Source organism: Ranitomeya imitator, chromosome 3 (genome assembly GCF_032444005.1).
Source record: "Ranitomeya imitator isolate aRanImi1 chromosome 3, aRanImi1.pri, whole genome shotgun sequence".
Classification (NCBI taxonomy): Eukaryota; Metazoa; Chordata; class Amphibia; order Anura; family Dendrobatidae; genus Ranitomeya; species Ranitomeya imitator.
The window spans coordinates 496,362,926-496,486,629 of record NC_091284.1 but is presented as its reverse complement, the minus strand read 5'-3'; the positions used below and the strand labels follow the sequence as shown (position 1 = coordinate 496,486,629).

Sequence of the window (123,704 nt, the reverse complement as noted above, 5' to 3'; positions counted from 1 at the left end):
GGAGTGCACTGTATTTCTGAGGGAGTGCAGGCGCAGGATTCTTGGGCCATAACTGACGCTGATGGGAGTGGGGGTAGTATTATAATGAGGACAGTGGGCAGGGATTTCTTCCAGGCAATGCACGCCCCAGAGCCTGGAAGAAATTATTAGCAATAAGGCAGAATATAACATTTCTCCACAACAAGACCATTAATATGAGGCATACAGGTAGGACTAGTTCAACATTTTCATATTAATAGGTCATATACATTCTGGGGTGGGGGGGGGGTGGCAGATTCCCTTTAAGTTTTGAATAAACCTGCAGAATAAAGATATGTCAAATATACCAAATGATCAAAAATGTTATTATTTTGTTCATTCCACCTTCCAAAGAGTGTATGAAAAAGTGATGATCAAATCGTATTTACCACACAACGGCAACAGTGAAATCGCTTAAGATCAGAATCTCACAGTGTATTTATTGTACAGAAATAAAAATTAATAAAACAATATAAAAGTGGTATTGAAATAACGAACCTACAAAATGAAGATAAACTTAATTTGTGCAGAATGGTGAACAGCGTATAATTTATGCTGCAATAAAACAAAATTGCTGTTTTTCACTACATACGATACGTACCCATAAAGAGATAAAATTAATCATATGTAATCCAAAATGTTGCCACTGATCAATACAACTCATTCCACAAAAAAAAAAGTCCTCGAAACAGCTACATTAATGGAAAAGTACAAATAAAATGATTGCTCCTGGAATGCAACAATAGGGAAAAAAAAATCATAAAAAAAGCTTATCTGTGTTCTAAAGGCTGTCCTGAATTCTAAAAATAAACAGGTGATACTTGTCCAATCATTTCTAAATATACTGGGGCTGATTCATCAAAACTGGCGCAGTGCAAGCTGACGCTATGGCAGTATTGACAAAGCGCACGGTGCCAAATTCATTAAGAGGGGCACGCTACTTAATGAATTTGGCGCCTCTGGTAAGTAGCGTGCACATGCCAGAAAAGCTACTCTAGGTCAGGGACAGGGAACGGAGCCATGCCCTTGCCCCCTCTCCAGCCATGCCCATTTCGGAGGAGCTGATCCAAAGAAACAAGAAAATTACAAAAGTCACAACATTATTTAACAATTTCGGGACTTTTTGGTGTAAAAGCTTTGATGAAAGGGCCTCATTGATTTATTTTTAAAATAAAACAATAAAAGATGCCAATAATGTTGACCCCAACTCAACTGCATTAATCTATTTATGCTTTTCTAACCGAATATTTAAATTAATTAACGAAGCGGAAAACACTAATTACCTATACACAATAAAATGTTAGATTGGATGGGCCCGGTCATTGGTGCTTATGTCACATCACATCTCCAACTACAGAACTCCCTGTGCCTTTCCATAGAGCTAAAGTCAGGTGCGTATTAGTAGGCAAGATTGCTTTAGGCTACGATTGGACTGCCGTAGATTCTGTCATCTGAGAGAATTGGGCCTGTTTGTTCCGATTCTTTTGGATGAGAACAAAATGTTTCCATTCTACGAGTCTGCGGAAATTGGACCGCACTCAGGTGTCACCCGAAAGTTGTGCATCAGCACTAACCCCATTGATTAATACTGGTCTGAATGAGATCCCATTAAAAAAAAACAAAACAAAAAGGATAACACTTGTGCGATGTATACGCTGGTATGAGCGAGCCCTTGGGGTGATAATCATGAATAGAGTTGAGCAAATTTTGCAATATTTGGATCCAATTACGATCGGCGGCAAATGTTGTATTTGCAATGTTCGCCAAACACAGCCGAATGTCACTGGAGTCAGTGGGAGAAGAAATTACCGAATATTTTCAGAACCGATCGTCAAACATAAATTCGTCACGAAAAGGGTACCAGTGCGGCACGAATATGGCAAATCCAGACACGGCGGCCGATTCCGAACATATTTCGCTCAACTCTAATCATGAGCACCGAGTTTGAGGACACAATAATGGTTTCTTGTTCTAGTCTGAGTGAACCACTGAATTACAAATGTTTTTATTTATTAATATTTTTAGGGACTATTTTTCATTAGATTTTTCATTCATATTAAAAAATATAATCACAATATTTTTGTGAATGACAATTGCGGTCCAATATTTTAAATTTTTGTTGTAATGTGTTCATCATGTTGCTACTACTACTGGAAAAACAAGACGATTTTTATAGACAGACACTGATATTTATTGTACCATAGTTAGAAATGTTTTAATTTTTAAATGTCCTAAAGAAATCAGTATGAAGCTGTACTTAATTACTTTACCAATTACTAAGCCCATAAATCCCGCAATCCAAAAAGGTGTCCTCACAAAGAATAAAAATGACACTGCAATCCAAACAATTTCATAATATAAAAATAAGAGTCATGTATTAACAGTTCTAAGAAACACACTACAATCACTAATAGGACAGTGTCAGTCTTCTTCTCCCCTCGCTCCATTGTCATAAGAGTCCACAGTAATAAATTAGTAACTGAACGTCTTAGGATGTGATCTACATGAGAGCGGGGGCTGCTGTTCTTGAAGAAAAGGTCTAAGGTGAGAAACACTGAATAGATTCATGCACCGGTAACATTTCCTCTTCTGGTAGGAAAGTGTTGGCAATGTCTGTACATTTTTGCATCCATCATTCATCCAGGATTGATGTCCTAAAATCAGATCTCCTTCAGGTAAACTCATGGCCATGTAACATGGTGGATCTTCTTCTTTGCCTCTGTAGGTTTCTCCTCATTCTGGAAGAGAACGGGAAATTCTTAACGTGCCAATGATAAGAGTTCAGAAATTAGTAGTTTTATATTTTTTTTCTTTTAATCCAAGACTCCTCAGTGCCTGGCGCATTACCAGCTCCTCACTATTAGTCTATGGTTGCCACTATACAGGAACATTGCAGTAAACACGACGCTAGCACTAAATTCTCTAACCAGTACAATACATGTTCGATAATACTCTGCAGCAGTGATGTCAAGGCTACCGCGCACATGAATGCTGCAGGCAATCACTGGGCTCTACGATTGCCTGCGGCGGTCAAGTGCGCTGCAATGGTAACGTTAACTCCGTAGCCTGTCAAAGATCAGAGAAGCAAGTAAGGTGTTGTATGTGATTTTCAACAAGCGCAATCTGATGCTCAGGATCCAAGCATATTCCTGGAAATCCCATCTAATGGAAATCAAGGGTTGTCAACTATTGTACTATATTTCATAGATATGTGATGCCTAAAAAGGATATTTTTAAGTTCTTTGAAATAAGACTATTTAGTGTACTTTGCTTTATACTTCACTGATCTCCAGTTTTCAATAACGGTCCAGAGATCTGAATAGCTTTACTTCTATAACCTCCATTTTCCCCTCCAACCCCGTTATCCATGTCAGCATAAGCGGAGATAGAAAGACAGTTGATTAGCTAATCAACTGAGCCCGACAGGCACCATCTATCAAGCAGGTCATAGAAGGAAATGGAAAGGAAAAGGTGTGGGACCCAAGGAGGACATGGAGCTCCTAGAAGGCAGAACTGCGCTGAAAACGATGAGGTGGAGGAGCTTTAGTGATTAAAGTGCACAAATCATTTCAGTAACTGCTTTTCTTGAATCTCACTGGACTAAACCTTTAAAGAATATTTGCAGAGATATTCTAAAGATATATTATCACTGAATTTCGGCAGTAGTAAGCCCACCACATCTGAGCAACCCCTGGACACATAAGCACTGAACAGTACAGCAGGACTCCTACAGAACTCGTCAGCATAGAGGATGAGAAAGATGCAAAGACAGCAATATATAATAGTTTAAATGTATCACATGATCCTACCAAAATAACTTTTAATGTATAACCAAATAAAGGAATATATTAAATAAACTGTCACCCAAAAAAAGTGTATCGATAAAAAAGTACTACTGGGTATACCCTGTCAGGGGACGTGCCATACAAAATTTAGTATTTAAGGTACCTTCAAACATAACGATTTCTTTAACGATATTGTTGCTTTTTGTGACGTAGCAACGATATCGTTAACAAAATCGTTCTGTGTGACAGCGACCAACGATCAGGCCCCTGCTGGGAGATCGTTGGTCGCTGGGAATGATCAGGACCTTTTTTTTGGTCGCTGATCACCCGCTGTCATCGCTGAATCGGCGTGTGTGACGCCGATCCAGCCATGTGTTCAGTGGTAACCAGGGTAAATATCGGGTTACTAAGCGCAGGGCCGCGCTTAGTAACCCGATATTTACCCTGGTTACAATTGTAAAAGTAAAAAAAAAAAAACACTTCAGCTTCCCGCACTGAATGTGAGCGCCGGCCGTAAAGCACAGCGGTGACGTCACCGCTGTGCTCTGCTTTACGGCCGGCGCTGACACAGTGAGTGCGGGAAGCTGACGCCGGGGGACGTGACAGACACCGGAATGTGAGTATGTAGTTTTTTTGTTTTTTTTTTACATTTACAATGGTAACTAGGGTAAACATCGGGTTAGTAAGCGCGGCCCTGCGCTTAGTAACCCGATGTTTACCCTGGTTACCCGGGGACTTCGGCATCGTTGGTCGCTGGAGAGCTGTCTGTGTGACAGCTCCCCAGCGACCACACAACGACTTACCAACGATCACGGCCAGGTCGTATCGCTGGTCGTGATCGTTGGTAAATCGTATAGTGTGACGGTACCTTTATTCAAGATTTTTGTGCAGACGCTGGCAGTGGTCCAGTGTCCTATCACTCAACCCAAGGTACCTGATTAAATGGTGATAATGCCTATAGAAGAAGCAATTATCAAATGCCAATACAGATAAACAGATAACCTTGGTTGCATTAGTATTAGCAGTTATCACAAAATAAAGGGAGGGGTAAGATCAATTGGAAAAGGTATGTACACAAATGTAATATTGGAACAATCTCACCAATTGCTGAGGATAGGTAAGGCGGAGCCCCAATTCGCTTAGGTGGAGAAATCCTTCAAGCCACAACATCAGGAGACAATTCCCTGTCAGTCCCTGGGGGGCTATCAATAAATCTCAATCCCCGAGCTCCTGCCCTTACAAGGACAGTCCACATCTACCCCTAAGGTACTGCAGTTTAGTATAGAGGGTGGTAACTCTATTTGTAGCACTGAAGCACCTTATCTCCCATGCAAGCTAGTCCCCTAATGATCCTGCTTGCAAAGAAACGCGTTGGACCTGGAAATAGGGAGAGTGCAGGGCATGTTATACCTTAGGGGTAGATGTGGACTGCCCTTGTAAGGGTGGGAGCTCGGGGATTGAGATTTATTGATAGCCCCCCAGGGACTGACAGGGAATTGTCTCCTGATGTTGTGGCTTGAAGGATTTCTCCACCTAAGCGAATTGGGGCTCCGCCTTACCTATCCTCAGCAATTGGTGAGATTGTTCCAATATTACATTTGTGTACATACCTTTTCCAATGGATCTTACCCCTCCCTTTATTTTGTGATAACTGCTAATACTAACGCAACCAGGGTTATCTGTTTATCTGTATTGGCATTTGATAAATGCTTCCTCTACAGGCATTATCTCCATTTAATCAGGTACCTTGGGTTGAGTGATAGGACACTGGACCACTGCCAGCGTCTGCACAAAAATAAATTTTGTATGGCACGTCCCTTGACAGGGTATACCCAGTATTACTTTTTTATCGATACTTTTTTTGGGTGACAGTTTATTTAATATATTCCTTTATTTGGTTATACATTAAAAGTTATGTTTTAATTCCTGCTTATGTGATGAGAAAGATGCACTTACTACAGGGGAATGAAAGTGAATTCAGAGTACATTATAGCAGTTCTGGCTCGTTTTTCATGCTGACCGATGTCCTATATTACTGTTGTATATAAGTACACTCCAAAGGCCTTTATCAACTAGAAAGACGCGGGCGTATTCAGTTGTATTTACCAATCCACGGCGTAGATACATACCATCACATCCGCGTCCTCCTTTGGAGCAGCCCTTTTTATTTTGACACTTCCACTGACTGGTGACTGGGATTTTACTTTCTCTGTTGCTGTATTAGACCCTGGCCTGGTGGTAGTTGAATGTTCATGGTTTCCAGTAGGGACCTTGGCTTCTTTGATGGCTGATGAGCTATTATGGTGGGGCACAGGACTGGTGGGCACTGTTCCTGATCTCACTGATGTGCTGCTTTTCTCTGTGCATGACTGATGGAGCCGCTGAGTTGCATGTCCATTCTCTGTCTTTTTCACCTTTATGCTTGTGCTGGTGGAGGCCCCATCAAATACTATAAGAGGGCGTTTTCTGATATTTTCGGCACTGGAACAGAAATACTGTTCATAGTCATTATGTAAGTTTAAACTTGCATCAATCACATTTCAATTATGCTGTAGAGGGCTGAAATATTAACAAGTCTGCAGGGAAAACAAGGAGAACGTAAAAGCAGAACACACTGGTACAGCACTGCAACAAGCAGCCATATGTACAGACAGGTCGTGTAGATGCTGCAAAAGTAGGACAACTCACCACGGCTTCTGGCTGTCCCACTGGCCATATGCAATATGCAACTGTTGCTTTACCTTTCACTCCGTATAGGAGTCGTCCCAAGACAAATGCCATGGCATATCTATACGATATGGCTAGAATGAAGCAGCATCTGCATCATTAACCCCTTTCTGCCATAGGACGGGATAGTATGTCCGATGGCTTTGATGAAATCTCCCGCAGTGAGCCCACATCAAAGCCGGGACATGTCAGCTGTTTTATACAGCCAACATGTGCCCGCAATAGTGGCGGGTGGAATCGCGATCCACCCGTTGCTATTAACTAGTTAAATGTCACTGTCAAATGCTGACAGAGGCATTTAACAAGCGCTTCCAGCCGGAAATGAACACACCGCTGACCCCCGTCACGTGATCGGGGGCATCTGTATAACAACCAGAGGTCTCCTGCAGACCTCTATGGTTGTTGATGCCACATTGCTGTGAGTGCCACCCTGTGGTCGGCACTCATAGCAATGCTGTAATTCTTCTACATAGGAGCGATCTGAGCATCGCTGCTATGTAGCAGAGCTGATCAGGCTATGCCAGCTTCTAGCCTCCCATGGAGGCTATTGAAGCATGACAAAAGTAAAAAAAAAGTTTTTAAAAAAATAGGAAAAAAAAATAATAAAAATATATAAAAGTTCAAATCACCCCTTTTTCGCCCCATTAAAAATAAAAAAACATAAAAAAAATTAAACCTACACTTATTTAGTATCGCCGCATTCAGAATCGCCCGATCAATAAACAAAAAAGGATTAACCCGATTCACTGAATGGCGTAGCAAGAAAAAAAATTTCAAATGCCAGAATTACGTTTTTTTGGTCATCGCGACATTGCATTAAGATGCAATAACAGGCAATCAAAAGAATGTATCTGCGCCAAAATGGTATCATTAAAAATATCAGCTCGGCACGCAAAACATAAGCCCTCACCCAACCCGAGATCCTGAAAAATGGAGATGCTACGGGTCTCGGAAAATTGCGCATTTTTTTTAAGCAAAGTTTGGAATTTTTTTTCACCACATACATAAAAAAAAATAACCTAGACACGTTTGGTGTCTATGAACTCGGAATGACCGAGAGAATCGTAATGGCAGGTCAGTTTTATCATTTGGTGAACCTACCAAAAAAGCCAAACAAAAAACAAGTGTGGGATTGCACTTTTTTTTGCAATTTTCACCGCAATTGGAATTTTTTTCCAGTTTTCCTAGTACACGACATGGTAAAACCAATGGTGTCGTTCAAAAGTACAACTTGTCCCGCAAAAAATAAGCCCTCACATGGCCATATTGACAGAAAAATAAAAAAAGTTATGGCTCTGGGAATGAGGGGAGCAAAAAACGAAAACGCAACACCGAAAAAAGCTCCGGGGGTTAAATTGCAATGACCCCTGTCTTGTTTACTCCATACAGTCTGCCAAGGCAGACCAAGTGTGCAAAGCCAAGCGGAACCAAGAGGTGATAAATGGTGGTTGACTAGAGAGAATTACAGAAAATCAAGCTTCAAGATTGAAAACGGGAAAATCCTGTCATGTCTGAACTCTTTGGTTTCGCCTTCCTTTTAAAAGTAACCAAAAATGATTAATTTTAACTACTGATGTTCCTAATCTTTAAAGCAGATTATCCGTATTTCTCTATAGTAAAATACACCTGGTGTTGGTGTGGTTCTCTGCTTCAGAGTTTTCCACATCAGAGATGTGAGCTGGTGTCTGCTTTAATAAGCTTGGGTTACCTTACTGCTAGCTTTCATTTATTACAGCAGTCAAGACTGTTATATTCAACAGGACAGCCAGCTACGTGAAGGACTTACACAATCTACAGCAGCAGAATGGTAGTAATTTTCCTCAATGAAGACTATGTGTAAAGTTGCTAAATTTTGAATTACGGAAGCAAATGAACAATAGCAAAGTCAGGGCAAATGTCTCTGCACGAAGCTTTCCTTTACATCTTTTCTGTGCCCAGAGTACCAGGAGTCTCACCTCTTCTTGTATGGCTCTTCATGTTTCTTTATTCCCTTCTTACTTTCCATCAGTTTACCCCATCGGTTCTTGGGTAGTTGTCTTTGGGGTAGGGGCATAGCATGCTGGACAAACAGCTCTGTTAACTTCTCCTTGTCGTTCACAGAATCTTCAACTACAATGTTTTTCTGAAACAAAAATAAAATATTAGGCATATGTGTGTGGAAGAGAGAAGAAGGTCTTTACAGGATCGGAGGTTACATGTTGGAAGATTAGTTCGGAGATATGCCGATGAGACAGATTATGGACTGCTTTGTAAGTGAGTGTTAGCAGTTTGGACTGGATACGTTGGGGAATTTGGAGCCATGGAAGAGATTGGCAGAGGGGAGAAGCAGAAGCATAGCGTGGAGAGGGGTGGATTAGTTGGGCAGCAGAGATAGGGATGGCGTGGGCAGGTGTGCTAGCCTGGAAGGACATAGGAGGATATTGCTGTAGAGGAGGCAGTAGATGATGATGCACTTTTAGTAGTTTCAAGGTTGAGAAAAGGAAGGATTCTGGAAATATTTTTGAGTTGGAGACGGTAAGAGCTTGGATGTGTGGTTTGAAGGACAGGGTAGAGTCGAGGGTTACTCCAACGCAGCTGACTTTTGGTACAGGGGAAAGCGTGATGTTGTTTACTGTGATGGGTGAATAGGGTAGATGGATGCCGGATTGTAGGTCGTTAAAGAGTGAGTTAGAAGAGAGACGGGAGGAGGTTCAGCATGGACATGTTTGAGGAGTTTGGAGGCGAATAGGAGCAGTGAAATGGGGAGAAAGATGGATGCAGAGTTCGGGTCGAGGTATGGTTTCTTCAGGAGATGTGTGATTGTGGCATGTTTTAGAGCAAAAAGGAAAGTACCAGAAGTTAGAGATAGGTTGAAGAGGTGGATTAGGGCCAGTAGAAACGTGGTGGTGAGATTGACAAGGAGGTGGAACGGATCAAATGCACTAGTGGTGAGGTGTGATTGGGAGAGATGAGCAAGCTCTCCTTCAGTGATGGTGGGGAGTAAGGTTATGGGGGAGGGGCAGGGGCCTGATATTTATAGGGATTGTGGTGGATGGTCAGTAAAAGTGTGCCTTGTTTGGTCCATCTTATTTTTGAAATGTGAGGCAAATTTGTCTTCAGAGAAAAGGGGGTTCTGAGGGGGAAGTGGTGGGAGGAGGAGAGAGTTAAAGGGTGTTGAATAAAGACGATACAAGGGTGGTGAAGTAGTCCTGTTTAGTAATGATTGGCAAGTTTGCTTGGTACTGGAGGGAGCAGAAGAGAGAGAGGCACTGTCTGTGTTGTGAAAATATGGAGGATAGTGGTAGTATAGATTCAAAGGACGTGTGGATGTCTAGGTGTGCAAGGTTTCTAAGTGGGTGAGCTAATTGCTGGACGTGGGGGGCACATGAGGAGGACAGGGATGCAAAAGTGGGTAGATGGAGGTCATATAGGGAGCAGATACCGGTGATGATAAGGTCTAGTGTTTGTTCGCCTGTGTGGGTGGTTGTGGAGGACCACTGAATAAAACCAAAATGATGAAGCAAGCGACAGGCACTTGGAGGCTGAAGACTGGTTGTCAATGGGGATTTTGAAGTCACCAATGACGTTGGTGGGAATGTCAGCATAAAATCTAGATGCTAGGTGGAGAAGTTGTCAATAAAAGGTGGTAGCCAGGCCTGGGGGTCCGTAAGTGGAGGTTAGAGGGAAAGTGTATACGAACAGAATGCACTTCAAAAGAAACAAGGACGAGAGGGTAGATGTGGGAATGAGTTGAAGGTGCAGTTGTTAGAAAGGAAATGACCCACTCCTCCACCTTGTCTATTGTCAGGGTGATGTGGGTCCAGTGATAGAGATCATAACAGCCCAGCAAGGGAGGCTATGTCGACAGGGTTTCAGCCATGTTTCGGTGAGGTCCAGGAAGCGAAAGGTAAAAGAGGTCATGGATGGAGTGGAGCGCAGGGCCGCGCTTAGTAACCCGATGTTTACCCTGGTTACCAGCGTAAACGTAAAAAAAACCAAACATTACAAACTTACATTCCGGTGTCTGTCCCTCGGCGCTGTGCTTTCCTGCACTGGCTGTGAGCGCCGGCCAGCCGTAAAGCACAGCGGTGACGTCACCGCTCTGCTTTACGGCTGGCCGGCGCTCACAGCCAGTGCAGGAAAGCACAGCGCCGGAGGACAGACACCGGAATGTAAGTATGTAGTGTTTTCTTTTTTTACGTTTACGCTGGTAACCAGGGTAAACATCGGGTTACTAAGCGCGGCCCTGCGCTTAGTAACCCGATGTTTACCCTGGTTACCAGGGGACCGGCATCGTTGGTCGCTGGAGAGCTGTCTGTGTGACAGCTCTCCAGCGACCACACAGCGACGCTGCAGCGATCGGGATCGTTGTCTAGATCGCTGCAGCGTCGCTTAATGTGACGGTACCTTAAGAGAAAAGGTGAGAATTATTTGTTTGGAGCGCACTGGAGTCTAGGGATATCGATGGAGAGCAAGAGTGCTTTCACATTGCAATTTGGCACCCATTTGTCCTGTAGGGGCTTACATCTGAACCACCCCACAAAACGGGATTCGGGCATATGTCCAGATGGGGCCAAAGACATTAAAGGGAATCTATCACCTTTTTCGTATATAAGCTTTGGCCACTGGCATCAGGGGCTTATCTACATCATTCTGTAATGCTGTAGATAAGCCCCCGATGTAACCTGAAAGATAAGAAAAACAAGTTAGATTATACTCACCCAGGGGTGGTCCGGTCCGATGGGGTCGCAGGTCCAGGTCCGGCGCCTCCCATCTTCATGTGATGACGCCCTCCTCTTTGCTTCCTGTCGCGACTCCGGCGCAGGCGTACTTACCTGTCCTGTTGAGGGCAGAGCAAAGTACAGCAGTGCGCAGGCGCTGGGCGTCTCTGACCTTTCCCGACACTGCAGTACTTTGATCTGCCCTCAACAGGACAGATAAGTACGCCTGCGCAGGAGCCGCAAAGGAAGCAAGAGGACGTAATCGCATGAAGATGGGAGGCGCCGGACCCGGACTGTGACGCCCATCGGACCGGACCGCCCCCCCAGGTGAGTATAATCTAACCTCTTTCTCATCTTTCAGGATACATCGGCGGCTTATCTACAGCATTACAGAATGCTGTAGATAAGCCCCTGATGGCGGTGGCCGAACCTTATCAGCTTATATAAGAAAAAGTAGGTGACAGATTCCCGTTAATCGTGCCAACAGAGTGAAGGTGTACTCTGTTGTGCATAATTTTCAGGCGTATGTGTCTACTGGAATCGAACACTCAGATGTTGTAGACTGAGTCTGGGTGTCTGTCTCCAGTAGGCGTACATGCCCGAAAATGATGCACCTAAGTTTCTGATAGTGATTTCGGCATATTTTTCCACTATTTTTATTAGTGTACAGGATATTTAATTCAAAGATCAAATTTGGAGGTTTTTTTTTTTTTTTACAAGAAACACCTCAACAATTAACATTATACTTGTTTTTCCATGTGGAAAAGACCACTAGGAGCATTTGAGCAATAGGAAACGTATTCAAAGTGTCTGTTCTCACAACAACAAAAAAAACTCTTTAAATACTCTTGGAATAAGATTCCTTATCATGCCAATGAGAAAACATGTTTATACTGCACCAAGTGCTGCATTTTTCTATATGTTAAAAGAAGCTACTTCAATTCTTGAGGCTTCACTGCTAAAAATAAATAAATAAATAAAAAGACACCAAATTTGACAACGAAAGCAGAAAAAAAACTACCAATACAGAAAAAGTGCATAAAAAATACCAAAAATTGCTAAAAAACAAAACAAAAACTTATTTGGACGCACATTTTTTTCAGCCAAAGAAATCCACGCATAAAATCCTCCAGAGTGAACATACCCTCAGTAGACCAATATAGTTAGCGTATGAAAACCACACTACAAAGCGTGGTCAGTTGGTGAAAGGAGCTCTCTGAGCATCCCATTATTATGGTGGACACAGCGTCATGCAATGTGCCATCATTATCACATTGGGAAGAAGAGGCCGATGACCGGAGCCATGATTGTCAGTAGACCTCTAACATGCTTAGGAAAAGACTTGCTGCACAATTTACAATTCCAGCAGTTCTTGAGGCACAATAATGGCTATGCTGAGGAGCAACAGGCAATGTTATGCTCATATAACTGGCACATGATCCAAGGCTAAATTTCCAGCCAAGCCGTGCAGCAGACATGTACAAGTAACCACTGGTGATAAGACGACTTGGTGGGAAATGTTCCATACACTGGAGCGTGGCTGTATGGGACCGTATGGGGGATAGTACGGGACCGTGTGGGGGATAGTACGGGACCGTGTGGGGGATAGTACGGGACCGTGTGGGGGATAGTACGGGACCGTGTGGGGGATAGTACGGGACCGTGTGGGGGATAGTACGGGACCGTGTGGGGGATAGTACGGGACCGTGTGGGGGATAGTACGGGACCGTGTGGAGGATAGTACGGGACCGTGTGGGGGATAGTACGGGAATGTATGGGGATAGTATGGGGATAACATGGGAATGTGTGGGGAATTTATGGGAATGTGTGGGGAATGTATGGGACAGTATGTGGAATGTATGGGACAGTATGGGGAATGTATGGGGAATGTATGGGACAGTATGGGGAATGTATGGGACAGTATGGGGAATGTATGGGACAGTATGGGGAATGTATGGGACAGTATGGGGAATGTATGGGACAGTATGGGGAATGTATGGGACAGTATGGGGAATGTATGGGACAGGATGTGGAATGTATGGGGAGAGGATGGGGAATGTATGGGGAGAGGATGGGGAATGTATGGGACAGTATGGGGAATGTATGGGACAGTATGGGGAATGTATGGGACAGTATGGGGAATGTATGGGGACAGTATGGGGAATGTATGGGACAGTATTGGGAATGTATGGGACAGGATGGGGAATGAATGGGGAGAGGATGGGGAATGAATGGGGAGAGGATGGGGAATGTATGGGGAGAGGATGGGGAATGTATGGGACAGTATGGGGAATGTATGGGACAGTATGGGGACAGTATGGGGAATGTATGGGACAGTATGGGGAATGTATGGGGAATGTATGGGACAGTATGGGGAATGTATGGGACAGGATGGGGAATGTATGGGGAGAGGATGGGGAATGTATGGGACAGTATGGGGAATGTATGGGGACAGTATGGGGAATGTATGGGACAGTATGGGGAATGCATGGGACAGTATGGGGAATGTATGGGTACAGTATGGGGAATGTATGGGTACAGTATGGGGAATGTATGGGACAGTATGGGGAATGTATGGGACAGGATGGGGAATGTATGGGGAGAGGATGGGGAATGTATGGGGAGAGGATGGGGAATGTATGGGACAGTATGGGGAATGTATGGGACGAGTATGGGGGAATGTATGGGAGAGTATGGGGAATGTATGGGACAGTATGGGGGAATGTATGGGACAGTATGGGGAATGTATGGGACGAGTATGGGGGAATGTATGGGACGAGTATGGGGGAATGTATGGGACAGTATGGGGAATGTATGGGACAGTATGGGGAATGTATGGGACAGTATGGGGAATGTATGGGACGAGTATGGGGGAATGTATGGGACGAGTATGGGGAATGTATGGGACAGTATGGGGAATGTATGGGACAGTATGGGGAATGTATGGGACAGTATGGGGAATGTATGGGACGAGTATGGGGAATGTATGGGACAGTATGGGGAATGTATGGGACAGTATGGGGAATGTATGGGACAGTATGGGGAATGTATGGGACAGTATGGGGAATGTATGGGACAGTATGGGGAATGTATGGGACAGTATGGGGAATGTATGGGACAGTATGGGGAATGTATGGGACAGTATGGGGAATGTATGGGAGAGTATGGGGAATGTATGGGACAGTATGGGGGAATGTATGGGACAGTATGGGGAATGTATGGGACGAGTATGGGGGAATGTATGGGACGAGTATGGGGGAATGTATGGGACAGTATGGGGAATGTATGGGACAGTATGGGGAATGTATGGGACAGTATGGGGAATGTATGGGACAGTATGGGGAATGTATGGGACGAGTATGGGGGAATGTATGGGACGAGTATGGGGAATGTATGGGACAGTATGGGGAATGTATGGGACAGTATGGGGAATGTATGGGACAGTATGGGGAATGTATGGGACAGTATGGGGAATGTATGGGACGAGTATGGGGAATGTATGGGACAGTATGGGGAATGTATGGGACAGTATGGGGAATGTATGGGACAGTATGGGGAATGTATGGGACAGTATGGGGAATGTATGGGACAGTATGGGGAATGTATGGGACAGTATGGGGAATGTATGGGGAGAGGATGGGGAATGTATGGGACAGTATGGGGAATGTATGGGACAGTATGGGGAATGTATGGGACAGTATGGGGAATGTATGGGACAGTATGGGGAATGTATGGGACGAGTATGGGGGAATGTATGGGACAGTATGGGGAATGTATGGGACAGTATGGGGGAATGTATGGGACAGTATGGGGAATGTATGGGACAGTATGGGGAATGTATGGGACAGTATGGGGAATGTATGGGACAGTATGGGGAATGTATGGGACAGTATGGGGGAATGTATGGGGAATGTATGGGACAGTATGGGGAATGTATGGGACAGTATGGGGAATGTATGGGACGAGTATGGGGAATGTATGGGACGAGTATGGGGAATGTATGGGACAGTATGGGGAATGTATGGGACGAGTATGGGGAATGTATGGGACAGTATGGGGAATGTATGGGACGAGTATGGGGAATGTATGGGACGAGTATGGGGAATGTATGGGACAGTATGGGGAATGTATGGGACGAGTATGGGGAATGTATGGGATGCAGGTTGTCATCAGATCAGACACAGGAACCCGACTGCTGACAATCAGGAGGCTCCCAGCGGCCCGTGGACATGGCAGAACACGGACTTCTCGCTGGCATGGAGAACATGGCATATAACCCCAGTAGCGCATGGCCGTACCCGGAGGTGCCACCAGGACATATGGAAGTCTCACCTGCCCCAGTGACAGCAGCAGGAAATCCCTGGACAGCAGCTCCGGATGCAACAGAAAATCACTTTCCTGCCCCCCTGCCCTACCACCAACAGCAGCCATCATCAATCCTTCCCACCAAACCTTGCGGCCACCGGAAGTGGCATCACGGGTGTCGGGGAATTCGGTGCCTTTTGGAGCTAGGCGACTGCGCGAACCAGAAGCACCGAATGCTCATGTGCACAGCTGCTCGCCACAGAACAGGCCTGGCGGGCAAAGGAAATATGAATGTACTAGTCTCTAACATAAAGTATACCCAGTGCCCACAGGAAAGATGGCCGCCGCCGGACTCTGCATAGGATACCACGTGAGCGCTTCCAATGGCAGGATAGAAGGTCACGTGTCACTGAAGTGACGCCTCTTTCTGTAACACGTGACAGTGACAGAGAGGAGGCCCGGGGCAGCCAGAGCACAGCCAGGTACAGTCCCCGTACACCCTGCTATCCCGATATACGAGTGCTGTGTCAGGACAGTGCGCACAGAGACCCGCAGTGCCGGGGACCCTGCTCTGGGCGGTGACACGTACACGATACGTAGTGTGTGATATACGTGCTGGACACCTGTACAGGATAGATATACGTCCGCACCTGATGCTGGCAGTTCCTACACTGGGTGCAATACTGTATGTATATAATGTGTACACACACCTGTGTGCCATCCTGTGCCGCTGCGGTGGTGCCCTGTAGGAATGGCCTCCGGCTGCAGCAGGCACTGATTCTAATCAAGGGTGTACTAACGTGCCAGTATGTGTCAGTGCTGATGCCTGTCAGTAGGGGGCGACACTCCCAACGCCTTCATGGGTGCTTTCAGCATTGCAGGTGGAGAAGACGCAGCACATGAAGAAGGTGTAGGAAAGCTGAGAGCAGTAGTGATGGCGGATGACTCGTTATCCAGATAAGGGGCTGAAGGATTTCTACTCAGTAGTCTAAGACCCCTTTCACACATCAGGTTTTTTCCGTCAGCCACAATCTGGCGAGTTTTGAAAAAAACATCCGTTTTTTCTCATAGAGTTGTATTAGCGCCTGATGGCCACACGTTTCATCTGTTTTTTGCCGGATCCGTCAAAAATTATTTTTCCGGCGGACGGAGAAAACATACAGAGGAACGTTTTTCCTGTCCGGCGAAAAAACACACCGACAGTTCCAGCGATAAACGGATGAAACGTGGGGTGAAATGACTGGATCCAGCTACCGATTCTGTTATTTTTACACTGAGCATGCCCCGTAGCTTTGTTTTTCATTCTGGAGTCTCTCCCTCTCTTCCTCTTTTTGGAACAGGAAGTCCAAACTCTAGGCCCGGTAAACAAAAACGGATCCAACGCATCAGTTTTTCACAATAAGGGTATGTTCACACGTTCAGGATTTCCATCCTTTTTTTTTCCTGACTGTTTTTTAAAAAACTGCAGCTCTTGGCAGAAAACGCAGGTCCTTTTTTTGGTCCTTTTTTGGTCCGTTTTTGATGCGTTTTTTGATGCGTTTTTTTGATGCAGTTTTCTAGCCAGAGTCTGTGTGTTTTCTAGGAATTTTTTTAGGGTTAAAATGGCTGAAAATACCCTAACCCTACCCCTAACCCTAACCCTACCCCTAACCCTACCCCTAACCCTACCCCTACCCCTATTCTAACCTTAGTGAAAAAAAAAAAAAAAAAAATTCTTTATTTTTTTATTGTCCCTACCTATGGGGGTGACAAAGGGGGGGGGGTGTCATTTACAATTTTTTTATTTTGATCACTGAGATAGGTTATATCTCAGTGATCAAAATGCACTTTGGAACGAATCTGCCGGCCGGCAGATTCGGCGGGCGCACTGCGCATGCGCCCGCCATTTTGCAAGATGGCGGCGCCCAGGGAGAAGACGGCCGGACGGACACCGGGACGCCGGGTGAGTATAAGGGGGGGAGATTAGGGCACGGGGGGGGGCATCAGAGCACTGGGGGGGGGCATCGGAGCACTGGGGGGGGGGGCATCGGAGCACGGGGGGGCGGGATCGGAACACGGGGGGGGCAGCCACACTCCGCCCACGCACTTCCGCCCGCTCCCCGCACTTCCTGCTGCAGCGGTTCTGCACATCAAACCGCAGTAAAACCCGCAGATATATTTTTGATCTGCGGGTTTTACTGCGGTTTGGACCTCACAATGGAGGTCTATGGGTGCAGAACCGCTGCGGCTCCGGAAAAAGAATTGACATGCTCCTTCTTTTTTCCGGGAGCTATTCAGCGCGTCTTTTTTTTTACAATTTCCGGACCATGTGCACAGTGTGTCCTGTTTTCCATAGGGTACAGTGTACTGTACCCTGCATGGAAAACAGCTGCGGAACCGCAGCGGCAAAACCGCCGCGGTTCCGCGGTAAAAAACGCACTGTGTGAACATGGCCTTAGCACCGGATCCATTTTTTTTTTTTTTTTAAATAGCCGGATTATTCCTGAAGGCAAAAAACTGATGTGTGAAAGTAGCCTTAGGACTGCAATGCAGCATTATTCCCCAGGACCCTCCTGGATTTCGGCATTACTCCCCAGGACCCTCCTGGATTTCAGCGTTACTCCTCAGAACCCTCCTGGATTTCAGCATTACTCCCCAGGATCCTCCTTGATTTCAGTATTACTCCACAGGACCCTCCTGGATTTCAGCGTTACTCCCCAAGACCCTCCTGGATTTCAGCATTACTCCCCAGGACCCTCCTTGATTTCAGTATTACTCCACAGGACCCTCCTGGATTTCAGCGTTAATCCTCAGGACCCTCCTGGATTTCAGCATTACTCCCCAGGACCCTCCTTGATTTCAGTATTACTCCACAGGACCCTCCTGGATTTCAGCGTTACTCCCCAAGACCCTCCTGGATTTCAGCGTTACTTCCCAGGACCCTCCTGGATTTCAGCGTTACTTCCCAGGACCCTCCTGGATTTTGGCATTACTCCCCAGGACCCTCCTAGATCACGGCATTACTCCCCAGGACCATCCAAGATTATAGCATTATTCCCCAGGACCCTCCTAGATTACGGCATTACTCCCCAGGACCCTCCTAGATTACAGCATTACTCCCCAGGACCCTCCTAGATTACAGCATTACTCCCCAGGACCCTCCTAGATCACGGCATTACTCCCCAGGACCCTCCTAGATTACAGCATTACTCCCCAGGACCCTCCTAGATTATGACATTACTCCCCAGGACCCTCCTAGATTACAGCATTACTCCCCAGGACCCTCCTAGATTACAGCATTACTCCCCAGGACCCTCCTAGATCACGGCATTACTCCCCAGGACCCTCCTGGATTTTAGCATTACTGCCCAGGACCCTCCTGGATTTTAGCATTACTCCCCAGGACCCTCCTAGATTACAGCATTACTCCCCAGGACCTTCCTAAATTACGGCATTACTTCCCAGGACCCTCCTGGATTTCAGCATGTCCCTTTGGCTGTATTGGCTCCTCAGTGCTGAGTCTGCTGGATTGGCAGCAGATAGAAAAACCGGTATGCTGAGGCGCGGAGATGATACAGGTCTCGTTTGTGCATTGACACCTATAGACTGGGCCATGTAGACATGCCCGGCCTCACTGCTGCATGCTGATTAATGAGAAATCTCTGCTGATCTTTCCAGCCTGGAATTCGTTCATTGTATAGAATATGTGGGTAACATTTACCGAAATGATGTGAGGAAGAAGGTAGCAGTTGTGCATTAGAGCCCTGAAGGGTGACAGCTGAGGGTCAATGCTTGCTATGGGCATCTGCTCCACTTCTGCACAAGTGTTGAATCTCTGGCACATCGGTGTCACTGCGATGGCTTCATCCCTCATTGTATTTTGGTTTAAAAGCTAAATGGCTCCTCTCACCAAATCCTGTCTGTCTTTGTTCCTTCACTACCAGTGATCCAACATTTCAGTTCTTGGCTTCTGTCCCAAGTTGTCGGCGCTCTCTGTTGCTGGAATGGTGCTGACCGCAGAGTTCTTCAGTGGAAGATTGCTAAACAGGAAGACTGCACTGAGCAGGAAAGCCTCCTTCCCCGTGTCATGAGTTGTCGGAGATAAGTTTCCTTAGACTGTACCATCAATGTCTCATTGCTGACGATTAGCAGCAGCCACTAAACCTTACCCACTTCTCTGAGTGATATTCTGACCATACATATTTCTAACTTCAGAACCACACAAGATGAGTAAACCGGAACCCTGCTAGACACTTGCGTCTGGGTGTCCACCTTCAGTAGTCGAACACACCCGAAAATGATGCATGTCAGAGCACACATTGACTCTATCAGCACCATTATACTCTATGGCCCTGTCGGCGCATACACCCAAACCTGTTTTGCTGGGGTCCTTAGATAAGCCCCAACGTGACCAATAAACGTGTGCAAAAACGCTGTGTGACAGGAGCCTTACTTAGTGGTTTCCATAATTCCCCTTAGCGATAATGGGGATATATACTCAGCTGGGGTGATGCTGTTGTAAGGGGGGACCATGTACCTGCACACAGCCACGTTCCTCCTCTTCCTTTACTCCTTGTGCCAGCCTTTGTCCAGCTTTTAATAGATGTCAATAGAAGTGAAGTTGTAATGGTTGAGTCACTAGAAAACTACAAGGAGGGCCTCCATTCTTCTCTTGAAAAATCTATTATAGGTTTTGGATACTAGATTCTGTGCTGGGATGTTGATCCAGGGAACTAGCCTGTTTGCCACAGGAGGAACTAGGAAGGAATTTTCCAACAAACCGCACTGTACTCCCCTCCCCCTTGTCCACCAGTGGGTCTCTGCCACGGCTCCCTGTGATTGACATTGGCTGTGGCGCTCATGTCACGTCGACGCTGTCATAGCCAATAATTGAGCTCAACGACTGTGAGGGAGGCATTCTCTATATACTGGCAGAGCAGCTGAGCTCGCTGGCTGCCTTGCGTTTGACATGACGTCCGAGCCAAAGCCGTTGCCAGACACAGAGAAACTTTCTGGTGGACCAGGTGAGGGTGAGCATAGAATTTGTTTGTATCTGAAAGGAAACAATCCCTTTAATTTCTGTGTGGATTTTTTTCTGCATTATCTGGATGATTTTGGCAAAAAACTGCTTCAAAAAGCACTCTTCTGCTTGCATTGTATTTTTTTCGTGTGTGTGTGAGTGGGGGGGGGGGGCAGAGTTTTTGGAAGAGTTTTTCTTTTCCTGAAGTGTTCTCTGAAACATCTTTGAAGAGTTTTGTAAGGCCATGTGCACACGATCTGGAACTAGCAGCGGTTTTGATGCAGCGGATGTCTGCTGCATCCAAAGCGCTGCCATCAATTCAACGCAAGTGAATCTGTATGTTCACTGAATCGTGCAGATTTACTGTATGCCCAATACATTCTAGCATCTCCGCAAGAGAAATAGACATGCTGCGGTCTGGAGAGACGCACCGCATGTCCATCTCCACTGGCGATCCACGGGCGTCTGTGGACGCTTAGTGGACATGGGATTTCTTGAAGGTCCATCCACCATGCTGAAACATCTGGACGCTGCAGGTTTGACGCTGCATAACTACGCAGCGTCCAACCCGCAGCAACTCTGTATCGTGTGCACGTACCAAAACCTTTTTTTTTTTTTTTTTTTTTTCAGAAGGATATTTTTCTCTTACATTGTATTAATGTTGGGGTACGTGCAGTCTGAGAGTTTTTCAGTTTTTACTGTTGAAACTGAGCAGAAACTCTTAAAATCCTTCTCAAAAACGTGGAATTTCTGCTTGAGGCTATATTCACATGGTCAGTATTTTGTGAGTTTTTTATTTCAGTATTTGTAAGCCAAAACCAGGAGGGGAACAAACAGAGGGAAAGTATAATAGAAACATGTTGTCACTTCTGTATACCCACTCCTGGTTTTGGCTTACAAATACTGAGGTAAAATACTCTCCAAATACTCGTGTGAGCATGGCCTCATGTCTGCTCCAAAATCTCAGTGAAATGACTCGGGCCCCTATCCATTAAGACAGGTGTTTTGTAGCCAGGACCCATCTTCTCCACAGTTTGGCTGAGCTGGAAAACAGTGACGTGAAAATGACAGTTTTGTGGCGTAAACATCTTGAAGAATCTGGGTCACAGTGTGCACATAGTCTTACGGTGCCTTTCTGAAGCGACTTTTGAGGAGGATTTTGGAGTGTGAACATGTCTTAATAGGCCGCAGGTTTTTCACCCACAATCTGTGTGGAAAATCTGTAGCATATTAGCCAAAAGTTAACTGCTAGGAAAACATTTAGCAGTACAGGGTCCTCTGCTCTATAACATTGCCTGCATTAGTTTAAATTGTTAATTAACATGGCTGCCATGTAACGCTTCATGTTCACTTCAACAGCTAGAATGTGTGTAGGGGATCTTGCTGGGGGTCCTTCCTGTTACTGGTGACTCAGATTGGAACTGCATAACCCTGGAAGAATAGAGGTAATGCGGCGTGAGACAGCTTCCTACATTTCCCTTCTCATATTCCGAGGATATTGCACGGCCTCATCCCAGTGAAACCGATCCACTACAGCAATGGATTGTGGCTATTTATAGACAAAGTACCTACAGTTTTGGCCAAAAGTATTGACACCCCTGCAATTCTGTCAGATAATATTCAGTTTCTTCCGGAAAATGATTGCAAACACATTCTTTGGTATTATTATCTTCATTTAATTTGTCTTAAATGAAAAAACACAAAAGAGAATGAAGCAAAAAATTGATCATTTCATACAAAACTCCCAAAATGGGCCAGACAAAAGTATTGGCACCCTCAGCCTAATACTTGGTTGCACAACCTTTAGCCAAAATAACTGCGACCAACCGCTTCCGGTAACCATCAATGAGTTTCTTACAATGCTCTGCTGGAATTTTAGACCATTCTTCTTTGGCAAACTGCTCCAGGTCCCTGATATTTGAAGGGTGCCCTCTCCAAACTGCCATTTTTAGATCTCTCCACAGGTGTTCTATGGGATTCAGGTCTGAGCTCATTGCTGGCCACCTTAGAAGTCTCCAGTGCTTTCTCTCAAACCATTTTCTAGTGCTTTTTGAAGTGTGTTTTGGGTCAATGTCCTGCTGGAAGACCCATGACCTCTGAGGGAGACCCAGCTTTCTCACACTGGGCCCTATATTATGCTGCAAAATGTGTTGGTAGTCTTCAGACTTCATAATGCCATGCACATGGTCAAGCAGTCCAGTGCCAGAGGCAGCAAAGCAACCCCAAAACATCAGGGAACCTCCGCCATGTTTGACTGTAGGGACCGTGTTCTTTTCTTTGAATGCCTCTTTTTTTTTTTCTCCTGTAAACTCCATGTTGTTGCCTTTGCCTAAAAAGCTCTACTTTTGTGTCATCTGACCAGAGAACATTCTTCCAAAACGTTTTGGGCTTTTTCAGGTAAGTTTTGGCAAACTCCAGCCTGGCTTTTTTATGTCTCAGGGTAAGAAGTGGGGTCTTCCTGGGTCTCCTACCATACAGTCCCTTTTCATTCAGACTCCGACGGATAGTACAGGTTTACACTGTTGTACCCTCGGACTGCAGGGCAGCTTGAACTTGTTTGGATGTTAGTCGAGGTTCTTTATCCAACATCCGCACAATCTTGCGTTGAAATCTCTTGTCAATTTTTCTTTTCCGTCCACATCTAGGGAGGTTAGCCACAGTGCCATGGGCTTTAAACTTCTTGATGACACTGCGCACGGTAGACACAGGAACATTCAGGTCTGTGGAGATGGACTTGTAGCCTTGAGATTGCTCATACTTCCTCACAATTTGGTTTCTCAAGTCCTCAGACAGTTCTTTGGTCTTCTTTCTTTTCTCCATGCTCAATGTGGTACACACAAGGACACAGGACAGAGGTTGAGTCAACTTTAATCCATGTCAACTGGCTGCAAGTGTGATTTAGTTATTGCCAACACCTGTTAGGTGCCACAGGTAAGTTACAGGTGCTGTTAATTACACAAATTAGAGAAGCATCACGTGATCGAACAGTGCCAATACTTTTGTCCACCCTCCTTTTTATGTTTGGTGTGGAATTATATCCAATTTGGCTTTAGGACAATTCTTTTTGTGTTTTTTCATTTAAGACAAATTAAATGAAGATAATATTACCAAAGAATTTGTGTTTGCAATCATTTTCCGGAAGAAACTGAGTATTATCTGACAGAATTGCAGGGGTGTCAATACTTTTGGCCACAACTGTATAAGTCTGTCAGGGTGGTGAAAGTCCGGTTATAAAGGACATTGATTATTTTTTTTTTTTTACTAGGTGTATAAGATAATGCTTTTTGGGTTAAGATTTTCTAGACTTTGCTGACATTATGGGATGCTGGGTAACATAGTGCTGAAGTGTTTGTGTTTGCAGTGCTTTGCTCATTATTTCCGTCTTTACCTTTCCAGGACGCCCTGGGGCTCTGTCTCTCCATTTTGCCATGAGTGTGCAGGCGTTTAGACTGGTGTGCGCTTCCGACAAGGAACATCTTCCCCCAGGGATACAGATTGAATGCTTGGAGTGCTGTGGGCATGACCTGTACATTGGCACTAATGATGGCTGCATTCACCATCTTCTGCTAGTAGAAGAGAACAACACTGCAGTGACTGCCCTTAGTCCGCCATCCGACCACCTTAACACTAGCTTCACCACCACCCGACAGCGGCAGAGACAGTTGGGATTAAAGAAGCCAATATGTGAACTGAGAGCAGCGTCCGCCCTGGGGCGACTCCTGGTGCTGTGTGACAATACCATATCTTTGCTGTGCAGCGACTCTCTTGAACCAGTTGCAGGAACGAAGATTCGAGGGGTGCTCAGCTTCACCCTCAATGAGAATCCGGTGAGTGGGGATCCCTTCAGCGTGGAGGTCTGTGTGATCTCCTCTAAGAGACGTACTGTGCAAATCTTCAGTGTGACTCAGGAGCGGGTACATCTAGTACGGGAGGTCTCCACACCAGAGCAGCCTTGTGCCCTAGCAGCAGACGGGCATTTTCTGTGCCTGGCTCTCAGCAGCCGCTATGTTACCCTGAACTATGGTACTGGACACTGCCAGGATCTTTTCCCCTTTCCCAGTGAGCAGAAGAGGCCGATCATAAAGAGGATCAGCAGAGAGGAGTTTCTTCTGGCTGGACCTGGAGGATTAGGTAAAAAAAAAACGCAATGTTTCCTTCTGACATTTTTATAATGCTGGGATTACCTGGTGATTTGGGGAGGGGAACAGGTCTTACGGCTGCTGCTATATTGCAGCTTAATGCAGGTGAATGGTGTCGCTTTGTGCCCCACAAGGCACCGCGACCGTGACAAGCAAGTTAAAAAAAAAATCTGAGTTGGCCTTTTTGCTTGTCACGGTCGCTGTACTTTGCAAGTTGCAATTTAACTCAATTCACCTGCATCACGCTGTGATCTAGAGCGCATTTTGACTGCACAATCCCTTAATTTTGTATGTATTTCATATAATGCACTATCGGATAACACTTATGAATATTCAGCCTTTGTATTACGGTAACTTTAATTCAGTGGATAATAATACAATCCTTGATGGGGTAAATGTTTTTTTTTTTCTGGTCTGACAGTTTGTTAGCCCCGGACAGTCTGTTTACAAGATGCCAGCATGTGACCGCTGCAGACAAGCATTGTCCTTAGTGCTCCAGTGCTGTTTTGCTGGCATCTGCTTTAGTGGCATAAGGCTTGGGTCACACTTGCGTTTGTGTACGCAGTTGTGTTCGGTGGGCACGTCAAGACACCGCACGGGGACGCATCCGCATACAATGCAGACCACGCATGCCCCTGCGTACACAATGTTAAAGATAGGTACGCAGGACGGATGCGGATCTGAAGGTAAGAAGTACTCAGCCCTATGCTGCGTTCACAAACGCTAGTGTGAATCCAGCCTAACACTGTGCTGAGTGCTAAGCGATGATTTATTGCATAGCACTCGGCTGTGTTGTACGGTAGTGTGACTCCGGACTAACCGTGCATACCTCAAGAGACAGGAGCGCACAGCTGTCTGAGCATATGGATTCAATAGAAAGCATAGCCTACAAAGGACCTGGACCTCCACCAATCTGCATGCAAAGTGCCTGTCAGAGATGGGTAAAAAATGCTGTGAAAATGTAGTTACCGTTTAAGTACCAGTAGCTAACAAGTTAAATCTAACATATTTTTATTAAAGGGAGCCTGTACAATCCCTCAATATATTTTTAGTGGTCCCATTACAAGTGACACCTTTATTCTGTCATTAAAATCGTATGTGTAATGATATATACAAGATCAAGTTATCTAGAGTCACTCGTTGTCTGCAAATAAACGCCAGACTAGTACAAGGAGGTGTTTACTCACCGAGCCAAGCTCAGTAGCTGCAGTCATGCCCTTGTGAGTGTTATTGACAGCCGTTACGCTGCCCACATCTTAACAACCCACCTCCGGTCCTCATTATTGCCAGGCAGTGTGCTCTCCTCCTGGCATCTGCTTCCCTGCTCTGCACATAACTCTCGCACATAGCTCCTGCCTTGCAGATGCTTTGGCAGAGCTGTGACAAAGAAATATGAAGTGCATGGGCATTAGTGAGGGTCAGAGGTGGGCTGCGAAGACCCAGGCAGTGCGGGCAATGTCAATCACAGCCACAGAGGGAGAGACTGCAGCTAATCAGTCTGGACTAGCTTCGGTGGGTGAATGCCTCGGTAGAGTAGTTTTGTTTTTTTGCAGATAGCGGGCGACTGTGCATAATTTGATTTTACACAGAATATGTGCATTTGTATAAAACGCTAAACATGTGATTTAAATACATTTAAATAACATGTGATATAATTAAAATGATTTTAAAAGGAATCTGTCGCCAGTTTTTTGCCACTTAATCTGAGAGCAGCATAATGTAGAGACAGAGACCCTGATTACAGCGATGTATCACTTTCTAGGCAGCTTGCTCTAATTTTGATACAAGCACTCTTTTATCAGCAGGAAATTATCACTAGAGGACTAGTAAATCTACTGCCAGGTAGTCCTCTATATTCATGAGCTCGGTATAACCCTGCTCTCCCCCCAGTGGCATACTTAGAAATTATAGGGCCTCATAGGAAAAGTTCTAATTTGCCTGGGCAGTACTGAGACTTCTTCAGCAGGATGTCTCTGTTTCTGCATTATAGCTGCCATTGTCACAGGTTGCGCTATGTAATTCCAGTGTTACAATACTTTTCATTCAGTTTCTGAAATATCTTTTAATAATTCAGTATTATTTCGTCTTTGATCTGTTAAAGAGGAATAGGTATGAGCTTTAAGTGCCTGAAATATCCATTGTCTTACATCTTTGTGAATGTTACACCTGGTTTGGAATTGAGAGAAATTTAGTCTTTGATTGGGGTGACGCTGATTCAGATATTTGCAGCGAGTGAGTAAGTATTGAACACGTCACCAGTTTTCTAAATATATTTCTAAAGGTGCTATTAACATGAAATTCTTACCAGATGTCGGTAACAACCCATCCAATCCACACAGGCAATCAAACCATAGATTTCCATAAGTTATGTGCAATAATGAGAAATGATGCAGGGAAATAGTATTGAACACGCTTACTGACATTTATTTAAAGGGCACCTGTCAGCAGCAAAAACGTTATTAAGCTGTTAACCTGCAGATATGGGCTGTATATTAATATGGGCTGCAGGTTAATAGTGTCAATAACTTGCCTGGCGCCTGCATGTAGCCAAATGCTGCAGGGAGAAAATTACCTGTACTCTCCCCAGCAGCATTCCCATTTAGTCACAGAGGCGGAACCCGTGCTGTTTCAGTAACTGCTCTGAGAATACAAAAGCGGCGACTGTAACCGCTTCCCCTGGTCCTAGCTGACACTGGCTCTAAATTGGGGCCGGCTGTCAGTCAGGGCCAGGGGTGTAGTTACAGCCACCGCTTTCTATTCTCAGACTGATCACTGAACCAGCACCGGCGCCGCCCTCATGATCCAAACCGAATGCTGCCGGGAAGAATAAGTTAATTTTCTCCCTGCAGCATTCAGCTACATGCAGACACCGTGCAGTTAGTAACACTATTAACCTTCAGACTAAGCTCAGATCTGCAGGTTAAGAGCATTTTGCTGGTGACAGGTTCGCTTTAGTAATTCGTACAAAAGCGTTTGTTAGTGATGACCGTTTCAAGATGCCTCCTGTTTCTAGCACCTTTATTTTCTTTCTATGAGACCAATTGAAAGTTTCCCTGGCTGTGTTTTGGGATCATTGTCGTGCTGAAATGTCCACCCTCGTTTCATCTTCATCATCCTGGTAGATGGCAGCATCTACCATCTGAAGCTGTGGTTCCTTGGGCTGAGGTCCCGTAGAGTCTCTCTGCAGATAGAGGCAGGCCCATTTTTATATTCCACAGGTCTCATTCATGGCATTCTCCCACAGGATTGGAGGAAGGCGAGTGAGGTAATCCCTCATTGTATTGTTCAATTAGCCGGCGTATTTATCATCCAAGTTGTGCAGACTGGTGCACCACAGGGGGCTGATGCAATACATATTCCACAAATTAACATACAAGAGTCGACAGACCCAATGGGGCTCACAATCTAAATTCCCTATCAGTATGTCTTTGGAATGTGGGAGGAAACTGGAGTACCCGGAGGAAACCCACGCAAACACGGAGAGAACATACAAACTCCTTGCAGATGTCTCCTTGGTGTGATTAGAACCAAGGACTCCAGCGCTACAAGGCTGCAGTGCTCTGAGCCACCGTGCTGCCCCATGAAACAATGTCTTATGTCCCTTGACCTACTGAACAAAGGAACAACATGTCTGGCATAATTAAAAATAATTCACCCCTGCACCAGTGACCAGTTTGACACTGTGTTGTCACAGAGACCAAGGAGATCTCCAAACAAGTGAAGGACAAAACGTGTAAATGTTTTGGAGTGGATTAGTCAAAGCCCAGACTTTAATCCAGTTGAGAATCTGTGGTCAGAATTGAAGATTGCTGTTCACCAGAGGAAGCCATCTAACTTGAAGGAGTTGAGGCAGTGTTGTCCTGAGGAATGGACAAAAAATCCAGTGGGAAGCTTCATGGACGTGGAAAGAGACTTCTCCAAAGTGACTTTCAGCTGCAATTGCAACAAAAGGAGGCTCTGCAAAGTACTGACTTTGGGTGAATAGTTATGTACACTGAAGTTTTCAGTTATTTTGTCCTATTTGTTAATTGCTTCACAATAAAAAGTAAACCAAATGTTCACAGTTGTAGTAGGCATGTTTTTTTTTACATGAGCTGATGCAGACCCTCAAACAAAAATGAAATTCCGGGTTGTGAGGTAGCAAAACCTGAAAAATGCCAAGGGGATGAATACTTTAGGCTACGTTCACACTAGCGTTGTGCGCCGCTGCGTCGGCAACGCACGCAAAAACACAGCATAACGCACGCAAAAACGCTGCGTTTTGCGACGCATGCGTCGTTTTTTGCCGAAAATCGGACGCAAGAAAAATGCAACTTGTTGCGTTTTCTTGGTCCAACGCTTGCGGCAAAAAAGACGCATGCGTCGCACAACGCAACAAACAAAAACGCATGCGTCCCCCATGTAAAATATAGGGGCGCATGACGCGTGCGTCGCCGCTGCGTCGCCCGACGCTAACCCGACGCACACTAGCATAACGCTAGTGTGAATGTAGACTTAGCCAGCCCCTTTAGATCCCCCTATAGGACATCTTGCCCTCATGCTACCCCCTCCCCCAATTTGGTCAGATACATGCACACCATTAGCCACCACTGGAGATTATTTTGTAGGGCTCTGACAGTTCTCCTGTTCCTGCAAATACCAGTCCTTTTGCTGAGTTGATGCCCTTTTTATCTCTCTTCATGGAGCGGATTGTGCCTTGGTAACTGCTCTATACTTGTGTGACAACACGTATGGATGTGCCATCCTGGAACTACCCGAGCAACCTGTATGGGCGTCACGTGCTGCCTCATGCTACTGGTAGTGACAGGGACACTAACAACACTTGCAGTTGACACTCCCTTATGTTTCCTAACTGGACAGATTGATATCCCTGAAGTTTATTGTCCTGTGCTTATACTGTAATGTGCAAGGGTTGACTTAATTTGTTTTAAAGGGAATCTGTCAGTAGATTTTTGCTATTTAATCTGCAAACCGCATAATATAGGGTGAGAGAGACTGATTCCAGGGATGTATCAGTTATTAGGCTGTGTGTTGTAGTTTTAATACAATTTTTTAATCAGTGATTATCACTAGAGGACTAGGTCTTACTTGGAAGCCAGCCCAGCTGATCTTTGTAACCCCGTCTCCCCCACGGATTGACAGCTTTATAACAATGCAGTGTACATAGGAAGCTGACGATCGAGGGTGTGGACGGAGTTATACAGGGATCAGCATTCAGATACGGGTATATTTACAGCAGATAAAACAGGGATTCAAAACTACAAGCAGCCCAGTGGTACATCGCTGGAATTGGGGTCTTTGCCCCTACTGCATGCTGCCATCAGATTCCCTTTAAGGAATGGATTTTTTTTTCTGCTGACAGTTGGATTTTGAGATGCAATTTATAAGGTGCAAGAACATTTCATGAAAATAAATTCTCTTTTAAATGTTTCGGGAAGAATTTACTAAGCTGAATGTATCAGAGTTCTGGCCCAGTTTCGCCCAATTATCTGGCATACGTTTCTTGCAGTTCAAGTACTTTAGATCCTTTTTTGTTTTGCCACTCTGGACAATTCTTACTGTATGTAACCTGACAGATTTGTCTCTGCCTTTTTAGGGATGTTTGCCACGGTAGCTGGAATCTCTCAGCGTGCACCCGTTCATTGGTCAGACAATGTTATTGGGGCGGCAGTTTCTTTTCCCTACGTGCTGGCCTTAGATGAAGAGTTTATCACGGTGCACAGCATGCTGGATCAGCAGCAGAAGCAAAGTCTGCCGTTCAAGGAAGGTATCATTCTGCAGGATTTTGAAGGTAACGGTCATGATTAGGTGTGTTTTACATAATATTGCAATATTCTATATGATCATATTTTCCATTCCTGGTAACGATGCATTATACCTTAGCAAGTCTTTTGTGCCCCTTCATAGGTGACTCCTAAAGATCACAGTAAAGTGCATGGCTTGGTAAAGATACTGTACTTGGGAAGATCTGACACTTGGGTAGCTTTGTTCACTATGCCAACACTTCCTGTGCTTGGATAAGCTTCCCTTTGTGACAATTCCCATATGGTGACAGTAGGAAGAATTCCTGCCTTTCAGATGGCCTTGTAGTACAGTGGCTGGGAGCCAGATGTGGCCACTCACCTGAAACTCCCCTTTGAGGAGATGGTCCCTCAACCTTTAGGCCTCTGAAGTAAGAAGATTGATTTGCATGCTACTGTTTCTGCAAAAATGGAGTCAATGGACAATTATTCTATATCACCCGTTTGATCCTTCTGGAAGGACTGAAAATAATCTCTTCTGTCGTCTGCCTTTTCTATTCTGACACCTCTCTGCTCTGATTAAAGTAGTTTGATCTTGAGACTGTGTCCACACAAGTGCAACATTCAGGGTAGCTTGCAAGAAAATTCATGTGTCCGATTCATGTTACTGCGCTGTAATAATCTACCTATAAAAGTGGTGGGAGCCACACCGTTTTCTGCATTATCACATTTTTTACTTGTGCTTTTGATATTTCCCTTGCTGAAAAAGGAAGAGTCGTCTTCCTTCATTTTCACTTGTTTCACTCTCAGGACTATACTGTATGTTCTTGCTTGCTTCCTCTTGTATAACAGATGTGTGTGTTTTGGACAATGGCAGAAGGGCCACAAAAATGTCAGATTGGCAGTACTATACAAGAGAATATCCTTGAAAAATCTGTAGCCCAAAGAATTGTCCATCTGATTACAGCACTCTTTATTAGGTAAATACATAGACGTGTATCGGGTAGTAGATAAACTTCCCTGCATGTGATAAGGGAGCCTGAGTCGGATTCCACTCCTTAGAACATGATGCGAAGAACAACTCTGCGCTCCGACAAAGAACAGTCTGACCGAAACATCACTTCAACCTATTTTTGATAGCTAGAATAAGGCGTTCTTCAATGGCGAGTTCTTCTTACACATTGAAGCCCCTGCACCACGTGCATGAGTTGGAAAAAACGAAAAGCATTTAAGAGTTGCTCACTCTGACTCTGCATTGCTTTAGCCTTCATCAGATTCACCAAGAGGGTGTGCATGTGTATACGGATGTAGGTGTGATATACTGGCCTACAGATTTCACAGTGTGCCAGCATTAATAAATCTCCTTCATGTTGCCCTTATCCTCCTCTCTTCATATTTTTTACTCTACTTCACTTTTCTTCCATCTCTTCGTTGTGTAGCCTTTCACACTGACAAGAAGCCACTGAGGACCTGCCCTTTGGAAGTCATCTGAATTACATCGTCCTCTCTGACTTTAAGGCTATGTGCACACGTTGCGCTTTTTACCGCGGAAGCGCAGCAATTTTGATGCAGCGGGTCCGCAGCAGTTTCCATTGCGTTTACAGTAAACATGTAAACCAATGGGAAACCGCAAACCGCTGTGCACATGCTGCGGGAAAAACCGCGCAGAAACGCAGCGGTTTACAACCCGCGGCATGTCACTTCTTTTTGCAGAATCGCAGCGATTCTGCACCCATAGGAATGCATTGATCCGCTTACTTCCCGCATGGGGCTGTGCCCACCTTGCGGGAAGTAAGCGGATAATGTGCGGTTGCTATCCGGGGTGGAGGAGAGGAGACTCTCCTCCAGGCCCTGGGAACCATATTTGTGGTAAAAAAAAAAAAGAATTAAAATAAAAAATAATGATATACTCACCTCTCAGCGATGCACGCGGCCATCCGGTCTCAGGTTTGCTATGCGAGCAGGACCTGCGGTGACGTCGCGGTCACATGTCACGAAGGTCCTGCTCGCATAGCATCTTTGGAACCGGACCGCCGCGTGCAGCGCCGAGGAGATCGGGACGTCAGAGGGTGAGTATAACCATTTTTTTAAATTATTTTTAACATTACTATTGATGCTGCATATGCAGCATCAATAGTAAACCAGTGCAGGAGTAAAACCCACAGCGGAAACCGCAAGAAAAAAATGTGATAAATCTGCAGGGATAACCGCAGCGGTTTTGCCCTGCAGATTTATCAAATCCGCTGCGGGAGAACCCGCAGGGACCTGAACCTACGTGTGCACATAGCCTTAAACACTTAAACATACAGTGGAGAAAATAAGTATTTGATACACTGCCGATTTTGCAAGTTCTCCCACCTACAAAGAATGGAGAGGTCTGTAATTGTTATCATAGGTGCACTTCACCTGTGAGAGAAAGAATCTAAAAATAAAAAACAGAAAATCACATTGTTTTTACATAATGAAATTGCATTTTTGCTTAGCATAAATAAGTATTTGATCACCTACCAACCAGCAAGAATTCTGACACAGGCTTGTTGGTTTTTCTTTAAGAAGTTCTCCTACTCTGCACTTACCTGTATTAATTGCACCTGTCTGAACTCATTACCTGTATAAAAGACACCTGTCCACACACTCAATCAATCACACTCCAATCTCTCCACCATGGCCAAGACTAAAGAGCTGTCTAATGACAACAGTAACAGAATTGTAGACCTGCACAAGGCTGGGATGGGCTACAGGACAATATGCAAGCAGCTTGGTGAGAAGGCAACCACTGCTGGCACAATTATTAGAAAACTAGATGGCGGCCCGATTCTAACGCATCGGGTATTCTAGAATATGCATGTCCACGTAGTATATTGCACAGCCATGTAGTATTTGCCCAGCGACATAGTATATTGCCCAGCCCACGTAGTATATAGCACAGGCCACGGAGTATATTGCACAGCCCACATAGTATATAGCACAGGCCACGGAGTATATTGCACAGCCCACGTAGTATATAGTACAGGCCATGGAGTATATTGCACAGCCACATAGTATATACTCACCTTCCATCCGCAGCTGTCACCACCGCATGTGCTGCGCTGTTTCTTGCTGTCGCGGCCGTCATCACTGACTGCGGCCGCTAATTTAGTCCCCGGCTTTTGGCCGCGGTAGGCCCAACAGTGCCCATGGTCCCGGCCGGCTCCGCCTTCCTCACGGCGACTCCGCCCCCTTTGCAGCGCTTCTGGCCAGGCCTGTACGGACTGGGCGAGGACTCGCTCTGCATACTTCCTGGCCTCCCCTGCCCTTTTGTCTCCGCCCACTGGCTGACCACGACCAATGAATATCTGCGACAGACAAAGACGGAAGTGACCCTTAGACAATTATATAGTAGATGTAAGAAACACAAGATAACTGTCCATCTTCCTTGGTCTGGGGCTCCATGCAAGATCTCGCCTCGTGGGGTAAGAATGATTCTGACATAAGTTTCTGTACCAAATATTAAGTTCTGTTTTTCTATTTCTATATCTATCAAATACTTATTTCATGCAATAAAATGCAAATTAATTATGTAAAAGTCATACAATGTGATTTTAAGATTCTGGCTCTCACAGTTGGTGTACCTATGATAAGGCTAAATTCACACTAGGCGTTTTTTGCAGCGTTTCTTTAATGCAAATTTTCAGCTGCGTTTTACCGTACCAACAAAGCCTTCCAGATTCCAGAAATCTCATTCACCCAGCTCAGGTTTTTTTTTATCAGCATTTTGTGCTTTGCATGGTTTTTGCACAATCAGCATGCACAAGAAACAAATCTTGCATGTCAAATCCGCAGCTAAAAACGTGCATTTTTTTCTGCAGCCTCTTTTCTGCCAAGAGATCAAGTTTTGCAGCATAAAAAATGCTGAAAAACCCCTTAGTGTGAATTTATCCTAAAAATTGCAGACCTCTCCATTCTTTGTAGGTGTGAAAACTTGCAAAATCGTCAGTGTCAGTGTATCAAATACTTAGTTTCCCCACTGTACATGTGTGCAGCAGTGATTGAACATGCTTGGGTAAGGTGGTATCCGAGCATGATCGTGTGTGTCTTCTGTGTGCTTGAAAAGTATGAGTCCCCACGGCTGCATGTCTTGTGGCTGTTAGTCACAACGCATGCAGGGATTGCCTGTGTGTTAAGCAATCCCTTCATGTGTTGTGGCAGTCTAATAGCTATGGGGATTAGAACATATGTTTCCAGCACGCTGAAGACACTCCGTTAGCACCCGAGCATGCTCAGATAACACCTTATCCCAGCACATTCACTCATCACTAGTGTGGAGTAATGCAGCTGGACTCTGATTCATGCCGCCCATCGCATGAAGTAGCTGTTAGTCTATCTTTTCAGCTGTTATTGTATTCCTACTGCTCCCGAGTATTCAAGTTCTAATCCACCATACAGTTCCAGAAGTTCATAGGATAATTATGTAGAGCAGCCTAAAGACACGTATTTGGAGAATCCTGTAAGCCACACCCCCTTGGAAAACGCTTTTAAGGGAACCTGTCAGCCGTTTTGGCCGATATAAGATGCAGCCACTGTCTTTCAGGGCTTATACACAGCATTCTATAATGCTGTAGATAAGCCCCCAACCCGACCTGAAAGATAAGGAAAATAAGTTTTATTGTACTCACCCGGGGGTGCTGGGCCTCTCTGACCTTTCCCGGTGCCTACGTACTGCAGTACTTTACTCTGCCCTCAACATGGCATATAAGTATGCCTGCTCATGAGCGTGATGTCGGGGAGCCATGAAGCAACAGGAGGGCGGCACTGCAAGAAGATGGGAAGCACCGGACCTGCGACACCCATCGGACCGGACCGCACCGCACCGGACCCCCTGGGTGAGTGTAATAAAACTTCTTTTTCTTATCTTGCAGGTCGGATCGGGGGCTTATCTACAGCATTATAGAATACTGTAGATAGGTTCTGAAAGGCTGTGGCCGTATCTTGTATCGGACAAACCTGGTGACAGGTTCCCTTTAACAATTTGCACAAAATAAAAAGGCTCATACTCCAGGAATCGTATGGCGTATTAAAAAAAAAAAAAACAAACAAAAAAACAACAACAAAAAAAAGCAGCAAAAAGCAAATCAGACGAGAAAGGGAGCAGTGGGAATATAATAAAAAACATTGGTCACTTTCGATCTGCTGACAGATCCTCTTCAGGAGCAAAGCCATGCATGATATGTAATATAATAATAATGACTAATTCTATCTTTTATTTCCTCTGTTTTACAGGAAGGGTAATAGTAGCAACCAGTAATGGGGTGTATATATTAATCCCCTTACCTTTGGAAAAGCAGATACAGGACCTTTTATCAAACCAGAGAGTAGAAGAAGCCTTGGTGCTTGCCAAGGGTGCCCGGCACAATATTCCAAAGGAGAAATTTCAGGTGCGCAAAATGTAATTGTAATGGATTCATTGCAAAGTATATATGTTTACTTTCTCTATGTCCTTCCTCATTCTTGGGCTCTCCACCAGAGGCCTGGGAGTTTATATACACACTGGGTATTTCTCTATTAAAGAATATCTGCAGTCCAGTCCTTGTATATTACTTGTGTTTTGCGTAATTCAATGCAAATAGCAGTGCATTTCCTGTTTGGTCAGCCGGTTTTAGAGAAGTGCACCGTCCAGAGCTATGTACTGTGCAATAATAATGTATCCGTGATTGCCCAAATACCCTTATGGATGGCTGCAATGGCTTTATGAATTAAGCTGGTTTAAAGGGAATCTGTTATTTCCACCTAATGTGCAGACAGGGACCTTGATTCCAGCTGTGAGTCGCTTCCCAGGCTGTTTGCTGTAGATTTGAAAATGTCCTGTTGATAAATCTGCAATTTTATCACTAGAGGACTAGGAAACTGGCTTCCATGTAGTCTTCCATTTTCAGGTGCTCCACCACACCCCACCACAGCTTTTTGCCAATGCACATTGTACACAGAAAGCTGCCAATAGGTGGTTTACAGAGAATTGGTAGATCTGCAGCAAATAAATCAGGAATTTTACCAAAGCTGCAACGACCTGCACTGGAATCAAGGTCTCTGTCCTTTCCACATACTGTTGTCCGATGGGATAGCAAAACCTGGTGACAGACTCCCTTTTACAAACGTAAAGGTTCACATTCATATGTTGCTGAATTCTCTGTGGCGAAATCTACTCAATAAACTAATTGTAAATTACTTCTGCTTCTTATAAATTCAGATTTTCATTTTTATTTGGAGAAAGTCGTGTGAAAATTAAATTCCCAGTCATAAGAAACAGTGTAAAGGACTGGTCTGAGATCCAAACCCAAATTTTGTTGTGTGGTTTTAATCATGCTTCCTGTGGGTAAGCCACATTAACCAGCTGTTGGAAACGGAAACTCCTCAGCTCATTGAATTCCATATTTCAATCTCACACTTGTTCTTTTATTATTGTTCCTGTCACAAATAAGGACCACTACACTGGGCATATTGCATAGCAAAATTGGAAAGTAGGCTTCAGTGACACTGCGCCACTGAAGCCTTGGAAACCAAAACTGTTTCACAAAGGCTCCCAATGGGGGAAGGTAGACCCAAACTCATATCACTATTACTGATGTTTATTGGACAGCTCCTGTTACCATTTAAATCGAAAACGAGAGCCTTTATAGCTGCCCATGTGATGCTATGTCATCATGGAATAGATGACATTATTGTTTAAGCGAAGAGAAAGCAAAGTGAAATGGAAAAATCCAAATAATGTTTGAGCAGCGGTCAGAAGGTAGAATTCAGGGAAGTGAGTATACAATACAGGAAAGCAATGTATATAGACTGCAGTGATGGGATGATTAGCTTCAGCATGAGTGCTAAATGCACAAAGAATAGATCAATATGCAGGTTGGTAATGGGAGCAGTGGCTCTATAATAAAGTAGTTTTGTCTGGAGAATCTTCAGATCTGCTTTTTTTTCTTTTTTTTTTTGTTCACTACATCTAAACCACAGGTAGAATAAAGCTTTATACGTGTTCTGCTCATTACAATGGATGTTAGATGTCTTTCAGAAGTGAGAGCCACAATTGGCTTCTTTGTTTATCCAAATTTAGAGGTAACAGTATGTAGGAATATGTGTCCTTATATGTACAAGTGCTTCTCACAAAATTAGAATATCATCAAAAAGTTAATTTATTTCAGTTCTTCGATATGAAAAGTGAAACTCATATATTATATAGAGTCATCACAAACAGAGTGCTCTATTTCAAGTGTGTGTTTGTTAAAGTTGATGAGTATGGCTTACAGCCAATGAAAACCCAAAAGTCATTATCTCAGTAAATTAGAATACCATATATACTCGAGTATAAACCGACCCGAGTATTAGCCAAGGCACCTAATTTTGCCACGGAAAACTGTGTAAGTTTATTGACTCGAGTATAAGTCGGGTATGCATTGTCCCCTCATTCCTATCCCAGTATGCGTGGTCCTCCCTCCGTCCCGTCCTGCTCTGTGTGGCTCCCCCTGTTGTATGCATGGCTCCGGCTTTCTCCCCCCCCCCCCCCCCCCCACGTCCCATCTTGTATGTATGGCTCGGTTCTCCATCGTCCCATCCTTGTATGCATGGCTCCCCCCCGTCCCATCTTGTGTGCATGGCTGGGCTCCCCCGTCCTCCCCCTTGTATGCATGGCTCGGCGTCCTCCCGCGTCATACTCGCCCTCCTCGCGCCGTCGCTGAATGTCCCTGCATCTCCATTGTCCCAGCATGGCAGCTTCTTCCTGTGCTGAGCCGTCAGGTGGTACCGCTCATTAAGGTCATGAATATGTGCTCCACGCCTATGGGAGTGGAGTCGCCTGCATATTCATTACCTTAATGGGCGGTACCACCTGATCGCTGAGCACAGGAACAGGAAAGAGATGCAGGAACGGAGATGCAGGAACGGAGATACAGCGACGGAGGGGAGTATTGATGTCTTGTGGAAGACGGCAGCTGCAACTGTCACTGCTACAGCTGCCGACTCCCCGCTCCCCCTTCCCCACCGCCTTTCTGGACCATGACTCGTGTATAAGCTGGGGGGGGGGGGGGGGTGGCGTTTTCAGCACAAAAAAAAGTGCTGAAAATCTCGGCTTATACATAAGTATATATGGTAATTAGCAAAAAAAAAACACCTGCAAAGGCTTCCTAATCGTTTAAAAAGGTCCCCCTTAGTCTGTTTCAGTAGGCTCCACAATCATGGGGAAGACTGCTGACTTGACAGATGTCCAGAAGGCAGTCATTGACACACTCCACAAGGAGGGTAAGCCACAAAAGGTCATTGCTAAGGAAGCTGGCTGTCCACAGAGTGCTGTTTCCAAGCATATTAATGGATAGTTGAATGGAAGGAAAAAGTGTGGTAGAAAAAAGGTGCACAAGCAACTGGGATAGCCATTTCTGTATTGAAGAACTGAAATAAATTACATTTTTGATGATATTCTAATTTTGTGAGAAGCACCTGTATGTCTGTATGCGATGCAACACTATAACCCATATTGTAACGAAGACGAAGGAAAAAACGAGGTTTCTTTTCTAAGGATTTTGGAAGCTGAAAATCCCATTTCCAGACCAGGCAGCACTTGATAATAGCACGATTTATCATCACCTGACAACTTGAAGAGCGCCTAGTATTCGTAAATGTGTGAGAAGAAAGTAGCGTGTAAAGGTAAGGATCACCACAAACAATATAACAAGTAACAATATTAATTGTATTAAGACAATTAAAATTAGACAAGCCACAAACAAGTTAAAAACAATAAAAAAAACCCACAAGGTTAAGAAATGAACGACAGTGTGGAGGGCCTTGTAAGTGCCCCACACACACACAGAGACCTTCCTCCACTATGCGCACTGGGAGTGTGTTAATGAAATGAACTTTCCCCTGAGGAAGCCACGCTGTGTGGCGATACGCGTGGGGTTTCTCCCCCTCCTGTATGATGTGACCGGGTTAGTTTCTTTCTCCAGGATCCAACAGGTCTTATGCAGCCTTACTCTTTTTTTTTTTCCCCTCCTTTAACCCTCTGTTTATTTTCCAGAGGGTCATTTATCTTTTTTGACCATCTCTCAGGATTACTGAACTGCTCTTGGGGGGTTATAAGCCTTATTTACTTAATCATCATTCTTATTATTTTACTATATTTTGTGAGTCTGCAGGCCTTATCCTGTTGTCATTTTTGTCTTTGGTATCACAATTGGATTTTGTCATCACATTTGCTGCTATCTGTTAATTTGCAGGATTTATCCTGGTGAGGCTGTTTAGCTCTGGTTACCATCCTGAGTAGCTTAGTGTGTTTTATCATAACACACTCCCGGTGCACATAGTGGAGGAAGGTCTGTGTGTGGGGCGCTTACAAGGCCCTCCACACTGTTGTTCATTTGTTAACCTTGTGGGTTTTTTGTAAATTGTTTTTAATTTTTTTTGTAGATTGTCTAACTTTAATTGTCTTAATAAAATTAATATTGTTATTTGTAATATTGTTTGTGGTGATCCTTACCTTTACACGCTACTTTCTTCTCTTTGGTCTCACATATATTTTTTAGCGTGTGGTTGGCGATCCCATATATTAACCATTAGTAGTGCCTTCAGGTTTTTTGTCTCTAGTATTAGTAAATATTTATCTATAACCAGTTCTGTGCAATAGTTTTAGGCAGGTGTGGAAGTAAAAAACAAACAAACAAAAAAAAACTGTTAAGGCCACATTCACACGTTGCGTCCGGTCCTGCGGGTTCTCCTGCAGCGGATTTGATAAATCTGCAGGGCAAACCCGCTGCGGTTATCCCTGCAGATTTATCGCGGTTTGTCCTGCGGGTTCCGCTGCGGGATTTTACCCCTACTATTGATGCTGCATATGCAGCAATATGCAGCATCAATAGTAATGTTAAAAATAATAAAATAATTATATACTCACCCTCTGACGTCCCGATCTCCTCGGCGCTGCAGGCGGCCGTCCGGTTCCAAAGATGCTGTGCGACCAGGACCTTCGTGATGTCACGGTCATGTGACCGCGACGTCACCGCAGGTCCTGGTCGCATAGCAAACCTGAGACCGGAGGGCCCCATGCAGCGCTGAGACTTCAGAGGTGAGTATATTATGATTTTTTTTATTTTAATTCTTTTTTTTTAATACAAATATGGTTCCCGGGGCCTGGAGGAGAGTCTCCTCTCCTCCACCCCAGGTATAACCCGCACATTATCCGCTTACTTCCCGCATGGTGTGCACAGCCCCATGCGGGAAGTAAGCGGATCAATGCATTTCTATGGGTGCAGAATCGCTGCGATTCTGCACAAAGAAGTGACATGGTCCTTCTTTTTTTTCCGCAGCAATTCAGTGCGGTTTTTTTCGGGATTTTCCGCAATGTGGGCACAGCGGTTTTTGTTTTCCATAGGGTAACATTGTACTGTACCCTGCATGGAAAACGGCTGCGGACCTGCAGCGTAAAATCGCATAGTGTGAACATACCCGAATAGTTTATTTATATCAATTCTGAAAATGCAAAGTGAATAAACAAAAATATAAATCAAATCAGTATTTGCTGTGATTGCGTTTTACCTTCAAAGTGGCTTCAAATGTATCAATTTATGCTAATCCCTGATGATATTGCAAGGATCCTCCACCATGCTTCACTGTTGCCTGCAGACACTCATTATTGTACCACTGTCCAGCCCTGTGGTGAACAAACTGCATTATGTTTATTTTTTATTTTTATTTTAACGTCCTTCAGCTTAATCTCGAGCCTTGGGGACTGGTTGATGAAGGCTTTGCAGGAAGATCGATCTTTTGCTAGCCTAGATAGGTCCACCAGGGTTTTCTCCACTGTTATCTTGATAGTATCAATCCATCGGGTTGCTGGTTTTCCTCTTTGCCTTGTTTCTTCTATTCTTCTGACCATGATGGTCCTTCTCCAGTGATTGCTCTCTTCATATGGTGTGTCCTAAATAGTTGAGTTGTAGCTTGGTGATCCTTGGTTCAAGTGACATGTCTGGCTTGATTTTTTTTTTTCCAAAATTTATTGATTTGCTCTTCTTTCCATTCATCTATATATATAATTGTCTAAGGAGTACTTCCGTCTGTCTGTCTTTCTGTCTGTCGGCAACTTCGTCACGGAAATCCTGCGTCGCTGATTGGTCTCACCAGCTGCCTGTCATGGCTGCCGCGACCAATCAGCGACAGGCACAGTCCGATTAGTCCCTCCCTACTCCCCTGCAGTGAGTGCCCGGCGCCCGCATACTCCCCTCCACTCACACAGGGTTAATGCCAGCGGTAACGGGCCGCGGGTACCGCACTCCGTAACCGCTGCTATTAACCCTGTGTGACCAAGATCTAATGTTAAAAATCATAAAAAACAAACAAAACCTGCTATGCTCACTTTCCGTAGTCCGACGATGCGCTCGCGGCTGCCGCCATCTTCCGTTCCCAGAGATGCTTTGCGAAATTACCCTGAAGATTTAGCGGTCTCGCAAGACCGCTAAGTCATCTGGGTAATTTCGCAATGCATCCTGGGAACGGAAGATGGCGGCAGCCACGCGCATAGGGACAGCTTCGCTGGATCCCAGCGGGTGAGTATATAACTATTTTTTATTTTAATTATCTTTTTTTAACACGTATATGTGCCCACACTGCTATATACTACGTGGGCAGTGTTATATACCGCGTGGCTGCTATATACTACGTGGCCAGTGTTGGATACTATGTGGGCTGTGTTATGTACTGCGTAGCCTGTGCTATATATTACGTGGCCACTGTTATATACTGCATGGCCTGTGTTATATACTACGTCGCCTGTGTTACATACTGCGTGGCTGCTATATACTGCGGGGGCTGTTATATACTATTTGGGCTGTTATATACTGCGTGGCCTGTATTAACGCATCGGGTATTCTACAATATGTATGTATGTATGTATATAGCAGCCACATAGTATATACCACAGGCCACGTAGTATTTGTCTGCTATATACTACATGGTTCCTATATACTACGTGGCCTGTGATATATACTATGTGGCTGCTATATGCATACATACATACATACATACATATTAACATAGTAAGGCCGAAAAAAGACATTTGTCCATCCAGTTCAGCCTATATTTCATCATAATAAATCCCCAGATCTACGTCCTTCTACAGAACCTAATAATTGTATGTTACAATATTGTTCTGCTCCAGGAAGACATCCAGGCCTCTCTTGAACCCCTCGACTGAGTTCGCCATCACCACCTCCTCAGGCAAGCAATTCCAGATTCTCACCGCCCTAACAGTAAAGAATCCTCTTCTATGTTGGTGGAAAAACCTTCTCTCCTCCAGACGCAAAGAATGCCCCCTTGTGCCCATCAGATATTTGTATTGTCCCCTTATATACTTATACATGGTATTAGATCGCCCCTCAGTCGTCTTTTTTCTAGACTAAATAATCCTAATTTCGCTAATCTATCTGGGTATTGTAGTTCTCCCATCCCCTTTATGAATTTTGTTGCCCTCCTTTGTACTCGCTCTAGTTCCATTATATCCTTCCTGAGCACCGGTGCCCAAAACTGGACACAGTACTCCATGTGCGGTCTAACTAGGGATTTGTACAAAGGCAGACATCGGGTACATATTCTAGAATACCCGATGCGTTAGAATCGGGCCACCATTTAGTGGTGTTAATAACATCCCTGTCCAGCACCATATTTTGAAGGTGTGTATTCTTCTTCTGTCTTTGTTACAGCCAAATATTTCACGTTTTGTGTCATCAGTCCAGAGCACCTGCTGTCATTTTTTTGCATCTCAGTTCTTCTATTTTTGTGCACGGTTGAGTCTTGTTTCCATGTGGAAGTTATGATTTTTGTCCACAATTCTTCCATGAAGACCACTTTCGGCCAGACTTCTCAGACCAGTAGATCGATGTAGCAGAGTCTTACTGCCAGATCTGAACTGATGGCACTGCTGGACATCTTTTGATTTCGATGGGAAGTAATGATGATATATCTTTCATCTGCTGCACTAATTTTCCTTGGCTGACTAGTACATCTACTGTCCTCAATGTTGCCCATTTCTTGGTGTCTATTTTATTAAGTCACTTTGCATTTTGATAACCGACCAAAAATAAATGACTAAGGCTATGTGCACACGTTGCGGATTAGCCTTAGGAATTTCTGGTGCGGATTCTGCCTCTCCTAGCAGAAAACGCACCTGCAGATTTGTCACGTTTTTTGTGTGGTTCCGCAGCGTTTTTTGTGCGTCTTTGCTGCTCTTTTCTTGCGGATTTGCTGCGTTTTTTACCCCTGCGGTTTTCTATAATGGAATGGGTACAGAAACACTGCAGATTCACAAAAAAGAAGTGACATGCTACTTCTTTTAAACCGCAGCGTTTCCGCAGCGGATTTTCCGCAAAGTGTGCACAGCATTTTTTTTTTCTCATTGATTTACATTGTACTGTAAATCAATTGCGGATCTGCAGCGTTTCTGCACCGCAAAAAACGCTGCGGATCGCAGAGAATCCGCAACGTGTGCACATAGCCTAATACTTCCATTTCTGAAAACATTTTTACTATGCAGCATTTTTTTCCACACCTGCCTAAAGCTTTTGTTTTGTATGTATGTACTGGAATGAGTACATAGCTTCTTATTATTGTAATATTAGTAATGCAGTAGCAGTCACATGCATCTTCTTGCCTTACAAGCTCAGTAACCAGTGTTTGTTCTCCACAGGTCATGTATAGAAGAATACTACAACAGGCTGGCTTTATACAATTTGCACAGCTTCAGTTTTTAGAAGCAAAGGAATTATTCAGGTAAATAAGCTGTAATTGCTCAGAATGTGATGTTAGTACCAGAGGTAATTAGGTGACACCGTATTGGATTAGCATGGCTGTATAGTCATCTGCCCTGTCAGAAACTGAAAGTGAAAGATAAAAGGGGGAATTCACTACTTATATATAAGTATTCCAGGTTCTCCTCCCTTCACAGACTACACAGATCTCCTGTCCACAAAATGGCTGCTGGTGGAGGTTCACGTGACCTGTTCTTTCCACCGGGTTCCTCCAATTGAAAACCATCTTTCCCTTGTGCATTGTTATTGGAGAAGACTGATGAAGCGATCTGGTCACGTGACCCTCTACCAGCAGCCATTTTATGGATAGATCTGTGCAGTCTGTGAGGAAATCTGCGGTAACAGGAGCAGGACGAGAACCGGACATATCTGTATATTAACCCTTTCATGCCGCGGCCCTTTTTCATTTTTGTGTTTTCGTTTTTCGCTCCCCTCCTTCCCAGAGCCGTAACTTTTTTATTTTTCCGTCAATATGGCCATGTGAGGGCTTGTTTTTTGCGTGCCGAGCTGACGTTTTTTATGATACCACATTTGTGCAGATATGTTCTTTTGATCGCCCGTTATTGCATTTGAATGCAATGTCGCGGCGACCAAAAAAAACGTAATTCTGGTGTTTCAAATTTTTTTCTCGCTACGCTGTTTAGCGATCAGGTTAATGCTTTTTTTTTACTGATAGATCGGGCGATTCTGAACGCGGCGATACCAAATATGTGTAGGTTTGATTTTTTTTTTTTATTATATTTTGCATGGGGCGAAATGGGTGTTATTTAAACTTTCATATTTTTTTATTTTTTTCATATTTTTAAAAACATTTTTTTTTTACTTTTGCCATGCCTCAATAGCCTCCATGGGAGGCTAGAAGCTGGCACCACTCGATCGGCTCAGCTACATAGCAGTGAACATTAGATCGCTGCTATGTAGCTGAATTGCAGGTGTGCTATGAGCACCGACCACAGGGGGGCGCTCACAGCAGGCCGGCATCAGTAACCATAGAGGTCTCAAGGACCTCTATGGTTACCATCCTGATGCATCGCCGACCCCCGATCATGTGACGGGGGTTGGCGATGCGCTTCTTTTCCGGCCACGCGACGGTTAAATGCCGCTGTCAGCATTTGACAGCGGCATTTAACAGGTTAATAGCGGCGGGGGAATCGCGATTTCACCCGCCGCTATTGCGCGCACATGTCAGCTGTACAAAACAGCTGACATGTCTCGACTTTGATGTGGGCTCAACGCCGGAGCCCACATCAAAGGGGGAGACACGAAATGAGCAGTACATGTACTGCTCATGTCATGAAGGGGTTTTAATAAGTATGACAGAATCAGGTCCTCAACACATCTGATAAAATAAAGATATGGCCAACCCCTTTAAACCCCTTTGACCCTGATTAGAGATTTCAGATATTAACAATGTGACAAAACCTTCCAAATCCTTCTGAAAATTGCAAAATGTTCTTGCCTTTAATATATTCAATTTTTTGTTAGATGTGTTTTGTTTTGTATTGCAGAAGCAGTCACCTTGACATCCGGGAACTCATCTCTCTCTACCCCCTTCTCCTACCATCCTCCTCTGCATTTATCCGTGCACATCCTCCCCTGCATGAATATGCCGACCTTAATCAGCTGACACGGGGAGACCAGGAAAAAGTTGCTACTTGCAAACGTTTTCTCATGTCCTATTTAAGTGAAATCCGCAGCACAGAAGTGGCAAATGGCTACCAGGAAGATGTAGATACTGCCTTACTAAAACTTTATGCCGAAGTGGATCACGAGAGCCTGTTGGATCTGTTGGTCTCGGACAATTCCTGTGAAGTGTCAGACAGTGCGGTCTGGTTGGAGAAGCACAAAAAGTAAGTGGTGTGCAGATGGTCGTTAGTCACCGGCGTAATATGTGAAACTGTCCAGTTAGGACTATGGGGCTGCAGACTCTAACGCTTACATATAAGAGCCTGTGCTTTTACTCCCTAGGGCAAAACATTAGAACTTAAAGCCTGTTTTCATTTCCGTAAGCAAATTATGGTTCCCACCTATTTTGCACCATAATTTTTTCGGCCACTCTCAACAACGTTTCAATAAGTGGAATTCACATAAATTTGAGCAAAACCAGTTCAAATGAACGGTAGAGTCACAGAAATTTCTGCACCAAATCTTCTCTATGGTGAGATTCCCTAACACTGGCTGTTCCTCTGTTCAAGCTGTAATGGGTGTATCTGAATAAAAATGTGCTCATGAGTAGAAGCACGCCTCTGTCCCCAAACTAGTGGTGAGGAAGGTGGCTCATTCAATCACCGGCTGATTTAGTGGTGGGACAATTTTTATTATTGGCATTAGGCTAGGTTCACATTGCGTTAGAGCAATCCGTTTAGCGCATAGCGCTAGCAGATTGCGCTAACGCTATGTCTTTATAGGGGTCGCGTTTGTAGTTCCCGCTAGCGCAGATCCCCCGATCTGCGCTAGCGAGGAACGGACCTCGGATGCACCTCGGATGCTGCAAGCAGCATCCGAGGTCCGTCACAAAATAACGGCACATCGCTAGTGCGTGCCGAAAATGGCATGCGCTAGCGATGCGCTACAGAGAAAAATCACATTGCTGTCAATGGGTGCGCTAACGGACCCGTTGCACGGCGTTAATTGCGACAATTTTGCCATGCAACGCAGTCCGTTAGCGTTAACCCATTAACGCAATGTGAACCTAGCCTTACAAATGAATCTTCTTTACTCGTCTAGCACCATTTTGATTACTGGAGAAGCGCTGCCCCGCAGTTTCTTTTATCATGCGCTGTCACAGAGGGTCAATCTCATGATACACACTCTCCTCCATCCATAGAACTAGAACTTCCATATGCACGATTAGCTTCAGCTACATGAAAAGGTGTGCGTTGTATAATAGAAAGGCTGGTCATCTTTACCTTCTTCTGATGGTTTTTACATCAGAACAGTCTTTGAGCTCAGTGCTTGGCTGTGTTAGTGATGCCCACTGTTGACGTAACCATCACCGTTACTGTTATAACATTGAGTCCTAAGCTTTGGGTTTAATTTTCCTTCCAAGATCCTTTGAGGTCCACTTTTCTTAAAGTAGAAAACGTCTTTAGTAACATGGGGAACCACTGAACAATATACGGGACACCTATTCTCATTGCTGTACAGGCATGTGACGCGTGGTATATTTCTGGCCTAGCACACATCTACAGTTGGGCAGTTTGTCATCCTTAGACAGGAAGTGGTTCTCAAACTGATTTAAAAGGATTCTACAATAAACCAAAACTAAGATACTACACTGTCTTTGGACATTTAAGCCCTGAATGCTTAGTTACTAAGGTGTTACAATGACTTGCTATCTTCTGATAGAAACATTCAGGTCACTTTGACACGTGTATAATAGAAAGGAAACCAACAAAGAGAAAAACACAAGAGAATTTTGGGTAAACTCTCCATTTGTAATCAGACAAGAATATAGAGAAGACTATGAAAGCTCAGATTCCTTACTAGTGTTAGTTTACTTAGCACTAAGGCAGATAAATAATGTAGCAGAGCTTGTCAGACCCAATAGATCAAGCTTCCCAATCTGTAACCTGATCAACACTTGCCACTTTTACAGTAAAGGTACCTTCACACTAAACGACGCTGCAGCGATCCAGACAACGATCCGGATCGCTGCAGCGTCGCTGTTTGGTCGCTGGAGAGCTGTCACACAGACAGTTCTCCAGCGACCAACGATGCCGGTAACCAGGGTAAACATCGGGTTACTAAGTGCAGGGCCGCGCTTAGTAACCCGATGTTTAACCTGGTTACCATCGTAAAAGTAAAAAAAAACCAAACGCTTCATACTTACCTTCCGCTGTCTGTCCCCGGCGCAGTGCTTCTCTGTACTGGCTGTGAGCACAGCGGCCGGAAAGCAGAGCGGTGACGTCACCACTCTGCTTTCCGGCCGCTGTGCTCACAGTGAGTGCAGGAAAGCACAGCGCCGGAGGACAGACAGCGGAAGGTAAGTATGAAGCGTTTTTTTTTTTTTTTTTTACTTTTAGGATGGTAACCAGGGTAAACATCGGGTTACTAAGCGCGGACCTGCGCTTAGTAACCCGATGTTTACCCTGGTTACCAGCGAAGACATCGCTGAATCGGTGTCACACACGCCGATTCAGCGATGTCAGCAGGAGAGCCAGCGACCAAATAAAGTTCTGGCCTTCTAGCCCCGACCAACGACATCACAGCAGGATTCTGATCGCTGCTGTGTGTCACACTGAACGATATCGCTAGCCAGGACGCTGCAACGTCACGGATCGCTAGCGATATCGTTTAGTGTGAAGGTACCTTTAGTACCTAAGGCTACTCTGAAGAAGAGCCGCAGATGCCGTCAGGTTGGAGATGGTTCTCAGGGCTCTGGTCCAGCGGTGACAGATTATTAACATAGCCGGTTTTTGTATTTTACTCACTTATATAGCGCCATAAATTTACACATCACCATTACCTTCATTATTGTCCCCATTGGAACTCACAATGTGTTTGGAGTGTGGGACGTACCCGGAAGAAACCCTCGCAAACACGCAGAGGAAATACAAACTCTTTGCAGGACCCCAGTGCTGCAAGGGCTGCACTGCTAACCACTGAGCCCCAGTGTTGCCTATGGATTGGATTCTGTGAAATGATTGCCGCCAATAATTCAATGTGAAGACTTGTTAAAAGGTGGTATCAGAACCAGTTTGCAATTGAGGCTTTTTTTCCCCCCCAAATCTGATATCTTACTCAAAATGAACTTTTCGCTTCTCTTTTCTGTTGGATCAAAGCGTATTTGCACTTAATGTGAAATTGGCCATATATGAGGAGATCAGAAATTGGAGCAATAGTGAGACTTTTATGTATAACTAGATGGCAGCCCGATTCTAAAGAATCGGGAGTCTAGAATCCATATATACTTTATTTATTCAAATGTAAGAATAATACAATTACCAGTAATAAATAATAGTAAGAAAGAACAAAAATAATAGGCAGTATATGGAGAAAACACCAAACAAAAGATCAAAATTGGTGTGAAAATGTCACTGAACCACTTCACAACTAAATATATATAGTTTTGGTAAATGGTATTATCATTTTTTTGACGAAATTCGGCAGGAGCTTGAAGAGCAACGTCACTGGGCCCGCCTCCACGCAGTAGAAACTTGCTGTGAGGTAAAAATTCAAAAATCACACCAAAATGGCGGGCGGAGTGTGTCACAGTACGGCACGTTTCTGATTGGTCGCTCGCAGCAGGCGGCAACCAATCAGACACTGGACACTGTTGACGTCACTTATCTCCGGACATTAGCTCCGGACATTAGCTCCGGACATTAGCTCCGGACATTAGCTCCGGACATTAGCTCCGGACAGGAAGTTGGCACAAATTGCAGGAAGTAGTATTCTAGGCAATTATATATTAGAAGATCACAGGAGCCAGTATGGGAGGAGTATTTCCTTGAGCATAATGAAAATTGCTCCTGGGTTTCTCTCGTTATTGTCAGGTTGATAAATATAATAGCCAGACATCAAACCTGCAGTGACACCATTGTATTGCCCTTATAGTGATTTTCTAGTTTTGTTGTTCCTTAAGCTTATCCACTTTATAAGATATAAAATATGCTTTTCCCACCGTCCCCAGGTGTAGCACTGCCTCTTTACCTCTCCTCCAGTCTAGAGGTGACATCATGACTGCTGCTGACAATCATGGCACGTAGCGGTGATGCCCACACCTTGTACATCATGTCGATCACCATCTGGTTGTAGGATTTAGGAATATGCCAGTGCAGTACAAAACCTGGGACATGCGCTGATACATGTGTGTGATATCTACTATGTTATGTACATGGGGGAGACTGGGATCCAGGGAAGAGCAAGTGCTGAATTTACTGTGTGATTTAGAGGAGTTTGATGGACACAAAGCAAACGGAACTGGACCAAATCAGACGAGAAAGAACATTAGAAAGTTCTATCTGATGGGAGTCTGGTTCAAGTTCAGCAAAACTGCTTTGTTTGTTTTTTCCAGAAAATCCATGTAGAATAAGGGCAAACGTAGGTGCCATGGTCAGGACCAGTGTACCCAACACCTGTGCCAGTTTTACCATAAATATAACTACATATAACAGAACGTGTTCATATTTTTTGCGTTTCAGGTACTTTGCACTTGGTCTATTGTATCACTACAACAAGCAGGATGCCGCTGCTGTGCAGGTAGGTAATAAACCCCTTAGTGACATCCAATTTTGTACTTCATGACCAGGCCAATTTTTACAATTCTGAGCACTGGCACTTTGAGGTTATAACTCTGAAACGCTTCAACAGATCCCACTGATTCTGAGGTTGTTTTTTCATGACACATTGTACTTCATGTTAGGTGTAAACTTTCTTTGATATGACTTGCATTTATTTATGAAGAAAAGGAAATTTTGAAAAAAATACAAAATTTTGCAATTTCAAATTCAAATTTTTAATTTTTGTGCCCTTTAATCAGAGAGTCATATTGCACAAAATAGTTAATAAATAACATTTCCCACACGTCTACTTTACATCAGCACAATTTTGGAAAAAAAATTTTTTTTTTGTTAGGACATTATAAGGGTTAAAAGTTGACCAGCGATTTCTCATTTTTCCAACAAAATTTACAAAACTATTTTTTTAGGGACCATCTCACATTTAAAGTGAGTTTGGGGTGTGAATATGACAAAAATACCCAAAAGTGACACTATTCTAAAAACTGCACCTCTCAAGGTGCGCACAAACACATTGAAGAAGTTTATTAACCCTTCAGGTGCTTCACGAGAACTAAAGCAATGTGGAAGGAAAAAATGAACATTTTACAAAAAAATTTACTTTGGAATCAAACTTTGTTTTCACAAGGGTATCAGAAGAAAATGGACAACAAAATTTGTTGTTCAATTTCTCCTGAGTACGCCGATACCCCGTATGTGGGGGAAAGCCACTATTTGGGCGCATGGCAGGGCTCAGAAGGGAGGGAGCACCGTTTGACTTTTTGAACGCAAAATTAGCTGGAATCAATGGCAGCCGCTAGGGTTGAGCGAAATGGGTCGGCAATTTTCAGAAGTCGCCGACTTTTGGCAAAGTCGGGTTTCATGAAACCCGACCCGACCCCTGTGTGGGGTCGGCCATGAAGTCGGCGGTCTTCTGAATCTGGAATCGGAATTCCGATACCGATTCCCGATATGTTTAAGATATTCAGATTTAAGTGTAAAATAAAGAATTAAAATAAAAAATATCGCCATACTTACCCTCTGACGCGCCCTGGTACTAACCGGGAACCTTCCTTCCTTAGAATCAGCCTTCCAGGACCTTGCGGTGACGTCGCGGCTTGTGATTGGTCGCGCGGCCGCCCATGTGACCGCTCGCGCGACCAATCACAAGCCGCGACGTCACCGAAGGTCCTGGAAGGGCTGATTCTTAGGAAGGAAGGCTGCCGGAAAGAAGCAGGGCGCGTCCGAGGGTGAGTATATACCTAATAGGAATCCAGTGCACGGATCCATTAAGGGTATTCCCAGCAATGCCATCACCAACCTCTGGGACTCTACTGGGCCTGGGAATGACCTGGCAGCAGAGCTGGTATTTAGCGGCTACTCCTTTTCTCTCATGATTGGGGCTGTGTGCAATTCTTTGCATAATGGATGCTGGGGAGCTGCTGTAGAAAGAATGCTGTGGCTTCCTCATTCTCAGAATTAGTGGGTGTTCCGGAGGTCAGAACAGTGCCGACTTATAAAGTGATCGCATTGCCTAGTCCTCACTTAGATGATAATACCCTTGTCGGGCCCATTTTTGTCCACTTGTCACTGTACTTAAGAAATTCCATAAATGAATTAAAAAATCATGTGAACAACCCATACAACCATTTAGTAAACAGAGATCAACACAAAAATAGCCAGATACTAGGGTGTATCCAGATATGGTACCCCTATAAGGTCCTCTAATAGAAAGTATGTATAAAGCCAGGAGGAACCTGATAAATCTAAAATATAACCTTTATTTGTCTCCTTTTAAAATAATTTCTAATGGATAGAACAGTAACAAAGTGCATATAGTGCTCAAAATAACCAGTGCTCAGTAAAAAATGGTTTGATCTCACCACATCAGTCGTTTTTCCAGGAGCATCCTCATGTACATTTGCAGGGAAGGGAAAAGTAGACAATAGCTATGCTACCCGGTCGTGCCCCTGTACTGCTCCCGTCCTGACAAGGACAGTCCCCAAGTCAGGCTAAGTTTTGTACCCACCACAAACAAATTACTTTCCCTACGCGTTTCCTCTCCCATAGGGGAGATTCCTCAGGGGAACAGAAAAAACAGGGGTATGCATGTAATACGATGTTCTATTTAGGGATATTAAGCCCCTGCATTGTCAGGTGGCTCCTATGTGTCCAGTGCACCTGGCTTCCAGTGTGGACTATGGTATGGTGAGATGCATACAGGGACCGCACTCCCTAATATAGTCTCTCCCCCTCTCAATCCTAATTACATGGCGTCCTACCTCACTTCCGGCCAATGATTATGGCCGCTTCTTTTACCCGGTGTTCTAGGCGTTGTGTTGCCATGTGGACGCCTATCCGGATGCTGAGCCGGTCTCCATTACCGCGCATGCGGACTATGCGCCACCATTGGATCCGCCCTCACTTCCGGTTCACAGTACCCATTATGTCCGCTATTGCACAGTACCCACCCGGGATAAGTTCCGTCCTCTGCCTGCGTCTCCATCACCATGACTACGATCTGTCATGGCTGTGCGCATGCGTCCTTTTTCCCCCGCACTTGCACGCTCTGCAGGCAGGCACATCAGGTTCCCAGTGTTTTTGCCTCAGTGCGCATGCAGACATCCTGCTATTACCCGCTCCGTAGGCAGGTTTTGTGTCAATAGTAATAAAAGATATGTGTCAATATCCTGACCTGATAACCCCGATCACCATATTGGTACCAGACACTAACATACCACTATTTTTTAGTAAAGGAAAAAAGGCCGCCATGCCGGAATATTCTTAGATATAGCCATGAGAGGGGGTGGCTAGTCAAAGGGAAAGAAGTCCCTCTAGATAAATATTAATAAAAAAAATTCCCTTTATTCCCCCCTAAAATTGGGTCGGAGAAAAATGTATATTTCTAGGGTATGGCAATGGCTGATAACCCAAAAATCCCAATGGATAATACACATCCTGTTTTAATGACTTAAAGCTCCCAAGGGACCGCAGACCAAACTCCAACCTATTAGCCTATTCACCACCAAAGAAGGAGATAAAATCTGTAAACCCCTCTTGATTTCAAAGAAAGCAACTGTAGTTCAATTGCTCATTCAGACCCTGCGGATAGCAGGTCTGGAGGCGAAAAATCCACCTAGACTCTTTTTGGAGCAAAATCCTGTCAAATTCGCCCCCTCTTCTTGGTGGTCTCACTTTCTCGATACCCATAAACTGTATGGCCTTCATATCCCCATCATGCATTACATTGACATGTCTGGCCACCCAGAGGATTGAGAGGGGGAGAGACTATATTAGGGAGTGCGGTCCCTGTATGCATCTCACCATACCATAGTCCACACTGGAAGCCAGGTGCACTGGACACATAGGAGCCACCTGCCAATGCAGGGGCTTAATATCCCTAAATAGAACATCGTATTACATGCATACCCCTGTTTTTTCTGTTCCCCTGAGGAATCTCCCCTATGGGAGAGGAAACGCGTAGGGAAAGTAATTTGTTTGTGGTGGGTACAAAACTTAGCCTGACTTGGGGACTGTCCTTGTCAGGACGGGAGCAGTACAGGGGCACGACCGGGTAGCATAGCTATTGTCTACTTTTCCCTTCCCTGCAAATGTACATGAGGATGCTCCTGGAAAAACGACTGATGTGGTGCGATCAAACCATTTTTTACTGAGCACTGGTTATTTTGAGCACTATATGCACTTTTTTACTGTTCTATCCATTAGAAATTATTTTAAAAGGAGACAAATAAAGGTTATATTTTAGATTTATCAGGTTCCTCCTGGCTTTATACATAGTAAACAGAGATGTATACCTTAGAAGTATGTAACGAATTTTAATGACCTCTTCAGATTTCTGCAGTTAGATTATATGCATGATTTGTACATACAAGTGTGACTTCTCCAGTGCACGGTGTGGAATATTGCAGCACCATATCAAATGTGTACAGTTAGAAATTGTGTGACATATTTCTGCTGACCCTCCATTGCATGTACGGTAATTTTAGTAGATTTTTAGAGAAATCAATATGAAAGAAAAAGGAAGTTGCCAGGTGTGAAACATTAGCAAGCTTGTAGCAGCCAGATTTCCTGCCTATAGTAGAGAATTGATTATAGTTTTACCGACAATAACAAATATCTGTGATTGCATGGGATTTGACAAACTCTCTTATGAAAAGCGGTTGTCTATTTTCTTTTTTTTTTCCTTACTCCATTGGCTTCCTCTGGTTAAAAATAATAAATTCAGCAGTATCCACTTCCGCACCCAGACTGACTCCTCCCCCCCCCCCCCCCTTGTGGCTACGATCGCTCTGATTGGCTGTTGAAAGTGAAACTGCCAATTAGAGCGATTTGTAATATTTCACCTATTATAACGGGTGAAATATTACAATCCAGCCATGGCCGATGCTGCAATATCATCGGCCATGGCTGGAAATACTAATGTGCCCCCACCCCACCGATCGCCCCCCCAGCCCTCCGATCTGCCCGGTACACTGCCCCGCTCCCCTCCGTCCTGTGCTCCGCTCCCCCCCCGTGCTCTTGTCCGCTCACCCCCGTGCTCCAATCACCCCCCCCCCCGCACTCCGATCCACCCCCCCCGTGCTCCGTTCCACCCACCCGTGCTCCGTTCCACCCCCCCCCCCCCCCCCGTGCTCCGTTCCACCCCTCCCGCGTTCCGATCCACCCCCCCCCATGCTCCGATTTTCCCCCCCCCTCGTGCTCCCCCCTTCACCCCATCATACTTACCGATCCTGCCGGGGTCCGTCCGTCTTCTCCCCGGGCGCCGCCATCTTCCAAAATGGCGGGCGCATGCGCAGTGCGCCCGCCGAATCTGCCGGCCGGCAGATTCGTTCAAAGTGCATTTTGATCACTGAGATATAATCTATCCCAGTGATCAAAATAAAAAAAATGATAAATGACCCCCCCCCCCCCCCCTTTGTCACCCCCATAGGTAGGGACAATAAAAAAATATAGAATTTTTTTTTCCCCACTAATGTTAGAATAGGGTTAGGGGTAGGGCTAGGGTTAGGGCTAGGGTTAGGGGTAGGGCTAGGGTTAGGGTTAGAGCTAGGGTTAGGGTTAGGGTTTTGGTATGTGCACACGTATTCTGGTCCTCTGCGGATTTTTCCGCTGCGGATTTGATAAATCCGCAGTGCTAAACCGCTGCGGATTTATGGCGGATTTACCATGTTTTTTCTGCGCATTTCCCTGCGGTTTTACAACTGCGGTTTTCTATTGGAGCAGTTGTAAAACCGCTGCGGAATCCGCAGAAAGAAGAGACATGCTGCGGAATGTAAACCGCTGCGTTTCCGTGCAGTTTTTCTGCAGCATGTGTACAGCGATTTTTGTTTCCCATAGGTTTACATTGAACTGTAAACTCATGGGAAACTGCTGCGGATCCGCAGCGTTTTCCGCAGCGTGTGCACATACCTTTAGAATTAGGCCATGTGCACACGGTGCGGATTTGGCTGCGGATCCGCAGCGGATTGGCCGCTGCGGATTCGCAGCAGTGTTCCATCAGGTTTACAGTACCAAGTAAACCTATGGAAAACCAAATCCGCTGTGCCCATGGTGCGGAAAATACCGTGCGGAATCCGCAGATGAAATCCGCACAAAAAACACTGGAAATCCGCGGAAAATCCGCAGGTAAAACGCAGTGCCTTTTACCCGCGGATTTTTCAAAAATGATGCTGAAAAATCTCACACGAATCCGCAACGTGGGCACATAGCCTTAGGGTTAGGGTTGGGGTTAGGGTTGTGATTAGGGTTATGGCTACAGTTGGGATTAGGGTTACGGGTGTGGGGGGGGGTTAGTGTTGGAGTTAGAATTGAGGGGTTTCCACTGTTTAGGCACATCAGGGGTCTCCAAACGCAACATGGCGCCACCATTGATTCCAGCCAATCTTGTATTCAAAAAGTCAAATGGTGCTCCCTCAATTCCGAGCCCCGACGTGTGCCCAAACAGTGGTTTACCCCCACATATGGGGTACCAGCATACTCAGGATAAACTGCGCAACAATTACTGGGGTCCAGTGTCTCCTGTTACCCTTGTGAAAATAAAAAAATGCTTGCTAAAACATCATTTTTGAGGAAAGAAAAATGATTTTTTATTTTCACGGCTCTGCGTTGTAAACGTCTGTGAAGCACTTGGAGGTTCAAAGTGCTCACCACATATCTAGATAAGTTCCTTGGGGGGTCTAGTTTCTAAAATGGGGTCACTTGTGGGGGGTTTCTACTGTTTAGGCACACCAGGGGCTCTGCAAACGCAACGTGACGCCCGCAGACCATTCCATCAAAGTCTGCATTTCAAAAGTCACTACTTCCCTTCTGAGCCCCGACGTGTGCCCAAACAGTGGTTTACCTCCACACATGGGGTATCAGCGTACTCAGGAGAAACTGGACAACAACTTTTGGGGTCCAATTTCTCCTGTAACCCTTGGGAAAATCAAAAATTCTGGGCTAAATAATTATTTTTGAGGAAAGAAAACGTATTTATTATTTTCACGGCTCTGCGTTGTAAACTTCTGTGAAGCACTTGGGGGTTCAAAGTGCTCACCACACATCTAGATAAGTTCCTTTCGGGGTCTAGTTTCCAAAATGGGGTCACTTGTGGGAGGTTTCTACTGTTTAGCCACATCAGGGGCTCTGCAAACGCAACGTGACGCCCGCAGAGCATTCCATCAAAGTCTGCATTTCAAAACGTCACTACTTCACTTCCGAGCCCCGGCGTGTGCCCAAACAGTGGTTTACCCCCACACATGGGGTATCAGCGTACTCAGGAGAAACTGGACAACAACTTTTGGGGTGAAATTTCTCCTGTTACCCTTGGGAAAATAAAAATTGCAGGCTAAAAGATCATTTTTGAGAAAATAATTTTTATTTTCATGGCTCTGCGTTATAAACTTCTGTGAAGCACTTGGGGGTTCAAAGTCCTCACCACACATCTAGATAAGTTCCTTTCGGGTCTAGTTTCCAAAATGGGGTCACTTGTGGGGGATCTCCAATGTTTAGGCATACAGGGGCTCTCCAAACGTGACATGGTGTCCGCTAATGATTGGAGCTAATTTTCCATTTAAAAAGCCAAATGGCGTGCCTTCCCTTTCGAGCCCTGCCGTGTGCCCAAACAGTGGTTTACCCCCACATATGGGGTATCAGCATACTCAGGACAAACTGGACAAGAACATTTGGGGTCCAATTTCTCCTATTACCCTTGGCAAAATAGGAAATTCCAGGCTAAAAAATCATTTTTGAGGAAAGAAAAATTATTTTTTATTTTCATGGCTCTGCGTTATAAACTTCTGTGAAGCACCTGGGGGTTTAAAGTGCTCAATATGCATCTAGATAAGTTCCTTGGGGGGTCTAGTTTCCAAAATGGGGTCACTTGTGGGGGAGCTCCAATGTTTAGGCACACAGGGGCTCTCCAAACGCGACATGGTGTCCGCTAACAATTGGAGCTAATTTTCCATTCAAAAAGTCAAATGGCGCGCCTTCCCTTCCGAGCCCTGCCGTGTGCCCAAACAGTGGTTTACCCCCACATGTGAGGTATTGGTGTACTCAGGAGAAATTGCCCAACAAATTTTAGGATCCATTTTATCCTATTGCCCATGTGAAAATGAAAAAATTGAGGCTAAAAGAATTTTTTTGTGAAAAAAAAGTACTTTTCCATTTTTACGGATCAATTTGTGAAGCACCTGGGGGTTCAAACTGCTCACTATGCATCTAGATAAGTTCCTTGGGGCGTCTAGTTTCCAAAATGGGGTCATTTGTGGGGGAGCTCCAATTTTTAGGCACACGGGGGCTCTCCAAACGTGACATGGTGTCCGCTAAAGAGTGGAGCCAATTTTTCATTCAAAAAGTCAAATGGCGCTCCTTCCCTTCCAAGCCCTGCCGTGCGCCCAAGCAGTGGTTTACCCCAACATATGAGGTATCAGTGTACTCAGGACAAATTGGACAACAACTTTCGTGGTTCAGTTTCTCCTTTTACCATTGGGAAAATAAAAAAATTGTTGCTAAAAGATAATTTTTGTGACTAAAAAGTTAAATGTTCATTTTTTCCTTCCATGTTGCTTCTGCTGCTGTGAAGTACCTGAAGGGTTAATAAACTTCTTGAATGTGGTTTTGAGTACCTTGAGGGGTGCATTTTTTAGAATGGTGTCACTTTTGGGTATTTTCAGCCATATAGACCCCTCAAACTGACTTCAAATGTGAGGTGGTCCCTAAAAAAAATGGTTTTGTAAATTTCGTTGTAAAAATGAGAAATCGCTGGTCAAATTTTAGAACCGCTAGGATCCGTTGAAGCGTTCCTGAGTTATTACCTCATAAAGGGACACTGGTCAGAATTGCAAAAATCGGCAAGGTCTTTAAGGTCAAAATAGGCTGGGTCATGAAGGGGATAACATAGCCACGTAGTATATTGTAGAGCCACGTAGTATATTGCACAGGCACATAGTATACTGCACAGCCACGTAGTATATAACAGTCACATAGTGTATTGCACAGCTACGTAGTGTATTGCAGAGCTACTGTATGTAGTATATTGGTCAGTGACGTAGTATATAGCAGAGCCACATAGTATATAACATAGCCACGTAGTATATTGGACAGTCATGTTGTATATTGCCCAGCTACATAGTCTATAGCAGGGGTGTCAAACTGCATTCCTCGAGGGCTGTAAACAGGTCATGTTTTCAGGATTTCCTTGTACTGCACAGGTGATAATTTAATCACCAACTCATTATTTGTGTAGGTGATTAAATTATCACCTGTGCAGTACAAGGAAATCCTGAAAACATGACCTGTTTGCAGCCCTCGAGGAATGCAGTTTGACACCCCTGGTCTATAGCACAGAGATGTAGTATATAACAGAGCCCACACAGTATGTAACAGAGCCCACGTAGTATATAGTGCCCACATTGCTATATGCGTGGTTAAAAAAATTAAAATAAAAAATAAACATATACTCACCTTCCGAAGGCCCCTTGTAGTCCTGGCGCCTGTGTGCGGTGCACGTGGCATCTTCCGGTCCCAGGGTTGGTATGAGCGCAGGACCTGTGATGACGTCGCGGTCACATGACCGTGACGTCATGGCAGGTCTTTCTCGCATAGCATCCTTGGCACCGGAACCAGCCGCTTACACTGCCAAGGACAGCACGCCACGTCGGAATAAAAAGTGGGTCACACAGGGTTACTAGCTGCGGTAACGGAGTGCGTTACACCGCGGTCCCTTAACGTTTGGCATTAACCCTGTGTGAGCGCTCAGCGCGGACTGTAGGGCACTAAAGCAGCGGCCATTTCGCTGCCAGACTATGGCCGTCGCTGATTGGTCGTGGCAATGGTCGTGGGCGTTTTGCCACGACCAATCAGCGACTTGGATTTCCATGACAGACAGAGGCCGCGGCCAATGAATATCCGTGACAGACAGAAAGACAGACAGACAGAAAGACGGAAGTGACCCTTAGACAATTATATATTATAAAAATAATAATTATTATTATTATTTATTTATTTTTTTGACACTTTACATTAAAAAAAAAGTATGCACATTTTGCTGATAAAAAAAACCCATTTTTTTCAAATTTTCCAGTACACCGTATGAAAAATGTGACTTTATCAGCAGAAAAATAGAAAAGTTATAACTCTGGGAAAAAGAGGGAGGGAAAAATTAAAGCACAAAAACAAAAAAATCGATCAGTTCTTAAAGGGATAAAGCATTATATTTACATAAGCGTTTTTAAGAAGAAATCTTTGTTTATCCCTTCTTACAGATTTGGGTAAGAATTGTGAACGGTGAGCTTGAAGACAACACTCGGCCAGACCTGTTTGAGTATATTGTGGACTTTCTGACTTTCTCCAAAGACCAGCATCTGGTGTGGCAATATGCAGACTGGGTTATGCAGAAAAGTGAGCAGGTTTGTGGTTCTTGGCTTGGGTTAAGGCAGTAGGTTTTTTTATGCATGCTCAAGAAGTACTCTTGTTACCCATCAGTGAGCGTTTTGCTCAATCATCAGGTGATCGGAACCCTGTTTACACAGCAAGATAATTGTGAAATTAATGTTTTGAGGAATGCTCTTTAACGAGCATCTTAAATCTTTACACGGTCTGCACAATTATTAGGCAAGTGAGTATTTTGACCGTATTGTCATTTTTCTACATATTTTGCAACTCAAGCTGTATAAACTTGAATTCTTTTTGGGTGAAGCAGATCTGCTGATGTGTATTTGTGTAATGAGGGAGGGTATGGCCTAAGGCTATGTGCACACGTTGCAGATTTTGATGCGGATCCGCAATGTTTTTGTACTCGGGGAATTGCAGCAAATCCGCAGTGTGGTGCACAAGCAATGTTAGTCTATGTGAAATTGACATTTGCTGTGCACATGCTGCAGAAAAAAATTGCAGCTTTTTTTTCTGCAGCATGTCAATTCTTTTTGCGGATCTGCAGCGTTTCTGCATCCATTGACTTCCATTGCGTCAGGGCAATCCGCAGCAAAACCACAGGTTTAAAAAAAAATCTGCGGTTTTGCTGCGGATGTGCCTGCGAGAAATGCTGCAGATCGGGAGGAGGAAGAGAGTGTGGGCGGAGACTGTGTGTGAGCAGAGAAGATGTGTCGGCAGTGTGCAGGTGTTTGTGTCAGTCTGTGTGTGTGGGTGTGCGTGGCTGTGTGTGTCAGGCATCGTCCGATGGGACTCCCATCCGGCTATGCCTGCTACAGTAACAGGTAGCCGGATGATGGGACAGCAGTAGTCCCATCATCCGGTACTGTGTTCAAGTGTAAAAAAACACACATACACACACAGACATACAGTACATACAACATACAATATATACTCACCATACACTCCTTGACAGAAGTTCTGCCGCTTATCCATGTTATGTAAATAAAAGCTTATAACCTGACGTTAAATTCATCCATTGGTTGTATAAATTATTCTTTTGAAAGCGGAAACCCTCCGAAACTTCTGTCTTGCCAAAATCTGACCATTCTGTGTCCATTAACTGATCAATATTTCTGCATTGATGCCAATTTATTTTCTTAACCTAAACCACATTTCGGAGGGTTTCAGCTTTCAAAAGAATAATTTATACAACCAATTGATCAATTTAACATCAGGTTATAAGCTTTTATTTACATAACATGGATAAGCGACATAACTTCTGTCAGGGAGTGTACAGCTAGTCCCCAAAGCCCTTGATCACCGGAAAAAAAAAAATAAAAAATAATAAACCAATGGTATACTCCTTGAACTGATGTAATCTGTGTAATAACGAGTGTCCCACGACAATCTTCCATGGAGAGCTGTCACATCGGCAGATGTGACCGCTCTCCAGGGGCTTTGGGGATACAATGACTGAAGCTCACTGTTATTGAAAAGAAGGGTGGCTCTGGCTAGTTTCACATTTGCGTTAGAATCCGCAGCGTTTAATCCGCATCCGCAAGTTCAGGAAAAAATGCATAGAAACACGTACAAACGCGGCGTTTTTTAGACGCATGCGGGGAACGCATGCGGTTAAAAAACGCCACGTTTGTACGTGTTTCTATGCTTTTTTACTGCGTTTGCGTTTTTTGTGCGCAGGGTGAAAAATTTAACAGGAGAAAAATCTAGATAACCAGACAGCGCCAATGGGACTACAGAGGGCGTGTATTATGGGATCTCTATATATAGACCCTTGAACAGCTGAAATCTTCAGATTTTGCTCATGTATGCTGTGTCATAATGGATCTTCGCATGGAGAGCTTTTAATTCAACCTGGATTTAAGCATCAAGCTGTTTCTTGCCTGTGTGCTTGCTTGGGAGCAAGACAGAAATCGCGAAAGATTGAGAAGGAGACGGCGTAGGCGTTTTTGGAGACACCCCATTATTGAATTACGTGAGAGACGTGGAGCCTATCACGCGCTGTATGGCGAGCTTAATGCCAACCCGGAGAAATTCCAAGAATATACAAGGATGTCGCAAGACTCGTTGCGGGATTTGCTTGCTTGTGTCCAAGGAACCAGACGGAGACAGGACACCCAGCTCCGTAGAGCGATTCCACCCGAGGAACGTCTGCTGGTTACATTAAGGTACGTTCCAAATCTAAACCAATGACAGTCCAAATTTTGGGTGTTCTGACATGTATTTTTTTGGTTATTTTCCTTTCTGTCTTTAGCGTAATCACCCCATAAATAGAATAGATTGTAAATGGGTTTTTTTCTTACAGATTTCTGGCAACCGGAGAGAGTTTATCATCCCTCCACTTCCAATACCGGCTTGGAATATCCAAACTGTCCGGAATAGTTGCGGACACCTGCCGGGCATTGTGGAATGTACTCCGGGATGAGTTTATACACCTACCCACCTTGGACATGTGGCTTGAAATTGCGGAAAAATTCTGGAGTGTGTGTGATTTCCCCAACTGTTTGGGAGCGGTTGATGGAAAGCACATCCGCATTATAAAACCAGCCAGAACAGGATCGGAGTACTTCAATTAAAAAACATATTTTTCAGTTGTGCTCATGGCAATAGCCGATGCGGACTGTCGCTTCATCGCCGTGGACATTGGAGCTTTTGGCCATGGCAACGATTCCCAGACTTTTAAGAACTCTGATATGGGCGGCCGTATGTATGGCAAAAATTTTAATTTTCCAAGGCCACAACCTCTCCCCAACACTCAAGGTCCACCGATGCCATTTGTTATGGTTGGGGATGAGGCCTTTCAGATGTGTGAAAACCTACTGTGTTGTGAATTCTGTGGCTGAGTTCACTTCTGTGGTCACAAGTGGTATTGCAGTCTCTGGGCTTCCTCCCTCAGGTGTTTTGGTGAGCTCGTTGGCTGCCTTGCTATTTAGCTCCACCTGAGTCTGTCTTCCTGGCTCCTTGTACTGTTATGGCTGGCAATCAGGCAACACAGCGTGCAGTAATCAGCGCACATACAGAGATCTGGCAATAACCAAAAACAATAGGACGAGCTCTGAGACGTGGAATCTCTGTAGACTGCAGTACCTGATCTATCCTCACACAACTATAAGCAGCAGTGGATTGCGCCTAACAACTACCTATGCAACTCGGCACTGCCTGAGGAGCTGACTAGCCTGAAGATGAAATACAAGCCTGACTTACCTCAGAGAAATACCCCAAAGGAATAGGCAGCCCCCCACATATAATGACTGTTAGCAAGATGAAAAGACAAACGTAGGAATGAAATAGATTCAGCAAAGTGAGGCCCGATATTCTAGACAGAGCGAGGATAGCAAAGAGAACTATGCAGTCTACAAAAAACCCTAAAACGAAAACCACGCAAAGGGGCAAAAAGACCCACCGTGCCGAACTAACAGCACGGCGGTGCACCCCTCTGCTTCTCAGAGCTTCCAGCAAAAGACAATAGCAAGCTGGACAGAAAAAAACAGAAAACAAACTAGAAGCACTTATCTAGCAGAGCAGCAGGCCCAAGGAAAGATGCAGTAGCTCAGATCCAACACTGGAACATTGACAAGGAGCAAGGAAGACAGACTCAGGTGGAGCTAAATAGCAAGGCAGCCAACGAGCTCACCAAAACACCTGAGGGAGGAAGCCCAGAGACTGCAATACCACTTGTGACCACAGAAGTGAACTCAGCCACAGAATTCACAACACTACTGAAGCCATATTCCAGTCGGGACTTGAACCACACTAGAAGGATTTTTAACTACAGGCTGACCAGGGCCCGAAGAACAGTGGAGTGTACCTTTGACATTCTAGTCTCAAAATGGCGCATTCTTGCATCAGCCATTAATCTAAAAATGGAGACAGTGACGAGGTGGTCAAAGCCTGTCTGGTTCTGCACAATTACGTTATGGCTAAGGAGCGACCCAACATTGAACTGGATGAACCAGTTGCACACCCACTGTCCGATTACCAGCATCACCCGCTGCGGTCAACTGCTGAAGTTGGTCACATGCGGGACCAATTTGCCGCCTTTTTTGATTCTGATATTGGACGTGTGTCATGGCAGGACAATGTTGTGTAAATGTCCTATTGTAATTTTATCTGTACCAGTAATTTTCTTAAATATTAATAATATTTCTCCTTAATAAACTTTATTTTTTGTTGTCTTGACCGTGTCTCCTATGTATTTCCTCTAGAAACCAAGGCTGTCCTCAAACTAGCAGTATTTGGGCTGTATTTAATATCAGTATTTGTAAGCCAAAACCAGGAGTGGGTGCTAAAGGCTGAGGTGCTAGTTAGGTTAATATTATAAATTACCTCTAATTGTTCCACTCCTTGTTTTGGCTTACAAATACTGATATAAAACACTGACCACATACTGCTAGTGTGACGGCAGCCATGTTGCTTAGTGGTAAGCTTGTTGACGTCATTGCGTCCTGATTCTGTTTTGCAGTATCCATTGGACACAGACTGAAGAGACAATGACTGTCATACAAAACAGATCTACACTCATCAAGTCAGGTGTCAGAAATAATGAATTCATGATGCACATATAACAGCCTCATGAATTCACTATTTCTGACACATGTACAGGTGAGCATAGATATGCCGTGTATGACCACCATCGTTCCTTCACTTTGTGTGGAATATTACGTACACAGAAGAGAAAATGGAGGTTATACAAGGCAGTTCTCTACTCACCAGGTCAGGTGTCCTAACTAATGAGTTTTTGGACACCTGACCTGTTGAGTATAGTTCTGCATTGTATTTCCGCCATTTTCTCTTCAGTCTGCAACACTAGTCACAGACTAAAGGAAGAGATTATGGAGACAATACATGAATTATTTTTTTGGCCCATCTCATATCACTATACTAAAGACACACAAAGCTGCAGTTATTTATTTGCTAACTACTGGAGCTATGATGTGGCCAAAAAATTAAGTGTTCGGTGCATGGTGTGTGTTGACGGCGGCGAAAGACACAATAAACCACACATAATTGGGGGCAAAAAATATTATTTATTTTTGTTTACACAAACTTTTAATTTAACTGCGCCTGCTTGGGGTAGAGTGATGTAAACGGGGGGTGTGAAGCAGTGAGGCCTGGCTAACAGTGGACGACGCAGGGGTGGCAGGAGAAGGGGCAATGAAACTTGAGGGGTCTGGTAGTTCGGGGATAGGGCTTGACACATGAGAGGCTTGAGACGCACTGGATGGGTGCGACAAACCTGACATTACAGACACACTGGGAGGTGAAGGGGGAGGAATACTAAGAGTTCGCTGTTTTTTTGTTTTGTTTTTTTTTTCCCTTTCTGGGATTGCCGGGTTCTGGAAAGCCTCAGAGGACTCATTTGTCGTGGCATGATCGTGGTGGGTGACCTGTTAGGGTCCGGCCGCACTGTGCCAGAGTCCATAGTGCTCGTAGAGCGTGCAGCCATGCCAGAGTCCATAGTGCTCGTAGAGCGTGCAGCCATGCCAGAGTCCATAGTGCTTGTAGAGTGGAAGGCCATGCCAGGGTCCTGCTGCATCGTGGTGGTGGCGGTACGGAAGGCCATGCCAGGGTCCTGCTGCATCGTGGTGGTGACGGTACGGAAGGCCATGCCAGGGTCCTGCTGCATCGTGGTGGTGGCGGTACGGAAGGCCATGCCAGGGTCCTGCTGCATCGTGGTGGTGGCGGTACGCAAGGCCATGCCAGGGTCCTGCTGCATCGTGGTGGTAGCATTACGGAAGGCCATGCCAGGGTCCTGCTGCATCGTGGTGGTGGCGGTATGGAAGGCCATGCCAGGGTCCTGCTACATCGTGGTGTCAATGGAGGAGGTCCAAGCAGGAGCAGCGGTTGTCATGGTGGTGGCGGTGGGCTGTCCAACAGCACTCGGCATGGTGGTGGTGCTGTACTGGTGTCCGGCAGTGCTAGGAATAGAGGTGGCCATGCAGTGGTATGCAGCAGAGGTCGGCATTGAGGTTAAACGTGACAGTGAAGGCACAGGTGGATATGCCGCCACTGTCTGCTGAAAATACCGACTCTGCTGCATAGCCTGCACGTAAGCAGCATTGCAGGCCTGCATGACACTAAGCTGGAGATCAGGAGTAAGGTATTCCGACATGCCCTGCTCAATTTGGTTAAAAAAATGATGTGCTGGCCACTGGAGGTCGGCTTTTACTTGGTCAAGGTTTTTAGTGACCGCCTGGATACGTGTATTCATGTGGCTATGGGAAATATCCATTCGGTCACCCAAAGCCTTGAGTCCTTTGTGAAAAACCGAGCTCAAGTGCAAAAACTCGGGCATGAGGGACCTGTCCAATGCCCTCTGCCGCTGCCGGGAGGAGCCCAAAAAAAGGGGCAGTGGCAGAGGACTGGGAAAGGGGAAGACCTGATGGACCAGCTTCCTGGTCCCCAGTTTGTGTGGCAGGCCCACTTGCTGCAGTGCTGCTGGATGGCTGGGACGGGTCCGTGGCTGTTTGATGAAGGACCGCTCCAGAACCTGGGCCAACAGTACTGCTCCATGTGCTATGAAAAAAGGAAAAAATAAATTAATACCAAAAATTAAACAGACGACAACTCCAGTGGATTAGAAACATGCAGATTATGGCAATACAACACAACCTAATGCACGGGATAAATACTTACGTTCTCTGGGCAGGGACCGGTCTTAAAAATGCCAGAACACGTTGGTATTTGTACTTTCGGATCCTTGCTCCTGAACCACTGGGAACACGGCTCTCTTGACGCAGGTGCTTGTTGAAGCGGTCCTTCATCGAACACCAACGTGTTTTGACTTTTGCCACTGTTAAAAAAAAAAAAAAAAAAAAAAAAAACATAATGGTCATAAAATGGACTTTTGCCCGTGCTCACACAACTGTGTGTGATGAGAGAAACTCCTGAGAGTTGTTGTGAGCACGGCCAAGGTCTCTGCTGCTTCACACTGCAGTGCAATACTTACCAAATGCATTTCAGACCCGAGTCGGGGCGTTGTTCCAGCCATCCCACATCGCTTTGGGCACCTCATTCCATAGGCGCCGGATTGTCACTTTGAGTGCAGTGGATCCCGGGTGTCCCACAACGGGACTCGCTCATGGACCAGGGAGATGAGGAGGTCATTTTCTATGAGGTCTTCATCCCGTTCTGGAACCTAAAAATTAGATAAAGACATTAATGTTGGATACATTAACATAAGGAAAAGAAAGAAAACACTTTTTTTTCAATTCTCTTCTGGACTAAAGTACAGAAAGGAAGATTAAAGAATACAACCGTGAGGATACAGCAGTCAGCCTTGTATACGTACACTCTGCCGCCTTGCCACCCGACTGTGACTCCGCTGCTCCTGCCCAGTCTCTGCCGCAGTAGAAGAAGTGTTCTAAAAAAAATGAAAACAAAAAAATTGTCATATGTGTAGATTTGACAGTGAATACTTACCAATCTGAGGAGGCGAGTACTCACTTCACTGACATGTTCTACTTCAGAAGGCCCAGGACGTTGCTCCTCATCAGAAGAAGAAGACATTCTGATGCATGCAGAAAGAAAGAAATGGCAGAAATTAGGACATATAGAAACAGAAAATAGAAAATAAAGGCATTGGCTAGGATATACTCACATTGTTCAGAGGCTTGTTTTCTCAAAGGTACTGTGGTCTGTCTGCTCTGCTTGGCTGTCTGCTGAGTAGTGACCTGCAAATGTCCTTTATCACCTTGTATGTGGGGGGTGGCTTATCAGTGTCTAGACATGTTTTTCTCTCGTGCAATGCATGCGTTCACGAACGCAAGCAAACGCATGTGCTTGTGAACGCATGCGTTCACATAGACAGCAATGCGTTTTTTTGGCGCATTCCTTACGCAATCGACCGCATACGTTTATAGCCGGCAAATTGATTCCTCTAAAAATTACTACATGTAGCATTTCCGCGCAAAACCGCAGACGACGAAACGACGCATGCGTCGTCAAACGCGGCCAAAAGCAAACGATCGCAGACGCATACATCCCTAATGTTAAATATAGTAATACACAACGTATGCGGATATATGTGGAAGAAACGCTGCAGACACAACCGCAAATGTGAAACCGGCCCATATTGGTCACTGAGATTTTTTTTTTTTTTAATGTATTTTTGTATATTTTGAGTTTTTTCCTTATTATTCTCATTATAACAGAAGTAAAAAAACAATTGAGATGGGGAAAAAAAGTTTTCATTTAGTTGTGTAATAATTATACACACTAACAGTTACCTAATTATTCACACACAGATATTCTCCTAAGAAAGACAAAGCGGCACTTTTACTTTCTTAAATATTAAGGTTTATTCATCTTTTGAATTGATCAATAGCATAGTAGTTGTTTAAAAATAAATGCAATCGTCAAAAATACAAATTGCCTAATAGGTGTGCAACCAGTGTACTCTCCTTATGGTATAACTATAATGATGAGAGCATTGTGGTTCCATATTTTCTGTAGTAACTCCATCCAGGCCTCATCACTGGAGATGGAGCTATGGAAAGCCAAGAGCAACTGAGCTCCACTGTTTCACTATCCTACTTCAATAGTTCACCTGCTCCAGCTGTTTCCGTAGCTCCATCTCCAGTTGTTGAGGCTTGGATAGACTTTTTTACCTTTCTCAGGCATGAAAGGCTGAGATAGAAATATCCCTTCCAGGATTTGTTCGACTTTAACTTTTATAGCCTTTTATTTCATACCTGCGTCAAAACTGCAACAGCTTTAGGCTATGTACGCACATTAAGTATTTGCTTGCAGAAATTTCTGCAAGGTTTCGGCATCTCTTGGCAGGAAAAACGATGCAGAAAAAACGTGTGGTTTTGTATGCGTTCTTTGTATGTGTTTTACGTGCGTTTTTGTACACCAATGAATGCTTTTTTTGAGCTGAATATACACTGCTCAAAAATTAAAGGGAGCACTAAAATTCCACATCCTATATATCACTGAATGAAATATTCCAGTTGTAAATCTTTATTCATTACATAGTGCAATATGTTGAGAACAAAAAAACCTAAAAATGATCAACCTAAAATCACAACTAATATCCCACGGAGGCAGAGGCGTAGCTAGGGTTTCAACATCTGAGTGGGCCACTAACCAGCTAACCCTGATTACAGTTATGGTTGCGCACTCTAATTGTGAATATATTGGAACCTCAGAATATGACCGCGCTGTTATTGAAAATAAATCTATATACAAAAACGAACATTGATTTTACCGCCATATTGTGACGATATGCAACTTTGATGGTCACAATACTCTTGAGCGCCACTATAACAATACAGTAATGCTTAAGTGCCCACTTTACATTTAATAATATGCCCTAAGTTCCCTCATGAACTGCTTCATTATACACAGTATGGTGAGCTCAAAGCTTCCATATACACAGTATAAGGCTCCCACAGCTCCCCTATACACAGTATGATGATTCTATAACTCCCCGATACACCGTATGATGTTCTCACTGCCCCTCTTTACACAGTATAATGCTGACAGAGCTCCACTATAGAAAGTATAATGCCCCCCCCAGAGCTCCCCTATATACAGTGTAATGGGCCAACAGCTCCCATATGCACAATATGCCTTCACAGTTCCCTATACACAGTATGGTGGGTCCACAGCTCCCTTATAAACAGTATGATGGGCCCACAGCTTCCGTCAAACAGTATGATGCCCCTCACAGTTCACCTGTACACAGTATGATGGGGCCATAGCTTCCTTATACACAGAAAGATGGGGCCACAGCTTCCTTATACACAGAAAGATGGGGCCACAGCTTCCTTATACACAGTATGATGGGGCCACAGCTTCCTTATACACAGTATGATGGGGCCACAGCTTCCTTATACACAGTATGATGGTGCCACAGCTTACTTATACACAGTATGATGGGGCCACAGCTTTTTTATACTCAGTATGATGGGACCACAGCTTCCTTATACACAGTATGATGGGGCCACAGCTTTTTTATACACAGTATGATGGGACCACAGCTTCCTTACACACAGTATGATGGGGCCACAGCTTCCTTACACACAGTAAGATGGGGCCACAGCTTCCTTATACACAGTATGATGGGGCCACAGCTTCCTTATACACAGTATGATGGGGCCACAGCTTCCTTATACACAGTATGATGGTGCCACAGCTTACTTATACACAGTATGATGGGGCCACAGCTTTTTTATACTCAGTATGATGGGACCACAGCTTCCTTATACACAGTATGATGGGGCCACAGCTTCCTTACACACAGTAAGATGGGGCCACAGCTTTTTTATACACAGTATGATGGGACCACAGCTTCCTTATACACAGTATGATGGGGCCACAGCTTCCTTATACACAGTATGATGGGGCCACAGCTTCCTTATACACAGTAAGATGGGGCCACAGCTCCCTTATACACAGTATGATGGGGCCACAGCTTCCTTATACACAGTATGATGGGGCCACAGCTTCCTTATACACAGTATGATGGGGCCACAGCTTACTTATACACAGTATGATGGGGCCACAGCTTTTTTATACACAGTATGATGGGACCACAGCTTCCTTATACACAGTATGATGGGGCCACAGCTTCCTTACACACAGTAAGATGGGGCCACAGCTTTTTTATACACAGTATGATGGGACCACAGCTTCCTTATACACAGTATGATGGGGCCACAGCTTCCTTATACACAGTATGATGGGGCCACAGCTCCCTTATACACAGTATGATGGGCCCACAGCTCCCTTATACACAGTATGATGGGCCCGCAGCTCCCTTATACACAGTATAATGGGCCCGCAGCTCCCTTACACACAGTATGATAGGCCTGCAGCTCCCTGTCATGATTTGGCAGTCTGCAGTCACATAAATTGACTGCAGACATTTATTCCAAGCCTTTATCAACTTTATAGTAATAAATTGTTTATTATTAAACTATTAAAGCACCACTCTAGCAGGGTTTTTTTTTCTTCCACCGCTGGAGTGGTGTTTTAAGCGCAAGTCCCCGTCCCCGGGCATTTACTCATCCTCCGGCGTATTCACTATTTTGTGGCACTGCTGCAGTCCCACGGCTCAAACTTGTGAGCGCAGCTTCTGACTGGCCAGAAGTTAGAAGCTATGTCACAAGCGCTCAATGTAAGTCTATGAGGCTATGTGCACACGTTGAGGATTTTTCTGCACCGTTTTTGCAAAATCCACAGGTAAAACGTGCTGTGTTTTACCTATGGATTTACCGCGAATTTCCTGCATTTTTGTGAGGCTTTCGCCTGCGTTTTTACACCTGCGGATTCCTATACAGGAGCAGGTGTAAAACGCTGCAGAATCCGCACAAAGAATTGACATGCTGCGGAAAATACAACTCAGAGTTTCCGCACGGTATTTTCTGCACCATGTGCACCGCGGATTTGGTTTTCCATAGGTTTCCATGGTACTATACACCGCATGGAAAACTGCTGCGGATCCGCAGCGGCCAATCTACTGCGGATCCGCAGCCAAATCCGCAGCCAAATCCGCACCGTGTGCACATAGCCTGAGAGTGAGAAAGAGGTCAGAACGAGGCTCCCATAGACTCACATTGATTAATGACCTCTGCGTTGCTCCATGAAACACTGGAGCAGCGGACAGGTCACAAACTGCAGGCGACGGAGCCGAGCAGAGACAAAAACAGATGAAGAAGCCAGAAGGTGAGTATCGGACAGAGGGCAGGGAACTTGGATTTTCAGCACCGCTCCAGCAGGGAAATAAAAAATAATGCTGGAGTGCTGCTGTAAATGTGATGCAGCTCTTGGTTACTGTATGGGGGCTTCGTATACTAATACTCATAAAAGACCCAGGTGGTACGTATCAAAAGCCCCCTCCCCCCATCTCCAGCCTCCCCAGACAGCAAATATTACGTGATGGAGCACACATAATATCATAACAAAACATTATAATATTCAGCCCCCATCAACTCAGATCCACCCCCTCAGTGCCCTGTCCCACTTCACCCACCTTCAGCTCCCACAACACCCCCATGGTCTCACATTTACCCCTCAGTGCCCTGTCTCCCCTCCTCCACAATACCCCCATCATCTCACATCCACCCCCTCAGTACCCTGTCCCCCCTCACCCACTTTCAGCGCCCACAATACCCCAATAGTTTCACATTCACATCACAGTGACATACCTAAATTTAATTAACCTAAAATGTTCCATCCCCACTTACTGATAAAGTTTGCAGGCAGGACCAGGAAGTGTCCAGGTAAAATGCAAGGAGTGAACACTAGGACCCAGCGTGCCTGTGCCAATCCCAACGTGCACAGAGTGAAGAAAACTGCAGTCAGAGAAAAGCTTAATGATCAGGTCAGACAGGCGAAACCATTCACTGCAAGAGGGAGACAACAGCCGGCCACTTTGCTAATCGCCAGTTTGCAGAGTCTCCGTCAGATGGGAGCAGACATTATACTGCTCTGCTCCTATGCGGTGTTCTGTCTCGTCACAGAAGTGGCCCTGGCTCCCGGTGGTCCCCTTCATGTGATAGGGCCCAGGGCGATGGCCCCCTCTGCCCCCCCAGTAGCTACGCTACTGCACGGAGGTCTGGAGTTGGAATGATGCTCAAAATCAAAGTGGAAAATGAAGTTACAGGCTGATTTAACTTCAGTGGAAATTGTGGTGCAATGTGACGTTGGTGGATGGTGCGAGACATGATGTCCCAGATGTGTTAAATCTGATTTAGGTCTGGGGAACGGTCGAACCCGTCCAGAGCTTCAATGCCTTCATTTTGCAGGAACTGCTGACAAACTCCAGCCACATGAGGTCTGGCATTGTCCTGCATTAGGAGGAACCCATGGCCAACCGCACCAGCATATGGTCTCACAAGGGGTCTGAGGATCTCATCTCAGTACCTAATGGCAGTCAGGTTACCTCTGGCGAGCACATGGAGGGCTGTGCAGCCCTCCAAAGAAATGCCACCCCACACCATTACTGACCCAGCGGTCATGCTGAAGGATGTTGCAGGCAGCAGATTGCTCTCCACAGCATCTCCAGACTCTGTCACGTCTGTCACATGAGCTCAGTGTGAACCTGCTTTCATCTGTGAAGAGCATAGGGTGCAATTGGTAAATTTGCCAATCTTGATGTTCTGTGGCAAATGCCAAGCATCCTGCACGGTGTGGGGCTGTGAGCACAACCCCCATCTGTGGACGTCGGGCACTCAGACCATCCTCATGGAGTCTGTTTCTAACCATTGGTGCAGACACATGCACATTTATGGCCTGCTGGAGGTCATTTTGCAGGGCTCTGGCAGTGCTCCTCCTGTTGCTCTTTGTACAAAGGCTATGGTAGCAGTCCTGCTGCTGCGTTGTTGCCCTCCTACAGCCCCCTCCATGTTTACTGGCCTGTCTCCTGGTAGTGCCTCTGGACACTACGCTGATAGACTCAGCAAACCTTGCCACAGCTCGCATTGATGTGCCCTCCTGGATGAGCTGCAGTACCTGAGCCACTTGTGTGGGTTGTAGGGTCCGTCTCATGCTACCACGAGTGTGAAAGCACAACTAACATTCAAAAGTGACCAAAACATCAGCCAGAAAGCATTGGTACTGACATGTGGTCCCCACCTGCAGAACCACTCCTTAATTGAGTGTGTCTTGATAATTGCCAATAATTTCCATGTGTTGTCTATTCCATTTGTACAACAGCATGTGAAATTGTGAAATTGATTGCCAGTGTTGCTTCCTAAGTGGACAGTTTGATTTCACAGAAGTTTGATTTACTTGGAGTTATATTCTGTTGTTTAAGTGTTCCCTTTATTTTTTGAGCAGTGTATATATAAAAAAAAAAAAAAAAAAAAAGTTTTGTGATGTAATTTCTTGTTTCAACACCACCTTTTTCATGCTGATGCAGTAATAGGGCTTGGTGTCAGCAGCTATCATTGACACCTAGCTCTAGGCTTGGTAATGAAAAGGTGTAAGACCGTACACACAAACACACGCATTGTCAATAGCCTATGTAGGTGCGTTAACAGAACAAGCGTAAATAGGCTGTAATCAGACAGCAACTGTTAAATTTTAAAGAAAATGAAAAAAATAATTGTGTGGGCTCTTACATAATTTTAATATCAGCTCACAGCTGTTTTCTTAGACTTTTCTGGCTAGTTTTACAGGGGGACTCCAGAAAAAATTGACATGGGGTTCCCCTATAAAATCTAACCAGCAAAAGCTAGGCAGACAGCTGCGGGCTGATATTAATAGCCTTGGAAGGGGCCATGGATATTAGCCCCTCCCAGACTAAAAACATCAGCTCTCAGCCACCCCAGAAAAGGCACTTCTGTAAGATGCGCCAAATTTGGTGCTTAGCCTTGCTCTTCCCATTTGCCCTGTAGCAGTGGCAAGTGGGGTTCATATTTGTGGGGTTGATGTCACCTTTGTATTGTCAGGTGACATCAAGCCCACAGGTTAGTAATGGAGAGGCGTCTATAAGACTCCTATCCATTAGTAACCTCATAGTGATATTGTATAAAAACACAGATACCCAGAATAAAGTCTTTATTTGAAATAATGACACAGACTCCTTTAATAATCTTAATTAAACCATACTCATCGAACGCCTAATCCACCAAAGCTAACGTCTCCTGCAACAAAAATAAAATAATAAACCACAATATTCCTCACCTGTCCGCCGAGAAGATAATCCATAATGTCCCACGACGATCCTGAGCCCTTTGAGATCAGTCACATCAGTGATCTGACTGCTCTCAAAGACAGCTGGCGATACACTGATAGGAGGTAATCACTCCCGCAGTGTATAGTACTGAGCTGCCGTGAGAGAGTTCACCTGCTGATCAGCTTCGGTGATCTCCCTTACAGCACCACAGCTGCGTGGGAAAGTTCTCACGCAGCGTTGCCGTAAGTGAGAGCATCGGAGCTGATGAACTCCGGTGAACTCTCATGGCAGCTCAGTGATACACTGTGGGAGTGATTACCTCCTGTCAGTGTATCGCCAGCGGCCGAGTAGAGCAGTCACATCTTCCGTTGTGACTATTCTACACATGAGATCGCCATGGGACACTCTGGATTACCGGGACTACAGTGGATAGGTGAGTATATGTTGGTTTATTATTTGACATTATTTCTAGGAGACGAGGGTGTTGGGGATTTGGTGTTAGGTGAGTATAATATATATATATATATATATTTTTTTTTTTTAATCTGTATGTAATACGGCCAGCAGGTGATACTATGTCTCCCATCTGCAGCACCTTCTGTGGGTCACAGTCACATCTGCGGGGTCACGCTGACATCTGACAGTATCATCCTGCAGCGCTCTGCCAACAGTACCGGTGGTAACGTTACCGTCCCAATGGTATTTCCCACTCTGTCATACAGATGACAGCACGGGAAACACTATAGGAAGTCGGTAAAACGCAAAACAAAAACTCAGCAAATCCGCAAACCTTTTTATACCTGCGTTTTTGCTGCGGATTTCACTGACTAAATTGAAGTCAATGGGTGCAGAAACGCTGCAAAAAGAATTGACATGCTGCAGAAAAAAAACAGTGCAAATTACTGATCATGTACACAACACTTCAGGATTGTCATTGAGTAAACTTGCATAAGGATTCCATGGCGTTTTTGGCCTATTTCCGCACAGAAAAAGCGCCGTGAAAATGCATCAAAAACGCACTGTGTGCACATAACCTTAGCAAACAAGCCCAGTTTTTGCTGCAGTTATTAAAATCCGCAAAATAAGTCTAATTTGAATATACCCCAAATCGAATATCGAATCGAGGGCAGCACGGTGGCGCAGTGGTTAGCACTACAGCCTTGCAGCGCTGGGGTCCTGGGTTCTAATCCCACCCAGGACAACATCTGCAAAGAGTTTGTATGTTCTCTCCGTGTTTGCGTGGGTTTCCTCCGGGCACTCCGGTTTCCTCCCACATTCCAAAGACATACTGATAGGAATTCTAGATTGTGAGCCCAATCGGGGACAGTGATGATAATGTGTGCAAACTGTAAAGCGCTGCGGAATATATATGCGCTATATAAAAATAAAGATTATTATATTATTATTATTATATAAGCCATCACTAAAGTTTCAAACTGTTGTCATGAACAATAAAGTGCATTACATTAATCGTATCTCCTTTTACTTTATAATTGCCTTTTTGTGCCTGCACACAAAATGGACAGGTATTTACAGGGATTGTCTACTCAAAAAGTATCCGTACCTTACTGGAGACAATAACTTACAGGAGACAGTCCACAGGTTGTCCATGGTTAAAAAACAAACCAGGAAGGTAGTTACTAACAGAGGCAACTACCTGCCTGCTATACTCGGTGCAGGCTCACCGGCCGGTGATTCGGCTGCTCCACATCATCAGGGCTGCTCTTCTTCTTCTGGGTTGCTCTGTTGAAGGAGCGTGATTTCTGACGCCATGCTGATTGGCAGGTGGCTTCCCACAGTTAGGCAGCGGGGAGCTGGCTGCCATTCAACACTATGTCCGCAATCACATTCCGCCAATACAGTAGAGCGGAAGAGAAACCGCGGCGGTCTGGGATTGCTCTGTGCCAGCAGAGAAGTGTGCCAGGCACAACAGGCAGGTAATTGGTGACTACCTGCCTGTTAGTTCTTTGGCACATCGTAAAAAAAAAACAGTTGTCCTGAATAACCCTATTAAATCAATATCATTCACCAGTTCTACTGTAATTTCTTGTTACATCTTGTGAAATCTTTCAGGTTGGGGTACAGATTTTTACCAAACGGTCATTAGAAGAACAGATCCAGAGTGGCTTCTGTCCAGATAAGATCATCAGTCATCTCTGCAAGTACCGCAAAGCATTATTGATCTACCTGGAACATTTAGTCATGGAAAAGAAAATTCAGGTAACGACCTTATTAAATGCATAAAGTCCCAAATGATGTACAACTAACTTTATCTATGACCCTTGTATGTTTCCACTACGATTCTGAAATCTGGTGCTATAAAGATTGCAGACAATGGAACTTGCTTTTTAATACAGCTTTGACATCTGTGTTGTTAATAACTGAAGCCACCTCGTAGTGCCAGGTCCATCGTGTTCATCTTTTTGAGGTCGAGTATTGCTGAATCCCGAGCTAGATTTCCCTTCATGCCACAAACCATATTTTTTCTATATATTTGAGGCATATATTTTCCTGTGTTCTACAAAAAACTGTATACTGTGTGACAGGGTCACTGGCAAAGTATGTGAGGGGAGATGTGTATCACGAAGATTGCTATCTTCAGTGATGTGAAACCCAGAAGTTTCTCTCCAGCATGTTCTGTACTGAGGAGTTAATCGGCTATCGGCCATGACAGGGTTGTGTTTTTTTTTGAGTGTAAGAGCTGGATGGGAGGACTACTCGCCATATTTCCACCTCAAGGGCATGGTTCAGCACTGAGTTTTTTCCTCTATCTGTGTGTCTGGAGGCAAAGTCTCCAGAGAAGTGCATATGTGAAACTGGGCTGGACCCTGAGCAGGCGGATCCCCGCAGGCACATGGACTGGGCTATACGTCTGGTTTGTTTTCTTGTTTTACCAGAAAGGCCATATTTTTATATTGAACTGTGCACTGGTTTATTCCATGTTTTAAATAAACCAGCAGAAGAAACGTTCCAGTGTCTACCTCTGTGAGCAGCTGAGTGAATCTCATTACGACTGTTAGAAAGGAATTCTTTTGGATCTTGTTGCAATTTATGCTAAGTTTAGTGGTCTAAAAAGTATAAATCTTGGTACAATTTTTTTTGGCAAGAGAGAAAAGATGTTGATTCATCTTGTTGTGTACTTTATCTTTTCAGTAAAAAGGCCTCAACTGTATGGAAAAATGATGTTCCATTTCTGTTACTAGCAATGTATTCCAAGGAATAAAAATCATGATGAAGGGGCTCAGACTTCTTTAAATATAAATTTAAAACACAGAATACTTTCCCTTAATGACATGGAAGAAAACTGTAAAGGGCAGAGCAACAAAAACATATTTATGAAAAGTGCCTAAATTTTGCACTGTATAAGAAAATGTTACTTGCAGTCTTAGTTTTAGACCTAAACAGTGGTTAACTAAAGTATTCACCCTCCTTCTTGGTTTTTTACCCATTTTGTTTTAACCTGTGTTAAAATATCTTTGTAATCCCATCTGTGTGTGATGCATCAGCACGAAATATTATAAGTTGGTAAAGTGAAGTGAGAAAATTATAGGCATACATTATAGGCATAAATTACCTTTATGGGATCAAATAACTAAAAATTGGCATTTGCATATGTATTCACCCCTTTTGCTTTGACGCCCCCCCAAAAAAAAATTCTGGCGCAAGCAATTACCTTCGTAAGTCACGTGCTCACATGAAAGGAAGTCCACCTGTGTGCAATCTTAGTGTCACATGGTCTGTCAGTATATACACATGTTTTCTGAAAGGCCACTGAGGCTGCAACATCATTAAGAAAGAGGCACCACACCAAACCTGCCAAGAGAGGGCCACCCACCAAATTCTCAGCCCAGGCAAGGATGACATTAATCAGAGAGGCAGCACAGAGACCAAAGGTAACCTTGCAAGAGCAGCAGAGATCCCAAGCAGAGACTGGAGTATCTATACATAGGACCACAATAAACCATACACTCCATAGAGGTGGCCTTTGTGGAAGTGTGGCCAAAAAGAAGCCTTTCCTTACAGAAATTGTAAGACTGGTTTTGACTTTGTCAAAAAATATGTGGGAAACTCCCCAAATGTATGGAGGAAAGTGCTGTGGTCAGATGAGGGCAAAATTGATTTTTTTGGCCACCAAGGTAAACGCTATGTCTGGCGTCAAACCAACAGCACTCATCACCCCCAAAATACTATCACCACATTGAAACATGGTAGTGGCAGCATCATGCTGTGGGGATGTTTTTTGGCAACAGGGACAGGGAAAACGGTCTGAGTCGAGGAGAAAAGTAATGGATGGTGCAAAATACAGGGATATTCTTGAGCAAAACCTTTTTCAGTCTGTCAGTGATTTGAGTCTTGGACGGAGGTTCACCTTCCAACAAGACAATGACCCAAAGCATAATGGTAAGGCTGCGTTCACATTTGCGTTGTTGGGCGCGTCGTCGTCGAGGCATACCGACGCATGCATCATGCACCCCTATCTTTAACATGGGGGGCACATGTTCATGCGCCGGTATGCGTTGTATTGCCTAAAGCAACACTGGAGTGGTTTAAGGGGAAACGTGTAAATGTTATGGAGTGGCCTAGTCAAAGACCAGACCTTAATCCAATTGACAATCTGTGGTCAGACTTTAAGATTGCTCTTCAGTGATAACCATCTAACGTGAAGGAGCTGGAGCAGTTTTGCCTTGAGGAATGGGCAAAAATCCTAGTGGCAAGATGTGGAAAGCTCAGAAACTTATAAAAAGTGACTTGCAGCTGTAATTGCTGTAAAAGGAGGCTCTACAAAGTACTGACTTTAGGGGGGTGAGTAGTTTTGCACACTGTTATTTTGTCATATTTGTTGTTTGCTTCACAAAAAAATAAAACCAAATGTTCACAGTTGTAGGCATGTTCTTTACATGAACTGATGGAAACCTTAACAAAAAAAAAACAGTGAAATTCTAGGTTGTGTAGTAACAAAACACGAAAACTGCCAAGGAGGAGTGAATTCTTTTAACAAGCCACTGTATATGATTTTGGTATGCACATGTTCATAAAATTTGTACAAAAGTAAGAGTTTGTGTACTTTAGCCCCCAATTTAAAAAAAAAAAGTACGGTATATAAAAATTTGTATTCAGATCCAAAATGAATAATTGAAATGTGGCAACAATTGTGGACCTAAAAATAAGGGCTGCATCTGTACATGCAAGTATAGTGTTCCCATATCAAATGTCACCCTATTGGAAGTGATTTTTTTTTGCCTCATATATTGTCGAAAATTTGTCATAAATGTGACTTGCATTTAGACACTCCTAAGCCACGTCAACTTTCGAGCTTTCAAGAGCAAAATTTTGAGCATGTTGAATGTTTATTCTTTTGGCTCAATCAGGTTACATAAACGTCTAATCTAAAATGCACTTGTTTCACGTTTGTTTTAAAGAAGCACTCCCACTAACGTTTAGTCAATAAATGTGTGCGTGCAGTGTGAGTGTATTCATATATTCACCTACCGCTGCTCTCTCCGGTGGCATCACTGCTCTGCGGACGGTCACGCTGTGCCCTGTGTAACCTGAAAGTGCCTTTTACAATGTAATGTGTCTACAGAGTAAGTTTATGGCACTCCATAAAGAGACTTCAATCTCCAGCACAGAGCATAGACTGAGCTGGATAGTCTTAGCTGTGGTGACATCAATGAGAAGCGGAGAAAAACAGCAGTGGACACCGGAGAGAGTAGCGGTAGGTCAGTATATTAACGCACACATTGCATGCACATATGCACACATTTACTGAATGAAAAAGCTAGTGGGAGTGCTTCTCTAAGCAATAAAATAGTCACCCTTTCTTTCATAAATATGCCGCAATACTTGGTGGGAGGTAAATACAAAAAAATGTGCTGTTGATGGATGTCACCTGCTGTGCCCACTCATTTATAGCTCCCCAATAATTATCCAATTATATTGACCCTCAGGCAGCTCTTTACAGATATTCTTCGCATTCTATGCAGTTTGTGCTAGTGCATTTCTTTAAAAGAGATATTTGCATTTTTGTGTACAGAAAGAAAAATACCACACACACCTGGCTGTGCTGTATCTTGAAGAAATCCTACGTGTGAAGTCCATGGAGTCTCCAGACCAGGCTGAGCTAGACGATCTGCGCCCGAGGTTTCAGAATCTCCTACAGCAGTCTGATCTGTATCGGGTCCTCTTACTTATCGGTGAGTGTGGGGCACAAGTTGCCAGAAGGCAGGAGGGCAGTGTGCGGGACAGATTAGGCCTGGGTGCATCCTCAAAGACAAAATGATTCTGTTTCCTGCCATTTCTGTATGTATTTTCTATTGTGTTAACTACTAAATGTTTTTTTCAAACAATTTATCTTATTAGTATGTAGTTTGTATGTTGATAAGCGTGTACAGAGTAGCTACATGTGAGGAGAGCCCACTGACAGTGACCACCCTGAATGCCCTTGCTCTTGTGGTATCAAGCCTGGTCCTCCTGCTTAGTACAGACGTTCAAGCATGCTATCTACATTTCTTAACTGCATTTTATTGGGAAAGATCAGCATCGGACTAAGTATTAGAGTATGTGCACCCGTCAGGATTTCTTGCGAATCTTTCGCGTTTTTTTAGCATTTTTTCGCTATAAAAACGCTATGAAAATACTTAAAATATGCATACATATGCATCCCATCATTTAGAATGCATTCCGCAATTTTTGTGCATATGTTGCGTTTTTGTCAGCGGAAAAAGACTCATCGCATGCTCATTATTTTGCGGATTTCCCACTATATTATTGCATCTCAGAACCTCCGTAAAAATCCGCAAAAAAACGCAAAAGATCCGCATGCGGATTTCTTGCAGAAAATGTCTGGTTTTGGTCAGGAAATTTCTGCAAGAAATCCTGACGTGCACACAGCCTTAAAATTGTTTTCTTTATAGGAATATTAAATAAGTTGCGGTATTCTAGAATGGCTGTTTTCTTTACAAACTTCCTGATTGGGCCATTTTCAGTTTTGCGCTTTGGTTTTTTCCTACCCTTCTTCCAAGAGTGATAACCTTTTTTAAGTCAAAGAAGCAATATGGAAAGTTATTTTTTACATGGTGAGCTGTAAGTTTTATTGGTATTATTTTGGGGTACATACAATATCTTAATTACTTTTTATTGCACTCTTTTGGGGGTGTTTTTTATTCTTTACTGTGTAAATCTTATAGGTAAATTAACATTATAATTTGATATATTAAACTTTAAACAACATGGCAAAACCAAATATTCTTATTTTAAAATAAAACAATTTTTCACTTTTTTTTTTTTAATGTTCATAAAAATTTCAACTTCTTTTAATAGTCTCCCTTGGGCACATAAACCTGCAATAAATAATTTGTTCCACTGCATTATATACGGTAATACATGAATCTGGGTTGCAAAGGGGAGGGCTAAGATGGATGTGACAGGCCCTGGCTGCCATGGCAACCCACCGTCACTTTGTGACTGCATGGCAGGGAAGAAGGGGTGATGGGTGTCAGACCGGAACCATCCTGCTGGATTTCAAAACTTGAATGCTGTTGTCAGATCTGTTGTTAGCTCTTGTGTAATGCTGCCAGCCCCCACCGTGAGTCAGTTCCATATTAATGTACCAGAAGCCTAAAGGTACCGTCACACTGAACGATGTCTTTCCTTTTTGTGACGTAGCAACGATATCGTTAACTAAATCGTTATGTGTGACAGCGACCAACGATCAGGCCCCTGCTGGGAGATCGTTGGTCGCTGGGGAAAGTCCAGCACTTTATTTGGTCACTGGATCTCCCGCTGACATCGCTGAATCGGCGTGTGTGACGCCGATTCTGCGATGTCGTCACTGGTAACCAGGGTAAATATCGGGTTACTAAGCGCAGGGCCGCGCTTAGCAACCCGATGTTTACCCTGGTTACCGTTGTAAATGTATAAAAACAAACACTACATACTTACATTCCCGGTGTCTGGTCATGTCCCTCGCCTTCAGCTTCCCGCACTGACTGGTGAGCGCCGGCCAGCCGTAAAGCAAAGCACAGTGGTGACGTCACCGCTGTACTTTACGGCTGGCGCTCAGTCAGTGCTGGAAGCTGGAGGCGAGGGACCTGACCAGACACCAGGAATGTAAGTATGTAGTGTTTGTTTTTTTACTTTTACAATGGTAACCAGGGTAAACATCGGGTTACTAAGCGCGGCCCTGTGCTTAGTAACCCGATGTTTTCCCTGGTTACCCGGGGACTTAAGGATCGTTGGTCGCTGGAGAGCTGTCTGTGTGACAGCTCTCCAGCGACACTGCAGCGATCGGCATCGTTGTCGGTATCGCTGCAGCGTCGCTTAGTGTGACGGTACCTTAACCCCTTCACCCCAAAGCCTGTTTTCACCTAAGTGACAGGGCCAATTTTTACAATTCTGACCACTGTCACTTTATGAGGTTATAACTCTGAAACGCTTCAACGGATCCTGGTGATTCTGACACTGTTTTCTCGTGACATATTGTACTTCATGATAGTGGTAAAACTTCTTCGATATGACTTGCATTTATTTGTGAAAAAAACAAAAATTTGTCGGAAATTATGAAAATTTAGCAATTTTCAAACTCTTAGTTTTTATGCCCTTAAATTAGAGAGTTATATCACATAATATAGTTAATAAACAACATTTCCCACATGTCTGCTTTACATCAGCACAATTTTGGAAACATAATTTTTTTTTGTTAGGACGTTATAGGGGTTAAAAGTTGACCAGCGATTTCTCATTTTTGCAACAAAATTTGCAAAACCATTTTTTTACGGACCACCTCACACTTGAAGTGACTTTGAGGGGTCTATATGACAGAAAATGCCCAAAAGTGACACCATTCTAAAAACTGCACCCCTCAAGGTACTCAAAACCACATTCAAAAAGTTTATTAACCCTTCAGGTGCTTCACAGGAATTTTTTGAATGTTTAAAAAAATTGAACATTTAACTTTTTTTTCACAACATTTTTACTTCAGGTCCAATTTGTTTCATTTTACCAAGGGTAACAGGAGAAATTGGACCACAAAAGTCGTTGTACAATTTGTCCTGAGTACGCCGATACCCCATATGTGGGGGTAAACCACTGTTTGGGCACATGGCAGAGCTCGGAAGGGAAGGAGCGCTATTTGACTTTTCAATGCAAGATTTGCTGGAATTGAGATCGGAGCCCATGTCACGATTGGAGAGCCCCTGATGTGCCTAAACAGTGGAAACCCCCACAGGTGACACCATTTTGGAAAGTAGACCCCCTAAGGAACTAATCTAGATGTGTGGTGAGCACTTTGAACCTCCAAGTGCTTCACAGAAGTTTATAATGTAGAGCCGTAAAAAAAATTTTTTTATTAATTTTCACAAAAAAATGATCTTTTTGCCCCAAATTTTTTATTTTCCCAAGGGTAAAAGGATAAATTGGACCCCAAAAGTTGTTGTGCAATTTGTCCTGAGTACGTCGATACTTCATATATGGGGATAACCACTGTTTGAGCGCTTGGCAGAGCTCGGAAGGGAAGGAGTGCCATTTGACTTTTCAATGCAAAATTGGCTGGAACTGAGATCGGACGCCATGTCGCATTTGGAGAGCCCCTGACGTGCCTTAACAGTGGAAACCCCCCACAAGTGACCCCATTTTGGAAAGAAGACCCCCTAAGGAACTTATCTAGATGTGTGGTGAGCACTTTTAACCCCCAATTGTTTCACTAAAGTTTAGAATGTAGCATTGTGAAAATTAAAAAATCATTTTTTCTTTCCACAAAATGATGTTTTAGCCCGCAATTTTTTTTTTCCCAAGGGTAACAGGAGAAATTGGACAACAAATGTTATTGTCCAATTTGTCCTGAGTACGCTGATACTCCACATGTGGGGGGGAACCACCGTTTGAGTGCATGGCAGAGCTCGGAAGGGAAGGAGCACCGTTTGAAATGCAGACTTAGATGGAATGGACTGCAGGTGTCATGTTGCATTTGCAGTGCCCCTGATGTACCTAAACAGTAGAAACCCACCACAAGTGACCCCATATTGGAAACTAGACCCCCCAAGGAACTTATCTAGATGTGTTGTGAGAGCTTTGAACCAACAAGTGTTTCACTACAGTTTATAACGCAGATCCGTGAAAATAAAAAAATATTTTTTTTTTCCACGAAAATGATATTTTATCCCCTATGTTTTTATTTTCCCAAGGGTAACAGGACAAATTGGACCCCAAAAGTTGTTGTCCAACTTGTCCTGAGAACGCTGACACCCCATATGTTGGGGGGAACCACTCTTTGGGCACACAGGAGAACTCGGAAGGGAAGGAGCCCTGTTTTACTTTTTCAAAGCAGAATTGGCTGGAATTGAGATCGGACGCCATGTCGCGTTTGGAGAGCCCCTGATGTGCCTAAACCCCCAATTATAACTGAAACCCTAACCCCAACCCTAACCCTAACCCTAGCCCTAACCCTAGCCCTAACCCTAGCCCTAACCCTAGCCCTAGCCCTAACCCTAGCACTAATGGGAAAATGGAAATAAATACATTTTTTTACATTTTATTATTTTTCCCTAACTAAGGGGGTGATGAAGGGGGGTTTGATTTACTTTTATAGCGTTTTTTTGGCGGATTTTTATGATTGGCAGCTGTCACACACTAAAAGACGCTTTTTATTGCAAAAAATAGTTTTTGCATCACCACATTTTGAGAGCTATAATTTATCCATATTTTGGCCCACAGAGTCATATGAGGTCTTGTTTTTTGCGGGACGAGTTGACGTTTTTATTGGTAACATTTTCGGGCAGATGACATTTTTTGATCGCTTTTTATTCCGATTTTTGGGAGGCGGAATGAACAAAAACCAGCTATTCATGAATTTCTTTTGGGGGAGGCGTTTATACCGTTCCACGTGTGGTAAAATGGATAAAGCAGTTTTATTCTTCGGGTCAGTACGATTACAGCGATACCTCATTTATGTATTTTTTTTATGTTTTGGCGCTTTTACACAATAAAAACTATTTTATATAAAAAAATAATTGTTTTTGCATCGCATTATTCTGAGAGCTATAACTTTTTTATTTTTCTGCTGATGATGCTGTATGGCGGCTTTTTTTTTGCGGGACAAGATGATGTTTTCAGCGGTACCATGGTTATTTATATCCGTCGTTTTGATCGCGTGTTATTCCACTTTTTGTTCGCCTGTATGATAATAAAGCGTTGTTTTTTGCCTTGTTTTTTTTTTTTTTTTTGCGGTGTTCACTGAAGGGGTTAACTAGTGGGATAGTTTTATAGAGCGGGTCGTTACGGACGCGGCGATACCAAATATGTGTACATTTATTGTTTTTGTTTTTTTTTTACATAAATAAATGGATTTATTGGAAAATGTTTTTTTTTTTTTTTTATTTGGGGATTTTTTTATTTATTTTTTTTTACACATTCTATTTTTTTTTTTTTTTTACTTTCTAACATTGGGACATCACTGTATTAGATCAGATCGTTGATCTGACACTGTGCATAGCACACTGTCAGATCAACGATCTGACAGGCAGCTTAGCTGGCTTTCCAGCGCCTGCTCTCAGCAGGCGCCGGCTAGCCAGGTCACTTCATGACCCGGAAGGAGTCCGGCGGCCATCTTGGATCCGGGGACTCCTTCCGGGTCACCGGAGCAACGCGATCTCATTGCGTTGCTCCGGTGGGAGAGCGCAGGGAGCCCCCGTCCCTGCGCGATCCCCCTCTATGCCGCTGTCACTACTGACAGCGGCATCAGAGGGGTTAAATGCCCGCGATCGGCGATAGCGCCGATCGTGGGCATTGCTGCGGGGTGTCAGCTGTCGTATACAGCTGACACCCGCACCCGATCACCGCGGCGCTCAGCGCGAGACCGCGGTGATCGGTGCGCCGTACTAGTACTGCTGCTGGCACTAATGCAGTGCCGGCAGCGCAGTACTAGTACGGCGCGTGTCGCGAAGGGGTTAATGCATGGACTGATAATAGATTCACCCTGGATGAAGCTATTGGAGAAACGTGTGTCTTTTTTTCTGGGTTAGCTAATGACCGAGCCATTGTGCGTTTGCTTTTTACTGTTCTCTCCATTTTTGTGCAGAATTTTAGTGGTATCTGTTGCTGATGTATGTAGGAGGGCATGATTTACAGACTACATTAAGGACTTGGACTTAATACTTTCCTTTACATTTGGAATGATATTGATTTACTGATATTGTGCACCTTGTCCCTATTTAAACTTACGGTATGTTGTCTTATGTATTAGTTCGTCCAGCTTCTCTCACACACTTGCTTTTGTGTCTGCCTTGTTGTATACAGTGGCTTGCGAAAGTATTCACTCCCTTAGCATTTTCTCCTTCGCCTCATTGGGGGACACAGACCGTGGGTGTATGCTGCTGCCAATAGGAGGCTGACACTAAGTGATACAAAAAAAGTTAGCTCCTCCCCTGCAGTATACACCCTCCTGCTGGCTCTCAGCTCCTCCCCTGCAGTAAACACCCTCCTGCTGGCTCTCAGCTCCTCCCCTGCAGTATACACCCTCCTGCTGGCTCTCAGCTCCTCCCCTGCAGTATACACCCTCCTGCTGGCTCTCAGCTCCTCCCCTGCAGTATACACCCTCCTGCTGGCTCTCATCTCCTCCCCTGCAGTATACACCCTCCTGCTGGCTCTCAGCTCCTCCCCTGCAGTATACACCCTCCTGCTGGCTCTTGGCTCCTCCCCTGCAGTATACACCCTCCTGCTGGCTCTCAGCTCCTCCCCTGCAGTATACACCCTCCTGCTGGCTCTCAGCTCCTCCCCTGCAGTATACACCCTCCTGCTGGCTCTCAGCTCCTCCCCTGCAGTATACACCCTCCTGCTGGCTCTCAGCTCCTCCCCTGCAGTATACACCCTCCTGCTGGCTCTCATCTCCTCCCCTGCAGTATACACCCTCCTGCTGGCTCTCAGCTCCTCCCCTGCAGTATACACCCTCCTGCTGGCTCTCAGCTCCTCCCCTGCAGTATACACCCTCCTGCTGGCTCTCAGCTCCTCCCCTGCAGTATACACCCTCCTGCTGGCTCTCAGCTCCTCCCCTGCAGTATACACCCTCCTGCTGGCTCTCGGCTCCTCCCCTGCAGTATACACCCTCCTGCTGGCCCCCAGCTAACCAGTTCTTGCTTAGTGTCTGTAGGAGGCACATGGGTCTGTTTCAGACCCCAACGTTTTTATTTTATTGTTTACTTTTTTTATTTTTTAATTAACGGAGTGAAGGGGGCGACGGTTCCGTTCAAGGTTCCGATCTCCCCCGAACCATCAACAGGCGAGCACGGCGAGTGTACCTCCCCGTACCCTTTCCTGCGACGTGGGAAGCCATGCCTGAGCTCACTTCAGGGGCGACGGTTCCTTCATGGTCCCGATCTCCCCACACCAGCAGCAGGCGACCACATGGAGTGTCGCCTCCATGTATCCTCTCCTGGAGCCAGGCCTAATGCCGGACAACTGGCCCTGTCCACCCGGGGACTGAACTCCGTGGCTGTACAGAGGCCCCTCTCTATGGCGTCCAAGCAGCCCCCACTGTCCCACCACTGTGAAGCGGATGGCACAAGGAGGCGGACGGTTCCTCTCCACCTCCCTAACAAATGGATGATGGATTGAGGCTTATCCCTGCACCGTCCACGCTGCACAGAACAGCGCTGAAACCCACATCCGCGGCGGCTCCATGCCAGGACGCGCACCAATGGTGAGTGGATCCATCTTCAGAGGGATATTCTCATGCTGACAGGCAGCCTCAGCCACTTCCCTGTGGCCCACCTCTCTGAGGTAACGCTCTGGATGGCTGCAAAAATTTAGTCCCCGGCTTCGGCCGATTTGTAGGCCACATCCTGGAAGTCTTGCCTGGAACGACCCACTGGTGACGTCCGCCGGTTACAGAAATTTAGGCCCCGGCTTAGGCCTATTCAACATCGTGTCTGTGGCTTCGCCCCCCAAATTGGCGCTTCTCGCTCTCTGCGAGATTTTATCAACTCTGCAGCTCCCGGTGGCCATCTTGGTCCACCCGGCCAGCTCACACTGGGGTGACAGTATTTTTGCATTAAAGGGGCACATCGACTCTACATCAGTACCCGGGTAAGGAAGTACCAGGCGCATGACCAGTATTTCCTGGTCTTAAAGGTGCATGACCAGTATTCCCTGGTCTTAAAGGTGCATGACCAGTATTCCCTGGTCTTAAAGGTGCATGACCAGTATACTCTGGTCTTAAAGGCGCATGACCAGTATTCTCTGGTCTTAAAGGCGCATGACCAGTATTCCCTGGTCTTAAAGGCGCATGACCAGTATTCCCTGGTCTTAAAGGCGCATGACCAGTATTCTCTGGTCTTAAAGGTGCATGACCAGTATTCTCTGGTCTTAAAGGCGCATGACCAGTATTCCCTGGTCTTAAAGGCGCATGACCAGTATTCCCTGGTCTTAAAGGCGCATGACCAGTATTCTCTGGTCTTAAAGGTGCATGACCAGTATTCTCTGGTCTTAAAGGTGCATGACCAGTATTCTCTGGTCTTAAAGGTGCATGACCAGTATTCTCTGGTCTTAAAGGCGCATGACCAGTATTCTCTGGTCTTAAAGGCGCATGACCAGTATTCTCTGGTCTTAAAGGCGCATGACCAGTATTCTCTGGTCTTAAAGGCGCATGACCAGTATTCTCTGGTCTTGAAGGTGCATGACCAGTATTCTCTGGTCTTAAAGGCGCATGACCAGTATTCCCCGGTCTTAAAGGCGCATGACCAGTATTCCCCGGTCTTAAAGGCGCATGACCAGTATTCCCCGGTCTTAAAGGCGCATGGCCAGTATTCCCCTATCTTAAAGGCGCATGACCAGTATTCTCTGGTCTTAAAGGCGCATGACCAGTATTCTCTGTTCTTAAAGGCGCATGACCAGTATTCCCTGGTCTTAAAGGCGCTTGATCAGTCCGAGGAGCCCTCCGCCGCCGATCCCAGCTTTATCCTCTAGTTCCCCTCAGTGGACTTCTTCACTGACCAATCCATGGTTCTCTGACCAAGAGATTGAATCCCTCTGTGTACCCTCTGTGTTTGGAGTGCTCGCAGGACCAATATACATGGTCCCTATCCTACATGGGAGCCGTCGGCTAGCAGGGGCCGCAAGTATTCTAGAAACGTGCAGGCGTCTAGAAACATACAGGCATCTAGAAAACGGAAGTTTTTCGTTTCCTGCTCCCTCACCAATGATTTGATGACAACAAGGCTCTGAATATGGATTGGATATTGCCTGAGCTTGCCAGAGCTTCAGAGACTAAACTCCCTCGAGAGCATTTGCCATTCAATTCGGATAAGCGATTCACTGGACAGAAGCCTCTACGTGGGATGCCATGCCTGGCCTGTTTTTTAAGGGCGACGGGTCCTTTAAAGGGCACCGATCTTCCCACACCATCAACAGACGAGCACACGGAGTGTCGTCTCCATGTTTCCTCTTCTGCATCCAGGCCTAACGCCAGACAACCTGTCCTGTCCACCTGGAGACCTGTACTCTGTGGACATTTAGAGGCACCCTTTTTGGCGTACGAGCTCCCCCCTCTGCATCACCACTATTTAGTGGATGATGCAAGAAGGCGGACAATTCCTCTGCACTTCCCTGTTAAGAGGTTGATGGATCGAGGGTTCCTAATTTTCATCTCTGCACCGTGAAAAGAGGAGATGGCAAGAGACTATGACCTGCTGGATGCAGCCGCACATTCTGCCACAGGGCAGATTAACCGGGTAGAATCTCCTGTGGTATACCTACCAGTATCCCTACCTGATGGGTCATCAATTAAAAATACCACAGACTGTCAGATAGCAAATCTGGTTCGTTCCGTCTTGCGGCTTCGGGTCCAGCGCTCTATCCTCCCTAGCGGCCGCATGGATTGCTAGAGTAATGGTCTCTTGGCTGGAGACCTTAACTACCTTGATTCACACCAGCAACAACTGGCCAATCAAATCCTTTGAGCAGCAGACTGACAAAGGATTGTATAAGGATTGTCCAGCACAGTCTAGATCTAAGGGATCTTGGTTCCAAACAGGGGTACGAAAAGTAAGATCGACCCTGGACCTCAAACTTCTAACAACCTTTGACATGGTCCTCCTTCTTTGGATGGAGTTCCTCCGCTCAGCCATTACTTCAACAGAAAAAGGTGCAGTTTCCGGCATCCATCGACATTCGGGTTGCGTGCCCTCTGCAAAAATTCCTTCGCCTTTCCATTCGTCAGCAGCATTTTCAAGTCACAACCTTGTCCTTCGGCCTTGCTTCCGCACCCAGAGTGTTCGCTCGGGTCATGGCGGATGTCATGTTTCTCTTGCACTCTAGAGGCGTGCTCGTCCTGCCCTGTTTGGTCTGTCTAGCCGCCCTTCCAGGACTACGCTGAGTCGTCTATATCTCTTGCGATACCTTCTCTCCTGGGCTGGCAGCTACACTTAGACAAGTTCTCCTCATTTCCAGCCCAGCAGATATCCTTTTTCAGGATGATCCTGCACACTTCTAGAAGGATGGTAATTCTTCCTCGAGACAAGGTCATGGCCCTTCAACAGGGAGCTCGTGCAAGGAGAGTTCTGAGGACTTGATTACTCACCCCCTCATTTCATTCGATTTGCTAAGAGAGTTCTGAGGAAAAATGGTGACGACAATGGAAGCGGTTTCCTTCGCTCCGCTCGTTTTCAGCAAGTCAAACAGACTTTCAGACAATAGTCTCTGAGCTCCTTCTTCATCCAGGGCCTTTCTCCCGGTTCAATGGTTATTAGTAACTACCAATGCCAGTCTTCTTCTCCCCATCATTGTTCTGGAGATCCGAACGGTAGTCTTACAGCAGGTCCACTGCCTTCGGTGGGTCACCCTATCCGAATTCAATTGGATAATGCCACGGCGGTGCCTTACGTCAGTCATCTAGCAGGTACCCACGGTCAGGCGCCATGACCGAGGTACCTCACTTTCTCTGATGGGCCGAAGTCTATTATTTGGTGATCTCGGCAGTATATATCCCAGAAGTAGAACTCTGAACGGCAAACAAATTCAGCCGTCAGGGTTCCGCCTCAAGTCAGTGGGAACTTCACCCCGAAGTCTTCCATCAGATCTGTCCTTACTGGAGCTCTCCAGTTATAGGTGGGATGACATCCAGACTGAAGGCCAATGTACTCGAGTTCGTGGTTCGGCCTCGAGATCCAAGAGCCATCGCTCTCCATGCTCTGGTTCTACCGTGGTACCAGTTTCCATAACTCCCCTTCCACTGCTTCCGAAAGCCTTTCGGAAGCAGGAAGGGGCCCCAGTGATCCTCAGAGATCCGCACTGACCACGTCCGTTTTTTGTTTGCGGAGCTAGTATCTTCTCACCTTATCGCAGCACAACTGCAAGTAGGGACTTTCTCACAGGGAGTTTTCACACGTAGTTCTTCCCTATCGCATACCGTTAGATCATTGGGACCTTATTATTCCTAGGAGCCTTACAGTAGGCTCATTTTTCATCCGGGCAGACTTTACTATCAGGGAAAGTCGTCCCGTTCTCCTCTGCGATATTCTCACTCTGACAAGTCTTCGGAGCTAGCTTCTCTGCTCTTTCAGACTTTTTTCCCTTATTACCTTCGAGGCAAGGTTGTCCTCAGGCCATCTCCATCCCTTGTTACCAAGGTGGTACTGTATTACCACTGTTATGGCTCCAGTCCACAAAATGGAATAAGATCCCCAATATTCTGGACGAAGTGAGTGCTCTGAGTAGGTACGTCTTGAGGACGGCGTCCTTCTGAAGGTTGGACGTTTTATTTGGGCTTCCTGACAGTAGAGGAAGGCTTCCTGACATTTTCAGGAAGGGTTTAGCCGTTTCATCGACCATGATAACATGGTGAATTCTTTTCACCATCCAGGAGTCCTTCCGTGCTAGATGTCAGCCTATCTCTCTGTCTATCAAGGGTCCTAGGCACCAGGCGTCAGCAGAGCACACCTGCAAGCTTGCGGATTCGTCCAGTCCGCATGCGTTCTTGAAGCACTATAATTCCCACACTTCCACATATGTGAGTCTGGGCAGCCGGACTCTGCAGGCCGCGGTGGCGCACTTGTAAGTAGCGGTTACACAGGGCCTGATCTATTGTTGTCCCCACCCAGGGACTGCTTTGGGACGTCCCACGGTCTGTGTCCCCCAATGAGGCGAAGGAGAAATAGGGATTTTTGTGTACTCACCGTAATATCCTTTTCTCCGAGCCATTCATTGGGGGACACAGCTCCCACCCTGTTATTAGCTTATGCTTGTTTTTTAGAATATGACATGCTATACGCTCATATATTGTTATTGATCTCCTACTGCTTTTGCACCGAACTGGTTAGCTGAGAGCCAGCAGGAGGGTGTATACTGCAGGGGAGGAGCTAACTTTTTTTGTATCACTTAGTGTCAGCCTTCTATTGGCAGCAGCATACACCCACGGTCTGTGTCCCCCAATGAGGCGAAGGAGAAAATGCTAAGGGAGTGAATACTTTCGCAAGCCACTGTATACAACAAGGCAGACACAAAAGCAAGTGTGTGAGAGAAGCTGGACGAACTAATACATAAGACAAAATACCGTAAGTTTAAATAGGGACAAGGTGCACAATATCAGTAAATCAATATCATTCCAAATGTAAAGGAAAGTATTAAGTCCAAGTCCTTAATGTAGTCTGTAAATCATGCCCTCTTACATACATCAGCAACAGATACCACTAAAATTCTGCACAAAAATGGAGAGAACAGTAAAAAGCAAACGCACAATGGCTCGGTCATTAGCTAACCCAGAAAAAAAGACACACGTTTCTCCAATAGCTTCATCCAGGGTGAATCTATTATCAGTCCATGCATTAAGGTACCGTCACACTGGAGACAGCTCTCCAGCGACCAACGATCCTGAAGTCCCCGGGTAACCAGGGAAAACATCGGGTTACTAAGCACAGGGCCCGCGCTTAGTAACCCGATGTTTACCCTGGTTACCATTGTAAAAGTAAATAAACAAACACTACATACTTACATTCCCGGTGTCTGGTCAGGTCCCTCGCCTCCAGCTTCCAGCACTGACTGAGCACCAGCCGTAAAGTACAGCGGTGACGTCACCACTGTGCTTTGCTTTACGGCTGGCCGGCGCTCACCAGTCAGTGCGGGAAGCTGAAGGCGAGGGACATGACCAGACACCGGGAATGTAAGTATGTAGTGTTTGTTTTTTTACATTTACAACGGTAACCAGGGTAAACATTGGGTTACTAAGCGCGGCCCTGCGCTTAGTAACCCGATATTTACCCTGGTTACCAGTGACGGCATCGCAGAATCGGCGTCACACACGCCGATTCAGCGATGTCAGCCGGAGATCCAGTGACCAAATAAAGTGCTGGACTTTCCCCAGCGACCAACGATCTCCCAGCAGGGGCCTGATCGTTGGTCGCTGTCACACATAACGATTTAGTTAACGATATCGTTGCTACGTCACAAAAAGGAAAGATATCGTTCAGTGTGACGGTACCTTTAGGCTTCTGGTACATTAATATGGAACTGACTCACGGTGGGGGCTGGCAGCATTACACAAGAGCTAACAACAGATCTGACAACAGCATTCAAGTTTTGAAATCCAGCAGGATGGTTCCGGTCTGACACCCATCACCCCTTCTTCCCTCCCATGCAGTCACAAAGTGACGGTGGGTTGCCATGGCAGCCAGGGCCTGTCACATCCATCTTAGCCCTCCCCTTTGCAACCCAGATTCATGTATTACCGTATATAATGCAGTGGAACAAATTATTTATTGCAGGTTTATGTGCCCAAGGGAGACTATTAAAAGAAGTTGAAATTTTTTATGAACATTAAAAAAAAAAAAGTGAAAAATTGTTTTATTTTAAAATAAGAATATTTGGTTTTGCCATGTTGTTTAAAGTTTAATATATCAAATTATAATGTTAATTTACCTATAAGATTTACACAGTAAAGAATAAAAAACACCCCCAAAAGAGTGCAATAAAAAGTAATTAAGATATTGTATGTACCCCAAAATAATACCAATAAAACTTACAGCTCACCATGTAAAAATAACTTTCCATATTGCTTCTTTGACTTAAAAAAGGTTATCACTCTTGGAGAAAAGGATTTTACGGTGAGTACACAAAAATCCCTATTTTTTTCTACCTCACAACCTGGAATTTCAGTTTGTTTGTTTTTTGTAGGGTTTGAACCAGTTCATGTGAAGAACATGCCTACAACTGTGAACATTTGGTTATTTGGTTTTATTGTGAAGCAATCAACAAATAGAACAAAATAACTGAATACTTCAGTGTGCATAACTATTCACCCCCCTAAAGTCAGTTCTTTGTAGAGCCTCCTTTTGCAGCAATTATAGCTGCAAGTCACTTTGTTAGGCTGCCGTCACACTAGCAGTATTTGGTCAGTATTTTAGATCAGTATTTGTAGCCAAAACCAGGAGTGGGTGATAAATGCAGAAGTGGTGCATATGTTTCTATTATACTTTTCCTCTATTTGTTCCACTTCTGGTTTTGGCTACAAATACTGATAGTAAAATACTGACCAAATACTGATAGTGTGACGGCAGCCTTAAAGTTTTTATGAACTTTCCACATCTCGCCACAGGGATTTTTTTTTCCCATTCTTCAAAGCAAAACTGCTCCAGCTCCTTCAGGTTAGATGGCTTCCTCTGGTAAACAGCAAACGTCAAGTCTGACCACATATTCTCAATTGCATTATGGTCTGGGCTTTGACTAGGCCACGCCAAAACACACGTTTCCCCTGAAATCGCTCAAGTGTTGCTTTAGTTGGTATGCTTTGGGTCATTGTCTTGTTGGAAGGTGAACCTCCATCCCATTCTCAAATCGCTGACAGACTGAAACAGGTTTTGCTGAAGAATATCCCTGTATTTCTCAACATCCATCTTCCCCTTGACTTAGACCATTTTCCCTGTCCCTGTTGCAAGAAAACATCCCCACAGTATGATGTTGCTGCCACCATTTTTCACTATGGTGAGTGATGGTGCTCTTGGGATTATGAGCGGTGTTGGCTTGACGCCAGGCCTAGAGTTTACCTTGATGGCCAAAAAATTAAATCTTGGTCTCATCTGACCAGGGCAATATCCTCCACACAATTGGGGAGTCTCCCAACTAGCCTTACATTTTCTGTGTAATTAACATCTTCTTTCTGCCACTCTAAAGGTACCTTCACACATAACGATATTGTTAACGATATCGTTGCTATTTGTGACGTAGCAACGATATCGTTAATGAAATCGTTATGTGTGACAGCGACCAACGATCAGGCCCCTGCTGGGAGATCGTTGGTCGCTGAATAAAGTCCAGAACTTTATTTCGTCGCTGGACTCCCTGGAGACATCGCTGGATCGGCGTGTGTGACACCGATCCAGCGATGTCTTCACTGGTAACCAGGGTAAACATCGGGTAACTAAGCGCAGGGCCGCGCTTAGTAACCCGATGTTTACCCTGGTTACCATGCTAAAAGTAAAAAAAAACAAACAGTACATACTTACCTACAGCTGTCTGTCCTCCAGCGCTGCGCTCTGCACTCCTCCTGTACTGGCTGTGAGCCGGAAAGCAGAGCGGTGACGTCACCGCTCTGCTTTCCGGCTCCCAGACAGTACAGGAGGAGAGCAGAGAAGCAGAGCGCAGCGCTGGAGGACAGACGGCTGTAGGTAAGTATGTACTGTTTGTTTTTTTTACTTTTAGCATGGTAACCAGGGTAAACATTGGGTTACTAAGCGCGGCCCTGCGCTTAGTTACCCAATGTTTACCCTGGTTACCGGCATCGTTGGTCGCTGGAGAGCGGTCTGTGTGAGAGCTCTCCAGCGACCAAACAGCGACGCTGCAGCGATTCGGATCGTTGTCGGTATCGCTGCAGCGTCGCTAAATGTGAAGGGGCCTTTACACATAAAGCCACCTCTATAGAGTCTACGGCTTATTGTGGTCGTATGCAAATTGCCTCTTCTGAGAAAAAGAGGACTTAACTCTATAGCGCCACCTGTTGGAAGTAGCGATCCTACAAGTCACAATCTTTTTCTTTTCTTTTCAATGTTCTTTTTATTAATTTTCAATAAAGAACAGATATACAAACATGTATAAAATACAAAAAACGGGAATATAACAGTTAATAGAACGACAATAGGAAAACTTCGAGTAAAAGCTCCTAGGACAACATAGAGCTTTGAGGTTACTCAGAATTTATGTGGGTAAGACCGTTGTATTAAGTGGATGATAAACAGTAGTCAATTGGAGGATATATAAATCCAGTATTAAACTAAGAGATAGGAAGAAGTTCCTGCAATCGAACATTAATTATGAACAGTTTAGAAATGCTGGTCGTCTGAAAAATAACACACAATTAAAAGAAAAAGAATATAGAGGAGTAAAGGAGGTAGAAAAGTGGGGATCTGATTTCAAGGATAAAGATGGGAAGGGGGAAAAAAAAGGGGGGGGGGGAAACACCTTGTTCTGCAGCTAGTTTTGTTTAAGGTAGGTCTTCATTTATCAAATGATTGTTAGACCTATAGAGGGCCCAGGGGTTCCATGTCTCTTTGAATATTGGGGTCGTGTGGTTCACGGAGGCTGCTAATTCAGCTATTCTGTGAAGTTGGTCAATTTTGGATAATAATTGTGGAAGTGTGGGTATTTTTGTTGATTTCCTGTGTGTCGGCACCAGAAGTTTAGCTGCCGCTATGATGTTGTAGGCTAAGGAAGAGGAACGGCGAGGTAGATTGGGGCATATGGGTAGATTTAAAAGAACAGACTCTGGTGTCAGTTTCAATTTTCTCCCTGTGATATCCAGGATAGTCGTCTCCACAAGAGTCCAAAATTGTTGTAGGATGGAGCAAGACCACCATAAATGAAAATAGTCACCTGTTCCTTCTTTGCATCTCCAACATGAGGTAGAGGTGTCAGGTTTCCAGATTCGGATTTGGGTTTGTGAAGTGTACCACCTGGATACTATTTTAAAGGAATTTTCCTGCTTGTTATATATGCTCTTTTTAAGCAAAGGTCTTCAGTCAGAAGAGTTTGATATAGAGTGGAAAGCGTTTTCGGTGGTTTGGATACTCTGGCGCATAGGGTTTCGAAAGTTGTGAGGGTTCGGGTAGTGTCGGAGTTGTATTGCATTATTCTCAGAGATTCTTTGAGGGCGGTGTACTGTATAAAATTAAGATTCGGTAGGCACGTTAATTCTTTAATTTCAGAGAGGGGCAGAAGCACTCCCTCCCCATATAACTGATCTATGGGTGTGTTTGGGCCTTTCTGGCTGTTATGTGCTTTGTCAGTTTTGATTGTGTGGGTTAGGACGTCTGAAAGTTTGAGTAGTGGTGATGAAGGGGGTATTAGTATGTTATGTACTTTCGTCCAGGTCCTGATGAGTGTTTGTGTGAGTGGGTTGGATTGTGAGGGGGTAGGTCGCTTCTTGACATAAGTCATCAGGAGCGATCTGATAGGAAGAGGTGAGAGCTCATTCGCTATCGTTAGCCACTGTTTATTTTGTGTGCCGCATATTAGGTCCACTGAGCGTGCCAATATTGCAGCGTGGTAGTATTTCCTGGCATCAGGTGCACCCATTCCGCCATTAGATTTGGTTAGTACTAGCGTGCGGTAAGTTATTCGTGGTTTGATATTTTTCCAGATATACCTGAGGAACAATGAGTTTACCTTAGCCAGGTAAGAGTCTGGGATGTGGATAGGAAGCATTTGAAACAAATAGACAAACTTGGGGAGTATTAAACTTTTTAATATATTTTTCCTCCCTGACCATGATAGGAATTGGTCTCTCCAGGATTGCATGGTAGTCTTAGCTTTGTTAATGAGAGGGTCATAATTAAGTTTAAATAGGTCTTTATGGTTTCTGGGTATCTTAATTCCAAGGTACGTGATGTATTGTTTGGGCCAGGTGTAGGGATATAGTTTTTTCAATTTAGCAAGAGTATGAGTAGGTATGTTGAGATCTAGGGCTTCTAATTTAGAAAGATTAACTTTAAAGTTTGCTAAGGTGCTATATTCCTCCAGTAATGACATCAAAGCTGGGAAGCTTTTGAGTGGTCTAGTCAGCAAAACAAGAAGGTCGTCCGCATAGGCCGCCGTTTTGTACTGCGTTTTCCCTATCTTGATGCCCTCTATTTCAGGGCTCTGTTGGATAGCACTTAGTAGGGGTTCCATCGCTAGCACGAAGAGTATTGGCGACAGGGGGCAACCCTGGCGAGTGCCATTTGAGATTGTAAACGTATCTGTCAGTGAGCCATTTATTCTAATACGCGCCTTGGGTTCTCGATACATACTCATTATTAAAGGAGTTAGTTGGTGAGGAAATCCAAAGCAGGCCAAGGTCTCTCCTAAGTAAGTCCAGTCCACCCTGTCGAAGGCTTTCTCCGCATCAGTCCCCAGGAGAACTAAAGGTAGTTTCCTTTCTCTAGCGTGGTGCATAAGGTGCAATATTTTATAAGCATTATCTTTCCCTTCTCTTCCCATGACGAAGCCTGTTTGGTTTAAAGAAATCAATGAGGGCAAAAATCCTGCTATTCTGCGTGCTATCATGCTTGCAAATAGCTTCAGATCCATGTTTAATAACGAGATTGGCCTGTAGCTACTGCATTGCTCTGGGTCTTTGCCATCCTTATATATTAGTGAAATCTTGGCTTCCAAGGCTTGTGTAGGGAATTGTTCGCCGTTCAATACTGAGTTACACATATTTAATAGGTGTGGGAGTAATACTTGGGAAAACCTACAAGTCACAATCAACCCTTTAACGAGTCTTGTAATATGACTTAGGATAAAAGCCAAATCAGTATCTCAGTTCGCAGACACGGTGTTTCGGGTTGTTGACCCTCGTCAGTGCGAAGCATGAGAACTGATTTGGATAGGTGTGGTCGTATGGACAGATACTCCAGTCTCTGCTTGAAAACTTAGAATCTCCTTTAGGCTTAACCTTGGTCTTTGTGCTGTCTCTCTGATTAATGCCTTCCTTGTCTAGGCTGAGAGTTTTGGTGGGCAGTAGTGATGATCAATTGCATTGTTGCTCGGGTCTCCCCTAGCACGCTCAGGTGGTCTCCGAGTATTTGTTAGTGCTCGGAGATTTAGTTTTCATCGCCTCAGCTGCATGAATTACGGCTGAGTACATGTGGGGGTTGCCTGTTTGTTAGGGAATTCCCACATGTAATCAAGCTGTCTAGTAGCTGTAAATCATGCAGCTGAGGCAACAAAAACTAAATCTCCGAGCACTAACAAATACTCGGAGATCACCCGAGCAACAATGCTATTCGCTCATCACTAGTGGGCAGCTCTTAGTTCATACATCAAATCTGAAACGAGTCGCATTCCCTGATACTTTTAAGGTTTTTCTCCAGGCTTTTTTCCTGTATATACCTGAGTGTTTAGAGCGTAAGAACTGCTGCTGGCACAAAGTAACCATATCTTGATGCCGTACCTTGCTGGCTTAGTCTGTATATATTGTTTGAACGGGCACCTACCTCAGAATGCCACAAGTTGTTCATCCACACAGACATTTTCACCTGTAGTGTATAATTTTGGAATCATCTCTATCAATTTATCCCGAACTTTTCTAATAGCGGCTAGTTATTAGAGAATTATCTGATGTTAGCAAATGACAATTTTTCTGCCTGGGCAGAAGGCTGCAAGTTCCAAATTACATTATTGTTTTTAAACTGACTTGCTTGTATCAGACTAGTTGTCTGGGTATCGTGCTTCATCAATTTCAACATCAGAAATACTTTCCCCACCACTTATGTGGTCCTCATCTTCGGACACTTTCTCCAGTTGGATATATTCTTCAGAATCTGAGGCATTGGCAAGCTTTTCCAATTCCGCTTCGCTCAATGGACGTCTTCGCCACATTTTTATACAACTTTCCAAATACCGTAATAGACACACTGGACTTTCATGGGGTAAAATCAGCATTGTGGAGTAAAATAGCACTGTATTGAGTAAATAGGAATAATAATAATAAAATACCAGAAAACGCTAACTAGTTTAGCAACAATAATAGCTTATACAGTCATGGCCAAAAGTATTGACACCCCTGCAATTTTGTCAGATAATACTCATTTTCTTCCTGAAAATGATTGCAAACACAAATTATTTGGTAATATTATCTTCATTTAATTTGTCTTAAAGGGCCACTGTCACCCCCTCCAGCCGTTATAAACTAAAAGAGCCACCTTGTGCAGCAGTAATGCTGCATTCTAACAAGGTGGCTCTTTAAGTTTTTTGTTCATGTATTCCCAAAATAAAGCGCTTTGAAACTTATCCAAAATACCTCTCTTTGTCCATGGAGGCGGGTCCTCACTCCCCAGCTTGAACCGGTACTCAGCCATCACTCCAATCTTCAGGGGCTTTCGGCACTGCCCCCTCCGCGCTTTTTTCACTTCATAACCGGCGCCTGCGCTGTGTACAACTGTGTGGGGCAGGCGCAGTAAGCTCTGGCCGTCTGACGTCCCAGCCAGGCTTGCAGACTGCGCCTGTGCGGGCAGTGCGGCCACCCACCTTGAGAATCCCAGCCCCGCAGTGTTATGCATTATGCACATTGCCGGGCTAGGATTCCCAAGGTGGGTGGCCGCACTGCCCGCACAGGCGCGGTCTGCAAGCCTGGCTGGGACGTCAGACGGCCAGAGCTTACTGCGCCTGCCCCACACAGTTGCACACAGCGCAGGCGCCGGTTTTGAAGTGAAAAAAGCGCGGAGGGGGCTGTGCCAAAAGCCACTGAAGATGTGAGTGACGGCAGAGTACCGGTTCAAGCTGGGGAGTGAGGACCCGCCTCCATGGACAAAGAGAGGTATTTTGGATAAGTTTCAAAGCGCTTTATTTTGGGAATACATGAACAAAAAGCTAAAAGAGCCACCTTGTTAGAATGCAGCATTACTGCTGCACAAGGTGGCTCTTTTAGTTTATAACGGCTGGAGGGGGGTGACAGTGGCCCTTTAAATGAAAAAAACACAAAAAGAATTGTCCTAAAGCCAAATTGGATATAATTCCACACCAAACATAAAAAAGGGGGTGGACAAAAGTATTGGCACTGTTCGAAAAATCATGTGATGCTTCTCTAATTTGTGTAATTAACAGCACCTGTAACTTACCTGTGGCACTTAACAGGTGTTGGCAATAACTAAATCACACTTGCAGCCAGTTGACATGGATTAAAGTTGACTCAACCTCTGTCCTGTGTCCTTGTGTGTACCACATTGAGCATGGAAAAAAGAAAGAAGACCAAAGAACTGTCTGAGGACTTGAGAAACCAAATTGTGAGGAAGCATGAGCAATCTCAAGGCTACAAGTCCATCTCCAAATACCTGAATGTTCCTGTGTCTACCGTGCGCAGTGTCGTCAAGAAGTTTAAAGCCCATGGCACTGTGGCTAGCCTCCCTAGATGTGGAAGGAAAAGAAAAATTGACAAGAGATTTCAACGCAAAATTGTGTGGATGTTGGATAAAGAACCTCGACGAACATCCAAACAAGTTTAAGCTGCCCTGCAGTCTGAGGGTACAACAGTGTCAACCCGTACTATCCGTTGGCGTCTGAATGAAAAGGGACTGTATGGTAGGAGACCCAGGAAGACCCCACTTCTTACCCCGAGACATAAAAAGGCCAGGCTGGAGTTTGCCAAAACTTACCTAAAAAGCCTAAAACGTTTTGGAAGAATGTTCTCTGGTCAGATGAGACAAAAGTAGAGCTTTTTGGGCAAAGGCATCAACATAGAGTTTACAAGAGAAAAAAAGAGGTATTCAAAGAAAAGAACACGGTCCCTACAGTCAAACATGGCGGAGGTTCCCTGATGTTTTGGGGTTGCTTTGCTGCCTCTGGCACTGGACTGCTTGACCGTGTGCATGGCATTATGAAGTCTGAAGACTACCAACAAATTTTGCAGCATAATTTAGGGCCCAGTGTGAGAAAGCTGGGTCTCCCTCAGAGGTCATGGGTCTTCCAGCAGGACAATGACCCAAAACACACTTCAAAAAGCACTAGAAAATGGTTTGAGAGAAAGCACTGGAGACTTCTAAGGTGGCCAGCAATGAGTCCAGTCCTGAATCCCATAGAACACCTGTGGAGAGATCTAAAAATGGCAGTTTGGAGAAGGCACCCTTCAAATATCAGGGACCTGGAGCAGTTTGCCAAAGAAGAATGGTCTAAAATTCCAGCAGAGCATTGTAAGAAACTCATTGATGGATACCGGAAGCGGTTGGTCGCAGTTATTTTGGCTAAAGGTTGTGCAACCAAGTATTAGGCTGAGGGTGCCAATACCTTTGTCTGGCCCATTTTTGGAGTTTTGTGTGAAATGATCAATGTTTTGCTTTTTGCTTCATTCTCTTTTGTTTTTTTTCATTTAAGACAAATTAAATGAAGATAATAATACCAAACAATTTGTGTTTGCAATCATTTTCTGGAAGAAAACGATTATTATCTGACAGAATTGCAGGGGTGTCAATACTTTTGACCATGACTGTATAAGGGTATGTTCACACGTTCCTGATTTCCATCCTTTTTTTTTCAGGACTGTTTTTTAAAAAACTGCAGCTCTTGGCAGAAAACGCAGGTCCTTTTTTTGGTCCTTTTTTGGTCCTTTTTTGATGCGTTTTTTGATCCTTTTTTTTATCCTTTTTTTGATCCTTTTTTTTATGCAGTTTTCTATGCAGTTAAAATGGCTGAAAATACCCTAACCCTACCCCTAACCCTACCCCTAACCCTACCCCTAACCCTACCCCTAACCCTACCCCTAACCCTATTCTAACCGTAGTGGAAAACCTACCTATGGGGGTGACAAAGGGGAGGGGGGTGTCATTTACTATTTTTTTATTTTGATCACTGAGATAGGTTATATCTCAGTGATCAAAATGCACTTTGGAACGAATCTGCCGGCCGGCAGATTCGGCGGGCGCACTGCGCATGCGCCCGCCATTTTGCAAGATGGCGGCGCCCAGGGAGAAGACGGCCGGACGGACACCGGGACGCCGGGTAAGTATAAGGGGGGGAGATTAGGGCACGGGGGGGGCATCGGAGCACTGGGGGGGGCATCGGAGCACGGGGCGGTGGGATTGGAGCACGGGGGGGCGGGATCGGAGCACGGGGGGGCAGCCACACTCCGCCCACGCACTTCCGCCCGCTTCCCCGCACTTCCTGCTGCAGCGGTTCGGCACCACAAACCGCAGTAAAACCCGCAGATATTTTTTTCATCTGCGGGTTTTACTGCGGGTTTGACCTCACAATGGAGGTCAATGGGTGCAGAACCGCTGCGGCTCCGAAAAAAGAAGTGACATGGTACTTCTTTTTTCCCGCAGCTATTCAGCGCGGCTTTTTTTTTTTTTTTTTTCCGCATTGTGGGCACAGCAGTTCCTGTTTTCCATAGGGTACAATGTAATGTACCCTGCATGGAAAACAGCTGCGGACCCGCAGCGGGAAAATCGCGGCAATTCCGCATGAAAAAAAGGATCGTGTGAACATGGCCTAATACAAACAGACCAGCACAGATCTGTACTCAAATCTCGTCCATCTACAGTAACTTGCAAATGTATCGAGTGCAGGGACTGGAGAAATCAATAAACAATAGTAGATGCAATAGATAATCCACAATGGTACGATAAAGCGTTTATGTAGCTGAAAATATGGCAGGAGATCTGTTTAAAGCACTATCTGGTCATCTGGACCCAAACAGTACATATGTAACAAACATTATTTCATACAAAGAACTTAAAAAACACTCATGATGACAACACCTATCCATAAACAAATTCAACTAACCATGATTTGCAATCCTCATAACAATATGTAGCTTCACAAACTTTTTTCTGGTCAAATAGACCAGAACAGTACAGTAGGGTTAAAGAGGATATCCTGGACTTTTAAAAAAGAAAGGCATGTAGTTACTAACAGAGGCAGCTACCTGTCTGCGCCGGTTATCGACCGCTCCTGCCAGAGATTCAGCTACTCCCTGTCAACAGAGCAGGAGTTTCTCTTCCTGTTGACAGGACGGGACTACTGGTGTCATGCTGATTAGCAGAAAGCTCTCCACTGCCTAATTGGGTGAAGCCGGCTGTCAGTCATCATGACCGAGGGCACTTTAGCCGAAACGCGCATTAGGGTGGTGGCACCGCAACACTCAGGTAAATATGTCCCTTGCAGGACTGTTGTTTAATTGCTGATACTGTTTATATTATTATACATACCTTGGGATATCAGTGTGCGGTGTTTCCCTATTTAGACAAATATGTACAATCTATTACTTGACTAGATATGGAAATCCTCAGCCACATCTCCTGAGCTATCTTATACATATGTTTGCCATTCATATTATATGTACATATTTACATAGTACTATTCCTCTGTTGTTGTGCCACATTCTGGTCATAGTTTGTCATCACACTATTTTATATGCATGTACTCTTTTTAATTGAATTAGTAAAAAATACTTTTTTATATTTACACCTTTTAAAGATTGTATATATCACACATTCTGCATTGTACAAGAGCAGCCTGAATGTCTTTTGTCATCTGTTTAGAGAAAAACAGTATGAGACATATGGAATTTTAATATGCCCAATCCTTTCTTCTTCCAAACCTAAGTGGTGCAGAGGCTTCTTTCCCTATGGTTAAAAGAAGATGTACTTTGGGACATAATTTATTGTGTGCAGTCAACCTAAACTTCTACTTACACATTTATTAATTTTTTTTTTATATTTTCATCCTTCAGATAAAATCAAAGGCACAGATCTGCACATGGAGCGGGCAATATTACACGGGAAACTGGAGGAACATGATCAAGCTTTAAATATTTTAGTTCATCATTTGAAAGACTTTGCTGCTGCTGAGAACTATTGCATATGGAACTCCCTAGGTAGAGATGCCTCTTATCGTAAGAGACTCTTCCAACTCCTTCTTTCTTCCTACCTCACACAGTCATCCCCTGACAATTCACTGACTCTGGCTGCTGTGGACTTGTTGAATAGTCACCCTACAGAGTTTGATGCTCCCAGTGTTTTGCGGCTATTACCAGAAAGCTGGTCTGTGCAGCTTCTTTCTCCATTTCTAGCTGGAGCCATGAGGGAGCACGTTCATGCATTAAGGATGTCCCAAATGGCACTAGGACTTGCGAAGGCAGAGAATAACATTTATAAGAAAGAAAAGGTACAAAATATTTTTTTGGGATTACATTTAGATGACTTTATTTTAAACTAAGGGCCCAGTTTAAGTCTTGATGAGGTGATGTGTTGGAGTCAGATGTTCCTGATTCATGAAAAGGTGCATTCCTTTTCATGAATCTGGAGCATCTATCGATTGGTGTGCTATGCTAGAAATCTCACTCCAGTCAGGTTCTGGTAACAGATTTCTGGCTTCGGCAACCCCACAGCCCGTTATGAATTACATGGACTGTGGTGTCATGTCCCCATCCCACCGAAGCTCAGCCTGTTTCGGCAGAGCTGAGAGAAACTGGCGTGAAGACACCGAAAGTCACAAAATTTAGGCACAATATATAAATTTTGTGACTTTTTAGAGCTTTTATGGTAGAATTCTGGTGTGAAAGCTTTGATGAATCAGGCCCTAAGTATTCAGTTTAAATGATTATCACAATGTTGAGGGTTAATGCTAAATTTAATTCTTAATTATTTTTTTTTCCAGCTGAATATGAGTCAGAAGCCAGTAATTCTTTCTGAGAAGAAATTTTGCCATGTGTGCCGGAAGCCATTCCAAGAACCAATGTTCATCAGAAACGCCAATGGGCATATTGTCCATACCCATTGTGCTACCAGCCTGCATGTTAACAGCAGCATTGACGGCCACATGTCCAACCCTAATAAACGAACTTGAGATCAAAGCATTGAACCGGGAATAGCTGCTGTTACTTCTCACAAGAAGATCTCCATGGAGGAGAGCTGAGAAGCGTCCATGTGATGTAATGAAAACAGTAATCCGACATTTGTGAAGGAAGAAGTCGGTGGTTATGACTTGGAATGAGGAGGGTGCAGGGACAATGTTAGGCATTTGTAATGAAGATGGACCTCGTATGAATCATTATTTTGAACTTAATCAAATGAAGCTTTTTGCATTTTTAAAGGTATTTGCACTGAATATATTTTGCATATGCTGTGAGGGGGGGGGGTATCTAAACAATGCTCGTACACTATGGGATTAGTCATGTTTTAGGGAAGAAAATGATTTATGTCGGTATAAGCAACTATGGTGGAGGTGATTATTGGCAGAGTTCATTATGGATGTCATTTTGCTTTGTACCACTTCTCTCCCACCAGATGAAACCATGATTGCTCAAAACATTCCACAGTAGGAGGTCAACTGTACCACGGGTTCTTTTATGTGTCCTGCAGAAGAAGAGACGTCTTACTGTATATTACGTTTTTTCCCTGTAAAGTTCAAATCAAGTCATGGTATTAAAGATGATTTCAGTGTGCTGCGACCTGATAATTTATAATTTTTTGGAAATGAATTGGCTTCTTTACTTTTCTTATTGGTCTACTTAATGTGCAGAATGTATAAGCCGATGGGTACCATGTGTTATTTCTCCAATAACCCTCCACGGCAGCATCACAGGAGGATGTCACCCCACCATAATAGGGACAGAAAACACAAAGAAGTCAAATGGCCCCTCCCACAACCTCCTTCCAGTGTTTTTTTCTGTCCCTATTGGGATGAAGAGGTCATCCTTCCGTGCTCTGTGGCCGCCAGCAGAGATTGGTTTTTACATGAATGAGAGCCAGGCAGCGGAAAACAATTGCTGTGCCTTTCCTCTCCATGCTGTTCTTGTTTCCTCAGACACAGGACTTTTCTGCGCTCTCGGGTAAAGTTGAATGACATTGGGTTGGGGGCCTCCCTGAGCTCCCCAGCCTCACTCCTTCCTCTCTCCTGTGTGCCGGTGCGCATGGCTGGGGGTGACGCCGGGTTCTTCCATATGACGTCGCTTCCAGTTGCTTTCCACTCTGGAACACGTGTAATACACGCACGATTGCCGGAAGTGATGTCAGACGCTGCTTCCGTACAGCGTCGCCCTAACCTAGACCCATCCTAAGGTAGGACACGTCCTTAGAAATCATGGAGGGTTTATGTTCTTCCCGCTCCGCGGCTGCAGAACCCAACAATTATCCAGTCCCAGTAAGTTTTCTGGCATTTGTGAGTTCCTCTCGTTGGTGCATGTTATATGTATATCTTAGTCTTATTTCTCCTACCCTATTCTTCAGAGGGACAAGGATCCTGCACCAAAGAGTAAAACTGAAATGGCAAGCTGTAAATGTGCAATATGTGCTAAGAAGCTTTCATCCTCCCAGAGAAAACCACTATGCCTGGGGTGCACACTAAGAAGGAGCAGCCTGTAAAGGGAAGGTGGTATCAAAAAAATTTTTTTTCCAGCAATTAAAAAAATGTAAAGAATTAATGTTCACATTTTCTTCAAAAACATTATCATTTGTTTATAATTTAGTAAAATATGATAAAGTTTGGCATTTCCACTTTTAAACACTAGGGGGAGCAGCTACTGAAATTTGACAAAAACCTAGTGTACAAATCGCCCATAATTACTGCAGTGCAGTAATGTGAGCTGAGTCTGGTGACAAGGGTGTGATGTCTCCTCTCCTCCCCTTCTGGGTGTTTGCTAAGGGATAAGAGAGGATGATATCCAGGAACCCAGTGAGCAGCCATTTTGTTGGTGATTGCAAAGTTACACTGACAAGTAGACAGTCTGAGGATGGCAGGCAGCAAGGATTCTGGGAGATATATGGTGGAGGGAGCAGGGTGACAGCAGCGCAGAGTATTTCAGGAGAGCAGTGTGCTGGTCTATGGGGGGCCCCCTGTTTGGTGCGCGGAGCAGCCAGGGATTGTACATAGAGCACTGTCTTTTCTACACATGGATGGACAGTCTCCTCAGAAATCCAGGAAACATTTCTGCGGATTGATGGCCTGTTCTGATCCAGGCTTTGCATGCAGACCCCATTCTCCTCCTCAGATCCTGTCTTCTCCATCCTGTCCTGGCGATGTGTGAAAGCGAGGCGACAGGCACAGTCTGGGGTGACGCTGGGGGGAAATGTAGCCATATAGTAATGATAAAAATGAGACCCCTCTCTTTAGCTGCCTCACCAGCCTTCCCCTGACTACACCTAACTGGAGGTCATGCTGCCCCCCTCTATTACCCCAGACCCGTGTGCAGGTGCTCAGCCAGAACCACCCTAGAATGGGTCCCCTTTCTGAAGATAATACCGTCATATAGCTCACACATAATACTGTCAAATAGATCACACATAATACCACCACATAGATCGCACATAATACTGCCATATAGATCACACATAATACTGTCAAATAGATCACACATAATACTGTCAAATAGATCACACATAATGCCGCCAGTGTTCTCACATACCACCATATGCTTCTCACATAAGACCGCCATATAGATCACCCATAATGCCGCCATATAGATCTCACATAATACCACCATATACTTTTCACACATACCGCCATATAGATCACACATAATATTGCCATATACTAATCACATAATACCGTCATATAGATCACACTTAAACCACCATATAATTCTCACCTAGTACTGCCACATAGATCACACATAATCCCACAATATAGTTCTCATATACCACCGTCATATAGTTTTTACATCATTCCACAATACTGATCAAACATAATACCGCCATATAGATCACATATAATACCGTCACATAGATCACACAATACTTGTCGGCACAACCGCCGTAACGGAAATCCCGCGTCGCTGATTGGTCTCGCCAGCTGCCTGTCATGGCTGCCGCGAAGGGCACAGTCCGATTAGTCCCTCCCCTACTCCCTGCAGTCAGTGCCCGGCGCCCGCTCCGTAATCCCCTCCATTCACCGCTCACACAGGGTTAATGCCAGCGGTAACGGGCCGCTAGTACCGCACTCCGTTACCGCTGCTATTAACCCTGTGTGTCCCCAACTTTTTTACTATTGATGCTGCCTATGCAGCATAAATAGTAAAAAGATGTAATGTTAAAAATAAAAAAACAAAAAACCTGCTATTCTCACCTTCTGTTGTCCGGCGATGCGCTCGCGCCGGCCGCCATTTTCCATTCCCAGAGATGCATTGCAAGATTACCCAGAAGACTTAGCGGTCTCGCAAGACCGCTAAGTCATCTGGGTAATTTCGCAATGCATCCTGGGAACGGAAGATGGCGGCAGCTGCGCGTGCACCGCCAGTTTCGCTGGATTACAAGGGGTGAGTATATAACTATTTTTTATTTTAATTATTTTTTTTAACAGGGATATGGTGCCCACACTGCTAAATACTGCGTGGGCAGTGTTATGTACCACGTGGCTGCTATATACTACATGGGCAGTGTTATATACTCCGTGGGCTGTGTTTTATGTTACGTGGGCTGTGTTATATACTGCGTCACCTGTGTTATATACTGCGTGGCTGCTATATACTGCGTGGGCTGTGTTATATAGTACGTGGGCTGTGTTATATAGTATGTGGGCTGTGTTATATAGTACGTGGGCTGTGTTATATACTACATCGCCTGTGTTATATACTGCGTGGCTGCTATATACTGGGTGGGTTGTTATATAGTATGTGAGCTGTGTTATATACTGTTTGGGCTGTGTTATATACTGCGTGGCCTATATTAACGCATCGGGTATTCTACAATATGTATGTATATAGCAGCCACATAGTATATAGCACAGGCCACGTTGTATTTGCTATATACTACGTGGCCTGTGCTATATACTATGTGGCTGCTATATACATACATACATATTCTAGAATACCCGATGCGTTAGAATCGGGCCACCATCTAGTGTGTATGTATGTATATATATGTGTGTATGTATATATCTCGGCATAATGTGTGGTCTTTATGGGAGTATTATGTGATAAATATATATGGCGGAGTTATACGCGATCCATATGGTATTGTGCTGCTCTAGGGAGGTCACAGATGTATGGTGGAAGGAGCAGGGTGACAGGAGCACAGAGTATTTCAGGATAGTAGTTTACTGGTCTATGGGGGGGGAGGGGAGTGTGCTCACACTCAAACAACTGTATACTTAGCCTTTACTGGCTATTAAAATGGGGGACACACCCCAAAAAAAAGACGTGGGGGCCCCCTATAATTAATAACCAGCAAATGCTATGCAGACAGCTGCGAGCTGACATGAATAGCCTAGAAAGGGGCCATGGATATTGTCCCCCCCCAGGCTAAAAACATCAGCTCTCGGCCGCCTTTTACATGTGCCTTTTCTGGCGCTTTGCCTGGCAATTTCCACTTGCCCTGTAGCGGTAGCAAGTGGGGTTCATATTTGTGGGGTTAATGTCACCTTCATATTGTCCGGTGACAACAAGCCCACGGCTTAGTAATGGAGAGGCGTCTATAAGGCACCTATCCATTACTAATCCTATAGTTGTATTGTAAATAAAGACTCGGCCAGAATAAAGTCCTTTATTAATCTTTTTTAAACCATACTTACCGAACGCATAATCCTCGACTCCCTCATCTCCTACAACAAAAATAATAAACCACAATGGGGAAAGACATGCAGGGGGGAGAGGAGTGCATAGGAGAGGATTAGATACTGACTGCTGAGCTGTGTATCTAATCCTGTCCTGTATGATACCGACTGCTGAGCCGTGTATCTAATCCTGTCCCGTGTGATACCGACTGCTGAGCCGTGTATCTAATCCTGTCCTGTGTGATACGACTGCTGAGCCGTGTATCTAATCCTGTCCTGTGTGATACTGTGCTGAGCCGTGTATCTAATCCTGTCCTGTGTGATACTGTGCTGAGCCGTGTACCTAATCCTATCCTGTGTGATACTGTACACAGGACAGGATTAGATACACAGGACTAGATTAGATACAGAGCTCAGCAGTCAGTGTCACAGGACTGGATTAGCTACACAGGACTGGATTACCTACACAGGACTGGATTAGCTACACAGGACTGGATTAGCTACACAGGACAGAGGCAGCAGTGATAGGTGGTATATAGAGGCAGCTAGCAGTGGTATATACAGGTCCTTCTCAAAAAATTAGCATATAGTGTTAAATTTCATTATTTACCATAATGTAATGATTACAATTAAACTTTCATATATTATAGATTCATTATCCACCAACTGAAATTTGTCAGGTCTTTTATTGTTTTAATACTGATGATTTTGGCATACAACTCCTGATAACCCAAAAAACCTGTCTCAATAAATTAGCATATTTCACCCATCCAATCAAATAAGTGTTTTTTAATAACAAACAAAAAAACCATCAAATAATAATGTTCAGTTATGCACTCAATACTTGGTCGGGAATCCTTTGGCAGAAATGACTGCTTCAATGCGGCGTGGCATGGAGGCAATCAGCCTGTGACACTGCTGAGATGTTATGGAGGCCCAGGATGCTTCAATAGCGGCCTTAAGCTCATCCAGAGTGTTGGGTCTTGCGTCTCTCAACTTTCTCTTCACAATATCCCACAGATTCTCTATGGGGTTCAGGTCAGGAGAGTTGGCAGGCCAATTGAGCACAGTAATACCATGGTCAGTACACCATTTACCAGTGGTTTTGGCACTGTGAGCAGGTGCCAAGTTGTGCTGAAAAATGAAATCTTCATCTCCATAAAGCATTTCAGCCGATGGAAGCATGAAGTGCTCCAAAATCTCCTGATAGCTGCATTGACCCTGCCCTTGATGAAACACAGTGGACCAACACCAGCAGCTGACATGGCACCCCACACCATCACTGACTGTGGGTACTTGACACTGGACTTCAGGCATTTTGGCATTTCCTTCTCCCCAGTCTTCCTCCAGACTCTGGCACCTTGATTTCCGAATGACATGCAAAATTTGCTTTCATCAGAAAAAAGTACCTAGGACCACTTAGCAACAGTCCAGTGCTGCTTCTCTGTAGCCCAGGTCAGGCGCCTCTGCCGCTGTTTATGGTTCAAAAGTGGCTTTACCTGGGAAATGCGGCACCTGTAGCCCATTTCCTGCACACGCCTGTGCACGGTGGCTCTGGATGTTTCCACACCAGACTCAGTCCACTGCTTCCTCAGGTTCCCCAAGGTCTGGAATCGGTCCTTCTCCACAATCTTCCTCAGGGTCCGGTCTCCTCTTCTCGTTGTACAGCGTTTTCGGCCACATTGTTTCCTTCCAACAGACTTACCATTGAGGTGCCTTGATACAGCACTCTGGGAACAGCCTATTTGTTGAGAAATTTCTTTCTGGGTCTTACCCTCTTGCTTGAGGGTGTCAATGATGGCCTTCTTGACATCTGTCAGGTCGCTAGTCTTACCCATGATGGGGGTTTTGAGTAATGAACCAGGCAGGGAGTTTATAAAAGCCTCAGGTATCTTTTGCATGTGTTTAGAGTTAATTAGTTGATTCAGAAGATTAGGGTAATAGGTCGTTTAGAGAACCTTTTCTTGATATGCTAATTTATTGAGACAGGTTTTTTGGGTTATCAGGAGTTGTATGCCAAAATCATCAGTATTAAAACAATAAAAGACCTGACAAATTTCAGTTGGTGGATAATGAATCTATAATATATGAAAGTTTAATTGTAATCATTACATTATGGTAAATAATGAAATTTAACACTATATGCTAATTTTTTGAGAAGGACCTGTAGAGGCAGCTAGCAGTGGTAGGTGGTATATAGAGGCAGCTAGCAGTGGTAGGTGGTATATAGAGGCAGCTAGCAATGGTATACAGAGGTAGGTGGTATATAGAGGCAGCTAGCAGTGGTAGGTGGTATATAGACGCAGGTAGCAATGGTATATAGAGGCAAGTAGCAGTGGTATATAGGGGTAGGTGGCAGTGGTAGGTGGTATATAGAGGCAGGTAGCAGTGGTAGGTGGTATATAGAGGCAGGTAGCAGTGGTATATAGGGGCAGTGGTAGGTGGTATATAGAGACAGGTAGCAGTGGTAGGTGGTATATAGAGGCAGGTAGCAGTGGTAGATGCATAAGAAAAAAAACCCCTGTACTTCCATTCTCTCCCAGGAAGTGCTGAATCATCTGCAGATACTTACCTCAGACCCTCGCTTCCCAGCAGCAGCTTCTGCCTGGCAGCTCCTGCTATCGCACGCACTGAGCTGTGTGTGACTGTGTGCGATGACAGAGGAAAATAAAGCAGCAAAATGGCCGCGAACTCCTCCCCCAGCTGTGACCTAGCAGCCCAGTGGGCGTGCCCAGGTCACAGCTAAGAAGCAGGAGGAGTGGCCTCAATGAAAGAGATGGGGTCAGAGTCCGACCGTTAGCTCCTATATAGGCCCATGGCTGCCTTAAGTGAGGTGTGCAAGTGTCGTGCCCAGACACTTACACTCACACTAATGAAAATGGCAGCCTCCAGTGGCAAAAGTAAAAGTGAATAAATAAAAAAGTATGAAAGTAGTACATTTACTTTTACATTAAAAATAATTGAATATATAATCAATAATTATTAATACAAAAACTAAAATCACGGCACCTTCCCTTTAAAGGAGTTGTCTGATCAAAACTGATAAGTCTGCAGTCACTCTGTGTGACTGCAGATTATGTATCTTTCCCCAGGGCATGCACGTTTCATTCCCTTAAAGGTACCTTCACACTGAGCGACTTTAGAACGATAACGATAGTGATCCGTGACATTGCAGCGTCCTGGATAGCGATATCGTTGTGTTTGACACGCAGCAGCGATCAGGATCCTGCTGTGACATAGCTGGTCGGAGCTAGAAGGCCAGAACTTTATTTCGTCGCTGGATCCCCCGCTGACATCGCTGAATCGGCGTGTGTGACGCCGATTCAGCGATGTCTTCACTTGTAACCAGGGTAAACATCGGGTTACTAAGCGCAGGGCCGCGCTTAGTAATCCGATATTTACCCTGGTTACCATTGTAAATGTAAAAAAAACAAACACTACATACTTATGGTACATTCCGGTGTCTGTCGCGTCCCCCGCTTTCAGCTTCCCTGCACTGTGTCAGTGCCGGCCGGCCGTAAAAAAGCAGAGCACAGCGGTGACGTCACCGCTCTGCTTTACGGCCGGCGCTTACACAGTGCAGGGAAACTGAAGGCGGGGAACGCGACAGACACCGAAATGTAAGTAGTGTTTTGTTTTTTTTACATTTACAATGGTAACCAGGGTAAACATTGGGTTACTAAGCGCGGCCCTGCGCTTAGTAACCCAATGTTTACCCTGGGTACCAGGGGACTTCGGCATCGTTGGTCGCTGGAGAGCTGTCTGTGTGACAGCTCTCCAGCGACCACACAACGACGAAACAGCGACGCTGCAGCGATCGACATCGTTGTCTATATCGCTGCAGCATCGCTTAACGTGACGGCACCTTTAAGGGACAATACATGTTTGGATTAGCTCTGGGTGATTTATTGGAAAAGGCCTCAGATAGGAAGAAATATTTGCCTAAACCAAAGAACTTCAGGAAGAGATACTTTTGGCATCCCCAAGAACAATGATCTCAATACAAAGGGAAGGGGAAGTCAGGCCGATGGAGTTACCTCAAAGGAGAACTGGCAGAAATATTTTTCTCTGCCAGAAACAGCGACAGGACAAACAATGATGCCAGAACAGTAGAGGGTTGCTTTTCAGAATTCCTCCCTCAGTGGCACACGATTTGTTCAAGTCCATGGATCCTAAGTAGTGATAAGCGAATATACTCGTTACTCGATATTTCCCGAGCATGCTCGGGGGTCCTCCGAGTATTTTTTTAGTGTTCGGAAATTTAGTTTTTATTTCCGCAGCTGAATGATTTACATCTGTTAGCCAGCATAAGTACATGTGAGGATTCCCTAGCAACCAGGCAACCCCCACATGTACTTATGCTGGTTAGCAGATGAAAATCATTCAGCTGCGGAAATAAAAAGGAAATTTCCGAGCACTAAAAAAATACTCTGAGGACACCCGAGCTGGGAAATATCGAGTAACGAGTATATTCGCTCATCACTCATCCTAAGGTCTGTCTGGGAAGGAGTGAAGATTGAGTTCTCTTCCTACCCTCCACAAAAGTTGAGAATAACTCGCCTTTCTTCTCCAAAATTGCCAAACAATTAAATGTCTGGTCAGCAAGGTTTACTCTCTTCGGGAGTAATCTCTCCAGTTCCAGAAGCAGAAAAAAGCAGGGGTCATTACTCTCTGCTTTTCCTGGTAAAAAAAAAAAAAAGTGGCATCTATACAATAATCATTAACCTAAAACCTGTGAACAAATACATTGCTTTCAAAAGGTTCAAGATGGAGTCCATAAAGTTTACTGTCCTCCTGATAGGGCAGAACTACATCATGGCAACCATCGATTTACAGGACTTGTATTATCATGTCCCCATCCATTCAGCCTACCAGAAATTCTTAAGTTTTGCGGTTACCCAAGGGAGACGAATACAACACTTTTAGCTCAATGTTCAGCCATTCAGAATATCGTTAGCACCTTGAAGGTTTCCAAAGATCATAGCGGAGGTTGTAGTTTTGATCAGAAAACCGAATATCTGCATAATCCCTGATCTCGAAGCCTTCCTCCTCATGGCTCAGTCTGTACTGCTGCTCAGAGAACATCTACAGCAGGGGTGTCAAACTGCATTCCTCGAGGGCTGCAAACAGGTCATGTTTTCAGGATTTCCTTAGCATTGCACAAGGTGCTGCAATCATTATGTGTGTAGGTGATTAAATTATCACCTGTGCAATGCAAGGAAATCCTGAAAACATGACCTGTTTGCAGCCCTCGAGGAATGCAGTTTGACTCCCCTGATCTGCAGAAAACAATTCAGATTTTGATGTCTCTAAGATGTCTGGTGAACCATCAAAAGTCAGACTTGGTCCCTTCCACTACACAAACCTTCGGTGTTCTACTGGACTCCCGGAAACAAACATCCTTCTTGCCAAAGGAGAAACAAATCTAATCCAAAATAAATTTCCAGCTGAGACACATAATGCAAGAGAAATTTGAGTAACCATAAACCACCAGTAAGTTTTAAAACAAACATTTATTAGAAACGGTTCATTAAAAATAGTTAGCAAACAGTAAACAATATGAGATCCATCAAGCCAATACAAAATATCAAGCAATGTATAGGAAATACAAAACCTATACACCCAGTCACCATATATAGTAGAAGTCCAATAGACATAGAGTGAGACAAAAGGCTGGTTTATAGATTGTAGTGCTTGCCCATAATGAGGGGAGGGAGATTTGGTGGGGCTCTGCCAGCCCTGCCTCGATGCGTGTTTCGCGTACAGTTTTCTCAAGGGGAGTTGTCAACTGGTTAAATCCTATCTGGTGTATATGTAGGGTGTCCACAGGTGCCCAATTAAAAGCAGTGCAAGAGCATTGTCACTTCTGTCATTATAGTACTATGCTCCACTGTCGTCACAGCAGCGCAAAGGCCCAATAACGCCAAATACAAGAGTGCGTCGCCTATTAGATGACTAGGAGGCGCAAAAAAGACGATAAAGCGCATGCGTGCATCGGCAGCCATTTTCAAGGAGTCCAGAGGAAGCAACCATATGTAGGGCTGTATCTAGATACATTAGAGGGAGATCTCCGAGAAAGGGGGAGGGGAAGTGGAGCGGAACAGGGAGGGACAAAGAACACAACAATGCCCAGTGGTATAGATCAAAGGTATGCAACATAAACATCTGTGTGCAAGAGATGACTGTATAATTAAGCAACCATCACATATAATGATAGTAAACAGGCTGACAGATAAAGTGGCATAATAGATGAAAAAATAAAAAAAATTTTGTTTGAAATCCAAGACGGAATAAAAATTGATGAGATATACAATGGCAGTGTAGAATAGGTTATGTGTATCTAAACAAATCGGCGCAAACAAGATAGAAATGTAAAATGTAAAGCGCTGCGGAATATGTTAGCGCTATATAAAAATAAAGATTATTATTATTATTATTATTATTATTATTAGAAATAATGTGAGATATTGAAAGTTAAAACCACCCCCACATTACACACGCAGTATAATGCATAGTATCCATATACAGCTCTGGCAAAAATTAAGAGACCACTGCAAAATGTTCAGTTTGTCTGATTTTTCTCTTTACAGGTATATTTTTGAGTAAAATGTAAATTGCTCTTTTATTCTATAAACTACTGACAACATGTCTTCGGAGTTCCAAGCAATACATTTTGTATTTATTTTCAGAAAATGAGAAATGGTCAAAATAACAAAATAATGCAGTACTTGCAGACCTCAAATAATGCAAAAAAAAACAAGTTCATAATCATTTAGGAACACAAATACTAATGTTTTAACTCCGGAAGAGTTCAGAAATCAATATCTTGTGGAATATCCATGATTTTTAATCACAGCTTTCATGCGTCTTGGCATGCTTTCTACCAGTCTTTCACACTGCTTTTGGGTGACCTTATGCCACTCCTGGTACAAAAATATAAGCAGTTCTTCTTTGTTTGATGGCTTGTGACTATCCATCTTCCTCTTGATTACATTCTAGAGGTTTTCAATGGGGTGCAGGTCTGGAGATTGGGCTGCCCATGACAGGGATTTGATGTGGTGGTCCTTCATCCACACCTTGATTGACCTAGCTGTGTGGCATGGCGCATTGTCCTGCTGGAAAAAACAGTCCTCAGTCGGGGAACATTGCCTGAGCAGAAGGAATCAACTGTTTTTCCAGGATAACCTTGTATGCGGCTTGATTCATACGTCTTTTGCAAAGATTAACCTTCCCAATTCCAGCCTTGCTGAAGCATCCCCAGATCATCACCGATCCTCCACCAAATTTCACAGTGGGTGCAAGACACTGTGGCTTGTACGCCTCTCTAGGTCTTAGTCTAACCATTACACGACCAGGTGTTCGGCAAAGCTGAAAATTAGAAGGGGGAAGGAAATAAATCCAAAAAGATAACCTTATGTCTTATTAGTAAAATTGCTTTATTAAAGTGCAAGGCAAAGAGACAGTGATGACAACAGTCATCCAATAATACATAAAAACAATCAGTGCAAATAGGACACTAAGACAACTGCTTGCCAACCCATAATAAAGAAGTAGTACGCCACATCCACATAAAGGGTTAAAGTTACAGGGCCAATAGGGGACAGAACCTCAGTCATAATAGACTAATGTGCAAAAGACCGCCATATATTATACAAGATTGTATTGTATCAAGCATGTCATACAACATCACGTAGTAATTAAGGACTTCACAGAGCGGTAATAAAAATTAATACATCACCCCAAAAGAAGGCTGGTCCTTGGCAAATGCAGTGTCTCAGTGTCCGCCCCAACGCGCGTTTCGGAACACCTTCGTCAGGGGGTGCATAGAAAACTACGGAAAATGTGCTGTATAAGAAGGCCGAAAACCGGAAGTGAACCTATGACGTGACCCGGATGTAGACGCGCGTCTCCTAGCAACCGCCGGCACAACAGAGGGAAACAGCGTCATCCAGGGTATGTGTACCGGTACACGTGGGGCCCCACGGGATCCGCCCACACTATGCACTGGATCGCCGTTCACCAAGAGGAATCAGCCAGGCGGGCACATGCGCAGTGACACACTCAGGGAGAAAAACGTCATAAAGGATATGGGCAAAGGCAGAAGACAGATCATAATGATCTGTGAAGGTAACTATAGCGCGCATATATTTATGCAGGAAATATATACTTCACTTGCTACTACAAAGAGAGAATATGAAACCATGCTATACATACAGGCAACCTTAGGACTACTAACAGTGCATAGACCGATAGTGCTTTTTTTAAAATTGTTGGTATCGCACCATATCTTAGTTACAAATAAACCTATATCAAAAAGTGAATAAATAAATAAGTAGGCAATAGCGGCAGTAGCGGTACAAATGTCCATATATTACAAAAATTCACATCTCTAAATGGCAGCGAACTTCTTTCCATACATATATATATATATATATATATATATATATATATATATATATACAGCGCAAGGGATAAAAATATCCACTAGATGGCGATAGAGGGACGATTTTCACTATTCCTCTTTTTCTTCCTCTTCTTTCTTTGTCACCATCTTCTACCACCTCATTTAAAGATATACGACATAGGCAAGATCAAATTCCTTCCTCGATACGACCGAAAGGTAAGATATCACAACTAAAACTAAAGAAAAAGTAAAATGATTAAAAACAAATTGGATGTACATCCATTATCAACAAGAGAGAAAATACTCCACAGCCTGATGATCACAAAAATGGGACAAAGCTTAAATTTTCGTTAAGACCAAGGGGGTGAGTTGTCCGCAAGGTCCAAATCCATTTAGCCTCAAGGCGTGCAAGCCTATTAGTAAGTTTGCCACCTCTAATGCCAACATCCAGACTGTCAATACCCCTAAACCTGATCAATCTTCCATTGCAGCCATGATGTTCCCTGAAATGTCTAGGGAGTGTTTTTAACTCAACACTATCAGAAGTGTGACTGGCCGCTGCCTCAATCCCACGTACGTGTTCGCGAATGCGAATCTTAAATTGGCGAGATGTAAGCCCCACATACACTAAGCCACATGGGCACGTGGCGTAGTAAATGACATAGCGTGTTGTACAGTCAATTCTTCTAATATTGAATATTTTTTCTCCACTAGAATCAGAGAACACACTGGTCCGCTCCATATTGGAGCATGCCACACAATGGCCGCAAGGGGAGGAACCAAAACGAGGAGGAACATCATCCAAGAAAGTCACTCTAGGTACCCCTTCATAGTGACTCCTCGTAAGATGATCTTAAGGCCATGTTCACACAGTGCGTTTTTTTCTGCGGAACCGCAGAGTTTTTTCCGCTGCGGTTCCGCAGCTGTTTTCCATGCAGGGTACAGTACAATGTACCCTATGGAAAACAGGAACCACTGTGCACATGATGCGGGAATCGGGAAAAAAAGCCGCGCTGAATAGCCGCGGTAAAAAAGAAGTACCATGTCACTTCTTTTTTCGGAGCCGCAGCGGTTCTGCACCCATAGACCTCCATTGTGAGGTCAAACCCGCAGTAAAACCCGCAGATCAAAAATATATCTGCGGGTTTTATTGCGGTTTGTGGTGCCGAACCGCTGCAGCAGGAAGTGCGGGGAAGCGGGCGGAAGTGCGTGGGCGGAGTGTGGCTGCCCCGATCCCACCCCCCCATGCTCCGATGCCCCCCCCCCGTGCCCTAATCTCCCCCCTTATACTTACCCGGCCTCCCGGTGTCCGTCCGGCCGTCTTCTCCCTGGGCGCCGCCATCTTGCAAAATGGCGGGCGCATGCGCAGTGCGCCCGCCGAATCTGCCGGCCGGCAGATTCGTTCCAAAGTGCATTTTGATCACTGAGATATAACCTATCTCAGTGATCAAAATAAAAAAATAGTAAATAACACCCCCTTCCTTTGTCACCCCCATAGGTAGGGACAATAAAAAAATTAAGAATTTTTTTTTTTTCCACTAAGGTTAGAATAGGGTTAGGGGTAGGGGTAGGGGTAGGGTTAGGGTATTTTCAGCCATTTTAACCCTAAAAAACTTCCTAGAAAACACACAGACTCTGCATAGAAAACTGCATAAAAAAACACATCAAAAAACGCACCAAAAAAGCACCAAAAAAAGGACCTGCGTTTTCTGCAAAGAGCTGCGGTTTCAGTCCTGAAAAAAAAAAGGAGGGAAATCAGGAACGTGTGAACATACCCTTAAGGTTCCTTGCACGTCGGAAAGAAATAAGGGGACGGTCAGGTAGTATTTTAGAAATAGTTTTATCCACCTTGAGGATGGGCCAAGATTTTGATAGGGCCTCACGGATTCTCGAAGCTTGGGAATTGAAATTAGTCACGAAACGTAACTGCCTATCAGCTTGTCGAGATCCCCTAGATACATGATTATAAACTAAAGACTCCCTAGAGGCAGACTTAGATCTATTGTAGGCCTTCTTAATAGACCGCTTACTATACCCGCGATTAAGGAATCTAGCCTGAAGTTCCCTAGCCTGTTGCTCAAAATCTGACTCAGTCGAGCAGATCCTTCGCAACCGAAGGAACTGCCCGACTGGTACAGCCCTAATAACATGTGGTGGATGACAGGACGATGCATGTAGCAGGGAATTCGTGGATGTCGGCTTCCGGAACAGGTCGGTTTGAAGAAAGCCGAGCTGGTCCCTCTTAATGGTGACATCCAGGAATTCCACTCTCTCCCTACTCCAATGATACGTAAGATGGATATTTAAATCATTACTGTTCAGCCCGTCCATAAATAAAATCAATTCATCAGAGGATCCCTGCCAGATCATGAGTATGTCGTCAATGTATCGGGCCCAAAGTAGGGCCCGGTCCATTGACGACCCCCGATCCGACAGGAAGAGGTCCCTCTCCCACAGCCCCAGGAACAGATTCGCATAGGAGGGCGCAAAGGCCGCTCCCATGGCTGTCCCCTGGAGCTGTAGGAAGAAGGACCCCTTGAACACAAAAAATTGTGGGTTAAAGCAAACTCTAATAGTTCTAACAAAAACTTTCCAAAATCAGAGGGGGAACCGGACAGATCCAGGAAAAAACGTACAGCATTAAGTCCATCTCTATGTTTGATGTTCGTATACAACGATTCGACGTCAGCTGTCGTCAAGATTGTATTCTCGTCCAAATGGACGGAATCAACCTTCTTAAGAAAGCTCCCCAGTATCCTTCAAAAACTAGGGCAAATTTATAACCAATCCACTGATTGACCTTCTCGAGGAAGTTCCCATTGCCCGAAATGATAGGTCTCCCAGGTGGTACCAACGCATCTTTATGCATTTTGGGAAGGAGGTAAAAAGTCGAGACAGTCGGTTCAGTGACACGGAGTGCTAGAGAAAGTTCACTAGTAATGACACCTCCGGCAACGGCAGCATCTAAGATCGCATCCAATTGTGCACTGAAGGCCGACAAGGGGTTAAAGGTAAGCCTTTTGTAGCAAACGGTGTTATGTAATTGCCTAAAGGCTTCCCTTTCATACATTACTTTTGGCCAAATGACCACATTACCCCCCTTGTCGGCCTGTTTCAGTACAACATCCGGAAGGTCCCTGAGATACCGCAATCGTGCCCTTTCGTCTCTACTTAAATTGTCCCTCCCAAGGTGCTGAGGTATTTTAAGGAGATCCTGGGTGACCACCTGGACAAACATATCAATAGGGGCACATGTGGAGAGAGGAGGGAACCTCTTGGACCACGGTTTAATGGCGGGTGGAATCTTACCTCCCTCCGCAATGTTTTCACTGGAGAGCTCCTCAAGAGTCCTCAATGTATTCTGCTCCTCCTCTGTTGGGAATAGTTGATGAAGACTGTCATAAAAAAAAATAACGTTTGAACAGTAGGGACCGAGCAAACAGGTGAAGATCCTTAATCACAGAGAAGGTGTCAAGGCCCACCACCGGGGAAAAGGAAAGACCCCTACTTAATAAAGACAAATCAGAGGGGAAAAGAACATAGTGACTAAGGTTAATCACCTTATTATCCTTTACTGAGCGATCAGGTGAATGTGGAGCAAGTCGTTTATAGGGATGATAACCCCGTGCTCTATGTCCATTAGCACCAGATCTTGTGGTCATTGAGTATGAAGAAACATCGGACTGTTCACTCAGAGAAGAAATGGAGGTCACTGACGGCACATGTTTAAGGCGCTGTTGAGACAATTTAGCCTTCCTCCATAAGTACACAGTATGTTGCTGGTAGTCCCTCTGATCTCGATTGAATTTATTAATCTGAGATTCATGAATTTTCTTCACTACTGAGTCAAGGGTTTTTTCCAAATTAAGGTCAAAGATTTTTATTTTGTCAGCAGGACA

General features: G+C 44.6%; 2 protein-coding genes across 3 annotated transcripts; one reads left to right on the top strand and one right to left on the bottom strand.

Annotated features, from left to right (window-relative positions):
• Positions 1-2,207: 2,207 nt before the first annotated feature.
• C3H2orf49 (chromosome 3 C2orf49 homolog) lies at positions 2,208-15,881 on the bottom strand. Its single transcript, XM_069757641.1, has 4 exons — positions 15,563-15,881; positions 8,486-8,652; positions 5,933-6,284; positions 2,208-2,756 (listed from the first exon to the last, which is right to left on the bottom strand). Exons 1-4 carry the CDS (start codon positions 15,662-15,664, stop codon positions 2,700-2,702), a joined length of 678 nt encoding a protein of 225 aa, XP_069613742.1. The 5' UTR covers positions 15,665-15,881; the 3' UTR covers positions 2,208-2,699.
• TGFBRAP1 (transforming growth factor beta receptor associated protein 1) lies at positions 15,749-107,379 on the top strand. Of its 2 annotated transcripts, none has more exons than XM_069757639.1 (12): positions 15,749-16,017; positions 23,931-24,665; positions 30,270-30,464; positions 35,674-35,828; positions 44,108-44,190; positions 45,737-46,078; positions 50,375-50,432; positions 60,214-60,357; positions 77,043-77,189; positions 81,004-81,163; positions 105,646-106,079; positions 106,572-107,379. In XM_069757639.1, the coding sequence occupies exons 2-12, from the start codon at positions 23,963-23,965 to the stop codon at positions 106,758-106,760; spliced, it is 2,610 nt and encodes an 869-aa protein (XP_069613740.1). In that variant the 5' UTR covers positions 15,749-16,017; positions 23,931-23,962; the 3' UTR covers positions 106,761-107,379. The 2 variants fall into 2 exon arrangements, with proteins under 2 accessions (XP_069613740.1, XP_069613741.1); XM_069757640.1 differs by lacking the exon at positions 15,749-16,017 and adding an exon at positions 21,957-21,979.
• Positions 107,380-123,704: the final 16,325 nt, after the last annotated feature.

Bases quoted from the DNA above. Each gene is read 5' to 3' on its own strand.
- TGFBRAP1 (XM_069757639.1), top strand. From the start codon at position 23,963: ATGAGTGTGCAGGCGTTTAGACTGGTGTGCGCTTCCGACAAGGAACAT. The intron at 81,164-105,645 runs GTGAGTGTGGGG...TTCATCCTTCAG, and splicing joins TCGGGTCCTCTTACTTATCG to ATAAAATCAAAGGCACAGAT. The intron at 106,080-106,571 runs GTACAAAATATT...TTTTTTTTCCAG, and splicing joins ACATTTATAAGAAAGAAAAG to CTGAATATGAGTCAGAAGCC.
- C3H2orf49 (XM_069757641.1), bottom strand. From the start codon at position 15,664: ATGATGGCTGCTGTTGGTGGTAGGGCAGGGGGGCAGGAAAGTGATTTT. The intron at 8,653-15,562 runs GTGAGACTTCCA...TTTTTGTTTCAG, and splicing joins TGCTGCTGTCACTGGGGCAG to AAAAACATTGTAGTTGAAGA. The intron at 6,285-8,485 runs GTGAGACTCCTG...TTTCTGTTCCAG, and splicing joins GAAGAGCCATACAAGAAGAG to TGCCGAAAATATCAGAAAAC.